The sequence below is a fragment of the Myotis yumanensis genome, unplaced genomic scaffold (genome assembly GCF_028538775.1).
Source record: "Myotis yumanensis isolate MYYU_CA2020_CCGP unplaced genomic scaffold, mMyoYum1.0.hap1 SCAF_3, whole genome shotgun sequence".
NCBI lineage: Eukaryota > Metazoa > Chordata > Mammalia > Chiroptera > Vespertilionidae > Myotis > Myotis yumanensis.
In genome coordinates this window covers 8,058,324-8,166,397 of record NW_027223754.1, presented here as the reverse complement: position 1 = coordinate 8,166,397, position 108,074 = coordinate 8,058,324, and the positions used below count along the sequence as shown (strand labels likewise).

Here is a 108,074-nt window from a genome sequence, read left to right as displayed (position 1 = left end):
TTCATAGGTCGATGCTCAACCACTGAGCCACACCACCGGGCTGTCCTCAATTTCTTAGCCTGTTGTGTATAAGCCGGTCTCCCCTCAGCCCTAACTCCTCCTTCCTCCCTCCTAACTCCTCCCTCCTCCCCCCTAACTCCTCCCTCCTCCCTCCTCCCTCCTCCTCACTCCCTCCCTCAGCCCTGGTGGCCACAGGCTACTCCGTCTCCAAGACTCTGACTTCCTTCTCCAGGTGCCCAACACGAATGGGGTCCAGCCTGCGTCCTCCGGTGACTGGCTTCCTTCCCTCAGCACAGCGTCCGCAAGCTCCCTCTGTGCTGTAGGAGGTGCCAGCATCTCCTTTCATGAGGCTGAATAATACCCCCCTGTGTGTACACACCACATTTTGTTGGTCCGTTCACCGTTGATGGACACTGGGTGGTTCCCGCCCTCTGGCTAAGGTGACCAACGCTGCTGTGAGCATGGGCGTGCCAGCGCCCTCAGCCCCTGCTTCCGGTTTGGGGTATCCATCCAGAAACAGAGCCATTGGATCCGACACTGATTCTGCGCTTACTCTTTCTGAGGAACTGCCGTGCCGTTTTCCATATCTTACATCAGCAGTGCGCTGGGGTTCCAGTTTCTCCACAGCCTCACGTGTCCTTGTTGGTTTCTGCGTTCTGTTATATCTATAACGGCCATCCTAATCGGTGCACACTGGTGTCTCATTGTGGTTTTGATGCATTTTCGTGGGGACAGTAAAGTTGAGTGTCCTTTCTGTGCTCATGGGCCATCTGTGTGTCTTCTTTGGAGAAAAGCCTAAGTCCTTTGCCCATTTTAAAAATTGGGTTGTTTGTTTGTTATTGAGCTATAGGAGTTCTTTAAATATTATAAGTATTAATCCATAAATACTTCCAAATTCTCTTCTTAAAAAATACTTTTTTATTGATTTCAGAGAGGCAGAGAAACATCAATGATGAGAATCATTGATTGGCTGCCTCTTGCACGCCCCACACTGGGGATCGAGCTCACAAACCGGGCACGTGCCCTGACCCGGAATCAAACCCTGACCTTCTGGTTCATAGATCAACTAGTGTCACTGAGCCACGCCGGCTGGGCCCTTCCCGGTTCTTAACTTTCATGGTGCACTGTTGGGGCAGTGCCCGCTCACCTACAGCACGATGGTGGTCCTCCACCCCCCAGATCAAAACTGCGCCTCCAGAGCCGTGGTCTCTGTCTCAGACCTTCTCTCCAGCCAGGACAGGAGGAACGAGGCGTCCTCTCCCCCGCCAGGCCCTTGTGTGCTGGCTCCTTTCATGGTGGGGGGTGGAGGTGTGTAAGCACAGATGTAAGTAGATCATGGGGGGGTGGAGGTGTGTAAGCACAGATGTAAGTAGATCATGGGGGGGTGGAGGTGTGTAAGCACAGATGTAACTAGATCATGGGGGGGTGGAGGTGTGTAAGCACAGATGTAAGTAGATCATGGGGGGGTGGAGGTGTGTAAGCACAGATGTAAGTAGATCATGGGGGGGTGGAGGTGTGTAAGCACAGATGTAAGTAGATCATGCTGGAGGGATGTAGAGGTGTGTAAGCACAGATGTAACTAGATCATGGGGGGTGGAGGTGTGTAAGCACAGATGTAAGTAGATCATGGGGGGGTGGAGGTGTGTAAGCACAGATGTAAGTAGATCATGGTGGAGGGATGTAGAGGTGTGTAAGCACAGATGTAAGTAGATCATGGTGGAGGGATGTAGAGGTGTGTAAGCACAGATGTAAGTAGATCGGGGGGCGGAGGGATGTGGAGGTGTGTAAGCACAGATGTAAGTAGATCATGGGGGGGTGGAGGTGTGTAAGCACAGATGTAAGTAGATCATGGGGGGCTGTGGAGGTGTGTAAGCACAGATGTAACTAGATCATGGGGGGGTGGAGGTGTGTAAGCACAGATGTAAGTAGATCATGGGGGGGTGGAGGTGTGTAAGCACAGATGTAAGTAGATCATGGGGGGGTGGAGGTGTGTAAGCACAGATGTAAGTAGATCATGCTGGAGGGATGTAGAGGTGTGTAAGCACAGATGTAACTAGATCATGGGGGGTGGAGGTGTGTAAGCACAGATGTAAGTAGATCATGGTGGAGGGATGTAGAGGTGTGTAAGCACAGATGTATGTAGATCGGGGGGCGGAGGGATGTGGAGGTGTGTAAGCACAGATGTAAGTAGATCATGGGGGGATGTGGAGGTGTGTAAGCACAGATGTAAGTAGATCATGGGGGGCTGTGGAGGTGTGTAAGCACAGATGTAAGTAGATCATGGGGGGGTGGAGGTGTGTAAGCACAGATGTAAGTAGATCATGGGGGGGTGGAGGTGTGTAAGCACAGATGTAAGTAGATCATGGTGGAGGGATGTAGAGGTGTGTAAGCACAGATGTAAGTAGATCATGGTGGAGGGATGTAGAGGTGTGTAAGCACAGATGTAAGTAGATCATGGGGGGGTGGAGGTGTGTAAGCACAGATGTAACTAGATCATGGGGGGGTGGAGGTGTGTAAGCACAGATGTAACTAGATCATGGGGGGGTGGAGGTGTGTAAGCACAGATGTAAGTAGATCATGGGGGGGTGGAGGTGTGTAAGCACAGATGTAAGTAGATCATGGGGGGGATGTGGAGGTGTGTAAGCACAGATGTAAGTAGATCATGGGGGGGATGTGGAGGTGTGTAAGCACAGATGTAAGTAGATCATGGTGGAGGGATGTAGAGGTGTGTAAGCACAGATGTAAGTAGATCATGGGGGGGATGTGGAGGTGTGTAAGCACAGATGTAAGTAGATCATGGTGGAGGGATGTAGAGGTGTGTAAGCACAGATGTAAGTAGATCATGGGGGGTGGAGGTGTGTAAGCACAGATGTAAGTAGATCATGGGGGGGGTGGAGGTGTGTAAGCACAGATGTAACTAGATCATGGGGGGGTGGAGGTGTGTAAGCACAGATGTAAGTAGATCATGGGGGGGTGGAGGTGTGTAAGCACAGATGTAAGTAGATCATGGGGGGGTGGAGGTGTGTAAGCACAGATGTAAGTAGATCATGCTGGAGGGATGTAGAGGTGTGTAAGCACAGATGTAACTAGATCATGGGGGGTGGAGGTGTGTAAGCACAGATGTAAGTAGATCATGGGGGGGTGGAGGTGTGTAAGCACAGATGTAAGTAGATCATGGTGGAGGGATGTAGAGGTGTGTAAGCACAGATGTAAGTAGATCATGGTGGAGGGATGTAGAGGTGTGTAAGCACAGATGTAAGTAGATCGGGGGGCGGAGGGATGTGGAGGTGTGTAAGCACAGATGTAAGTAGATCATGGGGGGGTGGAGGTGTGTAAGCACAGATGTAAGTAGATCATGGGGGGCTGTGGAGGTGTGTAAGCACAGATGTAACTAGATCATGGGGGGGTGGAGGTGTGTAAGCACAGATGTAAGTAGATCATGGGGGGGGTGGAGGTGTGTAAGCACAGATGTAAGTAGATCATGGGGGGGTGGAGGTGTGTAAGCACAGATGTAAGTAGATCATGCTGGAGGGATGTAGAGGTGTGTAAGCACAGATGTAACTAGATCATGGGGGGTGGAGGTGTGTAAGCACAGATGTAAGTAGATCATGGTGGAGGGATGTAGAGGTGTGTAAGCACAGATGTATGTAGATCGGGGGGCGGAGGGATGTGGAGGTGTGTAAGCACAGATGTAAGTAGATCATGGGGGGATGTGGAGGTGTGTAAGCACAGATGTAAGTAGATCATGGGGGGCTGTGGAGGTGTGTAAGCACAGATGTAAGTAGATCATGGGGGGGTGGAGGTGTGTAAGCACAGATGTAAGTAGATCATGGGGGGGTGGAGGTGTGTAAGCACAGATGTAAGTAGATCATGGTGGAGGGATGTAGAGGTGTGTAAGCACAGATGTAAGTAGATCATGGTGGAGGGATGTAGAGGTGTGTAAGCACAGATGTAAGTAGATCATGGGGGGGTGGAGGTGTGTAAGCACAGATGTAACTAGATCATGGGGGGGTGGAGGTGTGTAAGCACAGATGTAACTAGATCATGGGGGGGTGGAGGTGTGTAAGCACAGATGTAAGTAGATCATGGGGGGGTGGAGGTGTGTAAGCACAGATGTAAGTAGATCATGGGGGGGATGTGGAGGTGTGTAAGCACAGATGTAAGTAGATCATGGGGGGGATGTGGAGGTGTGTAAGCACAGATGTAAGTAGATCATGGTGGAGGGATGTAGAGGTGTGTAAGCACAGATGTAAGTAGATCATGGGGGGGATGTGGAGGTGTGTAAGCACAGATGTAAGTAGATCATGGTGGAGGGATGTAGAGGTGTGTAAGCACAGATGTAAGTAGATCATGGGGGGTGGAGGTGTGTAAGCACAGATGTAAGTAGATCATGGTGACGAGCGGAGGGGGTGGGGAACCTCCTTCTTTTTCCCACTGAAGTGCTGTCCTTGTCATGGACGAGAAGCGGAGCCCCGAGAGCCTGGCCGTGGCTGAGCTGCACCGTGTGACACCCGCCTCGTGCCTGGGTTTGCTGTCCCTTCCTCTGAGGCGTGGTCCTCGCGAGGCGAACACCCCTGCTCACCGTTGGAGTCCCCTCGGGGGGAGGAGAGTAATGCCTGGGGCTGGGCTTGCCTGGCCGTGTTTTCATCGCAGGCAGCGCTTGTTTCCAGGGCAGCACAAGCAGAAGGGAGGCCTGCCGGCCGGTCCCCGGGGGCTGGGCAGAGCAGGGGGCCGAGGGCAGGAGGTCCCGCAGCACCTGGAGAGGGGAGGGCGGTGGGTCTGTTAAGGAGCAGACTGCCCACCTCCCACCCCACCCCTGCCGCACACCCCCCACCCTGTCCCCAGCCCCCACAGGGAAGAGGGTGGCACTGAGTCTCCCCACAGGGCAGACGTCCCGTCCATCAGCAGCTGCCCAGCCCAGCTCAGCTGGCCCCGCCCTGTGTGCGAGAGCAGATGCCCACGGCTGTTCGTGCGGAACTCACGCCACTCGGTGTGGGCACTGGGGAAACTGACCCACATCCTCTACCAGCTGCATATTTAACACCGAGAGACAGCAGACTGCCCTGCCTTTCACGCCCTCCACTGCTCTGTGCTTGTTGCTCGGATGGCGAGTGTTGCTGGGGAATTCTCAGCCCGGTCCTTCGGGTCCGAGGGACTCTGTTCTGGGCTGGAAACAGGTGGGGCTCCCACAAACATATGCTCCGTGGACGTTCTTAGCCACTCTCTGCCGCTGAGGTTGCGGGCGGGGGGGGGGGGGGGGGGGGAGGGGGGGGGCTGTTGCCGTCAGATTTCCCTAACAGGACGTGTCCTGGCTAACAATCAAGGCTGCTGCATTTCCCCCCAAGAACTTGGGCAGGCTCCCTGCTCCGCCTGTGGCTGGTTGGGATGGGAGGGTGAGTGGGGCGTGCCATGGGTGCCGGTCTGCAGGGGCGCCCACGCGCGCAGGACCCACGGGAAACCGGTCGGCTCACATTCTGCATCAGGCAACGTGCAGACGCAGAGGAACCCCGTTTCTGAGAGGCCTGGTTCCCACACCCCCGATACTGCTCCCTCCGCCCTGCCTCTGGGGCCAGCCTGCCCCGCCCGCTGAGCTGTCCTGGGCCCGGCTTCTGGAGGTTTGGGGCTGCCCCCCACCCCCCTACCCCCCACCCCCGCCAGTGGCTTCAGACCACAGCCTGCTGAACCTGTCCCTTGGCCATGAAATCTGTCCACTGCCCTCTGCCCCTTACCCCTCGGCCCTGTAGGGGCGCTGGCCGTCTCTTGCTGGACAACTGCACCGGCTCTTAACTGACCTCCTGTGTCCTGGATTGGCCCCAGTGGCTCCCTCACCTTTCCCACGTGGCCCCCTGCTCTGTCATTCAGAGGCGGCCCGGAGCTCTGAGTCCGAGCGCTGAGGTGCTTCTCAAACTTGCTGTGCGTCCATCCCGGCATCTGAAAGCTCGGGTTCTGACTCAGCAATTCTGGACTCAGGCCTGAAATTCTGCATTTTGCATAAGCACCGGGTGATGCTAACGCTGCAAGGAGCTGGGGGCGGGGGGAGCCCTGCTGTCTCCCTAGCCTCGTCCCCAACTCTGTTCCAGCCACACTGAACTTCCAGCGCCCAGAATGCTCCCCGCTCCGGCTCCCCGCTGGGCCTCGGTGCAGGCTGTCTCCCAGGAGCACTCTTTCCCTGGCCTGGCTGGCTCCCCCTTCACTGCAGGCACTATGTAGGCATCACCTCCTCTAGCCTTCTTGGACCGGACAGCTCAGTGGTGTGCAGTGGAAGGGATGGTGGTAGCAATCCCTCTACCTGTGGCAAGGTCAAGGGGAGAGTGAGCGAGCCTGGGAGTTTCAGGGCAGCAGCCGGAGAATGGGGGAGCTCCTTCCTCCTAGAGAAGGTCCTCGCAAGGTCGTCTGCCCCCCCCCCCCCGGGGTGCGGGAGGCCTGTCTGACCTGAGGTCAGTGTCCAATGGGTCCCCCACTGCTCGGTTCTTGGTTGAGCAGGAGGGATCCCTGAAGTAAAGACAGCAGCTGCCGGGACCCTGAACAAGGCCAGCCTCACCGCTGTCTGTGTTCTCAGGCCGCAAACGGGGGTGTCTGTCCTGTGAGCAAGGTCATGGCAAGGGTGAAACCTTTTTCGGAAGGTTCTCGACCACAGCTTGAGTGAGAGTCCTGGAGACCCGTCTCTACTGTAGAAACTTTATTCCGGGACCCTTTCCTCCCTTCTTTTCTTGAGAAAACAGTTTTGAGGGCTGTCCTTTTATTATTTTCTCTGCTCACTTGAGCTGTAAAATTACTGCCCATGCAGGTTGGAAGTCAGCGACTCCCCGGCTGGAGAAGTCCTGGAATTTGCTGGGAATGGAATCTGAGACATGTGACCGAGCCAGGCCGATTTAGCCATGTGATCTCAGCTTGGCAGGGGCCGTGCCAGTCGGGTCTGGAAAAAGTACATGCGTTACCGAGCAAATAAGTTGACCGGTCGCTCAGTGCCAGGGAGAAAGCATGTGACCCACGGGGGCATCTCGTATCCCTGCCCTTGGTGACAGTGGAAAAACCTTCCTGCCCTCCAGCTTTCACGGTCGCGGAAGAGGGCGTCCTTTCTGAACTGTGTTTCCTCTTTCCTTAAAGGGAACATCCCCGTGCAGGCCTCCTTCCCGGCCTCACCCTGGCCCGCCCTCCCGGGAGCTGCAGGTCTGTTTTGCTGCGTCATAATCACAGATGTTGAGCCGTTGGTCTGTTTACAGCAGATAATGACCTTTGTTTCTTCCTGAGGAAAACTGCCAAGTTTGGTGGGTTATTCCCATGTAATAATTAGTTGGTACTGTAGGAAGTTAAAAAGTAAACTGTTCTCTTTCTCATAGTAGAAAATCATACTCCTTTTAAAGGAAACTTACAGGAATGGGTTTGATAAATTAGGGGAGAAGATAGTGCACAAGGAGGAGGAAAACGAGTTGGGCAAGGGCATTGAAGACATCTAGTCTTATTCGTCTGGAACCGACTTTGAACTAATATTTACAATGTCTGCAAACCAGTGGCGCTGGTCTCCAAACACCTTTCCAAATCTCCTGTCCCGTTCTGTATCTGCCCTCTAGTGGGCACATGCTGAACAGAAAATTCAACAGGAGAGCTCGCGAGGAAAAAAGCAGAGGCAATAAGAAATGACAAGCCCTTCTACCTACTAGTATCTAGGGGAGGCAACTAGTCAATGTGCCCCTCTCACATCGATGTTTCTCTCTCTCTCTCTCTCTCTCTCTCTCTCTTCCCTTCCCTCCACTCTCTCTAAAAATCAATGGAAAAAATATCCTCAGGTGAGGTTTAAAAAAAAAAGATGACCAACTCCAGGGAAATGCAAATTAAAAAAACAACAACAATAGGTACTATTTCAATGCGCTAGTTAGGTAAAAATTTGAAAGTCTTGAAAAGTTCTAGGTATCAACAAGTATATGGAGCCAAGGACGTGCCTCTGTGGACCGTTCCATCACCCCCACTGCGCCTGCGCGGCACGTCCCAGCGATCATTGCCGAATCCCTCACCAAGCTATGCCCTCGGCTTTCTCCTAAACGTGTCATCGTTTAGCGCTTAGGTTTAAGCTTTTGGTCCAGTTTGGGTGCATTTTTATTGACGGTGTGATGAGGCCCAACATCATTGTTTTGCAGGGCCCTCCCACTGATGGATGAAGAAACCCCCCAGTTTTCGTCAATGGTTAAGGGCAGCGGACTGGCAGTCAAATCCAGCCTATTGGGCAGCGCTCTGCACTAGACAACTGCGCAGGCGCCCAGCAGCAGGCGCCCCAGCCCAGGGTTTGGATCCGCCTCTTTGCTGAGAGCCCTTTGACTTTTCGGCTAGGGGCCCTCCCCTTTCCGGTTCCCGAGCCATGGAGCACTGAAAATTGGCGCAGGCGCGGGTGGGAGGGAAAGCCCGGCAAATCTTTAGCATCGGGGCCGTCAGCAGCTGGTTGTAAGACGTGGACTCCAGCTCCGCGTTTTGTTATATACCAGGCCGCGTTTTCCCTCGCGCTCTAGGACGGAGCGGGGCCCTGGGGGCGCCGGTAAATAAGGCTGGGGGCGGGGCTTGGTGCAACGCGTGCGCGTGCGCTCTGCCCGGATTGGCTGCTCCGAGTGGCGCTGGTGTTGGCGGGAGATTCGTGGGCTCCGCGGGCTGGGAGAGCGGCGGTGGCCGGGATGGCCTCCGCGGGGCGGGTGCGGACCCGGCGAGGCGCGGGGTAAGTGCTGCGGCCCCTGGGAGCGCAGGCCCAGAGGCCGGCTTTATCTTCTCGTCCTACCGCGCTTTGTGCCCCTGGCAGCTGTGCTGCTAGCGAGGAGCCCAGGCTCTACCATTGCGTTAGTTTCACCGTGTGACTCTGGGCCTCGGTTTTCCCGTCTGTAAAATGGGAATAATCCCCACCCCATAGGATTGCCGTGAGCCTTAAATGGGGTTACGGTTTAACACTGCCGGGCGCGCAGGAAGGAACGGTAGCTAGTGTTGGCGTTACTCTGGGTGAGCGTAAAGTAGGCTCAGAACACTGAAACCAACTATCCAACAAACACTGAGCGCCTGCTCCTTGCCCGACATCGCATTCCTGCAACCTGTGCTCTGGCTGGTAGTCAGTATTCTTCTTTCCCAAGCCCTTCCTGGTTTTTTGTTTGTTTGTTTTTTTATAACGCAAACCACAGACCTTAAAGCTGAACCACATCTCAGCGGGGTTGGGGTAGGGGGGATGACAAAGCTGCCGCTTTTTATATAACATTTTTATTTATATGTCATATATAACATTTTATTTATGTATTTATATATAAACATTTTTTTCCCCTTTGAGATCCATGAAATCTGTTCATCCCTCCTCCCAAAATGCACTGGTGTGCATACAGCAAAACTTTCACATATAGTATGACAGGGGTTTCCATCTTTTGGAAATCCCGCCAGCCCCCTTTGCCCTTGCTGAAGGTAAGAAAGAAATGACCAATTTTGGGAGCACAGTTAAGGCACGAGTTTAGGTTAAGAAACTATGCATCTGGCTTCCAGTCCTGTTTCTGTTACTTGACTGTGACCACAGGAACTCACTTAACTCACCTGCACCCCCACATCACTAAATGTCATAAAGTGGATACCTGTGCTGTCTTCTTTGGGTCTGAAAGTCAGATACAGCCGTGGTTCTCCAAGTGGGGCTCCTTGCCCAGAGCATGGGCAGCACCGGGAACTTGTTAGAGATGCAAACCTCAGACCCCAGCCGGTACTTAGGCAATCGGACCCTGTGGGGCGGGGCCCTGCAGTCTGGGTGAGCAGGCCCTCCAGGTGAGTCTGATGCCGAGGTTTGAGAGCCACAGCTGTAAGCAGTTTTCCCTGCTACTTCGACTAACAGTAACATCACAGCTAGTACGCACACGTGCTCATACATAACCAGGGGTTTAGGCGCACACTGTCTCTTGTATGTCCTTTTAACAATGCTGGTGAGATAGGGGCTCTGCTTTCTAAACGATATTGTCGTAACCTGAACTTCCCTGGGTGCACGCTGTTGATGCAAGGAACGAGAAATGGAATCTGGACAGGAAATGCTTGGAAAGGGTTGCAAGTGATGGTGTTTTCCCAGTTATTTCAAAATGTTTCCTAACTTTGTGTGTGTGTGTTTTTTGCTGTTCAATAGTGCGAGATATTCCAAGAACACTGTAGGAAGCACACGTTCCACGGGACGGGTAAGTTATCTTTTTTCTGTTTTCATGTGATTTTTCTCTTTTTTGACGATACAAATAACTGACATTTGGTGGGCGCCTCGGAACCACGGAGAGGTCACTGGGCAAGCTCGTGTTTTGTTGTGGTGACGGAGTGCTTTCCTCTTCCTACCGCTTCTTCCATGTAATGGAGAGAATGGTTCAGGCTTTGAATATTTTTCCCGGACTGAGCTTGGTTTTATTTTCACTCGGCTAACTGGTGCTGTTTAAAAGTATACAACTTTCTGTATGTTGCTGTTTTCATTTGTGGCCATTTTTCTCTATTATCGTTTTAAACAACTGTGTATGGTTTCACGGTATTCCACTTAGTCCACATTACAGCTTTACTGTAAGGTAGGGTCTTAGACTAAGTCGGTGACAAAGGCAGGACATTTCTTTAACACTCTGGGTAGCCATTTCAAATTACTTTCCAGGGTTGTCCATTTGGCATTGGCAGTGGACACTAAGACGTAGGAACGGTGTAGGAGGGTGCCTGCTTGCAGGGTGCTGGTCAGGGAGTCCGCTCTGCTCTCTGTCCTGCCCTGGCTGGCTGGCTGGCTGGCTGTCTTGTGTGGTGCCCTGCCTGCTCCCCTAAGGCCCCCGCAGAGGGATGCTCCTGTAGGGCCCCCTCAGCTCTCCACTCCCCCAGCCCTAGGGTGCTTGTTCTTTGCAAGGATTTCTCTCTGCCCTGAAGTCCGGTGTGCAGGCGGGATTTCTCTGAGCGCTGCCACCTGCTCCCAGCCCTCTTAGCTAAAGTCCCGAGTGCCTGGGACAGGTTTCTTCAGCTCTCCTGCCCTCCCCTCCTGTGGAAGGCAGCTTAGCCTCAGGAGGATGGAGGGTCTGCCTCTTCTTGGGCATTCCACCCCAAACACTCCTTGAATAATTTTCAGTGGGAGAGTAATTGTCAGTGATCAAGTTTTTGTTTTGCCAGCTTTATTCCATCTTGCTTATATCTTCCAGAATTTCCTCGTCTGTTTTCCAGAGCTACTATGGAAGTTTTTTTCATTTTCTCTGTTTTGCTCTTTCGTGAGGGTTTTGGGTAGCAAACGTCATGGGGCTTATCTGTCTATTGAACTGCAGACCCTGGACTCTGCCTCGATCAGGGGTTCTAACCCTGGGTATCCTCAGAACTGTTGATGACCCTTCAGACCTGTGGGGCTGTTCTGGGTCGAGGCCCATCACTTTCTGTAGGTCAGGAGTTGGCAAACTATGGACCGTGGGCCCCTGCTTGTGTCCAGCGCTGCAAGCTAAGGATGGCTTTCACATTTTCAAATGGTTGGGATAAAGGGGGAAGTATCCCATGACATGAGAACGTGCTATGAATTCAGGTTTCAGGGTCCATAGTGAAGTTTATCCAGCACAGCCACGCTCACTGTCTGAACCGTCCCCGAGCTCTCAGGCTAATGGCTGAGCTGAGTCGCTGTCGCAGGGGCCCTGCGGCCTGCCAAGCCTCAGGTCACTACTTCCTGGTCTTTTATGGACAAGTGTGCCAGCTCCTGCCGCAGATGATCAGAGGGGTCTGTGTGCGTCTCCCTCCTCCACCCCCCATGTAGCTCCCAGAAGTGTGAAGGGCGCTTCTTTCGGCCGCAGCGACAGCAGGGGTGTCCTTGCTGAGAAGTCGATCGGTTTTGTGCTGTTCTTGTTCGTAAAGCCAATTCCGTGACTGACTTCATTCACTTTCAGAAAGCTGGCCAACCCCACAAGCCCACTGACGTGTATGATTTTTCTGAGAATTCTGGAATCTCGAGCATGGGCAGGATGAGTGAAAATGAGAAAGATGAAGAGCCTTATGAATCCTTTGGTGAGTATTTCAGACCTTTATCCTAAACGCTTTAAAGTAGTTGAAGCAATAACATTCAGGCTAGTTAGTAATAAAAAGATAGAAATATCTTCAAATATAAAACTCAGTTGTCTGCGTATGAATAGAATTTTCGGGGCAGTTCTTGGTGATTTGAATTAATTTTTCTCACTTCTGAGTCGATTGGAACTCAGAACTCCATTAAACATTATCAGAGTAGAACTCTTCTAGGAGCATCGGTCCAGCCAGTCCTACCAGGTCGCCTCGTATAGTGTCTGTCAGGGGCCTGGGTTTAGGGAGAAGAGGGGGGTAAGTTCCCCTTTTCTTAAACACAGCGAGGCAGAGGATGCTTCCGAGAGCCAGGGAGAGCTTCCCTGTCCTGGTGGGAGAAACCGGCTGGTGCCTGGCTGCCCAGCAGTGTGGCCGGAGGGACGGCTTCTGTCTGCATCACTGCCCACTGCAGAGGCCAGAAATGGTACAGAAAGCGGGGTTATCTTTTCACTGTTGAGTTCTAAGAGTCCAGCTTGTATGACTGGTTACAGAGGGAGATTCAGGATTGATCTGTTCCTCTTGTTTTCCTTTGAATAAATCCCTTTGCCTGGTGGAGGCCAATACAGAGTATATTGCTAACTTTAAAATGGTGCAGTTGGTGAGAAGTTCATTATTTAAGCAGCTGTTTGAAAAGATGTGTAAATTGGCACTGCTGTGCTAAAGTTTGAGCGTGAAGAAATGGTTGTTTGGCTCCCATCAGCATCCTTCTGCTGCCATTCAGCGCCACCACCTCGGCCACCAGCTTCCTTCCCCGGGACCTCCACCTGCCCTGGGCCCCACCCTGCCAGCTCTCCTGTTGGCCCTGTAACAGCATCTCCGTCTGTGCCTTTCCACCTCGGCCACTCGGTCTCCTCTTAGATCTTCCTTATTCGGGTTAACTTTTTATGTCAGCTCAAGGCTCTAGCGATGAGGGGAGGGAGGGAGGACTGGAGTCAGTCACGAACACCGTGGCCTTGGAGTTGATAGCGCAGTGAGTGTGGCTCCGTCAGGGGAGGAGAGAGATGTCAGGCTTCCTGTTTGTCGTTATCTTTCCTCTCACGGAGACATTTCCATGCAAGTACAGAGATACAGGCGATCATGGATAAATGCCCACCGACGGCTAATCCGATGTGTATTTGTGGGTGAGATGGTCTACATGTTTCATTGGTGAGATGTGAGATCAAAGACATTTGGGAAGTAGGTGGTGTAATTGATTTTGATTTTGTTTGCCATTTAAACAAAATCACTTTTTGCTCCATTGTAAAGGAACAACCTTAAACCCGCCCAGGCAGACTTTTAAAGTTGCACCTTAAAAACCTTTTGTAGAGCCTCCTCTACACAGCACTGCTATCTACAGCGATGAAGCTGAGCTCTCCAAGCACTGTGGGTCCTTTATCCCTTCAACTCCGCGAGGACGAGAAGCAAGAAGGAGGTACGCTTGTATTCCAGCACCTGTTTATTTCATTCATGGCTAATGGGATTTCTGAGCTCTTTAAGATGGGGACCACCCTCCCACCCCCCCACCCCCACCCCAAGATTCATCGGTCTGCTCCATGCTTCCATGTCTCTGGAGAATTATGTGTTCTTTTATGTTTTTTACTCATTTGACCAATATGAATAGATTTACTATATTAAACCATCTTTGCATTCTGGGATAACCTATTAGTTTGACCTCCTTGCTGATCTTAAATTATTTTTTCTTTTTTAATGTTTTTTTTTGGTTTTTTTTTTACTTAGTATTTTTTTTCTGTCCTGCATTTTTAAACTTTGTGACATTTTGTTTGGGGTGTATCTCTGGAAAGAAAAGAGTATTGAAGTAATGTTGTTTGGCTTCTTTTTTTAAAAAATTATTTTTTAAAAATCTTATTTTCATAAGAACACTTAACATGAGATCTACCCTCTTAACACATCTGTAAGTGTCCAGTGCGTTGGGTTAGCTATAGGTGCAGTGCTGTTCAGTAGATCTGTATAACTTCACTGAAACTTCATGCCACTTCATGTCCCCAGCCCCTGGCAACCATCATCCCCTTCTCTGATTGTGCGGGTGTCCCTATTTCAGGTCCCTCCTATGGTGAAGTCATGCAGTGTCTGTCTTTCTGTGGCTGGCTTATTTCACTCTGGATCACGTCAACTTCAAATTCTTACATATGCTCCACCTCAGGGCCTTTGCATATACCAGTCCCTGCGCCTGATTGCTCTTCCTCTGTGATCTGTATGGCCTGCTCCTGTGCTTCCTTTTAGATTTCAAGTGTCAACACAGTGCTGTGCTTGGATAAAATTCATAGGAAATACCACCTTTCTTCACCAGTACATCTTTGCTGCTCTTTTTCTTACAGCATTATCTCTACCCGACCAATGTTTTATGTTCGTTTTTAAATTTGTTCATTATGTCTCCCCAATAGGAGCATCTTTTTTAAAAAGCAGGACTTCGTTCTGTTCACTGCTGTTCTCTGGGTGCCTAGAACGTGACCCTGGCACACGATAGGCATTCAGTGAATATTTGAATTCATTCCTATTCACAGTGTCGTGGTTAAGGTGACAGGGCCTCAGCCCATTGTGCTGGTTCAGATCCTTATTCTGCCACTGTCAAGTACTCGGCCTGGGTCAGACATAAGACATTAACTTCTAGGCTCCCTCATCGGGAAGTGGGATGATAGTACAACCTGCCTCACACGATTGTTTCAAGATCAGTTTATCCTCTCAGGCTTTCAATCGGGTTGGCATCTAGTAAACTTTGAAATGGTAGCTTTTTATTTGGCATTTTTCCAACAAGCATTTATTGAGCACTAAGTACCAGGCACTGTATTAATAACTCAAAATGGGCGTAATCCTGTCTTCATGGAGCTTGTGGAGCTTATGGAGCTGGAGGTACTCACGAGGAGTCACTGGCAAATCACTCGGGAGGGCGTGGCCTCTGAGTTGGAATTAGGTGGGTGGGCGGTGGGGAGAGGAGCGGGTGCAGGAGGGTCCTGATGGCACAGCCGCTGCCGGCTGTTGACCAGCTGAGGGCGCTCTGGCTGCGTGGCTCCCCTAGCATTCCCTTCTCTGTCACAGCACATTCCGTGAACATGCCGCTGTCTCACACCACCGTGCCTTACACTTACTTTTCCTTCTACCTACATACCCTTTCCTGTGTTTCTTTTTTTTTTTTTCTGTGTAGATTTTTTTTTAATATATTTTATTGATTTTTTACAGAGAGGAAGGGAGAGGGATAGAGAGTTAGAAACATCGATGAGAGAGAAACATCGATCGGCTGCCTCCTGCACAACCCCCACTGGGGATGTGTCCGCAACCAAGGTACATGCCCTTGACCAGAATCGAACCTGGGACCCTTCAGTCTGCAGGCCGACGCTCTATCCACTGAGCCAAACCGGTTAGGGCTTCCGGTTAGATTTTGTCTTTATTCGATGATCTTAAACAAGCGACTGTGAAACATTGAAGAAAGAACCGGCCATTGTTCTTTCCTGTGTTTCTTTGCCTGGAAAAGTATTTTCAAAAGTCAACTCAGGTGTCATAGCGATGCTGTCTTTCCTCATCCCCAGCCATCTGCCCTCGTCTTCTCTGTCCATTGCTTGCCAAGTCATCGCTTGGCATTATCTTTGGTCTTCCTGCCACACAGGGAACCTTCAAAGGAAGACTCTGAATTTTTAAAGTAATTTTATTCACTGTACTCTGCATCTTGAGATTGGTGTTAAATGTTTGTTGTGTTGAATTGAATGCAGAAGATGAAAGAACTCATCCATCACCTGAGGTTCAGGGTTACTTTTTCTAAGGACAAAAGGAGTATTCCCACGTGTTCCACGTAATGCTGGACCTGGTGTGTGCAGGTCTGCTTTTAGTACACGTGATACACCTGGGCGTGGTGACTCGGAGGAGGGTGCAGTTCTCAGATGTGACCACAAGGTGCTGCTGTAATAGGACACTCAACAGTACTTCCTACCAAGGATAAACGGATGTGGCCTGGGGGTGACGTGGGAGACGACCAGCGCATCTTGGCAGGTGGCAGCCCCCCCATGACAGGCGGGAATTTCATTCAGTGGAGCTTATTCTCTTGTTGGGCAAGCAACTTAAAACACGCGAATGAAAATGAAATGTGTGCAAGATATTGACGGCTTATTCTTTGGCACAGTTCGAACACTTCTGAAACTGAAGAAAGTGAAAACGAGCCTGTGAAAGTTAGTGCAAAAAAGGTATGTCGGAGTGTTCCCTTTTCTACCTTAATTTTTAAGATAGTTCATATCCTGCTTAGATTGGCTGACAATAGAGAAAATGTTCCATAAAATATTCCATATCCTCTTTAGATTGGATGCAGATTTAAAAAAAGTTCTGTGGCAATGTTTTTCATAGAGGAAGAGTATTATGTTTTAGAAGGTACTTTTTAGATAAGTGAAATGTTTTTATGTCTGAAGTGTTTTCCATGACAGAGGTCTCGTATCTCCGTGTACCTTGTCAGTTGTAACGTTCGCATACTGTGTTTAGATTGTGGTTTACAAAGGCAGACCGGTGTACTGGGCGTATGTGGAGCTTTCTTTCCTCTGGGTTGCCTGTCCTACCCCCTAATCTTGACATCTCCCTGTTCCATCTTGAAGTTTAGAAATGGGAAGTGTGGGCTTGATGGTCAGCTACTGTTACGATAAGAGTGATAAGCATTTGTATTTTCTAAAGCAGTAATGCTGTTTTCTTGGCATAGCGAGGAAGAAAACTCAAGCCCATTAGTGATGAATCTGAAAGCTGCAATGAAAGGGATAAACCAACAGAGAAAATAGGTAGCCAGCGACCTGAAGCTGTGTCGTCTTCAGAAGTTTCGGAGAAGTCAGCTGAACTTGGCACTTCTAAAAAGGTAGGACCTCCTGGTGCCAGCTCCTCTGTTGAGAAAGAGACCCAGCAACAGAAAGTCTACTGGTACGAGTGTCTGCCATTTCCTTGGCGAGAGAGAGAAGTTGATTGAAAAATGTTTAGGAGGGTCCTAGCTGGTTTGGCTCAGTGGATAGAGCGTCGACCCAAGGACTAAAGGGTCCCAGCTGGAATAGATTCCAGTCAGGGTGTGTGGGGTGCGTACAGGGAGGCAACCAATCGATGTGCCTCTCTCACATCTCTGTCTCTCTTTCTCTGTCTCTCCCCTTCCCTACCATTTTTGCCAAAAATCAATGGAAAAATATCCTCAGGTGAGGATTAACAACAACAACAAATGTTTAGGAGGAGAATAAAACATTTTTCTCTTTCCTCCAGTTTTTAAAAGAGACTTTTTATATCTTATATTATAAAATACTAGAGGCCCGGTGCACAGAAATTCATGCACTCAGGGGGCTCAGCCCGGCCTGTGCCCTCTCGCAGTCTGGGACCCCTCAGGGGATGACACCTGCTGGCTTAGGCCCGCTCCCCGGGGGATTGGGCCTAAGCTGGCAGTCAGACATACCTCTGGCAGCCCAGGAGCCCTGGGGGATGTCCACTTGCCAGCGGGGAGCAGGCCTAAGCTGCAGTTGGACATCCTTAGCGCTGCTGAGGAGGCAGGAGAGGCTCCCACTACCACCACTATACTGGCAGCCGTCAGCCTGGCTTGTGGCTGAGCAGACCTCCCCCTGTGGGAGCGCACTGACCACCAGGAGGCAGCTCCTGCATTGAGCGTCTGCCCCCTGGTGGTCAGTATGTGTCATAATGACCAGTCATTCCCAGTCATTCTACTGTTAGGGTCAATTTGCATATTACCCTTTTATTATATAGGATAGAGGCCTGGTGCATGGGAGGGGGCCGGCTGGTTTGCCCTGAAGGGTGTCCCGGATCAGGGTGGGGCTCCCACTGGGGTGCCTGGCCAGCCTGGGTGAGGGGCTGAGGGCTGTTTTCAGGCTGGCCACACCCCCTTCAGGCTGGGGGTCCCTGCTGGGGTGCCTGGTCAGCCTGGGTGAGGGGGCTGTTTACAGGCTGGCCACAGCCCCTTGAGGGTGGGGGTCCCCACTGGGGTGCCTGGCCAGCCTGGGTGAGGGGCTTATGGCTGTTTGCAGGCTGGACACGGCCCCCAGCCACCCAAGCTCCCTGTGGAGGCTGGCTGGAAGCAGGTATCTGGGATTTATTTATCTTCTATAATTGAAACTTTGTTGCCTTGAGCGGAGGCTACAGCCGGCCAGTGCAGGCGGGAAGCTTGGCTTCCTCTATCGCCGAGCCAACCAAGCCTCCTGCTTGCTCCAGCTCCGTGGCTGCCAGCCACCATCTTGGTTGGGTTAATTTGCATATAGTTGCTCTGATTGGCTGGTGGGCGTGGCTTGGGGGGTAGCGGAGGTGCAGTCAATTTGCATGTTTCTCTTTTATTAGATTAGATTTTTATTTTAGAGTATTTATACGTATGGAAAGAAAGATAAAATATCATATAATTCTATCACCCAAATTTGGCCTTTAGTTTTTCTACTAATTTTTTTCTCATTCTAAATAGGACCATGTTCTTGTCATTTAGTATTATAGAATATTGTTTTAATGAATGCATGCCATTGTATTCATGGGAGGGCCATAGTTTAATTACTCTCTTACTAGTGACTGGTTGCATTTAAAAAAAATTTTAAGTGCTTTGATGAATTTCTAGCTAAATCTTTGTGTGCGCCTTGATCATTTAGAAAAAATTGCTATAAGATTTCTCGGACATATGTGTTCCCTTTTAAGATTCTTGACATGTAATATCTTTTTTCACTTTATTAATTAAGGTATTACATATGTGTCCTTATCCTCCCTTTGCCCCCGCCCCCACTCATGCCCTCACCCCCCTGTTGTCTGTGTCCATTGGTTAGGCTTATATGCATGCATACAAGTCCTTTGGTTGATCTCTCTCCCTTACCCCCACCCTCCCCTACCTTCCCTCTGAGGTGTGACGGTCTGGTCCAGGGGTCCTCAAACTATGGCCCGCGGGCCACATGCAAATACAAATATTGTATTTGTTCCCGTTTTTTTTTTTTCCTTCAAAATAAGATATGTGCAGTGTGCATAGGAATTTGTTCATAGTTTTTTTTTTTAACTATAGTCCGGCCCTCCAACGGTCTGAGGGACAGTGAACTGGCCCCCTGTTTAAAAAGTTTGAGGACCCCTGGTCTGGTCAATGCTTCTCTGTCTCTGGATCTGTTTTTGTTCATCAGTTTATGTTGTTCATTATATTCCACAAATGAGTGAGATCATGTGATATTTATCTTTCTCCAACTGGCTTATTTCATTTAGTATAATGCTCTCCAGGTCCGTCCATGCTGCTGCAAATGGTAAAAGTTCCTTCTTTTTTATAACAGCATAGTATTCCATCGTGTAGATGTACCACAGTTTTTTAATCCTCTCATCTGCTGATGGGCACTTAGGCTGTTTCCAAATCTTAGCTATGGTGAATTGTGCTGCTATGAACATACGGGTGCATATATCCTTTCTGATTGGTGTATCTGAGAGATGCAAATCAAAACAACAATGCGGTACCTTCTGACACCTGTCAGAATGGCTATCATTAACAAATGACAAATGACAAGTGCTGGCGAGGATGCGGAGAAAAAGGAACCCTCGTGCACTGCTGGTGGGAATGCAGACTGGTGCAGCCACTGTGGAGAACAGTATGGAGTTTCCTTAAAAAGACTAAAAATGGAACTCCCATTTGACCAAGTGATCCCACTTCTAGGAATATATCTCAAGAAACTGGAGACATGTAATATCTTTTGATTAAGCTCTCAATATGCCTTTGCCAGCACCTTGGTTTTGGCCCGTTGAAACTGATTTTGGACTTCTGACCTTCGGAACTGCTGGAGAATAAGGCACCAAGTTGTGGTAATTTATTACAGCCACCACAAGAAACTAAAACACCAACCAAGCACTTTTTCTTTTTAATTACGTGCTTTTTGGTTCACTTTCTGAGTTTCTTGGGTTTTTTTGCCTAGTGTCCAACGCCTATTTAAATTGCCAACCCCACCCCCATTTTATAGTTGTTTATGGCAAGAGCTGTTACTCCATCATAACCTGGAAGCAGCTGATTCCACACGTTATCTTAAATAATAGAAGTTCAACTTCCTCCAAGGCAACCGTTGTTAAGTACCCACTGGAAGGTTGATTTGGGGGTTGGAGGAGACAGTTTAATTTCTTTCAGTGTTTCCTTATATCAATTTAGATAATTTGTAGAATTCACTAATATTAACTTAGAAGTAAATAAAAATTATGGCTATAATAGTAACTGACAGTGTCTGATAATACTGTCTTAATCCTTTTAAGAAAAAGAAAACAGCATTTGTGAACTTGCTTCCCAACAATTGTCATGAGCTTGGCTCAAAAAAATCTTATACTCACCCCCCCGCACCCCCCCCCCCCCAAAAAAGAAAATGAAAAACTTAAGTAAAATTCTTTGCTGTGTTATTTTTATAGAAAACTCAGAAAAAGAAGGCGTTTCATGGCAAAAGAAAGAAATCAAGAAGCAAAGCCATGGACTCAGGTACAGAAGAGTGGGTTATGTTTGACAGCTACTCAATAATTCCATTTAAAAATCCTTAATTCCTTATAGTAGTTAAAAACATGGGACTTTGGAGTAACTTTTTTCCCCAGCATCTATCATGAAAATTTTCAACAAACAGCAAAGGTGAAATATTTTACAATATATATTTATATACTCAGCACCTAGATTTTTCTATTAAAATGTATTCTCTTTGCTTTGTCAGCTATCCATTAATCCATTTTAATTTTTTATCATATAGAATATACTCATTTCAGACATAATTTAGCATGTGATTTTTTTCTATAAGACTTCCTTTGTTTAGCATAACTTTTCTCAGACTCATCCATTTATTTTGCATCATTTTTATTCACCCAAAAAGCTTATTGAAAAATGTTTCAGAGGAAATTAAAGCATTTTCTATTTACTTCAGTTTTTTTAAAGGAAAAGTTATATATTTTTGTTATAAAAATGATTATTTTAGAAAATTTATAATATATAAGAAAAATAAAATCATCTAATTCCATCACCCCAAAATAACAACCATGTTTTTTGTCTGTATTTTTTAATACTTTATTTGAGCTTTCTCATCTGAAATGGGATCATATTCTCATCATATTCACTATATCCTAAGTATTCTACAGTGCCATTTTAGAAGATATTTTGTTTAAGAATATGCTGTAGTTTTGTTAGAGATTGACATCTATACTAATAAAAGGGTAATATGCTAATTAGATCAGGACACCTTCCGGGAGACCTTCCGGACGTCCTTCTGGACAAAGCCATGATGGCAGGGCAGAGGCCAGGAGGGGAGGGCAGTTGGGAGTGATCAGGCCGGTGAGGGGGGGGGAGAGCAGTTGGGGCGAGCAGGCCAGCAGGGGGGCCAGTTGGGGGTGAGCAGGCTGGCAGGCAGAGTGGTTAGAGGTGATCAGGCAGGCAGGTAGGCGAGCGGTTAGGAGCCAGCGGTCCCAGATTGAGAGAGGGCTGAGGGGCACCCCCCCCCCCCCCGCATGAATTTCGTGCACTGGGCCACTAGTCCTATATAATAAAAGCATAATATGCAAATCGGCCGAATGGCTGAACAGCGGAACGACCATCCGAGTGACCATGTTATGACACCCACTGGCACCAGGCCAGCCAAGGCAGGTGCAATGTGATTGGTCGGGGGTCTGGCCATCGTCCCATAATCGCCCCACAGAGGGAGGCCCAGGCCACCAGCTGGCAGGGCAATCAATCGGGGGCTCCACGATCGCCCCAAAGGGAGGCCCAGGCCACGAACTGGCAGACTATGGCGGTGGGTGGGGCCTCCCTCTGTGAGGGAAGCCCATGTGCCGGCAGCCAGAGGGAAGCCTGGGTCCTGGGTACCAGAGTGAAGCCGGTGCCAGCAGCTGGGGAAAGGAAGGTCTACTCTTGCATGAATTTCATGCATCGGGCCTCTAGTGTATATATAACTACAAGTGTCTAAATCGGTACACTGAGCATCTGTTTGAGATCTAGAGGTGGCCTATTAAGTAGAGTAAAAAAGAAAGTATGGCTACAGAGAAGAGCTCTGGACCAGTGGTGCTAGACGATTAAATAAAGGCACAGCAAAGTGATGAACAGGCAGCGGTGCTTCGGGCTGCTTTATCAGAAGTAAAAATGGGGAACCACTGAGACAGCAGTTAGGGCAGCGGTTCTCAACCTGTGGGTCGCGACCCCGTTGAGGGTCGAACGACCCTTTCACAGGGGTCACCTAAGACCATTGGAAAACACATATATAATTACATATTGTTTTTGTGATTAATCACTGTGCTTTAATTATGTTCAATTTGTAACAATGAAATTGGGGGTCACCACAACATGAGGAACTGTATTAAAGGATCGCGGCATTAGGAAGGTTGAGAACCACTGAGTTAGGGTGACGGTATAGACGGGGCTTTGGGACCTGCGCTGGGGCAGGAGCAGTGGGTATGTCTCCTCCATATGCTGCTTCAACTGCAGCTAGTGAGCAGTTGGTGGGATGATTTTTGTTGTAGGCTTGCAGAGCCCTGGACTAGAGCCAAATTATTGATAAGCCACATATGACATTGGTTTATCTTAATGTTCTAGGTATGTCTGACTTTGCACATATTTGGTGTCTACAAGGAAAGCAAAGCAGTGACATCATGGACTTAGATGTTGTTTTGTCAGCATTTGAGGAAACCCTCCCCGAGTATAAGTAAGTGTCAATGGGATGTATGTACCCGGTTTCCCCTGAAACACCACTTTTGTTTATCCCACAGCTTTTGATATGTAGTATTTTCATTATTCAGTTTTACAGATTTTTACACTTCCATGATAATTTTTCTTTAACCCTGTGAATTATTTAGTAGTATGTTTATATCCAAATATGTGACTTTTTAGTTTATATTTTTGTATTAACCTTCTATTTTATTTCAAATATGTTGTCAAATCTCATGAACTGGTGATACCCATCTTTTTAAATAGTGAGGCTTTCTTTCCCTTTTTTTTTTTTTGTTAATCCTCACCCGAGGATATTTTCCCATTGATCTTTAGAGAGAGTGGAAGGGACGGGGAGAGACACAGAGAAACATCAATGTGAAAGAGACACGTGGATTGGTTGCTTCCTGCACACACCCCGACCAGAGCCGGGGAACAAGCCTGAAACCGAGGTACATGCCCTTGACCGGAATCAAACCCAGGACCCTGCAGTCTGCCAGCCGACGCTCTATCCACTGAACCAAACTGGCTATGGCTGTGTCAAGATATTTTTAAATTTCCCTTGATATTTCTTTGACCCATTAATTGTTCAAGACTGTGTTGTTTAATTTCCATATATTTTTAAATTTTCCTTTTGCTAATGATTTCTAGTTTTATTCCATTGTGGTCTGAAAAAGTACTTGGTATGATTTTCATCTTGTTAAACTGGTGACTTATTTTGTCTCCTCACATGTGGGATGTCATGGGCATGTTCTGTGCGCTGCAGAAGGACGTGTGTTCTGCCGCTTTGGGTGGGGTGTTTGTAAAGGTTTCTCAGTTCCCGTCGGGTCAGTGTTCAAGGCCTCTGGCTATTGTGTGGTTATGTCATTATTGAAAGTGTTTCCGTGTGGCTGTTCCTGCACTTGCCTGGCAGACTGCAGCTCTTTAAGTGGTTTTGGGAATGCACATAAAGGCGTTGGGGCCTGATAGAGCTGCTAAATTGGTTTCCCTGTGGGGAATGAGGTCTGGGGCTTCCTCTTTCACTGTCTTGCTGATGCCACTAGAAATACTAAACACGCATTTCATATGAGAACTCTGATACAAAGGTCTGTACTGAAAGATGCAGCCTGCTCTTGTGCACTCGTCGCTTCTGAAGCATCACAAGGGCACTGGACAGTGTCCTGTGTGCCCAGGCCAAGCAGGGGGCAGCCGCAGCCTGGCCGTGCCGGCTGCTGACTCGGTCCCTGTGCGTCTGCCACTCGCCATGAGGAAGCCAGGCTGGGAGACTGGGCTCTTCTCTCTCGTCCCAGGTCCTGAGTCAGTGTCTTTTTCAGGGTCCGCTTTATAGTTTTCCAAGAATGGACAGCTGGCTTTTGGCTCCTTACTTGTTGATCAGTCCAGACGTATTACACAAGTACTCCTCCAGCTGTTAGCAGGCAGGCAGGTAGGGGCTGAAGTCTGCTGGTCTTTGGATCGGGGGCAGGAAGACCGCATGTCCACATCACGTGGCATCACCTGCCGACAGGCCAGGGTCAGGATGTGCAGCTGACCACATACCCGAGGGTTTAGGGAAAAGTGTGTCCTGTTCTTTTTCTTTTGTTGAGACATTTCCAGTGTTTTTAAGCCTGAGAAGGACTGATCATGCCGTCCTAGATATTCAAAATGCTCTATGTAAAATTGTGTTGATGTGATAAGCAAAGGAAACACACTCTTTCACAATCCTTTGATACCTAGTTTGATCCTTTTTTTAAAAATTCTGTTACAGACAAAATATAGAATCTAAAATTTGCCAGGAAGCAGTCGGCAAATTCCATTCTAGTGTGAAAGAAGAACTCATCAGAATGGTAAGTTCACTGACACACATTTTCTGGTCTAAATCTTTTTACTAGTCCCGAGGCAGCATACAGATATTGTGGAAGGACTGCATGTGCTGGCAGTGTGGGAATTAGCAGTATTTCACATGTGTTAAAATAAATGTGATTATGTTATAAACTAACATTTAATTTTGGAAAATGTCATGCGGATATTTTGTTTCGTGTAGCTTGCGGAAGTCCAGATGTTGAAAACTCTGAGGAGGAGGAATGCTAAGGTAAATCACTTGTGATTAGCAGCTCATGTCGCCGAGTAGAGACTTGCCGGGGTTTTATGCCCTTCCATGTGTATAAGGTGTTTATCTTTTTAGTCTGGCTTTTATCTGGCTGGTCTTGTGGTTGAGTACTGTTAGTGCACGCTAAGGAAGGGAAATGGCTATGAAGCCCCAAATGGGTAAGGCCTGAGTAATGCATGTTTATCACTTTCGTGGATGTGAACAAGCAAAGCCTTTAGAGTAAAGAGCTGCCCCACATCCCAGGTGACGGACAGCCTGGGAGAACACGGGTTGAGGGTGAGGAGAGCTCATTTCCTGTCCTGGCTCGGCTGCTCGAGTGTTGCACTGCCTGAAAACTGTCCACCAGCAGGTGTGCCAGGAGGAAAGCCAGGAGCCTAGGCCCCGTCTGTTTATGGACCCAATGACCCCGAGGTTCTGGCTCTAAACTTGCATGAATCAGGAGTGGAAGAGCAGCTGCCCCTCTGCCTTTACGGTAGAAATGGGTTGGAAACATACACCTTTTCCTGCCAGTGATGACAAGGCTTTGCTCCTGTTTTATCCTATCGTTTTAATCTCTGGTCAACTCTGCATTGCCTGTACATGGGAACAGTCTGAATGCCCAGCAGTGGAGTATTTCGTAGTCACTCAAAGTGCTGGCTACAGGAATAAAGTTGATTATACTGAAATGTTCTTCCTAAAAGTGTACCCTGACCCTGCCAACCCGTTCCAATGTTTCCTAGTGTGCCTAGGTAAAACCGAAACTTCTCTGTGTCTCAGTGAAGCTCTGGCCCCACGTCTTTAAAGCCCTGGAGAAAATAGCCCTGCTCTTCTCCCAGAGTTCCCTGCTTCCCTTCAGAGCACATGGTCAGAAGTTGTAATCACATACTGTTTGTATGTAACGTCTCTTTTCCCGAAAAGTTCCATGATGGAAAGAATGGGGTCTTGTTCCCCACTGTACTTCCACTGTACCACAGTATACTTGGTGGCACTCAGATATTTGTGAACTTAATTTAACAAAGGAATTTCTGTGTTACTTAGACGATTTCAGATATTGAAAAGAAAAGGCAGCGTTTGGTTGAAGTCCAGGATGAACTGCTTTGGTAAGAGAACGTCAGAAGCCTGAGGCCTTACCTAGAGGGACTGGGACCTGTCCATGGGCTAGAAAATCTGCTGCTGGGCTGCGTGAACCCCAGGTTTGCCTGGAGCTCAGGAGCTGCAGATCCGGAGCAGCTTTTAGCAAAGGAGAATCGGCACTGATCTCTCTGCCATCAGAACTCAGCCTGGGCTGCACAGACTCCAGAACCAAACTGCCTGGGTTTGAATCCAGGCTCTGCCACCTACGGGCTGCACAACCGTGGGCAGGTTACTTAACCTCCCAGGGCCTCGCGCCTTCATTTGTAAATAAGCATAAGACCTTCCCCTCACAGAGTTGTGAGAACCGAATGGATAAATATACAGGAAGTGCTGTGTGTTCACAGTTGACGTACTGTCGCAGCATGTACCGTGGTGACACTCGTGCAGATCCATTCCCAAGCGTTGGGAAGTAAGCCACCAAGAGAAAGCCGTTTCCCCAGGCACGGGGCAGTTCCCCCCGCCCCCTGGGTATTTTTGGACCTTGGAAATGAATAAGATTGTGATAGGGCAAAAAGAAGGCTTTTTGCCCATGCTTTTGCTGTTGCCTGTCTATTCCTGCCTGAGGCTTTTAATCCCATAGTTCCCAAGACCCTAAAAATGAGTTTTAGGCTATATAGACAGCGGTCGCCAACCTGTCGGACCTCACGGACCACCAGTGGTCTCCGGACCACACGCTGGCAACTGCTGATATAGGGCATATTCTTCTGTGGACTTCACTGTGCATCATATTTCAGAGTTTTAAACAGAAAATCTAGAATCTTTCACACATTCATAATTTCAGAGCCAAACATGCCTTAAACTATCCAGTCCACCGTCCCTGTTTTTTCTAACTTCGCTCGGTATGTCTACAACTCAGGCTCATACACTTTATGTAGACTGTTACTGTTCTATGTCATTTATTTTTAGGGAAACTTTTTGTGTGTGTGATTTTTTTTTTTTTTGCTTTAGTTTAGAACCACAGCTGAAACAACTACAAACAAAATATGATGAACTTAAGGAGAGAAAATCTTCTCTGAAGAATGCAGCCTGTTTCTTATCTAATTTAAAGCAGCTTCATCAAGATTATTCAAATATTCAGGAGAGACAACCAAATGTAAAGGAAACGGTAAGTTCTGTTTTCACTGTGCTTCAGAAGCTGGCCTTGCATGTGAGTACCAGAAGCTACGAGGACTTGAGAAATGTAGATGCAACATAACAGTCTACTCAAAACAGCATCGCTCTAAATCCTTGAAAATGTGTTTGATCATTGCTGCTTTAGCTATTTAATTAAGGCTAGAGGAGTAGAGAAGGCTCCTGAAACACCTATTTTATAAAGGTACTAGAGGCCGAGTGCACGAAATTTGTACACAGGTAGGGTCCCTAAGCGGCTGCCGGCTGCAGTGCCGGCCGGGGCCTGCCTTTGTTCCATGCCACCCCCTGATGGTCAGCGCACATCATAGCAAGCGGTCAAACTCCTGAGGGGACACTGCATATTAGGCTTTTATATAGAGAGATTTACATTTCAGAGAACCAAATCCCATTCAGGGAAGTAACCTGTTTGTACAAATTTCAAATGAACAACTAGGCTTTATTGTAATTGTTATAAGACCACCCAGACATGTTTTAAAGACAGGCCTGTTTGTAGGATGTTTTTTTTATTTGAAAAACAAGTCATTATCCCATAAAATGGTAGGTGTAATATTAGAAGTTGGAAAACATAAAAAGGAAATATAGTAGAAGTGTGATAGATTGTTTTAATAAATTTTATAGTTGCTTCTGGATTTTTGCTGCAGACTATGCTACTGTTATGAGAATCAGCTCATATTAATAGGAATATTTAAGTTTCAGAAAGAAAATTTATATGTATCATGTACATATAGCTTATGACCATATTTTATTCTTCACTTCTAAATCCAATTTTAAGGTTTTTGTATTTTTTTAATTCTCATTCAAGGACATATTCATTGATTTTTAGAGAGAAAGGGAGAGAGAGAAACATCAATCAACTGCCTCCCTTACGTGTCCCAACCGGAGATTGAACCTGCAACCTTTTGGTGTATGGAACAACACTCCAAGCAACTGAGCCACCCAGCCAGGTCCAATTTTAGGTTTTGACACTGGTCTAAAAGTTAATCCTCCTACAATAAGGTTTATTTCTAGGTTAAAGATCTGGAAATAGAACATTTTTATGTTATTTTTTCCTGTGACAGTACCCAACTAGTTTAAAGCTTGTCATATGGACTTGGAGATTTAGCTACTAAACGTGGAGAAATTGAAACTGAGATAGTGACTCTACCTTGTTTGAATACATTCCTCTGTTTCTGTTGTAGCACCTGTCCTTTTTGTTTATAGAGTATAGTTACTTGGGTAAATATCTTACCTCTTTTCCTAAACTAAAGCTCTAGTTCCAAATGTTAGTTCTTCCCCTTCACCCCTCCCTGACAGCAGGTGCCTCCTGGTAGCTCGAACACCTTAGGTTCTCAAATATGTAACTTAATTCCATTATTATGTGAATGGTATAGTCTGGCAGCTTTTCTGCTCAATTTTCATATCTCAGAAAATCACATTAAACAACAATCATAATTATAAAATTCTGTAAGGGGAATTTAGTTCCTCTCCCATAGATACAGTTTACAACATGAAGTTTGGCTTTGTTAATTATTATAAAATCAAGAGTTGGGTTTTTTTTCTATTTTATTTTGGGTTTGTATTCTAATTTTTTTAATCATTAAGAAATTTGGATTGGCAACTTTTAAGACATTCAATTGATCTTCCCAGTAAGTAATTTCTCCAGGTGATGGCTTTTTTCCTTCATGAACTTTCACTTTTATGAGCCTGGAGTGCTCATTCCATCGGTTTTTACAGTGAAAGTAAATCTGCCTTACACAGGACGAGATCTAGCGACTTGTTTCCATAATTCAAAGGCCACAGTTCTTTGAACAATTGGTCTGGTATGAGGTCAACTCAAGCCTTGCAGAACAGTTCCCTTGAAACCTATTTATCAATTATGTCCTAAGAAAATGGGTTAAAACAAAATGAATGATCCTACCTCAAAAGATGAGTAGTTAATGGCTAGTTCTATTAAAATCGGCATTGAGCTGTGTGGAACAAATAGGGTTATAATATAAAAGTTATTAGTATTTGTTCATCTAAATGATTTTCCACCAACAGTATGACTCATCCAGCCTCCCAGCGCTGTTATTCAAAGAAAGAACTCTCTTAGGAGCCGAAAGCCATCTGCAAAATATCAACCATCAATTGGAGAAACTCCTTGCCCAGAAATGAGACCAGTCTGCTAGAACGTGCCTGCCTGGGTAGAGATGAGTCCCACGCTCTTGCTGCCTTCCGAAGCTCCTGCTTATTGCTGAAGCAACACTCTTGATAGATGTAAGAAAGTAAACGTGTCTAGTTGTTCAGGCTGGTGCGCGGCCGTGTCACCAGTTTGTACAGTAGCTCGAGAGGACATAATTAACTTGCCAGGTTAGTGTCCTGAGTGATAAGTTAACCTATAAATACGCAAAATTAGCTGATGTGCATACAGACTAACTTTGGTTAATCAATAAGAGATTTCTACTGAATTTAAGTACACTGAATCTAATTTTCAATAAAACTGGTTTACTTCAGTAAAAACCAAGAATTGGAATGCAAAATGATAAAATTTAGTTGATATTAACAGATTTAACAAGTTACTGTAATTTAATCTGTCTTCAGGCAAATTACAACCTGGTTATAAGTGCATAGTTAATTAGCTATTCTGTAATACTTCCACAATTACTTCGTCAGGAATTTCATCCACTCCACCATTATAACTGGGAAGGCTGTTCTCTGCAGCTTCTGCTAATTCAGCATCCTCAGTAGCTTCCAAGAAATAAGTATCATCAGGGCCACTGTCCCAGTCAGGGTCAGAGCACACACCTCCTGACGATGCGCTGGATGATGGCACATGAAGGCTCTGGGTCCCATCGTTCATGGTTTCCTGTGTTGTAAACTCTTCTTCCTTTATTTCCAAAGAGAAGGACGGGATAGAAGAAAACACTGTATTCATTCAGAATATGTGATGATTTCATGGAGCAACCTGTGTTGGACTAAGGTATAAAACCAGGACAGCAGATACCCAAGTGAATATGCTACACGGTGGTGTCTTTGATACTGTCACCTGAGAGTGAACTCCTTTGTTCAGATATTGCTGCCACTGTCGCCAGAACATACTGGAAATGCCTGCAATTCCTACGACACATCCTGTTCAATAAAAACAGGCGGCCTACAGCAGGGCTAGGTTGATTTTTTTTTTTTTTAAGTGGATAGCCCAGCTGAAGGCAAATTGGAAAGTAGATCTATCTGAACAGACTTAAAGAAACAGTTTAGACAATTGTCAAAATGTGACTGGATCGTATATTAGATAATAGTATTGTGTCAACATTAAATTTTCTGAATTTAATAAAATGCTCTTATTCTCCAGCTACATGCTTAAATATTAAGAGATGAAGGGTTTGAAGTTTGCAGCCTTTCAAGAGATTTGTTAAAATTGACTGTTAAATCCTAACACCCCACATGATGTTATTTGGACATGATGTTATTTGGAAGTGAGGCGTTTGGGACTGGACTACATCATGAGGGTAGAGCCCTCATTAACAGGATTAGTGCCCTTAAGAGACCCCCAAGAACCCTCCCTTCTGTCATGTGGGACGTAGAAACAGGTGCAACATAACAGCTGCATCTCTGACCCGGGAAGCTCCTCTCATCAGGCAGCACCTTGATCTGAGATTTCCCAGCGTCCAAAACTGAGCAGTAATGTCTGCTGTTCAGAAGCCACCTGGTCTGTGGTTATAGAAGCCCCAAATGGCAAAGACATAAGTTTAAAACCGAAACCATCTATACAGCAGTGATAACGCTATACCAACAGTACCCCCACCTGGCATTTTTGAGGTTTGACTAGATAAGCAGACCCACTGAAACCATAAACATGCTCAAAATAATACTCCAGGTAAAACAAGGATGATATTCTTCCTCTTAGAGGCAGTTTATTTTTTTATTTTTAAAAAATTAATTTATCAGAGACTCTGGCTACCAGCTATTTAGTCCAGCTTCTAGAGACCAAGAATGAGACTCTACATTTCTAAACATTTACTTAGCTTATATTGGCTAACTTTTATTCTAACCATAACACTCAAGGACAAGGCTGATAGATGGGTGGTGGGGAACCAACCAATAAAAAGTCTGGGAGATAACATGGCAAAAGAGTACTTAAGGCCACATAGAAGAAAAGTGGACAGTTAGAGGCAATCTATTAAATCTGAAAAAAGTTCAACTTCATTATTAAATTAAGAAATGTAAAGTAAAACAACTAAGATACCACTTTTTTGCGTAGTAGGTTGGTAAACATTAGCAGGTGCTCTCATCAACTGAAGTGGAGAGTAATTTGGTAATATTGAAAATATTTCTGATAGTTTAGGAATAAAAGCTTACAAAACTATCAAAACTATATATATATGTGATATGTGTGTGTGTATGTATATGTGTATTGTATACATATACACACACACACATATATATGCATACTCAGATACAAATTCTGGAAGATACATACCAAAACATTTACATCAGCTATATGCTATATATAAGTGAGGATGATTTTTCCCACTTTTAATTTTTATGTATTTTCTATTTTCTACAATGAATGTAAATTATTTTGGTAAGAAAGTTTTAAAAGGAAAAATGTTGGTTTGGCAATCTACCACAATTTAAAATGTGTACATTCCCTTTGACATAATTCTACTTCTAGAAATTCTTCCTGCAGATTTATTTGGTTTAAAGAAACACAAAGATGAGTTTTTTTGTATACTTTGTGAAACAAAACAAACTTTGCTCACACATGGGACTGGTTAACATATGGAGCAGCGCAAAAGAATGCGGTGCGCTGATATGAACAGCACTACACCTCGCTTCCCACAGTGTGTGTAAAAACTGAATACGTTTGGACACTACTCATAGCTTTTATACGTTGTACCAAGGACTAATTAGTCAGGGGAGAAACTAAAATCTGCACTTACCTCTTTGAGAAGAAATGGGAGGCAAATTTCAGCAGGTAAAGGAAAACCTGAATCGGAAAGAGGGTGAAACTGTTTTTACACAGACATCTAATCTTCACTTGGTGGTAAATGTAAAATTTAATAACTCACGGTCAGATTTGAAGTTTTCCGCTTTACATATGGGGTCATGACATTTTTGATACCAAACTTCATTCTTCAGATCAACCAAAATCCTTTATGTTAAAAAAAAAAAAGTTACTTAATAGCCAGAATAGATAGAAAATAAAATTCAGCTACATGCTCTTTATAAGAGCTATGCTAATTCTTAAAGATGGAGAAAACAAAATTTAAAAAGTAAAAAATATACACCAAGCAAAAGAAAACTGATTGCCGAAAATATCACACAAAGTGGACTTGCGGGCAAAAAAAATACATCTCCCATTCTGTACCCAATTAGGATAGCTTCAAAGTACAGGTGGGGCAAAAGTAGGTTTACAGTTTTCATATGGAAAATACAATAGTAAACTCGGTGTTTCACATACTCAACTGTAAACCTACTTTTGCCCCATCCTGCTTGTGAGCAAAATTGACCATTTTAAGGATAAACAAACCTTTTACCATAAGTTGAGATTTTTAAAAAAACATTCTTTTGGTAAGTGACACAACAAATAACCAATCAGTAAGGATATAGGAAATTTGAATTACATAATTAAAAAGCAATTAACAGCTCGGCCAGTGTGGGTCAGTGATTGAGCGTCAACCCATGAACCAAGAAGTCACAGTTTGATTCCCAGTCAGGGTGCACAATGCCCAGGTTTCAGGCTCAATACCCAGTAGGGGGGCGTGCAGGAGCCAGCTGATCAATGATTCTCTATCATTGATGTTTCTATCTCTCTTCCCTTTCCCTTCCTCTCTCTGAAATTTAAAAAAGCAATTAACAGATTTGATGTAATAGTTATATATGAATACTGCTTCAAATAATTAAAAGCAGCTCTTTATAAAACATTTATAAAAATTGACTAAAAATATTTTTTAAAATTTGACTGCTAGGTACAATGTGAATCTTACTAAATTGAAAAGTATTCATTCATACAACATGTTCCCTCTTCACAAAGCAAGTTTAGAAATAAAAAGATAGCTACTAAAAACCTATAATTAGAAATTCAAAAACTTGTAAATAACCAGTTGACCCAAGAAATCATGGTAGAAATTAGTAAGTGGTTAGAACTGAATGGAATTGAAAAGACATACTCAAATATGTGAAATGGACCTAAAGTTATCACAGAGGGACTTCAGATCTTCAAAGCTTATTTACAAAAATTAACGGCTAAAACGAGTAACACTGGAAAATGAACAATAGAAAAAATCCTAATAAGAGAAAAGGCAGGAAGTAATAAAAATTTTTAAAACTTAACAAAGGGCCAAAATGCAAAAATTGGTAAATTTCTTGTGAGATTAATTAAAAAATAAATAAGGTATACACACAAATGTTATTAGAAATTGCAGATGTAACTACAAATGTAAATTATACTAAAAATATAAGAATATTATGAACTTTTGCTAGTTAAATTGAAAACTTTGGTAAAGTAGACAAAATACTAGATAGAAATATACCAAACTAAGCAAACTAAAGCAATCCTATAATGACTAAATTTAAGTAGTGTAAAATCGTCCCACACTTCATAAAAAATGAAACATAGCCCTGGTTGGTTTGGCTCAGTGGATAGAGCGTCGGCCTGCAGACTGAAGGGTCCCAGGTTCGATTCCGGTCAAGGGCATGTACCTTGGTTGCGGGCACATCCCCAGTGGGGGTATGCAGGAGGCGGCTGATCGATGTTTCTCTCTCATCAATGTTTCTAACTCTCTCTCTATCCCTTTCCCTTCCTCTCTGTAAAAAATCAATAAAATATATTTGTTTTAAAAATGAAACATAAATGGCTAATATTCCACCACAGGGTAGTCAGACATGAACCCAGGAGAGAAAAATGCAGGCCAGCCAGCCTCACTGCCTCATAGACAGTCCAGTGACAGACTTCCTAGGAACAACCGAAGCTGCAGTTCCCAGGGACCAGAGCCCGCGGCAAACAGGACATTTACATCTTTCTAGGGAAATGGTGCCTGGATATCTGCCAAGCACCCTGCAACTGCTTGCAGTTTGGGGCTTTAATATTGCATCACCCTTCAACCCTTTCCCTGGCGCCCTGTGTATGCAGTGCTGGGCTTTTCGGTGTGGCTGTGATAAAAGAACCATAAACATCAATGTGGAAGGAGACAATGGTGGGGGTGGCAGTGTTTAAGAGGTTATGCGATGCTCAGGAGGACACATCCCCTTAACAGTGATTGTATTAAAGAAGGGTCAAAGCTGCAAACTCCCAGCTATAGGTTAGTCATGGGGATATAACATAGAGCATAGACTATGGTTAAGAATGATGTCTTGCATATTTGAAAGTTGCTAAGAGAGTAAATCTTAAAGGCTTTCCTCATAAAAAATTTTTGTAACTATGGTGACATTGATTTAACTGTGGTGATCATTCCACTATGTGTACAAATACAAATTGATGAATACTGTTTTTTCAAAGAGCTACCAAATTGTTAGAGCAAAAACTGGAAGCTGTTTGAAACTATTTCACGAACAGAACTTAGATATTTCTTAGGCCTCGGATCAATGTGAAGAGATTACCAAGAATCTAAGGGCACCTTGATCTAAGTCTGGGAACCTCTGTACCAATGCTGTCTGCTAGGCAGAGTCCTTATCCACAGAATGCTCTTTGCAAGACGTTTCTGATTTCTGCATACAGCAACTAAACCTAGTCCATGGATTATGAGGCACCGTTCCCTGAGAATGTCACATGCTATGTAACTAAGTATAACATGTAGATGTTTCACCACCTCAGTGCTCCCTGTTGTGTGCGGTGACTGCTCACTTCTGCCTCAGCTTGCTTTCTTTTTTTTAAAAAAAAAAATATTTTTATTGATTTCAGAGAGGAAGGGAGAGAGATAGAATCATCAATGAAAAGAGAGAATCATTGGTCGGCTGCCTCCTGCAGACGCCCCACTGGGGATCGAGCCACAACCTGGGCATGTGCCTGACCGGGAATCAAACCATGACCTCCTGATTCATAGGTCTATGCTCACCCACTAAGCCACACTGGCTGGGCTCTGCCTCAGCTTTTAACCTGAGTCAGAGAGCATCAGTGCAGGAAGGACCCGGGAGACCTGCCAGGTGCCCCCGGCCTCAGTCTGCTTCACCTGTGCCTCTGACTCCTTGTCTCTTTCAGTGAAGCTTGACACTGGGTAGGAATCTCAGATTCCTGAGTGTGGTTTGACAATGCACTCCTCAAATTCACTAGTAACCAGGGAAATTCATATGAAACTACAATATTTTACACCCACCAGATTAGCCAACCAAATGTTTCAAACCTAACAAAGTTTTGGTGAGAATATGGAGCAGTAGGAAATCTGAAAACACTGCTGGTGAGAGTATAATTAGGATGGCCAGTAGGAAAAATAATTATTACCTAGTAAAATTAAGTGTGTGCATATTCTATGACAGCAGCTATTTTTAGATACATATTTTGAGAAACTCATGTGCAATATGCAATATGCACAAGCACATGTGTAGCTTCATTATTCATCATAGAAAGCGACATGTCCATAGGACAGATAAGCTGGCATATTTATATAGTGACCTATTATACAATAATGCAAAGTGAGCAACAGCTACATGCAGTATGGATGAACCTCACTAATGCAATGCTGACCAAAAAGTAAGTCAAAGGATGCAATTTACATAACGTTAAAAATAATCTAAGATGAAATGATATACTGTTTGGGGATACAAATACATATGGGAAAAAAATGTTCAGAAAGCAAGGGGAAAACTAACACAAAATTCAGGATAATAGCTATTGTCTCTGAGGTCCAAAGAGGAATAAATTGGGGTTGGGCCCACAAGATGCTTCTGAGGTTTGACCAAGTTCTGCTCTTCCAGTGGGGGGCAGCAGTGGCAAGTGTTAGTCTGTAAAATGCACATGTACATGGTACACTCTTCTATGTGTATTTCACAGTTAAGGAAAAGTAGATTATGGATACATAATACTGGTAATCCTTCAGAAAGAAAGATATAGCAACCCAACAATTTCAGAAAGTTAAAAGATGGTCATATACTGTATATGGATGATAATTTTCTGGTAAACTTATATGCATAGAAAAATACACCAAAACCATAACCATAGTTATCACTGGTTCAGGGACTAGCGGTGATATCTTCCTTTGTGTTTTGCTATGTTACAGTGTTGTGTGTTGAGCATAGTTCTGAAATTGTTTAATGAATTAAGCTACGTGTGCAGTACAGCACAGAATCATGCTCCCAGCATGCTTTCTGATTTTCCAGCAGCTGCTGTGTGACATGTTCTCATGTCTGGTACATGTGCTGTATGTGCTGGACATACAGAGGTCTCAGCTCTGACAGTAAATAGATAAACAGCACAATTTCTTATATAACATAACTACTGGGTTTCTACTCTATCCCTATTCTAACCATATCCTTTTATTGTTTAAAATTCTGTTTCTGGTTTTACTTCATCCTTTACTTCCTCTCCTTTGCCAGGGGATTAAAAAGAAACTAAAACTAAAACAAGGCCTGGCATGGACAGCAAGCATTCAGTAAACAGTGGTTTCCTTCTATGCCATTCTGTGTCTTGAACACATAAACATAACCTGCACTCCAACTCCTAACACTGAGAAGTTTCCTTCTTGTCCAAATTGTTCCATTGCACTTTAGCTTCCATAAGGTGTCATGGGCCACCTGCAGTAGGAGAGAGACCTTCCACCATTGTTCATCATCTGTCTCATTTCTTTTAGCCCCACTGCATCCTACCTTAGTCCTCTAAAGGTTATACTATCTACGAGATTATTTTACCAAGTAAAGTACAAATGAAGATGATAGGTGCTAGGTGGAAGGTTGTAATTAAAATATTCAAATTAAATGTTATAACACAAACTAAATATAAATTGAATTATAACTAAACTAGTGGCCTGGTGCTCGAATTCGTGCACATTGAAAGGAAATTAATTAGAAGAAATATTTTAATATCGCTATTCTATTCACCTTTTCTCTATAATAGAAGCGTCAACCAAATTCACGATCGACAATGACAGATCGAAACACATGCATGTGGCGCCACGGAGAGCTTTATTGTATCGCATATGCGCGAATCAACTTAGCCTTTTATATATATAGATTATAAAGACAATTTTTAACTTTAAAAATTATAAATATTAAAAATATTGGTTAAAATGTAGAACTTATTAATAAACAATATTACTTACATGATATTATTACTCTTGTGGGCTCTTCCAATGTTTCCACACCAGCGATATTTACAAATGTCATAAACCAATAATTCTTCTGGAAAAAAGTAGTTCCAACGCCGAATCCCTAAAATGCAAATAATGTTTCTAAAGGCATTTTTACTCTATCATAAAACAGTTAATAAAAAATAAGATTGTCTTTACCTCCTTTAATGCCATTTTTATTCACCAAAGAAAGAACAAATTGATCAATTTCAGGATAGGGCGAGGCCTGAAAACCTTCAATGTTTTCTACTGCAACAGAGAGAAAAATTAATTATAAATGATAATGGTTAAAGCTGAGAAGTTTTGATTTAAGTTATTTAGCATAATTTTGGGTTACCTCCTCCCCCTTGGTTCCCAATCTCCCCTTTTTGCAATGTTCCTTCTAATCAGTCATGGATTTTTATTATCCTACAAGGAAGCAGGTAAAATTCAAATCTCTCAATTAAGCCAAATGTCAACTAATGATTACCAAAAGCATGTATAATCATATCAATTGCTTTCTTCACTCTAATAAGGAAGCACAGTCCCTTACACCCAGGAGCTGCCTGGTCCTATGAGGTGGGCTTGGGTGTAGCTACCAGGTGGCTGGGCACCACAGCTCAGCCCTCGTGTTCTGTTCATCATAAACTATTTCACAGAACTTCAGCATCAGATGAGGTCATTCTGTGGCGATGATGATTCAAGACAAAAATGAACACATGTCTGAACACAGACAAAATGAACGGACATTTTCCAAGCCAAAGAAATGATCAAATACACCCTTATCTTATCTAACATAATTAATTGCTGCTTCTTAACCTGGTTACAGCTTTAGTCTCCCTGAAGTCTGCCTGCTTTCTAGGTAAGATTTCTCAATATTCATCATAGAACTTTCCCTTATGGGCCCTCCTCAAAAGCCCCTAACTTAAGCCCGAAGCCTAACACCCTTTACTGAGACGCCCCGTGGCTCCCTATGGTGTGCATTCTCCATCGCTGTGAACAGTAATACACTTGTCTTGCTCAACACAGTGTGTTTTCTGGTGGTCTTTAGATGCAGGGCCCTGACATTCAGCTACATTTTGTATCTAAGTGTCTACTGGAATAATTTAGAGTAATTTATTTACAATCTCATTCAACATTTAAAGATAGAATAATCTACTTTTCTAAAAATAAAGCCTGTATTTCACTTACAAAAGTAATATACATGATTGGAGACAATTTGGAAATATATTAAAGCATAAATAAGAGAAACTCCAAAACAATGTCTCAAAGTAACTGTTAGTCATATAATAGGCTATTCATATTTTTTTAAAACTTGTGATCATACCTCAACATATAATTTGAGTCTACTTTTTCTCTTAACATCATAAGTGGATATTTTCCATATTATATTAGACTTTATAAATTTTAATGACTTCAGAGAATTTTATACTACGGAACCAATCCCATTTTGTTGTACACTTAGATTGTTTTCAGTTTTTCACTATTATAAATAATAATAGCCCAATATCTATACTAATAAAAGGGTAATATGCTAATTAGACCAGATAGACTAGTTGTCCTTCTGGAGAAAGCAACGGTGGCAGGGGCCAAGGCCGAGGTGGTTAGGGGCAATCAGGCCAGCAGAGGAGAGCATTAGGGGCGATCAGGCAGGCAGGGAAGAGCAGTTAGGGATGATCAGGCAGGCAGGGGAGAGCAGTTAGGGGCAATCAGGCAGGCAGGCAGAAGCGGTTAGGGGCAGGCAAGCAGGCAGGCAGGCAGGCAGGGGAGCAGTTAGAGACAATTAGGCAGGCAGAAGTGGTTAAGGGCAATCAGGCAGGCAGGGGAGCAGTTAGGGGCATCAGGCAGACAGGGCAGAGTGGTTAGGGGCAATTAGGCAGGCAGGCAGGTGAGCGGTTAGGAGCCAGCGGTCCCAGATTGTGAGGATGTCCGACTGCCATGGGATCAAGCATCGGGCCTAAACCGGCAGTCAGACATCCCCCAAGGGGTCCCAGATTGGAGAGGGTGCAGGCCAGGCTGAGGGACATCCCCCCTTTCTGCCCCCCTCCCCTGCATGAATTTCGTGTACTGGGCCTCTAGTGTGTGTGTGTGTGTGTATTTTCATTCACTGGAGAGTTTATGTAGGAAATCTTAGGAAAAAAACCCTGTATGTTCTTCAGTATAGGAATGAAGAATATATACTTTTCATGAGAAACTGCAGCCATTAAAAGAATGAGATGCTCTCCAGTTACTGGAAATACAGGAAAAACCCTCCTGGTTAAATACGAAGCTACTGACAGTGGTCATCCCTTTGTGGACAGAGGATGAAGAGAACTCTTAGGTGTCTTATTTTAATATGTGTTCATTTTATACAAACAATATATTATTTAGGTAGGGTTTTTTTCAAAATGGTATAAATGAAAATTAGTGAATAAGCTTTTTAAAATATCTCTTATTTCACTTAGCATAATGCTCTCCAGTTCCATCCATGCTGTTGCAAATGGTAAGAGTTCCTTCTTTTTTACAGCAGCATAGTGTTCCATTGTGTAGATGTACCACAGTTTTCTGATCCATTCACCTACTGATGGGCACTTAGGCTGTTTCCAGATCTTAGCTATGGTGAATTGTGCTATGAACATATGGGTGCATATATCCTTTCTGATTGGTAGAAACTTAGTTATTTTAAAAGATCAGTAGATATGAATACATAAGATTTAAGATTTTAAAGGCAAAACAGATTTAACATCCTTAAATTTTCATAGAAAATTATTTTTGTATAATTACCTGAAGTGCTGGTACTATTAAGATGCCCAGCCTGTTTTTGTTTATCCTCGGATGTGTCACATCTAAGTACTCGTAAAGTATCTGAGAATCTGAAGAAAATATGTTCAAGAAACAAAATAATATTATATTAGAATTAAAGAGACATAGCTACAGAAAAGAAACAACCTCAAAGAATTCCATATTAAAATCCTCTGTTCGACAGCTATTATCCCAGGACATTTATGCCACATCTGCCTATAAAAGCACCAATCCTACCCACATAAAAAGAGGAGTCTGGTGATCACTTAAAACACGTTCCTGCAGAGTGAGCCGAGGACTCCAAGGCTGCTCAAGGGCCGGAAGGAGGTGTAATCCCACTCCCCAAACAGACGGAGCCTCTGAAATGTCTGTTACAATGATTTAAAAGTGTGAATAATGGGAAGAAAAGAGAAGGAAAAGACAGGTGAGAGCAAAGGGAAAAATGGATTGAAATTAATGGAAGTAAAAGAGGCATTCATAACCGTAAAGAATTTTGCCTTTAATTTCAAAAAGAAATCCTCTACTTGGATACACAAAAGACAACAAAGGAGGCCCTAGTTCAGTAGAACTCTGCATTTCTGTGAAATTAATATTGAAGTTACAAAAGAAATGGGGGACTTCAGGCTGTATCTATCATAGATCCCCTAGTTGCTTTTCCATACATGATAGGATGTGATCTTACTCTGGGGCCAACAACTGGGGGCAGCAATTGTCATACAATTTTTCACTACTCCCATACTACTTCTAGATCTCAGAAACTGCTACCACTACTATAACACTTACTGAGCAGATACTATGTGCCAGCACTGCATATGTTTTTTTTAAAAATATGTGTTATTATACCACTTTTATTTATTTTTTAAAAATATATTTTATTGACTTTTTACAGAGAGGAAGGGAGAGGGATAGAGAGTTAGAAACATCGATGAGAGAGAAACATCAATCAGCTGCCTCCTGCACACCCTCTACTGGGGATGTGCCCAAAACCAAAGTACATGCCCTTGACTGGAATCGAACCCGGGACCTTTCAGTCTGCAGGCCGACACTCTATCCATTGAGCCAAACCGGTTAGGGCTGCATATATGTTTTATATATAGTTTTGACTTATTTAATCCTAACAACTCCCTAAGACAGATGTATTATTTCCATTTTAAAGGTAAGGAAACTAATACTTTGACATTACTTCTGAGATATGTTATGGAAGAACTCAAACAGTCCAGAAACATCCGAAGAAAAGCAACCATCTCCCACCTTCTTTGGGACTGCTGTACATTCACAATCCAGACACAATTTTCCCCACACCAAATATTTTAAACATTTTTATTAAAATTCATTTCTGTGGAGTTTCTCTTTAAGATTATATCTGGGGAAAGCAAAGGAAGAGCAAGTTAACAAGGTAATTTAGTGCTTTGGACTAACAAAAATTGCAAGCCTAGAATCAAGGGGATTAAAGGCAAATATATTTATGTATATATTTTTTTATTTATTTCAGAAAGAGGAAGGGACGGGAGAGAGAGATAAAAACATCAATAATGAGAGAGAATCATTGATTGGCTGCCTCCCGCACACCCTCTACTGGGGATTGAGCTTACAACCCAGACACGAGCCCTGACCAGGAATCAAGCCGTGATCTCCTGGTTCATGGGTTGACGCTCAACCACTGAGCCACACCGACTGGGCTAAAGGCAAGAATTTCTGTTGAAAGAAGTCTTTCAAACTTTTTTAAATGACCAAAATATGTAAAATCAAATGTTCAACAATAGAACAACTAATCAGAGTATATAAATACAATGGAAAATCATATAGGTATTAAAAGTTTTACTTATAATTAACTGCTGGCAAATTATTAACTTGGCAAATATTCAGAATATGTTGAGTGGATAAAACAGGTGACACATATACTCTCAACAAATATTTTTTTAAATGATGGAGTTACGTAAATTATATATGTATGTGCATATATGAAAAAATGAAATGTTAATAGTAATTATATTTCTAAATGCAATAAAACTATTTTTATTTTCTTCTTTATAGAAATGTTAATCATTTTAGAAAAACTGGAAAAATATATAAAATATAATTATAAAAAGACATAAAGAGAATACTATGTGGTTAGAAAATAAATTTTACTATTATATTTCAGTTAATAGACAAAAGAAAACAGTAATCTAGAATTTGAAGAACTGACTTTCTTGTTTAAGGTAGAATGAATTTACACAATTTACATTTTAGTACTGTGCAATATTCATGAATACACAATGGTTTACTTCTGATACTACATACCTAACATTGCTGACCAAAGAAGAGAGGAAATACTGTTCCTCTTCAGAAGTATTCTTTGACTGTGTAAGAGAAAACCTGTTATCTTCAGCGACCTCCAACACCACAGGCTTCCCCTTTTTTGATGACTTATAGAGCCGAAAGTTCCTATTTCTTGTATAAACTCCTATATGAAAGGTTAACAAAACAGTATGAACGCATGTTTTCAGTTACTTGTTTTTATAATCAGCAAGTGTGAAATTAATTTGTGTAGCATTTTTAGAAGAAACAACAGTTCTGATTCACCTTGGCAATCTAAAAAGATCCTGAGCTCCCCTCTTCCTGTGGTCACAATGAACCTAAGCTATATATAGAAAAACGTCCTCTGGAAAAAACCTAGAATCTGGTGGAAGTCCCCCTTCACAGAGAGAAAATGAAAGGAAGCCACATCTAAGCAGGTAGGAAGGGCTGAGACACATTCACGTTAAACCCCACCCCTGGCAGGGGAACCCATCACATGGCTGGGGTAGGGGGGAGGGAATGGAACCCTGAAATTCTCCTGGGGAACCCCAACTTTTAAGACCAGCAATTGAGAAACAGAACCTCCCAAACACCTGGCTCTGAAGATCACCTGGGGTTCACCCCCATGAAACCTGGGGGGCTGTGGCGAACAGGGACGGCTCTTAAAGGGCTCACATGTGGACGCACCCACCTGGGCCCAGAAGCAGCCCTTTGAAAAGCACCAGACTTTATGTGCAAGAAACCCATTTGCAGATTTTAACGTGTTGGTTTGCATGGCTGCCCTGGCCTGTTTGGCTCAGTGGATAGAGCCTGTGGGAATGCAAGTGTTTCAGGCAGAGAACAAGTGCTCACACACCCTCTGGGGATACAGGCTGGTGGGTACCATCTTCCTGCTCTCCCTCTGCCTTATTAATGCCACTGGCACCATCTTTTCTTCTTTCCTCAGCAGGCGCCCGCTGGGCACGCCCTCTGTCTCACCCCTCTGTGCTCTCAGGCTGTGTCCAGAGCACCACTATCTCCCAGAGCAGCGCTTCTACACTCTGGTGCCCCACTTGTCACTCAGGGGGCACCCCTTGATTGCTTTGCATTCGTGGGTCCCATAGGACTGTAACAATTGGAGAGGCAGTTCTTGGCCGGCTACCACCGCCAGGGCACTGCACAGAAAACAGACTGAACACAGCTTTTCTGTGAAAGTCTTAATTGCTTGTCTTAGAGCTTCCCCCTTAGTTGCAGGTTTCAGGTTGGGCACACAATTTTGAGGCTACAGAGCTACTCCCAGAGAATGTAAGCCAGGGAATCCTATCTGCCCTCTTCCTCTGCCTCGCCACAGCTCGCTGGCATGCCCCATAAAGGAGCTTATACACTCGTCTGGCACCTGGTCTTTGTGACTCCTGCTCAGGAAACATCTCCAGATGGCCTGGCTCTGGTGGCCTTGGGGCTCACCCTTCCAGTCCCCAGGGCAGGACTGTGTATATTTGCATTCTTTAAAAGCTGCAGCCTGAGGGTCTGGCTTCTAATCAGAATAATCTGGGTGCTGAGATGCTCCCTTTTGAGACACAGACTGTTTCTGGCACAGCCTCAACTACTGGGAGTTATTAGGGATTTTTAAAAAGCTGCTTGGACAATCACAAAGGCTTGATAGACGAGAGCCAGGGCAGAGCAGGATTAACCAGCCGTTCATCTCCTACACAAAGCCAACCCTTCAAGCCTGGGAGAAGTGGCTGTGTCATCTATGCATAGAAACCAACAGAGAATTAAGAAAAATGAGGAGACAAAGGAATATGTTCCAAATGAAAGAACCAGATAAAACTGAAGAAAAAAAAACCTTAATGAAATTAACTAATTTACCCAATATAGAGTTCAAAGTAATGATCATAAAGATGCTCAACAAACTCAGAGGAGAATGGATAAACAACGAGAACTTTAACAAAGAGATAGAAAAGTATAAGAAAGTATCAGACATAATTCACAGGGCACAGGAATACAATAAATAAACTGCAAAAGACACTAGAAGGGTTCAATAGGAGAGTAGATGACGCAGAAGAGAGAATCAGTGAATTAGAGACAGGGCAGAGAATCAAATCAGAGAATAAAAAAGAGAAAAGAATGTAAAAGGTGAAGACAGTTTAAGGGACTGTGGAACCACATCAAACAGACTAACATTTTCATTACAGGAGTCCCAGTAGAGGAAAGGGATAGAGAGAGGAAGAGGGAGGAAAAGAGAGGAGTAGGAGGAGGAGAGGAGGGAGTGATACACTGTTCTCTTGGGAAGTTTATACAACTACCCACATCTGGTTTTGCATTAACCCCTTTAAAAAATGAACTCTGGCCTGGCCGGTGTTGCTCAATGGTTGAGCGTCAACCTATGAACCATGAGGTCACAGTTCCATTCCCTGTCAGGGCCCATGCCAGGGTTGTGGGCTCAATCCCCAGTAGGGGGCGTGCAGGAGGCAGCTGATCAAGATCAATGATTCTCTCTCATCGTTGATGTTTCTATCTCTCTCTCTCCCTCTCCCTTCCTCCCTAAAATCAATAAAAGCCCGGCTGGCGTGGCTCAGTGGTTGAGTGTCAACCTATGAATCAGAGTTCGATTCCCAGTCAGGGCACTAAATAAATAAAGAAAGAAAGAAAGAATATATTTTTTAAAAAGGGAACTCTGTCTTGGGAGGGGTGTGGATTTCTCCCAGCCCACCACCACCTGGACCCGCTGCTTTGTCCCTTTATATGTTTCTCCTATTAAAGCTTTTATGAATTTGAATAAGGCCACATGTCAGTTCTTCAGAATCCAATCTGAATCTAGACTTTTGGGGCTTTCCCCAACACTGGCGAAGTCATTCATATTAAAGGATAGTTTTCCAGACAAGCAAAATTTAAGGAGTTCATCACCACTAAACCACCCTTCCAAGAAATGTTCAAGGGACTCTTCGAGCTGACCAAAGAGCACTAACTCATAATAGGAAAACATATGAAAGTATAAATTACACTTGCAAAGGAATATGTGTAGTGAAAGTAGTGGATTAGTCACTTATAAAGCAAGTATGAAAAACAACTAACTCTAATAATTAGTTAAGGGATCCAAAAATAAAAAATATAAATTATGATATCAAAAACATAGAGGTAGTAAAAATATAGAACTTTAGAATGCATTCATAGTTAAGTTACCAATTTGCTATATATTGTTATAAGTTGTTATATGGAAGCCTCATAGTAATTACAATGCACAAATCTAGAGTAGATACACAGAAGATAATGAGAAAGAAATCTAAACATACCATTAAAGAAAATCATCAAACCACAAAGAAAAAGAGCGAGAGTAGAAAGGAACAGAGGAACAGCCAGGAAACAACAAAATGGCAATATGTATATATTCATCAGTAAGACTTTAAAAGTGAGTGGACTAAAAACCAATCAAAAAAGAGCACTAAATGGATTAAAAAACAAAATCCATCCAAGATTATGGTGAGACAAAGCAAAGCATTACATAATAATTAAGGGGTCAATCCAAAAAGAAGATAAAACATTTGTAAATATTTATGCAACCAACAAAGGAGCACATAAGTATATAACGGAAATATTAATAAACCTAAAAGAAGAAATATACAGCACAACAGTAATCGTATGGAACATTGATACCCTCTTACATAAAGGGATAGACCATCCCGAAGATGATCAATAGGAAAGCATCGGCCTGGAATGACATGTTAGATCAGATCAACATAACAGACATATACAAAACATTGTGTCCTAAAGCAACCTAATACACATTTCTTCTCAAGTTGCACATGGAACATTCTCCAAGACAGATCATGCATTAAAAACAAGTCTTAACAAATTTAAGAAGACTGAACTCATATCAAGCATCTTTTTCAACCACAATGATATGAAATAGAAATCAATTACAAAAAGAAAACTAGACAACTCACAAATATGTAGAGATTAAACAACATGTTATTTGAACAACCAAAGGGTCAACAAAGAACTCAAAAGAGAGACCAAAAAATACCTCGAGACAAAAGAAAATGGAAATGCAACACACCAAAACTTATTAGTATGAGATGCAGCAAATGCAGTGCAAGAAGTGTAGCATAAATGCCTACACCTCAAGAAACAAAAATCTCGCCCAGCCAGTGTGGCTCAGTGGTTGAGTGTCGAACTGTGAACCTGGAAGTCATGGTTCAATTCCCGGTTAGGGCATGTGCCCGGGTTGTGGCCTAGGATCCCCAGTTTGGGGGGACATGTAGGAGGCAGCCAATTGATGATTCTCTCTCATCATTTATGTTTATCAATCCCTCTCCCTCTCTGAAATCAATAAAAATATAAAATAAAACAGCAACAGAAATCTCAAACAACCTAACTTTACACCTCAAAGAACTAAAAAAGGAAGAAAAAGCGAAGCCCAAAGTTAGTAGAAGGAAATACCAAAGATCAGAGCAGATATAAATAAAAGAGACTAAAAAGATAATAGACAAGATCAATGAAACCAAGAACCAGTTCTTTGAATAAAGATGACCTTTAGCTAGACTCATGGGTAGGCGGGGCGGGGGGGGGGGGGGGGGCGGGGGGAGATGGGAGACTTAAATAAATAAAGTCAGAAACAAAAGAGGAGATGTTATAACTGATACTACAGAAATATAAAGGATCATAAGAAACTACAACAATCACATGCCAACAAACTGTACAACCTAGAATCTTACCTAATAGACAAACATGTAAATTGACTGTCCCTCCACTATGCTCACCAGGCAATCAGGAGAGTATGCAAATTAACCCAACAAAGATGGTGTTAATTTGCATATGTAGGCGTGAAGTGGCAGAGCCAAGACTGAAGGCTCCATCTGGAGCAGCGAAGTCTTAAGGCTCCAGCCGGAGTGAAGGCCTGGGTCCCAGGTGCCAGAGAAAACCAGTGCCAGCAGCCAGGGAAAGGGAAGGCCTATTGCATGAATCTCTTCATGCAATGGGCCTCTAGTAAACAGATAAATTCCTAGGAACACTCTTCTAATACTGAATCATGAAGAAACAGAAAATGTGAATGGTCGATTACTAGTAAAGAGATTGAATCAGTAATCCAAAACCTCCCCACAAAGTCCAGGATCAAATGACTTTAAATGTGAATTCTACCAAATACAGTGGGGCCTTGACTTACAAGTGTCCCGACTAACGAGTTTTTCAAGATACAAGCCGTCTCTCAGCCGATTTTTTGCTTTGAGTTGCGAGCTAAAATTCGGGTTACGAGCCAGCTTCAGATACCCCACCGCTAGTTGGCGCAGCGAACGTCACAGTGAACACCACAACATCAGCCCAGCATCACGTGTCTCACTCGTTCACTGTTGATTTGATATACAAGTAATTTGAGTTATGAGCTCCATCACAGAATGAATTAAACTCATAAGTCAAGGCCCCACTGTATTCAAAGAAAAATCAGTATCAATAGTTCTCAAAATCTCCCCCAAAAATAAAAGAGAACACTTACAAATTCATTTTACAAGGCTAGCACCATCCTAATAGCAAAACCAGACAAGGACTCCACAAGAAAAGAAAATGACAGGCTAATATATCTGATAACATAGATATAAAAATCTTCAAAATAATATTAGCAAACCAAATTCAACAATGCATTATAAGAATCATACCCCATGATCAAATTAGATTTATTCCAGGGATGCAAGGATGCTTCAATATCCAAAAAACAAGCCATATGATATACCACATTACCAAAATGAAAGATAAAAACCGTACGACTATCTCAATAAATGCAAAACCACAACTGACAATATTCGACATCTGCTTATGGTTAAAACTATCAACAAGGTGAATATAGAGGGAATGTACTTCAACATAATAAAGGCCACATACAACAAGCCCACAGCTAACATCATACACAGGAAGCGCTAAAAATTTTTCCTCTGAGATCAGAAAATAGACAAGGATGCCCACTCTCACCACCCATTCAACAAAAGTATTGAAATCCTATGTGGAGTAATTAGTCAAGAAAAAGAAAAAAAGGAATCCAAATTGGAAAGAAAGAAGAACTCTATTTGCAGATGATGTGATACTATGTGTAAAAAGCTTTAAAGGGCTCCAACAAACTACATACATATACTAACCGCCCCTCATCTGAGTTTTTGCTTTCTGCAGTTTCAGTTACCTGTGGTAAACCATGTTCTGAGAATATTAAATGGAAAATTCCTGAAATAAACAATTTATAAATTTTAAATTGTGTCCGTTCTGAGTTTATGATGAAATCCCACGCCATCCTGCTTCAACGTGCAAGGGCATGAGTCATCCCTTTCACTTCTCGCCCATTAGTCATTTATAACCATCTTAGTTATCAGATCATCTTTCAGAGTTGCAGTGCTTGTGTTCAGCTGACCCTTATTTTATACTAGAGGCCCGGTGAACAAAAATTCATGCATTCGGGGGGCGGGGGAGGGGGTCCCTCAGCCCAGCCTGCACCCTCTCGCAGTCCGGGACCCCTCGGGGGATGTCCGCCTGCTGACTTAGGCCCTCTGCCTGTGGGAAGTGGGCCTAAGCTGGCAGTCAGACATCTGTCCTGCAGTCAGGGAGCCCTCACTCCTTACCACCCGTCTGCTCGCTGCTCCTTAGCGTTGCCTCGTAGGCAGGAGAGGCTCCTGCCACTGCCGCTGCGCTCACCCGGCTTCTGACTGAGTGGTGCTCCCCCTATGGGAACGCACTGACCACCAGGGGGCAGCTCCTGCATTGAGCGTCTGCCCCCTGGTGGTCAATGCGCATCATAGCAACCGGTTGTTCCCCAGGTCAGTCGATTTGCATATTAGCCTTTTATTATATAGGACAGTGATGGCAAACTTATGACATGCGAACTCATTTTTTTGGTTGATTTTTCTTTGTGAAATGGCATTTAAATATATAAACTAAATATCAAAAATATAAATCTTTGTTTTACCATGGTTGCAAATATAAAAAAATTTCTATATGTGACACGGCACCAGAGTTATGTTAGGGTTTTTCAAAATGCTGACACGCCAAGCTCAAAAGGTTCGCCATCACTAATATAGGATGATGATAATGACCCCGAGAACAAGAGCAGTGATGCTGGCAAAGAAAAGCCAGACAGTGCTTCATTTAAGTGGAAAGGTGAGTACAGTAAAATATTTTGAGAGAAAGAGAAAGACTACATTCACATAACTTTAGTATATTGTTATAATTGTCCTATTTTGTTAATTATTGTTGCTAACCTTTTACTGTGCCTAATTTATGAATTAAACTTGATCATAGGTATGTATATATAGGAAAAAAACATAATATATATAGGGTCCAGTATTATCTACAGTTTCAGGCATCTACTGAGGTCTTGGAACATATCCCCATCAGATAAGGGGGAACTATTGTACAATGGAATTTTATTCAGCTAAAATAAACAAAGAAATACTATCATTTGTGACAGTACATATGGACTTGAGGGCATTATGCTAAATAAAATAAGTCAGACAAAAACAAATACCAAATGATCTTATTTATATTGTGGAATCTAAAAAAAACCCAAACCAAAACCAAGCTCACAGATACAGAGAACTGCCACCACTGGTGGCTGCCTTGGTTGGGAAGTGGGCCAAGTGTGTAAAGGGAAGTCAAAAGATAAACACTTCCGGCTCTAAAATAAATAAGTCCTGGGGATGTAAGTACCGTGTGGCAACTATAGTTAATAATACTGTATTATGCCCTCACTGGTTTGGGTCAGTAGATAGAGCGTCAGCCTGCGGACTGAAGGGTCCCGGGTTCAGTTCTGGTCAGGGGCACATGCCCAGGTTGCGGGCTCAATCCCTAATAGGGGGCGTGCAGGAGACCGATTGATGACTCTCTCTCCCTCTCCCTTCCTCTCTGAATCAATAAAAATATGTATTTTTTAAAATGCTGTATCGCATATTTGAAAGCTGCTAAGAGAGTAGATCTTAAAAGTTCTCATCACACGAAAGAAAAATTTCAGTAACTATGTCCAGCAACGGATGTCAACTAGACTCACTGTGGTGATTATTTTGCAATATGTACAAATATCAAATCATTATGCTATATACTTCAAATTAATGTTGTACACTTCAAACTAATGTTGTATGTCAATTATACCTTAATTCAAAAAAATAAAATGAAGGTGAATAAAATCACCTTCAAGGACAAAAATACATACAAAAATATATTTTTAAAAAATACATTTTACATTTTACCAGATGTAAGCAAAAGCAACACATAAATTAAAATAAATTGGAGATGGCAAGAAAGAATGCCACATCCAGAAATAGCAAACTAGAGTATTTTGGAGGCAATCCTCCTCAATAAATAAGTAGAAAAGCTGGACAAATGCGTTAGGGGAAAAAGTCTGAGGCTACGGGAGAGCTTTCAAGACGGTGATGATTTGTGGTGCCAAATCTCAGAAAAGAGGGAAGCATCAAAACATCCAGCATAGCCCTGACCAGTTTGGCTCAGTGGATAGAGCGTCAGCCTGTGGACTCAAGGGTCCCAGGTTCAATTCTGGTCAAGGGCATATACCTTGGTTGCGGGCACATCCCCAGTGGGGAGTGTGCAGGAGGCAGCTGATCGATGTTTCTCTCTTATCGATGTTTCTAACTCTCTATCCCTCTCCCTTCCTCTCTGTAAAAAAAATCAATATATTTAAAAAAAAATAAAAATCATCATTCTCCCCTTTAAAAAAAAAAAAAAACATCCAGCATATCTCTCTCTCTCTCTCTCTCTCTCTCTCTGTCTGTCTGTCTCTGGTATTAGAGGGCAGATCAGAGATTACCTCTGCCGGAGGAGGAGGGGGTAATGCCTGGAAGGGGAAGGAGGTGCCGGGGTCCTGGCCACCTTCTATTTCTTGTCTTGGGTGGTGTGGTGACAGGATGTGTTCATTTTGTGGTAACTCACTGACCTGTACACTCACAGATCATGGACGTTTCTGTCTGAATGTTATATTTCAACAGAAATGTTTTCTAAAAAAATTTCGCCCTGTACTATTAAGCCTGGCGCTTCCGTCCCACAGGGACCTCTCTCAGATCTCTGAAGAGCAACCCAAGCTCCTGACTACATTTTGCTGGTGACCCCTCGGTCCCTGTGGGAACAGTGGTGGCAGCAAGGACCCTAAGGTGGCAGTAGGCACGGACAGAAGTGCACAGGACAGTCCCACAGAGCTGTTGATGGTGCTCACCTAGATCGACAAAAAGACGCTTTTTCCCTGCAGGATCCTTCACAACTAAGAAGGAAAGGTCAGGGCCGCTCCGCTCGGCGGACCCCAGCCTCTCCGGGGCTTTGGAAGTCAACGTCCAGCTCTCTCCTCTCTCCTCATCTGTGGACATTTCACGGAAGGAAATTCCTTGTTTAATTGGTGGTTCAGAAAAACGGGAAAATGCTTGGCCGGTTGTCCCTGGAATCCCACCATCATCTTCATCATCTCCACTGGCAATCAAATGAAAAGCAGGCTGCAAAATCTTTCTCACAAAATTACCTAAAGAAAAAAAGTTATGATTAATCTCATTCTTCTTTTTCACAAACTGTAACTTAAGATCTAGGCCCAAATCTACCCACTTTTACACTGCCAGGCTCCTTTTTACTTTTGGTTTTAGCACTGAGTTGTTACTACAAACTGGAACATGCCTCTCCTGTTACTTTCTTCCTCTTGTGTAATCTGGAACTTTTCTTCTTCTTCTTTTTTAAAAATCTTGAACTTTTTCAGTCCCTTTGACTCGGCACCTGGTGTCACTTGTAAAAACCATCTTACAGGAGAAGGTTAAGGTGAGATGTGTCAATGTTGCCAATACAGGACTGAGCCTATGTTCACCAAAACACTCAACTTTTATTAATACAAATTGAGTAGAATGTATCTTCACAATCAATGATTAAAGAATGGAAGTTTTTTTTTTCTTTTCAAAAAGAATGAAATCTTGTCCCCCCAAAAGAATGAAGAGTTTCTATGAGTAAGTGGTGCCACCAGGGTCATGCACAGAAACACTGGAAGCCCGCCATCCCCTCCCGGGCCGGGCATGAGCCCGGCTCCCTGCACGGCAGGCCCGAGGACGCCGACACGCACCCAGCAGCCCCTGATGCTCTCCCCTCTCCCTGGACCTGGCCATTGATGATCGTGGCCTCAGAACCAAAGTCCAGAACTAAAACACTTAAATACATTCAGTATATTTCCATGTTTAGTCTAAGAGCTCTAAATATCAGCGGTACTATCTGTACCAAGAAAGATAATATGACAAGCTGGAACTTTTAAAAAAAATTTATCTTTATTGTTGAACATATTACAGATGTACCCCCCTTTTTTCCCCATTGGCCCCCTCAACCCCGCTCCCCCCCTCAAGCCTTCACTATTGTCTGTGTCCATGGGCTATATACATGTATATAAATTCCCCAGTTAATCTCCCCCCCTGCCCCCCTGCCCCTCTGAGATTCATCCGTCTGAAGCTGGAACTTCTTTAAACTGTCATTTATTATTTATTATACCATAAAATCAAGTAATTTGGTAAAGCTGCTTCATGTAAATTAGATTAGAGAATACAATGCTGTAAACATTTTTTAATTTTAATCTTTAAAACTGGTATAGTCTGAGTTTGTCACTTTAGTTACCAGATAGCGTGAACCTTAAGTTATATAAGATATACATGCTTTAAATTAAAAAAATCTTTCTCCAAATTAGACTTAATTACCTCCCTACTCAAAGAAACAAATCCACTGTCTTATAAATACTAAACATTAAAAATGAAAGCAAAAGCATTTGATCCTTGCAATCATAAATAGACATGATTATTTTTGGATTAGGGGAGATTAGGTAAACACTGAGTGAGGAGAAAGCATGATATGTCAAAGTTCAAGTTATATAAGATATACATGCTTTAAATTAAAAAAATCTTTCTCCAAATTAGACTTAATTACCTCCCTACTCAAAGAAACAAATCCACTGTCTTATAAACACTAAACATTAAAAATGAAAGCAAGAGCATTTGATCCTTGCAATCATAAATAGACATGATTATTTCTGGATTAGGGGAGATTAGGTAAACGCTGAGTGAGGAGAAAGCATGATATGTCAAAGTTCAACAGAGCAATCTATCCTATCTAATAAAGAGGGAATATGCTAATTGACTGCCACACCCTCAAAGATGACGGCGCCCACAGCCACAAGATGGCAGGGCCCAGTCCCCTCAGCCCCGCTGGGGCGGCAGGCGCATGGCGGGCCCAGCTGCTCTGCGTGCCTGCCTCCAGAGTACCCCAGTCCCCTCAGCCTCCCAGCCACCCAGGGCCACCCGAGGCTCAGGTAACCAGGGCCGGCCGAGGCTTGCGCTGCCAGCAGTGGCAGCAGCAGAGGTGTGATTGGGGCGTTGCCTTCCCCTGATCGCCAAATCGCCTCCCGCCCGAGGGCTCTCAGACTGTGAGAGGGGGCAGGCCAGGCTGAGGGATCCCTCCCTCCAGTGCATGAATTTTCATGCACCGGGCCTCTAGTCTACGTATATAAAAAGCCAGCGACTGGAACGCTGTAACGACTAGAACGACCGATCGCTATGACGCCCACTGTGGCCAGTGAACTAGCCCGATTGGGGGGTGGGGCCAGCCAGCCAACACCCCTACAGCCCCTCCCCCCAGCCGGCACCGCCCCTGATCGGCCTCTCCCATCCTGTTCGAGGGTAGGGCAGCTGGCCAACCCCCCCACAGGCCCCTCCCCACAGCCGGCCCCGCCTCCAATCGGTCCCCTCACCCCAATCGGGAGCGAAGCCTGCCAGCCAATCGCCCGCGGCCCTTCCCCTGAGCCAGCCAGGGCCTGATCTGCCCCGATTGGGGCGGGCCGGCTGGCCAACCTCCCGCCGTTTCCTCCTCCCCACACTCCCAACAGGCCTGGCCCTGATCCACAGATTGAGGCCGGGCCAGCCGGACCCCACCTATGCACGAATTTGTGCACTGGGCCTCTAGTGCAAATATAAAAGGACAGAGTTAATTTTTCTGGAAATGCAGAATGACATCCCCCTGACAGTGAGCAGCACTAAGAGCGGTGGAGCCATGGCTAAGAACCAGGTGCAAGGGCAGTACTCAGGAGGCACTGCAGACCTTTGACCTTTGGCAGGGAGCTAACAGGGCCAGGAAGTGACAGTGTAACTGATACAAATACTAACGCAGGATCCCAGGAAACTACTCTGCTTTAGACTTCCCTTCCCCAATATTATCACCTCACCTCATCCTTCATACAGGGACAATTTTATGGCTGGAAATAACTCAAAAGAACGTATCAATCACAGAAATTTCAAGGTCCTATGGCATGCAGGCGGGAGATCCAATGTATACATGTTGTGAGCATTTTGTGATCTCTTACATCACCCTAATTCCCCTTTCTGAAAAGCTAACAATAGGAACTAGAAATGTCACCAAGAGATACACTGGAGGAGGGAACTGAAGGGAGATGTGAACTAATCCACAATCCTTGCATCCCTGGTGCTGGCGGTTTGTCACTCACTGCACAGGAGAGAACCCGGTGGTCTGATTAGGCCTCTCCAGCCACACTGGACAAACCAGGCACAGACGCCCATCTCTACCCCGCTGCTTATGCTGTCTGACAGCAAAGCCCTTCTTCCCTTCGTCCACAGGCTGACATTTTTTAAGCCCAGCTCGAATGCACCTGCTTTCAGAAGAGACATGCAGTAGAGACTGCTAATCATGTCACACTTCTGTTCTCCCTTCCTCCCTAGCAACACCTCTCAATTTAGCCTGTGGCAGAGTCAGAGCCGACTATGAAGAGCAAACAGGCATCAAGGAAATATCTTTTTAGGACTCTCTCCATGCCTGACAGCAGAGCCCACTTAATATTGTCATCCATTCAACAAGTTTATTAAATGCCTGCTAGTACTTATTATTGTTGCTTCTGCTACTATCCCATTATTATTGATAAACATATTATGTAATAAGCTCTAAAAATACAATAGCGAACAGTGAATGGTCTGCTGTTTGAACTCAGGAACACTATCCCTGCCCTCAAGTAACATTAGGTGGAATAGACAAAAACAAAACCACCAGGAAACTGCCTCAGGAAGTGGTGATTGCTCTGACGCAACAAGCGCTGGGCAGTCCTGCGCCCCAGAGGAACAGGAGCCTAAGTCTTAGGGCCCCACAGAAACGGCTTCTCAGGTGAGGATTTCTACGCTGAGTCTTGACACACCAGCTGGAGGCAGGCCCACTCAGACAGCAGCATCAGAGACTGCGGAGGCCCCGGGACTGGAGAAAACATGGCCCAGCGGGAGCCCAGTAGAGCGAGAAGAGCCAGGGATCAGAGAGGAGGCAAAAACACAGGGGTCTCACTGTGCAAACTAAGACGGGGGCTTTTTCCAGAGGCAGCGTATTATCCTTCAAGGGATGAGGCACTGCAGTGGCATAAACAGATCACTGTAGCTAGCTGACTGAACAGGACTGAACAGGATGCTAGCTGGAAGGCATCTAGAGGTCAAAGATGACACCACTGCTACCTGGGTAATTGGATGGATGGTGACACCACTCGCCGATATACATACCACAGGAGAAACAGCAAGTTTTAGGGGAAAGGTGAGGTGTTCAGTCACGTGGAGTTTGAAGCTGACCGTAGGGGTCTGGTGTCAAGAACAATAATCCTGACTGAAGAAAAAGTTTTGAGAGTCATCAACACAGAGATGGAAACTGGAGCCATGACAGTGACTAACCATCAAGGTTAACAGGGAACAAGGATGGATTCTACAGTTACTACCACCTGAGGAATGAGAGAGCAGAGAATCACTGTGCAACTAAGCTAACAACACAGGAGGATAATAAGGAGCCCTGGGCACACAGAACACTAGGTCCTGCCTAAATTCCAGTGCTTATGTGATTGTGTTCATGTCTTTTACCCTGGAAACTGTCAGGCACTTGTCCATCTGAAATGGGTCACCAGTTCCTTGAACTTCAGTGAATGGTCTGCTGTTTGAACTCAGGAACACCTGCCTGCTCTGCCCTGTCCGATAAGCACTCAGGACTGTGACTTCTATTTAGACCGTGGTTTTCTGTGTCACCATTCTGCCCACTTGTTCCCCTTCGGACTGACTTCATTTTATACCTGGGACTCTATTTCTAGGTTTACAATCCTGAAACAAGTATGCTGGTTACATTTTCAGGTTTATACATCTAGATTCCTCATGAACCCTAAGGTGTGGTGTGGAGCAATAAGCCAGACTTCGAGGTGTAACCTGGAAACCAAGCCCCAGTTCTCAGGCACTAAAAACTACGGCGGAAGCGAAGATCAGAAATCCAGATCTGAGGCCTCATGGGTCAGACCTGAATTAGGACTCTCATGTATCAACCAGAAAACTTCTGCATGACTCCTGTTGCAGCAGAAACCAGTACCAGGGCATGAATGGCCATCCCAGTATCTACACCCAAAGGCACCAATACCAAGAATATCCTGGATAGGCTAATGTGTCCAAAATGTGTCAAAAAAAGGAAGACAGGTCTAGAATTAAAGGCAAAGCCTAAAAACGTGAAAAATCATTTTTCATTTTTTTAGGTTAGGTTAACACCCATAAAAACTGATAAATACTTACATAACTTAAGAAAAAAAGGGAAATATGACCTTTTACTATTGCTCCATGACTTAAAAAAAATAGTATACTTGACTGACTGGCCAGTGTTGCTCAGTGGTTGAACATCACCTATGAACCAGGAGTTCTTGGTTCAATTCCCAGTCAGGGCACATGCCCGAGTTGCAGGCTCGATCCCCAGTAGGAAGTGTGCAGGAGGCAGCCGATCAATGATTTTCTCTCATCATCATATATCTCTCTCCTTCTCCCTTCCTCTCTGAAATCAACACAAATATATAAACAAACAAACAAATAAATATAAAATAAAAAACAGTATATTTACCAACATGAATGTTATCTTTAAATGCCACATCATGGAGTTGAAATATTAAATGGCGGCTAAATTTCTCGTCAGTGCTAGAATCTAAGTTTAAGACATCTTCAGCTGAACAGTTAACTCTGTATAACTCTTGAAGTGCTTTACAAACATGCTAAAAACACAAGAAACATAAATATTTTTAAATGTTTTTCATGAGCAAAATTAAAATATCTTGGTACAAATATAATTCATTATTTTTTTACTCACTTTTTATTTTGATTCACTATCAGAATATATTATACAATATTACCAAATTACTTATGTATTAAATTATATATTTTTAAATTATACATGTTTATATTTACAAATTCATAGACTCTCAGGATTAAAGTCCTCCTAGAAGTTGAATAATTTAACTTATACATTAATCTCCTTTAAAATCACAAAAATATTTATTTTTAAGCATCTCTTTAAATATCATCTATGAGTTAAAAAGTCACTAATCCTGTTGTTTATCATTTTAGTTTTCAGAAAGTTCCTCAAGCAGATTGAGCCCAAATCCACCTCTAAGAACAGAGTTTCTGAGGCTAGAAGACGCTGACTGAAGGCCGTGATGCTTTATAGTGAGGCAACAGCTTGGGTCAGGAGCACAAGACTCGGACTCGGAAAGATCCAGGTTTGAGTTCTGGCTTTGCCACTTAACAGCTCTGTGATTTTGGTCAAGTGCAAACCTTACATTCCTCAACTGCAACATGGGATATACTAGACCCTAACTTCCGGATTGTTGTGAGGAGGAAAAGAGAAAAAGAGGGTAAGTAGTTAGTGCAGTGCCTGGCATGCAGAACTGTTCCAAGCATTAGCCATGTAGCCACAGGACCAGTCGCTTCTGAAGCCTCAGTCTTCTCATTTGCTAAACACAGTTACTAAAACACGCAGGGTTAAAATGTTTGTAAACTGCCAAGCACCCAGTTACCTAAGAGTCGTGCAACAAATGGTATTTATTAATGCTGTTTTGGCATTATTATAGCACATACACACACCCCTCGCTCTCTGATCCTACCCTCTTCAGTAAATTCTCACTTTGCCTCATCTTTACCAGAGCCAGCTACTTATAATGTAAGCCAGAGAATTAATTTTTTAAAAAATCCAGAAAATTCCTCAACTGCCACTTCGTTCTCAATGCTACTTTTTTTTTTTTTTTTACTGGATATAGTAATGTTAAAAAATATATGAACATAAACTGAACTTCCTCCTTTTTAGAAGTTTACTCAGAGAAGCAATATTAAGAGATAAATGTCAAAAGGAAGAGTAGCAAGAAACAGGAGGAGAAACATGGAACCTACACAGGATGTCCTAAAAAAAAGTATACAGCTCTAGCCGGTTTGGCTCAGTGGATAGAGCGTCGGCCTGAGAACTGAAAGGTCCCAGGTTCGATTCCGGTCAAGGGCACATGCCTGGGTTGTGGGCTCGATCCCCAGTGGGGGACTTGCAGAAGGCAACTGATACATGATTCTCTCTCATCATGGATGTTTCTATCTCTCTCTCCCTCATCCTTCCCTCTGAAATCAATAAAAAAATAAAGTATACCCTTGAAATGATTATAAAATCAGTGTTTATTAACATACAGTTCATTTGAAAACTTTAAAAGAACGTACAGAAATGAATAATTTTTTTGTCAATGCCTGTTTCAAACTGATGACTGTTACCAGGCACTGCTGATAACATGAAGCAATGGAATCATAAACATCAAAAATAATTTTGTTTGGTATTTGTGCATCTTTAATTCATCGGCTGTTGCCAAGTTTTGTACCGTAAACTTTATCTTTTATGTATCCCCCCCAAAAAAATGTCTAGTGGCCCTATAGGATAAATTTTCTTTGTTCAAAGCTTTGTCTGGCTTCACTCATTATTTCAAATCAGTTAAACCTGAAAATGAGTGAAAATTAAGTTAGTTATCAGCTGTTAGAGTGTGCATATATTTTTTGGGAGACACCATATATATATATATATATATATATATATATATATATATATATATATATATTACATAGGCTAGAGTCGCTTAGTAAATAAAAATAAAGAGAGACAGATGGATATAAGGAAAAAAACCTGAGTCTGTAAATTACCTCAATGAGTAATGCAACCATCTTTTTTCCATCAGCTCCAGGATTGGCAAGTATGTTAAATTCCAGATCAAAATAGAGCTTGCAAACAGCATTTTCAGGAATGACTTCATAGCAATGTAAGAGATGTTTTCTAAATTGAATAGTTCATGATTGTTAGGTTTGAATCTTATACCTTTTAAATCACAGAACTTGATCTTATATCTCAAGATACCATATTAGCTGTTTTAATTACATATAACTAACTATCTATATATATAAAAGCCTGGGTTGCAGGCTCAATCCCCAGTGGGGGGAGTGCAAGAGACAGCCGATTGATGATTTTATCACTGATGTTTCTCTCCTCTCTCTCTCTCTCTCTCTCTCCCTCCCCCACCCTCCCTTCCTCTCTGAAATCAATAAAAAATAACTTTTACAAATAATAATAATAGATGCTGACTTGATAAAGAAAGGATAACTTGTGCTAAATGAAGAGTGGATGGTTTCCCACACAAATATAAAGTTTGTAGTAATCTGAACAAGGAAAAATGATGAGGGAATTGCGTCATCAAGGGGCACATGTAGTACAGAACCTACACACACATACACACACATGCACACACACACATACACACACATACACACATGCACACACACATACACATACACACACACACACACACACACACACACTTTCTTCTCCCAGCACCTGGTGAGATAATTCAATGTTGTGACAAGGAGGAAGTTCCAGAATTCAATTCTAATAGTAAAAGGATAGTAACTAATTATGTGATTGAGAACCATCAAAGCCAATTCAGTCTGAATTCATTTCACAAACATTACTAGCTGAAGGAAATGTAACTTTAATGTGCTGTCCTTTACAAACTACTTACCGGGATTTATAATGAAACCAAAGCTGAACGTAGCTTGTTACAAGGTAAATACGTTGTCCATCGCCCACTTCGCATTCCAAAGCAAATACATGAACATCCTTTGTAAAATTTAAAAAATTCAAAAACTAATAAAATGAAAATCTAAAGTCAACTATAGCTATTAAATGTCCATAAAGAGTTTTACTATTCAAATTGTCAAACACTGGAATTTGAACATTTTATTAAACATATTATTAAAAACAAGAAAAATAATCTCTAGATCTATGCCAATCAAAATCTAGTTATTTGTATTTATTTATTTTTAGTCACTCAAGTAATGCATATGTAAGGCAGAAATTAGAATATTCAAGTTAAAAAGAGAAAGAAAAAAATCAGTTTTCAATCAGTCTAGTTTGACTTCCTATTATAATTGTATTTGCTAATTTATGAAATTAAACTTATTTTTTAAAACTAAACATTATAAATGATTTGGGATAAATTAATAATTCTTTAGTACATATAAAACATGTGGAAAACAATTTTTAAATGAAATATTCATAAGTTAATCTTAAAACCTTAAAGGAAGTTTTAAAATACTTAATTTTAACAAGCAACTATAAATTGTCTTTTCTATGAGAAACCAATCTTTTTTAAGTTAATTGCTGTGGCACGTGGTATAACTGTCTGCTGCCATAGAGAGTTCCTCCCAACAAAGGAAAACTCGAGTTCCTCTGTCCCCTTTTAGCTAAAGGCAGCTGTTGAGCCTAAAGAAACTAAACTTCCATTTTCATGAGTGAGAAATCCTAGGAGCACTAAGTGGCCTGGTCCTATAAAAAATCTTCCTGAAATAAATTTTATAGGCTGTTGATTGTTTAAGTGCAGCCACCACACTCCTCTATGTGTTTTTTAATTGAAGATCAAATGAATCTGCCAGTATTTAAACTTCTGATACCTGAATGTGGTTCACACAGAATAAGCATGAAAAGTGTTCCTTATGTTTCCCAAACTATCTGATAAGATCTGAGTGAGCCTCTCCTTACACAGCAAAGAAGGGTCAGCACTGAGTTTAGTGATCAGAACCACAATATATTTATGCTAGACTTCCTAGATGCATCTTTTCATTACACAGCTGGCCTTTAAACAATGCAGGGGTTAGGGTGCTGACAGCCATACAGTCAAAAATCTGTGTCTGACTTTTGACTCCCCAAAAACTTTACTAATAGCCTACTGGTGACCAGAAGTCTTACCAATTACAAAAACAGTCAATTAACACAGGTTTTGTACACGTACAGGCACACCTCATCTTATTGCCCTTCAGGTGTGTGTCTCACAAGTTGAAGGCAACACCCGACAGCAGCAAAAAGATTATGATCAGCTTTACTGAGAGAAACTCACTGTACTGCGGGGGTCGAGGACCAGACCCATAATAGCTGAGGTATGCCGGTACTATATTCCATATTCTTACCATAAAGTCAGCTAGCAAAAAGAAAATGTTATCAGGAACATTATATAGGTGAGAAAGTGCATTCACAGTGTATACTGAAGAAATCCAGGAACAAGGGAACCCACACAATTCAAACCTGTTATTCAAGGGTCACCTGCACTTCTTTATATTCCCCACAATGCCCCTAGAACAAATGTGTGCAAAACACATCTGATTTGGGTTATTTTTGAGCACCACATCCTTCGTGAGGCTAGCATGTTGCCAGCTCTTCTGTTCCCACTTGCCCGATGTGTTGGAAACTGTTACGATAAACCCACTCTATGACTCCCAAGCACAAAAGGGGATAGTAGAAAGAAACACATGTGTGCTTTGGCACCATGATTTAAGTTCCAGAGCTTACTAAATGTAAGCTATAATATTTGAGACATTTTCATTTCCTGTTTAAATTCAATTCTCCTTTCCCTAATTTTGTCCTTAAAAAAATCTCATACTCCACTCATTCATTTTCTTGAATTTCTGCGAGTATTGTTTTAGTTTTACTCTTAAAAACTCATTCTATTACTTTTCAGTCTATAAACATGACCACTCTTCCTCTAAGCACCGCTTCATTTACGTCATTACAATTTTTAAAAATTAATTGGCACTAGATATGCCATTCTTTTTCATTATTAATATAAAGGAAATGGCTAATGACTCATAGGGATGTGTTTTCCCAAATCATGTGATATTAAGATCACAATTAAATTCTTTTGGTTGATATGTGGCCTGAAATAAAGACACACTTGATTTTTTTTTCTTTTAGAAATCGTTAAGTTATAGTAGCTCTAAAAACAAGGAGGAGATGAAAACATTACCTCTTTGCAACTTTTAACAAAATTAAAAGCCTGAGTTTGGCGAGGAAATAGTTTCCAAATAGAGGGCGGCTCTTCTGGCTTTGACAGCCTGGGCCTGTACACTGAGGACAAGGGCTTCCTTTCGTAATGGGATGCTCGCTCTTCAATTTGCTTCAGTTTTGCTTCCCATCTTTTCTTCATGGGTTCAGAAGTGTGGGGAGACCAAGTCCTATCCCATGTAAGATGGCTATCAACTACACCTAAAACAAACAAACACACAGGGACATCAGTGTCTTTGTTTAGGATAAATTGTTTGGTAAAACTTCAAAACGCATTTCCGACTCTGCTTTCTATTGTATGTTTTGCATGAAGTTTTCATGTGAACGAGAACAGAGCTGGTTACCAGAAACTGTTAGATCCAGGTCTCACATCTAACCATTTGTGGATTGGACAAGCTCCCTGAATCTTCCTCACCTGCAGAATGGGAACCAATCTCTTTTTTAATACTTTACGTAGTTATCTTGAGGATAAATACAAAAGACTTATGAAAACGTTTTATAAATTTCAAGGCCTCATGTAGATGTGTTTTTGTATCATTAGTTTCCATTATGGCCATTTTATTGCATCAGGTGCTCTCCACCTTCCCCAGCTGGTGCTCCTACCTTGGCCATCACTCTTGTGCTATGGGGAGTGTCAAGTTCATTTCTAGGCTCCACTGTGCAGTTCATAGCTCCCTTTTCTTCTGTTTCTCTTCAATGCTCTCAACACAACTGTTCATCGGGAGGATAACTCAGTGTATACTGTAAGTGTGAAATACAATATTGGCTAGTTTTGCTTTGCAATGTCTGTAGTAATCATAAGGATAATTTTAAAAAGGAATAAATAAATCTTTACTTCTGTCTGTTAATTTAATGACTGTGTGAATGACTGCATTTTAACTCTTGTTGATTAGTGACATCTGTTTTTGTTTGCATACAATGCTTTCATGTTAACCACACCAAGGTAAGAAATCAGGCAATACTTTTCCAATTTGGGATTATGGTTTACTTACAAAGGGAAAGGGATATGTTTTTAGAAGGGTTGCGAGTGTGTATGAGTTTGTGTGTGTGCGCGGGGGGGGGGGGGGGGGGGGGGGGGCGGGATGTAGATTGAAAATGGCCACAAATTCTTTGCCATTCCTCTCATAAAGAGATGCCATCTAAGCCCATTCCCATACTGACTCGGCTTGGACATGTGACTTGCTTAGGCCACGTTACATCAACGAATGTAAAGCAAACAGAGGGTTAATAAGTGCATGGAATTGAATGTGGGGATCTTGGCGTCCCTTCCTTGAGACTGTCATGCTATAACTAGCCTCAGGGAGGATAAAAGCCACCTGGAGGAGAACCAAGGTACCCCAGCTAACAGCCAGCACCACCTCTCAGATGATATGAGTTAAGCCATTTTGGATTATCCAACCATCATCAGAATTCAATGCACAAGTGAGCCCAAGTAAATTCAGGTGAGACCTGCTAAAGAACTGCCCAGGCAACCCACAGAACTGTAAAAAAAATCTGTTGTTTTTTTAAAGCCAGTAAGTTTTGGCCTGGTTTTCATACAGAAATACATAACTGATAAGAGTTTTCCTCTTCATTAATAACATTTATATCATAATTTGTCTATGTTGAAAACCAGGATCTTAGTTTAAGTGAAATAATAATATATACTAAAGTATTTGAGGGTAAAATTCCTATTTACCTTTGGCACTTTCTAGTACTTGTACTTATCAAGTTGATAAATGATAAATAGTCTCTTGAATTTTAGCAGAAAACTCTGAGACAACACAAACTCACGGTATTCCCTGGAAGAAAAAAATAGAATCACCCTAAAAGATTAAGAGAGGGTAGGAATGAATGTCATGACATGGTTAAAAAAAGAAAAAAGTTATTATCCATAGATTCCAATCTGATTTCAAACATAACAGACCTAAGAGTCTTCTCTCCAAGTTACAGCTAATCCACATGAAAATTATAACTTATAAACCAAGAAGCAGAAATATAGTTCTAAAGGTATCAGCATAAATTTCATAACCGATATGCTTAGGAAAGTAATGTAATTTCATTGGATTGAAGAAATGGGGCAATTTTTAATAAAACTGCTTTAGTTGTTTTTTTTTAATACAAAATGGTGTGACTCCTTATTGCTAGATTCTGAGTATTCAGTTCACTTTAATCTGCTTCATATACAGATAAAAATCCCCATTTAGACAACCTAATTGAGAAACCGACTTTTCTTCTGTGAAATCTGACTTTTAAGAAAGCCCACTGATTACTTAATGAAGAACATAAACACAGAATGCAATCAGATGTGAATTTCAGCTCAAGTACTTAGCCAATAACTGACGAGGAATAACCATGTGGATTTTCACACTTAGTGGGACACTGACATCACAAGAAATGGTTTTGATTTTGTAAAATTATTGGTATGACCATGGGACTGTGTCATACTTGCAAGTCATGGAGTCATAGTGGAAAACCAGTTTAGCACTTATTGGACTGAGAAAACCATGAATGTCAACAGAGAAAAAAGAGAAGTTCAATATATGTTACTAGAGGCCCGGTGCACAAAATTCGTGCAAGGGCCTTGGCCCTCGCAGCCCAGCCCACTGGTCGTTCAGGAAGGTCATTCCACTGTCCAGTCTAATTAGCATATTAGCTCTTTATTATACAGGATAACCTCATGTTCTTTGCACAGTTTGAAACTTTCAACAGCTGGGTTGAGGGCTAGAAGACAACTGGAGCTGGGACTATTCCCGCAGGAGGGCTGGAGGACACAGCAGAGGCCATGGAGAACAGGAATGCATCAGGCATTCTGGCTTTGGACTATCATATTCCTCATTCCTACCCTCTGCGGGAACCATTTCAGAAACACCTGTAATTCCTGGTGGGGAAAGAGTTCTGTTTTACTTTTACATAATTGTACAGCAAAACCGCTTTTCACATAGGGACCGTAACTATTTTTATTTAAGTTTCCAAATTCCAAAGAAAAGTATTTGTGGTATTTTAAAACAGTAGGCTTTAAGAGCTCTATTATTTATTTCTAAACATTGCACCAGAGTTTTTATTTAATCGTGTTTGATACTGATTTTACAACTAAAGGTGGTCAGGAAAAAAGGCTAGCTTCTGCTAAAATGATTAGAGGAACTATAGGTTCTGGAGAAGGGGAAGTGGCGAGTGAGGTGGAGAGATGACAGACGAAAAAGCTATACAGCCCGGTTTCCCTCGGTTTATGCCTAGACTTGCCTGCTGTGCCACTTGGCCTGGTACCCAGGCGCAGCTGAACAAGGGGGCGAGTGCTTCATGACAGCTGGCTCCGCAGGAGATCTGAGGCCTGCCTTGCCATGGTTGTGCCCAGCCCAGTTTTCCTGCTTGTTTGTTTAATCACGAGCCAATTCTTATTCCCCAACTCCAATTTTTCCCTCTGCCCCAAGAATAGATACATCAGTATTTTGTGTTTTCTGGCATTTATGTTCTAGTTCTAGTATTTAGTAAGGTTCTGGTACTGGGCAATGTTTTCTTACTATAATCCTTTTATGGCCTTTTGGAATACATTTATGTTATTTCTCCCACTGCTAACCTTTTCAAGATAAAGTATGTGATTAAAATTCACTCCCAGTAATAGTGTTATAGAAATTTGCTTTCCAGATGAGTAACGCCTTAAGAAGTTAAGTAAAACCAATTCACTGACTTTTGGGTCTTCCCCACTTCAATCGCGTCACCTGCCTGTGCTTGAACAGAAGGAACTCCTATTTAAATTTCCCAAAAGTCTCCTAAAAGGGATAGGACACACTGTCCTTTTCCAGTCCCTTCTTCCCACTATCTCCAGAGGGTCTCCCAGCAAAAAAAAAGCCTAATTGCCTGACTCATCACCCTTAAATCCATTTTCATACCTCTGCATAGAAACACTCATTCGTGACTCAGAGCACCTCAATGCACACTTGGACCGCAAGAGGACCAAGCTCCAGAATCCAGCCCTAAACCAGTTACCCAGTTTATGTCTTGTTGCCCAGCCTTCTCCCCTAATAAATAATGACCACTCACTCAGGGCACCTGGCCACTCCCAGGCCCACGTGCCTGTTGCACTCACCGGTCAGGCCCATTTGCCTTTCCCAGTCTTTCCCTTCACGGCTCAGGTCAAGTTCTGCCACCTGCGGGACCTCCTACAAAAAGAAATTGCTGTACTGACTCATCGGACAGTGCCTCCAGCCACAAGACCAAGTAAATCAGTATAATTTATGGGAAAACAGAAAACTGCTGCTGCTGTCTGAACGGGAGCATCGTTTTGGTAAGAAAGCTTAGCCCGGGGAGGGTCTGGGCATAGCAAAGGGCTAATATACCGGCGCCTTCCTTAGGAGTCACTGTGTGCGAACCATGGTCCGGAGTGGGAGTGGGTCCCGTTCTCCCGTTTTACTGCAGCAACAAGAAAAGGGCTGCCTGCACTGGTCCTCGCTCAATTTGGGAGGGATTAAGGAAGGCCTACATGTTATTCCTGGGGCCCGAGTTGAACTCCTGTAACAAAAAGCAAACCACTTCACCTTTCTTGAAGCCTGCGCGGGGATTGGAATGCACCCCTCCGGGGGTTGCTGAAAGAATAAAATAAGAAAATGTGTGACAATGTAAGAGCACAGAACAAGCACTCTGCAAGTGGGAGCCACGTATGTAACGACCCAGATTCATGCACAAAACACAGGCCCCGACTTGGGCCCGAATGGGCAGTAACAGTGCCGGGCCCGCGGGTTCTTCGCGCGGGAGCCCTGGCTTGTCAGAATGTCACGAACCCCTTGAATTTTGATTCTGAACTTGGTTGTCCAATGCGCTGGTACACTCTTCAGCGAAAACAATTCCGAGTTTGCATCCAGGTCTGGAACGCCTAGACCCGAACGTGGCGGGAAACCAGGGGGGGCGGGGCAGAGGACGCCAGGGCGGGTCGGGGCCCGCTCCCTTCCTCCCCGAGTTCAGACCGGGCGTCAGGCCCGCCTTGCTCCCCTTCCCTCTGCCCCGGGGGCCCGACGCGGCCATCAGGTCACCCCCCTTTACCTCCAGAAACCCGCTTCCTGGCCGGAAGGCCCTGCCTCCACGGCGGCCGGCGCAACCCAGGGAGGCCTGATTGCGGTCTTCAAATTGCGCGCGGGGATCGCATCCGGGGCAGGAAGGCGGGGGGCGCGCGAGCCTATGAGAGCGGCGGGGCGGGGCCCGAGGGGCGGGGCCACGGGCTCAAGGAGCGGGCCCAGCTCGGTATCTGGACGCGGGCCTCTTGCCGCGTAATCCGAGCGGAGACGGAGCCGAGAGGCGTCTCTGCGGAGGCCGCGCTGTGCCGAGGCTGGAGCTGTGCAGAGCCTGCGCGGAGGCTGTGCGGCGGCGGTGCGCGGGCTGCGCGGTGAGTGCCGCCCTCGGCCCTTCTCCCGCGGGGCCGGCGGTCCCGGGCCCGCTCCCTCCTTCCTCCCAAGCCCAGCGCCCCCGCGGGGACCAGCCCGGGCCTGCAGCTGCTCCAGGGTGGCGGAGGCGAAGGGCTCGATCCGGGCCGCGGACCTTTTGTTTTGCCACGACGGGTTGGGAGGACTTGCACTGAGGCCCACGGCGCGGGAGTCCCGGCCCGGGTGCTGGGAGGTGGGAGGCCGGGCGGGGAGCGTGGAAGCCCGACAGCGGAGACCGGGCTGGAGATGCCGAGCCCGGGGAGGACGGGAGGATCCAGAGGCCGGGCCAGGAGCGTCCAGGCCGGTGGTGAGGGGCAGGGAGGCGGGCGGGCGGGCGGGCGGGAAGGAGGGGGCTGCACCCGAGGCCGGGTAGCAGGATGCTGGATCCCGGGCGGGAGGCAGCGGGTGCTTGGGGAGTGAGAGTGGCAGCAGTGCGGGCAGAGACTTGGATCGGGAAGGTGCCGAGGAAGATCGGCGACCAGAAACAATGGCCAGAGCGCAGGAGGCCTCGGGCGGGAGGCGGGTGCGGTGCCGCCGTTGATGGGGCGCTGGCCCTGCGGCTGACCCTCCCTTTATTGGACTGCTTTGTGGTCTCGGCTCTGTTCTGTCTCAGCTTCGATTTTCTCGCGTTAATTGTGTGACTCAGTTTTCCGGCGAAGTCATTGGAAGCCTTAAACTCCCATTCCTTCCGAGGCCTCGTGAATCCTTGCAGCTCATTCATCCAGTGGCTTTGTATCCAAGGCCAAAGTCACCGGGGAGCTGCTTTGAACCCCACCCCCATCTACTCTCACCCCCACCCCCACCCCATATACTCTCACCCCCCACCCAGGCCACGTGGAAGAAGAGGGTCACTGTTTTCATTGTGTCCTGTTCTCAAGGCATCTGCTCCTTTCCTTGTGACACCCAAACCAACAAAAAGCAAAACACTTCACCTTCTGTCTGCTTCTTTTTATCACTGACTTAAGCCACCCTAGGCTCTCACCTGGTTACAGGTGTCCATGCTTCCAGACCTTCTACCCGCCCCCCCCCTCCCTCCCTATTCTTGATAGCACAGGCCGAGGGGTCTTTACAAAATAAAAACTTAGAACGCGGTTCCTTTGCCCGAATGATAAACCCAGTCTCTTAACGCGGTTAACAAAGCCAAGCCCACGATGGCTCCTTGGTCCCCTCCCCCACCTTATCTTTTGTTATAGGGCCTTTTCACTTTCCACATAGCCATGCATTTGTTTTGTTTTTGTTAGTCCTCCCTTGAGGATTTTTTTCCATTGACTTTTAAAGAGAGTAGAAAGGAGGGGGAAGAGACAGAGAGACACATCAATTGGTTGCCTCCCACAGCCCCAACCAGGTACATGCCCTTCAAGGGAATCGAACCCCAGACCCTTTTGTCCACAGGTGGTCGCTCTATCCACTGAGCCAAACAGGCCAGGGCAGCCATGTGGACCTTTATACTTGTTCTCTGCCTGAAACACTTGCATTCCCTCCCCCCATCACATCACATTTGCTTGAGGAACCCCATGTATGTTTCTGCTCTTACTAAACACTCCACAGTTTTCCTATTATGTGTCCCTTTTGCATGTGTCACTTCCTAAAAAAAAAAAGTCATATCCTTTGCAGTTGCTTGTTGACTGTTTTTTTCCATACCCAGGGACTGGAACTGTCCACCCTGCAGATTTATGCTTTCTAATTACTATGCCCTATCGAGAAAAACTAAACCGTTTCAGGATTACTTAGCCAATTAGAAGATGTGGATCGGAAAGGAATGGTAGAGGTGAAATACAGAGTTGCTGGAACCATGTGAGTGTGCAGGGTTGTAACAGGTGCTAGCACGGTGCTTAGACCAGCCTGTATCGAAGTGTGCTCAGCCAGTTTGAATGACGTGTTGTACATACGTGACCTCCAAGAATGAAATGGAAAGCTTAAATCATTCCTGTCACAACCTGATGTTTGAGCTTTGGTTTTGTTCTGCTCTTTTGCAAAAGAAGGCTGTTGAAAGTTATAATGCATTTTAATGAATGAATGGACAATTTATTGGAGTTTGGCAATAAAACCTGTTCACAGTAAAAAAAAAAAGAGAGAGAGAGAGAGATGAAACTCTCTACTATCCTGAAAAAAGGCCTTGCCTCTGATAAAGACATTTACAATGCTTCTTTGCTGTTTTGCTTTCAAATTTAATTTTTTTTTTAAATATATTTTATTGATTTTTTACAGAGAGGAAGGGAGAGAGATAGAGAGTTAGAAACATCGATGAGAGAGAAACATCGATCAGCTGCCTCCTGCACATCTCCTACTGGGGATGTGCCCGCAACCCAGGTACATGCCCTTGACCGGAATCGAACCTGGGACCTTTCAGTCCGCAGGCCGACGCTCTATCCACTGAGCCAAACCGGTTTCGGCTCAAATTTAATTTAACACAATCTCTTACCACTTCATCCCCCTTCTAATGCTAGAAAGCAGTCTTTATATTCATGAATGGCATTAAATCCATTCTGGTGCCTACTTTTAGATAGTTTTTTTAAGCTCTGTTTCACAGATGGGAGCACTGACTGGTGTTTGTGGGGCTTTCTTAGAGTGGGAATTGTTAGAGTGGGAATTCTTAGATGTGGGAATTCTTAGACTGTTGGATACTGTTTTGTACACATTTAACAAATATGAGTGTAATGTAGGGGGCTAGGGAATAGGTCCTCTATAGTCAGAGGACCTGAGGCCTGGTCCCAAGGGCGGCACTCACTAGCTTACCCTTAAATTAGGCGTAAGTAATACACATGCCTCAGGCGGTGGCTGTGGGTGTAAAATGTGTTATCTGTGACAATGCTTTGTAAATCTCTATGTAATGTTGTTATTTCCCTGCCTGTTTTGTTCTTGCCTTCAAATTGCTAATAGAGCTTCTGAATTAGGGTGGAATAAGATGACATTATCTGACACAAACTTGACCTTGTCTGGCCTCTGCCTGGTTGGGCCACTTTGGAATACCAGTGAGCATTGTTTAAGTCCCACATGGGGATAGGATCTTGGTCTCTTCCATTACTCGATACTCTCAGGATTTACTACAGAACTCTGCATGCAGTTGGTGTTCAGTAGATCATTATGGGACAAATGAATCAGTACCCCTGAGACTAACTACTCAGTTTCAAACTTGCTCTGGCGGCAAGTGGTTGCAAACCTGAATCAGCTTCTACTTCCACGGAGGAATGGTTCTCAGTGGGAAGGAGGAGGCCTTATAGCAGTGGTTCTCAACCTTGGCTGCACGTTAGAATCACCTGGTAATCTTTTTAAAATCCTGATTTCTGGGCCTCATCCTCTGGAAATTCTGTTTCTTTGTTATGGGGTGTGGCCACAGCATTAGTAACAAAGAAACAGAATTTCCAGAGGATGAGGCCCAGAAATCAGGATTTTAAAAAGATTCCCAGGTGATTCTAATGTGGAGCCAAGGTTGAGAACCACTGCCTTATAGGTTATCTGTGATTTTTATAAAAGGTATCCAAGGTCCTTCACGCTGCCTGGATGTCATACAACATATGGACTTTCCCACTCCCCCTTTGTCCCCCCAGAAATACTATCTTAGGGCCTCAGAAGAGGGGAAGACAGACCCCTTGCAAGGCTCATGGCTTTGAAGTGGGGAGCACTCTAGTCTGTCCTTTTGGGTTTTGTTTGTATGGCACAACTAAAACTTAATTTTGTTGTATTTAATTTTATTTGCCGGTGGTGTGTTTTCACCTTAATTATAAAATAAATATTAAAAGATCAACTTCGCCAGGCCCAGTGACAATATCCAGTTTTGCTGCTTCTATAAGTCCCTGAAGAAATCAGAGAGCAGATGGGAAACATTGCAACAGAACCTCTCACATTATAGCTGAAACCTTATCCTAACTGCTGTGGAGAGTATGTTCTTTCTGTTTCACTTACTAAATCTGGAAATGTGACAGCTTTTGGGGACTTTGTCCCCTGGCGGGTGATAAATACAGTCCTGGCATTTTTCATGTTCTTTGGCAGAGCCATGGTCTTCCAGAAGTCCTTCGGGAAGGTTCCTGTAGAGAGAAATCGAGATTTGAAAATATGTCTTCATGACTTATACTGGCTGCTTAACATGAAATTGGTTATTTTACTTTTTTAGAAGTAACCCAGAAGCATCGTAACCATTATTTCTGTTTTCTTTGTTAATTAAAGTAAGCCTACTATGTCCTATTTTTTTAAATACATTTTTACTGATTTCAGAGAGGAAGGAAGAGGGAGAAATAGAAACATCAATGATGACAGAGAATCATTGATCAGCTGCCTCCTGCACGCCCCCTACTGAGGATCAAGCCCAGAATTTAGGCTTGTGCCCTGACCAGGAATCCCTCTGACTATTCATTTTAATACCAGGGTTTTGTTTTTTCTCTCCCAATTCCCTCCTGGTTCGTAGGTCGACGCTCAACCACTGACCGACACTGGCCTGGCTACTGTATACCATTTCCATGTCTCTGCAGTCCGTTTCTTTCATGTAACTTATGCCTTTTGTCTCCTCTTGATTAGAGCTTCTTGTTAAGGATTTTTGTTTTCTTCCCTGGAAATATCGCTTGTATTACCCTTCCTGTCTGTGACTAAGCTGTGTGGACCAGCGGGAGTCTGCCCCCCCCCCCCCCCCCCCCCCCCCCCGAGATAGACAGATCCTGGTTTGCATCCTGGCTCTGCCACTTCAAAGTTGCTTAACTGCTCTAAGCATCAGTCGACTGAACTATGAAGTGGGAATCATTATGCCTCAGCATGGAAGGACTGACCAGAAATACGTAAATAAATAATCCATACGGAACAGTGCCTCCTCCCCCAGTCTTGCCGGGATGAGCCTGCTAGAGAGGAACTGTTATTCCATAACACTTAGTTCACAACACTCAAGTGACACAGGCATTGTGGTTTTCTGACCTTTTCTTTGGCTAGCTGTTTTGGTAAATCTTATAAATTTTTTTTAAGAGATCCATATTCATGGAGATGATTCAAAAGTGAGCAGCGTTAGTTCTTATGTGTCATTTTGAAATTTAAAACCCATTAGGGCAGAGGCCAGGCATCGGAACAGCCTATGTGGGTGACACGTTAGCTGAGTAGGAATCTCTCAGGCTGGTTATACTAATTTAATATCTCATTTTGAAAACTTTACCATTAGCACACTTGCTAACTTTTCATTTTAATACCAGGATTTCGGTTTTTTTCCCTCCAAATTTTAATACTTCATAATTTCAAGTCAAAATTTCAATTTTAGCAAAAAAAAAAAAAATTAACTTTTATTCCTCTGCCTTAACTCTGTAGTTGATTAATCCTGCTTTCCTTCTTATTGCACTGATTTTTTTTTTTTTTTAATGTTCCCAGTAGGCTGAATGCTATGCTACCAACATAGCAGAAAAAACCTATTGGGGAAATGTTTTGTGGTCATTTGCACTGATTTTTGAAGATCTGACTCTTGTAGCTTTAGTGCTAAGTGCTGAAGGATCTAGGGAATAAAGGAGATTGAGATTCTAAGACCTGAGTTCTGGCTGTCTCATTTCAGTAGGTAGACGTACTTAGAACTTCTCTGGTACCTAATGCCATCAGTATCCTGAATTAGTGGAAATAATTACAGCCAGAAACAGTGTTAAGTCACTGCTGTGCCAGGATGTGTTTTTAAAACCCCTATTGTATATTTTCCTATTTATGTTTTGTCAAATGAAAATGTTCTAAGAACTTAAACTCCTGTTGGCAGCGAGGGCATTAAATTTTCCCCTGGGGGATAATTTTTTTGTCCTTCTAAGATGAGATCACCAGCCCCAGCACAGCTTGCATGCAGCCAGGCATTAGCTAATGGCCGTGAGGTAATGCCGAGTCTGACACCAACTCCTGCAGGCAGAGGGCCCTGCTCCCAGGAGTGGGACTGGTGCCTTCATGTGGGAAAAGCAGATGGTGACAATGAGAGCAAATGTGCAGCTGTCTGATGCAATGAGGATTTTATTTACCGTGACCTAATCTTTTAATAGTGCATGAAGGTCCACTGACACTGTTGCAATATATATTACTCAGATCCTAATAATGAAGGAACAAAGTACATTATAGTGTTTGTTGCTGAGAAATTCTTCTCAAATAATTAGACTCTGTTTTAAATCCTATTCTGAAAGAATACATGTTTCTATTTTATTTTAGCCACCAACTACCTTCCTGAAACAAAACTGTCTATCTCATCTCTGCTGTCAGAAAGTAGAGATAGGACACCCTATGAAACCAGATAATCCCTGAGATTCCTGTAGGTAGTGCCCAGCACCACACTGAAATCATATCTAGTAATTTTGTTTGCCCGTTTCCCAGTCTTGGACAGGTTTTCCTAACAACCCCCACTGTACGCATGACCTTAAGCCAACGGTCTTCTGTCCTCTTCTGAACTGACCTCTGAGCAAGATTTGAAGCAGCCCAATCCTCCTTGAAAGACTTCTGCGTGCTCTGGCGCCCCACATTCACCTGGTCCCGCCACCACCGACCACCACCATCTCCCTTTGGCCTACTTCCTCTGGTAGCCCTCTAAGGACCAGAGTGCCCAGTATTTCTCCAGCCCTGCTCTGTCCCTGAGATCCAGCCTCTTAACCGCCTTTATGTGTGCCTCTGCCCAGCAGCAGGGTGGTCTGTTGAAAGCTTGCCATTTCTCCTGGGCTGAGAACACTCCGTGGTTTCTCCTTGCAGAATCGGAGCTCCCCTTGGCTCCGAAGGTCGCCTTTCCTACTTCACCTCCCTTTCCCGTGCACTGTCTAAACTGGCCTTTCTGCATCATGAATACACCAGGCGCTTGCAGGACCTCTGTGCTTGCTGGTCCTTCCCCCGGCAAGGACAGCCCCTACTGGTAGCCTTCTTGTCATTTAGCTCTCAGTGTAAATCTGTAATTATCCTTCCTCAGTTAAGAAAGAAAGAGAGATTGAGAGAGTAATGGGCTACATGGCACACACCTTCACAAAGGACTATTCTCAGGTTTGACTCACAGAAACCTTTACCCCAGTGCAGGGGAAGCAGAGGGAGGCGTGGCAACCTCATGTGGAAATGTCCATGCTATGTATTACTTTGGAGAAATAATCTTTGGAATAATTCATATAAGGCAGTGATCGTATAGTGACTGACTCTGATTAATTTCTACTTTCTTTATATTCTAGTTAATAAAAGTATCCATGGATAACACTGACAACTCAGTGGATTCAAAGTCCATCAAGAATTCGGACATGTGAGTATTTCCCTGGGATCCATGTAATGAAAGATGGTTGTGATACAGCAAACTCTGAGGAGTGGGGAAGCAGAAAGAGGATGGGGCTCCAAGCCGAGACCCACTTGGCTCTCTACCTCAACAGCTGTGTGGCTTTCCGCACGTTAACCTCTCCCAAGTCTCCTCTTTAAAACAAAGACTTCCCGGGACTGTGGGTAACATTGAGGGAAAGACCAGATCCATTGCTGGGTCCCTACTCGGAAGCCCGTCCCGGAAGCAGAGGGACCTCACAGGAGAGGCAGGACTCAAAGGCTCTGTCCCTCCCCACACTGCTCTGCAGGGCGAGAGGGTTCGTGTGGGGGGTGTTTGGGCCTCCTGTCTATTTATGGGTTTTAAGACTAAAATGAAATGCCAATTCTCAATCTGGGAAAAAATTGCCTAGTTATGGATTATCTTTTACCCTTTATTTTCTCATTCTTTCTGTTTGGGATATTCTGTGTATTAATGCTTCCAATAACCAGCAGATAGAGAAAGGAAAGAGATAAAACTCAAACACTCTTAACTCATATCTTTATTACCTATTTGGGATCTCTTGTGATACTTTTAATTCTAAAAGTTTATTTCTGGGACCCAGTATTCTTATTTTGGACTATTCAAGGAATTACAGGCTAATTCTAGTACTAAATATCAGTATTACAGCAATACTATTAACAGGTTGCCCATAAGAATTTAGCTATGATTGTTTAGTAAAGGAATTTCCCTAGAAATTAAACTTTGAAATATGAGCTCATTTTAGAGGATTTTAATTTCTTTTTAAACCCATTCAAAATGATTTACACATTTTCATATCTTTTATATCATAGTAGAACATAATTTAATAGCAAATTGCATGGGAGCCCAAAATAGACTTAGGTCTGTTTTGATCCTATGGTATGTTATCATCATGTTCCTAAGCTTTCTGAGTCTCTGCTGTGTATCAGGTATGTCCCCTACCAGTCCAACTATTTTATTATTGCCTGTGGAGGAGCATGTACCCTAAGGGGGCAGCAGGAGGCAGTGGGGAATTAATTCTGGGATCCATTATCTGTGTGACCTTCAAGAAGTCACTCAGCTTTCAGAGTTTGAACTTTCTTATCTGTAGAATGTGACTTCCTTTATTTACAACTTAACTGTTCTCACCTTTTCCCAACCACTTTTTTAGAGCTGTGTGTAATGGGCAGTGCTCTCAGATAAAGTGCAGAGTACATGGTCTGTAGATACTGATGTTTGTTCCTGATTCCTGGTCTAGACCAGGGGTCATGCTTGCACTCTTTTGGTCAAGTTTTATTGGAACAACCACACCCGCTTGTTTAAATATCGCCCTGGGCTACTTTCACCAGCAGAGCGACAGACATCGTGTGGCCTGCAAGCCTAAAATGCTTAGTATTTGGCCCTTTTGAGGTAAAGTTTGCTGGCCCTGATCTGGATAATAAGAGGTTTTGGGATAAGTGACCTTCAGACAAGTATTTTCCATTATTTACAATAGTGATTCTATGTATTAATACATTTTTAATTTGTTCACCTCATAGGCTTTAAGGAACAATTTAGGAATTGTGATACATATTGTGCTTTTAAAGTGAAAAATGTATTTGATGGAATTTTAGTAAAATTGAGAGGAAAGCAGAGTATAGAGATGAAAAGCCTGCACTCAGCCTCGGCGCTGACACAGCATCTGCGTGACCTTCGGCATGTTGCTTAGCCTCGTGGTGGTCATTTCCTCTCTGCGAAAGGGATGCTGCAAATGTTCACTGTGCTTATGTGTGACTCAGTTGTATCCATGCGAACAGCAACCTTTGTGAACTGTTGTTTGATTTCCAAACAGAAAGCCCTTCCATGGCAGCAAATCCATGGACTCTGGGATATCCTTGGACGATACTTACAAGATGGATTATCCTGAAATGGGCTTATGCATCATAATCAATAATAAGAACTTTGATAAAAGTACTGGTATGTGTCATGACCTAATTTTTTTTTAACTCTTCAATATTTGTGCCATTTATATTTGGTATAATATCAAAGATAGTATTGATGTTATTACACTGTGACACAGAATAGCCATGAAGTGGAGGTAGAGCAGGCTCTACAACACAGATGAACTCTTCTGTAGCTAATCTACCATCATCAAAGTCTCTCCCTTTTCCAACACCTCGCCTCCTAGCTGACGGCCTCTCGCCCCTGACTTCTGTAACCCTTGCTTCTTTGTCCATCTGCCTCCTCTTTTATGCTAATGAATGGACCACAACAAATAGTAAGTTAGTAGTGTTTTTCCTTTCCAGGAACTGCAAGGTACCTCAGAGGTATTGTCTCATCTAATTTTTACAGAAACCCTGAAAAGTAACCACTCTTAGATGCCAAAGGTTAAGCTCCCTGCACAGAGTCCCACAGTAACCTAGTGGCAGAGCTGCCCTCAGCCTTGGCGCCTGACCCCAGCCAGCTCTGAGCCCACTTCCTGTTTCTTTACTTTCCATGTCTTCATGTGTCTTGTTCACTTTTTCCTCTTCCCTGCAAAGATGACAGACTCCCGTCTCAATGAGACCTTTCTTTTGTCCTGCTTCCTCATAAGCTTGGATCTATTTGTCTCCTTTCCTACATTTTAAAACTTGTGCTTTAAGCTTGCCATCTTCACTTCCTTCTAACCCCCTTAAACCGGTATTCCCTGTTTTCCACCTCCAACACTCTACTGAAACTCCTGTTAGGTTCACCTGGCATGATCACCAAATTCCCTACTCAGCCTCTACGGTGTACAATTTGGATCTAATAATACCTTTCAGAATGTTTTTAGAAGATTAACAGTAAGTTGTAAAAAACAAAATTCCTCACAATCCTAAAAAGCTAATTAACATGGTGATACATTGCTTACTGTTTTTTCCTTGACAGTTTCTTTCAAAGGTTAATTTTATTCATAATATACAAGCAATATTGTATCCTGCTTGTTCCACTTAAGGTAACATAAGCATATTTTATGGTGCCATATAATTTTTATATCTGATATTTTAATGATTATATAATATTTCACACCCTAAATATACCTTTCACTTGATTTGCAAAATTGACCATAAAGATGAACATTTTGGCTATTTTTTTTTTTTTCAATTTTTTCACCTATAAATTGATGCTCTGATAATTCTTTGAATTGACATATTAAATCATATTAGAATTAATTTTTATTTAAAGACACTGGAGGCAGCAGATCCAGAGTGGTGGTGAAAATGGCAAGAAGTGAGATTACACTGGAAAGAGAAGCAGGATTTGATGTTAGGTTTGCTATAGAAGTGAGGAGAGATCCGTTGAAAATAGATGTCTAAATCTGAGTGGCACCATTTTTACTGCCTTTATTGCCTATAAATTGAGATGCCGCGTTCAGCCACTAGATGTTGTACCTCACATTGCTAGTAATGGTTCCCTTCTCCTGTAGAATTTTACATGGAACCTATGCTTTTATAAAAAAGGTCGTTACTCCACCCTTTTCCTAAAAAATACTTAGACCAGTAGCCTGATTTTTGCCTTAGAGTGAGCTTCTCTTCTGCTTGGAGATTTTAAGGTCAGGTTTTCACAACAACCTCTGGCCTCTGATGTTTCCTCTTCTCCCACTAAGTGCCCACCAAACAGGACCAGAATTCAGTCGCCTTGTCACACAGTGCATGTCCTCAGCCTTTCAGTGTAAAGCCTGGGGAAGTTAGCCCTGGCCAGTGTGGCTCAGTTGGGTGGGCATTGTCCCTCGCACTGAAAGGTTGCAGGTTTGATTCCCGGGCAGGGCACATGCTCTGGTTGCCGGCTTCATCCCTGGTGTGGGGCGTGCAGGAGCCAGCCCATTGTTTCGCTTTCACATCGATATTTCTCTCCCCCTCTCCCTTCCTCTCTAAAAATTTTTTAAAGGCCCCTTGGAGATTGTCAAGATAATATATGCCCATAATAGAAATTTCAGATTAGCCTAAGAGAAAAATTAAAATCAGTCATAATTACACTACTCATAAATAATATTTTAGAGATAAAGGCATTCTTTTCCATTCATGCATCTTAAATTTACTCAATTCTAAGGTGTGTTCCCCACAACACGTTAGCATTTTTTTAAATATATATTTTATTGATTTTTTTTTTTTTTTTTTTTTTTTTTTTTTTTTACAGAGAGGAAGGGAGAGGGATAGAGAGTTAGAAACATCTATGAGAGAGAAACATCTATTAGCTGCCTCCAGCACACCCCCTACTGGAGATGTACCCACAACCAAGGTACATGCCCTTGACTAGAATCGAACCTGGGACCCTTCAGTCCGCAGGCCGACGCTCTATCCACCGAGCCAAACCGGTTAGGGCACACTTTAGCATTTTTAATCTGAGTGCCTGGTACAATCAAACTGTACATTTATGGGAGCCCAGGAAGGATCCTGGGTCGAGGTCTCACACTAGCATTGCTACTGCGGAAAGTTCCTGAGCTCCTGTGCACTCATGTCCTACATCTGGACAAATGGAGCCAATCATAGTACCTGTCGCATGGTGAGTGGGAGGATTAAAAGAGGTTGCCCATGGCAGAATGCCGGTGAAAAGTATTAATTGGTAGTGGTTTGTGTTTTCGTTTTGTATTTCTTAAAGAGACATTGTGAAGGTAGCGATGTATATTAAAGTAGTGGGGAACATAAAATCAAAGAAATACAGTTCCTCTCAGTGTGTGAGGTTGTGTATTTTTAAAATTTTTTAAGAAGTATTTATTATTCTTTAGTCTTTTTTAAGGAATGTCCATTTCCCATGGCAGAATTTTGTCTACAATAATTTTAATGGCAGCACAGTATTCCATTACATAAACAAGTCATAACGTATTTCACCAAATCGCTCTTTAGGCATTTGAGTTGTTGCTGTTGGCACTGTCCAGCAGCTGTGAAAGACATCCTGGTGACTGTAGCACATTGGCGTCTGCTTACATGATGGCACACTGAAAGCTCACATAGGAAGTGTCTCAGATGCTAAGAAATTAAAAAGACTTCGTGTCACTGTGATAAGAATAATTGAATTTATTGTCGATTGTGTGAATTATTGTCGATTGTGTGAATCATTGAAAAGTTCATTTCATTTCAGAGCAGTTAATCTTTTTTTAAAAATCCAAATAAAAGTAATGCTTTCTGTTCCAAGGAATGGCACCTCGGTCGGGTACAGATGTTGATGCAGCAAATCTCAGGGAAACATTCACAAAATTGAAATACGAAGTCAGGAACAAAAATGATCTTACCCGCGAGGAAATTGTGGAACTGATGTGCAGCGGTAAGAAATAACTAAAAGAATGCTTCAATGTCCAGTTTTATCCAAGGACAATTTTATTGTCCAAGGTCTAGCTGTGATTATACATATAATAACAAAACAGAGGAATTGTAGAACTACACTGTGCATAATCCTACTCTGTGTATCTTATATAGGCAAGATCAGAGTTATTCGTGCCCAGTCTCTAAAATGGTGTGGGTAGGTTGCTCTGCCCCTAGTTGGGTTTGGATGATCTCTTAGTTCTGTTCCCAGTTTCTTCATCTTATCCCCATATAGTACGTATGTGATTGTTGAATAGAGTTGTGTTCTTTTTTGTTTGTTATTTGTTTTCTTAATTGTAAACATTTTTCCAGTTTCTAAAGAAGATCATAGCAAAAGGAGCAGTTTTGTTTGCGTGCTTCTAAGCCATGGTGACGAAGGAATAATTTTTGGAACAAATGGACCTGTTGACTTGAGAAAATTAACAAGTTTTTTCCGAGGGGATTACTGTAGAAGTCTAGCTGGAAAGCCCAAACTTTTCATTATTCAGGTAATCTATAACTGAGCAACTTGGCTACAGAGGATGTATTGGGAATTGATTCACTCAATTGTGGATTAGCTAAAAGATTTTTTCCCTGAAGCTACTGAACTATTGTTACTTTCTTACTCATTTTAACTATCACTAGGAGATACAGAATGAATTTTAATTTTAGACTTGCATCAAAAAGATTCTGCATAGCCCTAACCGGTTTGGCTCACTGGATAGAGCGTCAGCCTGAGGACTGAAGGGTCCCAGGTTCGATTCCGGTCAAGGGCATGTACCTTGGTTGTGGGTACATCCCCAGTAGGGGGTGTGCAGGAGGCAGCTGATCGATGTTTCTCTCTCATTGCTGTTTCTAACTCTCTATTCCTCTCCTTTCCTCTCTGTAAAAAATCAATAAAATATATTTTTAAAAAAAGATTCTGCATAGTTAACATCAACTTTTACATAGCCTTTACATTTCTTAGAAATCAGTTATGTGTGTACACATTTTTAAAAAATAAATGTTTATTCTCTAATGGCTAGGCCTGCCGAGGAACAGAACTGGACTGCGGTATTGAGACTGACAGCAATATTGATGATGACATGGCATGTCAGAAAATACCAGTGGAGGCAGACTTCTTGTATGCGTATTCTACAGCACCTGGTAAGAAGTCACAAACCCTGAATGTTATATGTAGGTTTTAAACAATGGAGAGCATGCTCCAAAGGCTGTCAATATTTCTATATCCATAAAAAATAGCTAACTTGTTTGTATTTTAGGGTACCTTGACCACAGAAAGGTCTCAAAAAGTGGTTTTTAGCCAAGTTTGGCTAGAAAATAGACATCTATAAGAAAGCAACTTACAGTGTCATTCATGAACCTAATATCAGATAGGATACTATATTGTAATATAGGCCAACTCATCGCTTCACCCACTTCTTGGAATAGGGGAGAGGTATGTTTTCCAGGAATTCTTTGGAAGATGGGAAATAAAAAAGTTAAATATGAGTCATACTTGGAGGGTAGAAGTGGAATGAGGGAAAAGAAATAAAGTAAATGATACACAAATAGGTTATTAGCCTCTGCTTTGTGTGTGTGTGTTGCACATATCATCATGTAAATAACTGTTGTGCATACAGTTATTTATTCAACTAACTCGGGAGATCACAGAGTTTTGAAGTACAGGATAAATGTATTTTTAGACAGAGTTACATTTTCAAATTGATTTTTTTAACCCCAAGGCATTTTTCCAAGTAAAGTATTTCTAAATTAAAAGCAATGAACCCAATAGTTAATCTGAAAAAAGTACAATAAATACACTGTTTCCCGTTGTGGACTTTAATACTCTGTAATGAGTGTATTACACTTTATTTGGGTGCTGTGTAGACAGAGTTAGGACACTCACATGTGTGCATACATAAGCAGTTTATTTCTTGGATAAACCAATAGTCTGATTGAAGACCGCGCTCCTTATAGTGAGCCTTTTGCTGCTTCGTCTGCGTGTTCATCGTTCTTTCCCTTTGGGAGGAAGCCCAGAAAGGAGAACTCAGCAACTCAATGGCGAAGTTCATCCACATTTCTTTTGTTTCCTTGTCGAAAGCAGCATTGTGTGCACAACACATGTTGTTGTTTTCTTTTCCCTCAGCGTCATTTCCCCGAAACCAAATGTGTATTTATTTTTTTCCTTTTGATGGTTAATAATACCGATGGAAGTTTATGCTTGTTTTACCTTTATGGTTATATAGAATTTAGAATCAGATGCCCATGGTACTTTGGTTATATTTTGCCTTGTAGGTTACTACTCCTGGCGAAATTCAAAGGATGGATCCTGGTTCATCCAGTCGCTTTGTGCGATGCTGAAGCTGTACTCGCACAAGCTGGAGCTCATGCACATCCTCACTCGGGTTAACCGGAAGGTAGCCACAGAATTTGAGTCCTTCTCCTTTGACTCTACTTTTCACGCAAAGAAACAGATTCCATGCATTGTATCTATGCTCACAAAAGAACTGTATTTTTATCACTAAAGAAATGTATGATTTTTTTCTTTTTAATTTGTTTGCCAAGTGAGGAGAAGGGTTTATACTGTGTCTTCCTTCATTTAAATATACTCTGGTACTCCTAGGAGTACTTTCATAGCAATAGAGCCACTATGACGCTACCTCAAACTCAGAATCGGGTAGTTGAAATTGAATTTAATTATGAATAAATAAATGGTAGTGGTACAATTATGAGAAGAACTGATTGTAAATTAAAAGATCTGACAATTAGCAAGTTTTAGTGGTGCTATGCTCTGAATTTTCAAGTAATTATGGAGTTAAACATTGAGTAACGAATTTCATTGATACTGATATGCTCTCATGTAAGCGTATTCTCGTTTTCGTCAAACTATAGGAATTATGATAGAATAGTGTGTGGTGAACGAATAATGTATCCTAGGATCTAGGGGCGCTGTGCATGGCCAAGGCATGAGGATCTTGATTTTAGAATAGGTGTCTTTGGATGAATTAGCTGTGTTTTTAGGCCATTTATCTGAGCATATGGTAATGTTTATGCTGAACATGTATTTTGTTGTAAAAAATCATGTTTAACATTGAAAAAGAGCCTAAATATTCTACTTAAAAGTGTGGGCAATCTAAGTTGACACTTTTAAGGCTGAATGCATCCTTACTAGCAGAAGAGAGAGTTAGAACTCTCGGGTGCTATACGGCAGCTCATTCGCCAGCAGGTTCTCCCGGTTTGTCCCTGAGCAAGCTGAAGAGCTGTTAGTAAAAACCACCCAAGCAGACCAGCTGATAGCATCGTGAGTTGAAGACATTCCATGAGAACACACTAAAATACAACTGATACGATAAACCGTGAAATGTGAGCAGGACATAGTCAACCACTTTGTCAGTCCAAGGTGGTTTGGGCCTGACCACAGACAGCGCAGCCGTGTCACGAAGGCAGGACCGCAGGCTCCGGCTCCAGGAAGAGAACTGTGTGCCTGGAGACTGTCCCAGAGGAGGGCTCTCCAAGACACTGCACCAAATCAGAAACTCTGAAATGGAAGCTTTCCAAAGAAGATCAGAGTCACAACAAAGACCGAGCGCCCTCTGCAGTAAAATATCTCAGCATGTTCTTTTCTGCTAAAGTCTGCGATCAAAGGAAATGATGCTGTTATAATTGCTTACTGCTCTCCGAAATGAAAGGGCCATAGCACACAGGACTGAGAAGGCATCCAGTCTTCCCGCTTTGGTGCTTGGTGCCCGGGAAACAAGGCAAGGGAAGCAGCGCAGCCATGACCTCCCCACACCCCCCACACCCCACCCCCGCCCAGGAGGCCGGCTCCAGCTCCTCACTTGGGAGGCCTGGTTCTCATTCTCAAGCTTCCTTTTGCTCAAAGAAAGCAACTCACATTTGTAAATGACGGTTGTTTTTTTTACTATGTCTGTAACTTTCTAAGTAAACGCAGCAGGTAACGGTATCTCAAAGTGTGTTCTTTGTGATGATTTTGTAAAGAGTTGCTAATGAATTTTTATTTCAAAATATAAATTCTAACAAAATTACCAACATGGTCAAGCGTCTTTTGTTGTTTTCCTCGTTGTGCTACTAGTTGAAGTTAAAATGTTTTTTAACTAATGGCTTCCATTGGAAGGGCCAGAGAGGACCCTATAATCAGATATTTTGAGAGGGTGGCAGATGAGCAATAGGTAAGCAGACCTCTGTTCTTCCGGCCCTCGCAGGAGGCCCTGTTCCTAAAGTGGCCACGGCCAGGAGGGTACTTAGGTTTGCAGAATCACAACCCCTAAATATGGGCATATTTTTTTGTTTGTTTTGTTGCTTTGTGGAAAGGTAACAGTAGAAAGGATATTGCTGAAATGAAACATTTTCCACCACATACGTTTTAAGTATGGCTAGTAAAGGGGGAAATAGAACTTGGGCCATAAGCCAGAAACCACTGATGGCCACTGAGGGCCACCTCTGGGAGGCGGTGTTGTGACAAGGAAGGTGGTCCCTTTCGATTTTACATACTTAGAAAAGGAATGTTAGAAAGTGTGAGCATGGTTGTTTTAAACTTTTTCCAATATTTCTTTCTTTTTAAGTATTTTTATTGGTTTCAGAGAGGAAGGGAGAGGAGGAGAGAGATAGAAACATCAATGATGAGAGAGAATCACTGATTGGCTGCCTCCTGCACACCCCATACTGGGGATCAAGCCCGCAACCAGGGCATGTGCCCTGATTGGGAATCCAACCCTGACCTCCTGGTTCATAGGTCAATGCTCAACCACTGAGCCACGCCTACCGGGCTTCTTCCAATATTTCTATACTGAATAGATATTACTTTGAAATCAGAAAACTAAATAAAATTCTGATTGGGAATAGGAGAATCCTATTCTCAATATAGGAGGGTGGCATGAATAACTTTTTTTTAAAATATATTTTATTGATTTTTTTACAGAGAGGGATAGAGAGTTAGAAACATTGATCAGCTGCCTCCTGCGCACCCCCTACTGGGGATGTGCCCACAACCAAGGTACATGCCCTTGACCGGAATCGAATCTGGGACTCTTCAGTCCACAGGCCGACGCTCTATCCACTGAGCCAAACTGGTCAGGGCATAAATTTTTAAAGACTCAATTTTAAGGCTATAGTTCTGTACTGTGTTGAGAAAATCAAGCCTATGCTAATCTCTCTATGAGAAGTCTTAGGTGTGAAAAATGAAAAGACCAACAACTCAATAGAAAAACGGACCAGGACGTGAACAGACAGTTCACAGAGAAAGACCAAGGGTCCCTTACACCCAGGTAAAGAGCTTAAGCTCTATCATAATAAGAGAAATGCACATTAAACTAAGGTGTTACCTGTCATCTATTGGCACAAATCCTCAAGTTTGATGACATTCTGTTGGCAGGTCAGAGGGGATGCGTTGTCCCAGTGGTGGCAGTGTGAAATGCTGCAGTTCCCTATCAGATTACTCACTCTCTGAGGTAGCAGTCTCACTTCTTGGAAAACACAGTGCCCATACACTTGCACATGTGCAAAATTATATGCACAACTATTCATGACGGCACTGTTTTAATGCTAAAAATGGCAACAACCCAACTGTAAAGACAAGTTAAATACATGATGGTGCATCCACACAGTGGAACAGGATTTGCTGCAAAACAGCATGAGGTAGATCAGAGATCGCCATTTATGGTTAAGTGAGAAAGCAGCATGTATGCTTAGAAAGATGAAACAGAACACTATAGAGAGTATGCTGTGTTTTGTGTAAAAAGGGAGTTGGGGGGGGGGGGGAGGTATGGATACAAATATGCATTTGCATAAAGAGATACCAGACGGATTTAAAAATATATAAATGGAAATGGTGGATAGGGGCAGGGGTAGAAGTAAGATTTCTCATGTTTGCTTTTCTATATCATTTTGACTTTTTAAAATCATGTCAGGGTATTACCTGTCTTCAAAAATGGAATTAAAATCAAACAGAAGAGGGGGGTGGCACAAAACTATCTCAGTAACAAGAACATGGGTCAGTACAGGGATAAGGGTGGAGAGGGTGCCATAGTTTCCAACAGCTATGTTATGGGATTTCGTTTAGATTGTTTATTCTCTGTTTCACCTCAACCTCTGCAGATATTAGTTGAGAAATAATAACTTGCTTAATAACATAACTGGTAGCTCAGTTGGTTACAGCATCATCCCCATGTGCCAATGTGTGGGTTGGATCCCCAGTTAGGGCACATACAAGAAGCAACCAATGATGGCATAAGTAAGTAAGTAGAACAATAATGCCTCTCTTTCTGATCTCTTTTCCTCTCTCTCTCTCCCCCTGCTTTATTTCTCTCTCTAAAATTAATAAATAAATTAAGAACTTGAGCTTAAAGTAATTCTTGGTATCACCTCTTTAGTTGAAGGTGCAAACTATAGTATCTGGCCCTGTAGTTTCTTAATTGACTTTGTAATTGTTCCATCTTTATTCTTTGCGATATGGTTATAGTGAATTATCACCCGAAGGGCAGCCCAACAAATACCCACAAAGGGATTTTTCATGCACAGAAACTCTACTGTTTGCTACATTGATAACAAAAAGAACTGAGGGACTGACATGTGTAGAAAGGTTCAAAAAAACAAAGGCAAGCATATCCCTTTAAAGATGTTTTTGCCAAATTTAAACTTGGAACAAAAGCTATTAAGTAGCACATTGGAGCTGAAAGAGTCCATTATCTAATCCACCCTTTGTTTTCAGGTGACTTAAATGTCATCTCAGAGACCCCATAGCCCCACACACCGTTCCCCTTAGAGGGAAGCATGCTTGGCCAGTGTGTTGAAAGCTAATTCACTGATTTTACCAAAATAATCCCAAACACTCATTTCTGCCTGGCAGGTTTGAGGAGCATTGGGGAGGCCATTGTGGCCGGAGGAGAATCAACAAGAGGTGAGGTCGAGGGGAGATGGTGCAGGGCCTTGTAGATGCCGTACCTGGAGGTTCCACCTGGGGAGAGAGCGCACATGGAAGCGGGGGAGGCTCCAACCTAAAGACCCAAGAAAGGAGACTGAGGACTGCCAGGGTCAAAGGTGGAAAAACAGGAGCGTATAGAGTGAGGAAGCCAAGGAAGGAAACTAGCATACGCATATTTAATATCTAACAATCACTCTAAGTGAGTTGACTATAATATTTCCAGATCTATTCTTCATTTATACCTTTTCTTTCTAGACCTTTACGTTTTCCAAAGCGTTTGCCCATTTTTAAAGCTAACCGATGATTCTGCTCAAAACCTTATTATTTATATTTCCAACTTTAATCAGAACATAATAGAGTCAAGAGCACCGTGTGGAAATAGTAGTTCCCTATTTCCAGTCAATTCGGCCATGTTTCTATCTGAGCATTTACCTCAGAGCCACTGTTGCTGATGCAAATTGAGATGGAGAGGACTGAAAAAGGAAATGTGGGGTGGGGTGGGAACCAGGTGGAGGGGAGCTATGGGGGGAGTAAAAGAGGAACATCTGTAACAATCTGAACAATAAAGATTTATTTAAAAAAAGAAAATGTGCAAGGGATGTCTTTAGAGAGTTTCTATTGTTTATAAATCTGTGAGAATGAGTTGGGCTACCAGTGGTGGAGACAGTGTGTGTACCCAAATCTTGTTCTGTATTTGCACAATTTCATGGCTCTCTGTTCCCTTCTATGACCTTGAGACCTTGGAGCGAGAGGCAGATCAGACTTGTCTGACTTACGCCTATCAGCTGTAGTCTGATTCATCACTCTCTTGTCGCAAACCAGGCTGATACAAAATTAAATTATGCAAATATCAAAAATCGGGGGGTTTTTTTTGGACAGATTCTATCCTTCTGTTTTACTTTGGATACATTATTCCTCTTGATCAACTTGATATCCTGAAAAAAAATTATTTTGAAAAATCTTTAATGTGAGAAGTTTAATATGAACCTTCCAGGTATATCTCTCTGATGTTCAAGTCAATCAAAACCGTTTATATTTCATTTGAATTTCTAATGTCAGTGCAAAATTGTACAAAATTAGAACCTGATTTATTCCTGTTTTCTCCCCCATTTCATCCCATCTGCTAATACACCCTCAAGCAAAGAGTGCAATTGAAAGGTTGAAAGAGTCCATTGTCTAATCTACCCTTTATGTTTGAATCAAAACAATGTTTTGGTATATGCAATGAGAACATGAAAAAGAAACAGAGGCTAGCCTCAGAGCCACTATAATGCATTCATATCCTTAAACCACTAAAAATTTGAAATAATTTGCTGTGGGTTCCCTTCACAAACTTCTTAAAACTCATCAAGTCACTGATGGAAGCTTATTGTGAAAGTTTATCTGAGAGCCTTAGGCCATCTACTTTGTGTTCAAACCCTGAAGTAAATGTCCCATCAAGTCACTACCCTGTTACACAGCTACCTCAGTTAGAGAGGGGCATGATTTCAAATTGCATCCAGGAAATTCTGAGTTGACATCTACACGATATTTGGAGGGGTTCTATTTGTTGGGCAGCCCATGTTTCAGCATGTGAAACTTCCAGGCAAACTATGTTCAACTGAAAAGGAAAGGAATGATTACATCAAAAGAAGGAAGGATTCCTGTTGGTGCTAACAAGCTGAGCTACTCTTGGCTCTATGCAATGGTTACTGATTCCATCTTCAGGTAGAGAGTCAGTCCATAATCATGAGTCCTTTGGTCAGGATGTCTGCTTTCCTGCAGGATTTACAAACAATGATTTGTAAAACAGTGTTGATTTTAGCCCAGTCCACAGGTCTGGCCCAGTCAAGATTCAAGGAATAAGACATGCAAGGCAGTTCCTCCGGAATAGCTGGGTTTATGTCATTTTTCATAACTACAACTAAGAAATATTTTTCATAAAACATAGTCCCAGTTCATTTCAGCTCAATTTCCCCATCCCCACATCACCTCCCCCCCCCGCCCCCATTACACTTCCTCTGTTGGGTTTCATGTAGTTTGATTAGCATCGGCTCTGACATTGGCTAACTACCTACCTCTTTCCCAGTATAAACTCCAGCTTCTCTAAAATGGAGGCAATAACATTTTCCTTCCAGTAGGAGTGACATGACGAAATTTTTAAAGATAATGATGGAAAAGTTGACAAAGCACTATGGAAACATGGTAGGTTATTTAGATACCCATCGGTTTGCTGTCACTGAAAATGTCAGTAGCACTAGGGAAACTAGTTACTTATCAAGACATCTAGCCCTCAGATTTGCGACCACACTTCTAGTGGTTTTAAATACTAACTCATGTAATTCTCTTATCAACCTTATGACATGTCCCCAACTTTTAGAGGGGGGAAATGAAGGAAGTTGAGCATAGACACAGAGCAGTAAGTGGCAGGGTCAGGATCTGAACCCAGGAGTTTATTTATAGGATCTTCGCACTTAACGACTATGCTAAGCCACCTTGAGAGAGAGCCCCTTTTGTAACCAGACAAACAATGGGTCCGTGCTGCCTGTCACTACAATGAGGCAGAGACGGGGTTGAATCATATATGAGCGTTTATTCCAGGACTGCCGGCAGCATGGGAGAGCAGCAGGTCAGCCCCAGAAATCTGCTCTGCAGCCCCCCATAAGCCAGCTGTTTATATAGCAAAGCACAAAGGAAAAGTAGGCAAAAGGACAGGGGTCTTCAAAAGGCTTAGTGATATGCAAGGGCTGGGGTTACATGGGAAATAGCCAAAGGGAGTGCCAGGTGGGCAGTGAACAGGTAAGCAGGCTGGAGATCTGCAAAGGCCTGCAGGTATGCAAAAAGGGCTGGGAATCTTCAAAGGGCTGGTGACTCTGGTTTCTGCAGCATAATTCATCTTTCCATGATAATAGGCAGCTCCAAACAGGGAGGAAGGGCTGCATCTCCAGGTCAGCTCCACCAGGGTAGATGTGCCTTCTTTAATCAGAATAAAACAATCATGGTTAACAGAGCAGATTAATATTTCTTACAATACTAGCAGGCTCCCCAAATTCTATGGCTGCCCCCCCACCTTGAACTTTGACTATGGCACTCATGTCAACAAGTTTAGCCCTAAGTGTACAGAAAATCCCTGGAGAATTTAAAGTTTTCATTCAGTAAATATTTATTGAGTGTTTACAATTTCTTTGCCAGGCATTATGCTAGATGCTAGGACTGTAGAGATAAAAGACATGGTTCATGCCCTAGAGAAGTTTGTCGGAGAGGTGGGTGATATAAACAGGGAACATCTGATAAGAGGCTACTTTCTGTCCTTTCAGGTCAATACGAGTAAGTTGAGTCCAAGAAAGTCCCAGAACACCTACCTTTGGCCAGCCTCCTAAACTCCTTCTATTTATATGTCAGAAAAGAAAGCAAAGGAGACTTGTTGACTCAATAGCTTAACAAATAGAAATGATTCTGGCCAATTCTAAAGCAGGTCGACTGATGGGCCTTGGTATTCCCTACTTCCCACAGACAACAAAGGTTCCAGGCCAAGCTAAGTTAGCACTGCTCAGCTTCTGAGGGCCTGCTCTTGACACCCTTGGGATACGCTTGGTACACGGTTGTTCTGGAGGGCATGCCTCAGGCCCACTTACCATGCAGCCTTTTCTACAGCTACCATGATGGAGAGGGCACCGAGGGAGCTTCTCTTCCAGGTTCCAAGCAGGAAACAGGGCACCAGTCCCTTCTAATTTGTAGAACCCAAGTCCAAGGGGCTGAAGAGTAGGGCCCCTTCTGAGACCCACACCAGTGACTGAATCCCCCTGGTACTGTCCTCCGCAGGTCACCCCCTTCCCCAAATCAGAGGACTCTGACTTAGTGGCAAGGAGAGGGGGAAGGGAAGAAGCTGATTGGCCTTTTATTCTAGTGTCACACCAGGCCTTCAAGTGTGGGCCTCGTCTTAACACGGGGTGAGTAACGCTGAGCAGACGCCTTGTGAGTCAACTCTTGACTCACTTGAAAATTGGCCAGGTGATTTTTCGTCTTTCGAGATTAACATATTCTACAGAATCACAGCAGAAATTCCGGGTGCCGCACCCTGAAAGAATACTATCCTGGGAAATGTTTGTGTTCATCAGTTTTCACGTTGTTTAATTTTATCAAGCCTCACTACCTCATATGACTGTCAAGCACTAAATTCTTACATCTTAGACTCCTACCTTCCACAGTGAGCAGTCCCACTCATTTTATGACTTTGCTGTTGATGTATCTTTCTCTCCTAGGCACAGGGGTTAGCAACCCACTCTCCACCAAGGTCCAGATCAGTGGTGGCATCATGACGTGTCCCAAGGGTGATCTAAGGACAAAGGACAGGCCTGCTACTCTAACCTGGGCCTGCCAAGGAGCAAGCTTCAACCTGTGTTCCCATGTTGTCCAACAATCTTCCTGAACCATAAGTAAGTTCATCCCGAAACAATTGAAATGATCCAAGAAAATCTGCAAAGAGACATTTTCCAACCTACCTGTTGTCAATAAGAAGTCAGGTGTAGTGACCATGACAAGTACCTGCAGCACATGACAGTAATCACACACACACCATGTGTTTACTATTTTGCTCCTCTGCTCCTCCCTATCTTTCTGGTCTGGTCAATGAGTGACAACAGGGAAGTAAAGGGGATTCACTCTCAAAGACTAAGATGCCATATCTTTTTTTTAAATGATTCTTCATATACATATTTATTTATTTATTTATTTATTTATTTATTTATTTATTTCAGAAAGGAAGGGAGAGAGAGAGAGAGAGAAATATCAATGATGAGAGAGAATCATTGATCCTCTGCTTCCTGCATGCCCCCTAATAGGGATCGAGCCCGCAACCCAGGCATGTGCCCTTGACCAGAATCGAACCTGGGACCCTTCAGTCCACAGGCCAATGCTCTATCCACTAGGGCTAGATGCCATATCTTGACCTAGTTACTGTCACTGTGGTCTTGTCTTCAGGAACTAAAAGATACCAGTTTATTCCTTTAATTGTCTTGCTGACATACCAAATATTTAAATGCTTCTAAATGGAGAATCTGTTCTCATGTGCCACAAAGGCACTAAGGGAAAGTCCCCGTAATACAAGTGCCTTTCACCCGAGATGCGATGTGTGACAGTTAAGCAGCCAAAGGTGAAAAGACAAAGGTCCCCAGTTGTTATGGGTAACACACTAGTCTAACTTCATACATTGTACTTTCCCTCCCCAACTCAGTGGGAAAATACGGAGATAACTAGCAACTGAGAGATTCGTGTGCTAGCCACTGAGGAATCTGTGTTGTTAGACACATGCACTTCATCCGATCCTAGCTGCATGAAAAAGCAACGCCAACACTTGTAGGGTAGCATGCCTGTTTCTAGGTGAGAGTTACAATTGGGCAGGAAATAATACTGAATAATACTTAGGACAGGCTGAAGAAGCTGAACGCTTAAAGAACGTATTCTGGACTTTCTCACCTGGATACTAACAAATAGAGAACACTATATGTTTAAGAATCTGAAGAACCAAAGGTGAGATATTTTATGAAGAACCACATTTAAAACAAAACCTTGCTAAAGAGGCAACAAAGAAAATTATAGGGTAAGAAAATGACAAGAGGCCCTATATTCCATTTGTTAAGAATTCTCGTCTATTGTTTTACTTTTCTCTGTTTTTAAAATGACTTAGGTACACAAAATGGGCTCATCATAATCCTTGGTTTATGGCATATCTTGGTTGATAGTTCATCCTTGATTGTGCTTGGGCCCATATGTCAATATGTTTGAATGTATTTGAATAATTCAGTGATCACCTGTGAACCAACCACACTCCCAAGGACTAGAACTGTGACCCTAACAACTACTAACATCCACTCTTCCCCAAGAGTAACCACTATCCTGAGTTTATGTTTATGATTCCCTTGCTTTAAAACATGTTTTGTTTACATATTATTTAGTTGTTTTTTTAAAACTTACCCATTTTTCTGTTAACTTGCCCAGTCTCCTATCCATGAACATTTGGTTTATTTCCAGATTTTAGTTATCATGAATGGCACTGAATTTTTGGTGTTTTATAAAATGTTTTCTGGTACGCATGGACAAGAATTTCTCTACAGCTATAGCAGAGGAATTACTATGCCGTAAAATATGAAAATGCTCGACTTCATGAGATAATCTGAACTGCTTTCCAAAGTGGTTGTTCTAATGTCAACTTTCACCAAATAATAGAGAGGTGATCTTTTTGATCCACAGTCTCTTCATATTTGGTATTGTCAAACTGCTTCGTATTTGCCAGTAGAATAGATGCAAAACATCACATAGTTCACTTTCCTGTAACTCAGGTGGATCACATTTTTAAAATTTTACTTTTCAGTTATAGTTTACATTCAACATTATTTTGTACTGTAATGCCAGTGGTCTTGATCCGGCATCAAGAAGGGTTCAGGGCAGAAACCGGTTTGGCTCAGTGGATAGAGTGTCGGCCTGCGGACTGAAGGGTCCCAGGTTCGATTCCGGTCAAGGGCATGTACCTGGGTTGCGGACACATCCCCAGTAGGAGATGTGCAGGAGGCAGCTGACCGATGTTTCTCTCTCATCGATGTTTCTAACTCTCTATCTCTCTCCCTTCCTCTCTGTAAAAAATCAATAAAATATATTTTTTAAAAAAAAAGAAGGGTTCAGGAATCTGGAGAAGGCGCTGTGCGTAAATTAATCAAGAGTCTAGAAACAAAACATCATTTTGGAAGGCATTTTGGGGGCCAGAGGAGCTTGGCTAAAGAAACCAAGTTCTGCCCTAACCGGTTTGGCTCAGTGGATAGAGAGTCAGCCTGTGGACTGAAGGGTCCCAGGTTTGATTCCGGTCAAGGGCATGGACCTTGGTTGTGGAAACTTCCCCAGTGGGGGTTGTGCAGAAGGCAGCTGATCAATGTTTCTAACTCTCTACCTTGCTCTCTTCCTCTCTGTTAAAAAAAATCAATAATATATATATATATATATATATATATATATATATATATATATATATTTAAAAGATTCCTTTAAAAAAAAAGAAAAAAGAAAAAAAAAAACTAAGTTCTCCAAGTTCTCCTTGTTCCAGACCCCTTGCTATTTATTAACACAATTTGTCTTAAGGCGAGGTAGATATACACATCAAAGGGTAGGGTTAGGTATACAGTAGGCATTGTTAGATTGGGGGAATTTGCCTACAGCTGTTCAGGTGTTTGGCCAGTATGAGGCAATAACATGTAAATTGAAATGCCCTTAGCTATCTGGCAGCAAGCAATCATTTTATGCATCCTTTTCAGGTTTGGGGAAATGCCCTCAGCCATTTCCAGATGATTCAGCCCTGCGGACATGCTGGAATTGGCTTCCGTCAATACTGGTTTCCGGTGTACAGCATAGTGGTTAGACAATCATAGACTTTACAAAGTGTTCGCCCCAATATTTCCAGGACCCACCTGGCAGCATACACAGTTATTACAATATCTTATTACTGACTATACTCCCTGTGTGATACTTTTACATCCCAGTGACTATTTGTAACTATCAATTTGCACTTCTTAAATCCTTCACCTTTTTTCACCCAGTCTCCCAACCTCTCTTCCCTCTGGTTAATATTTTCCCTTAAATTATTAATTAAATCCTAATTAAATTAAATTAATCCTAATTTTTGGCCTAATTTAGTATTGATTGTTTTTTTAAATATCTCAAAATTGCTTCCCTCCTTTTAACCAAAGTTGCCCAAATATGAAGCATTATTTCTTTTGTTCATCTACTAAGGATGTTTACTTTTTACTGAAATTTGTTAATGTATTCAGATCAATGCATATAGCCTCTTTTCCATCTTCCATTTTGCACAACAAAGACACCCAGAGCTCAGGTCCCCACATTTACTGGTATTTTCTCTTCACAATGTTGCTTGCTAAGTTTTTTCAGTTTCTTTATTAACCACTAGAGGCCCAATGCACAAAAATTTGTGCACTCAGGGAGTCCCTCAGCCCGGCCTGTGCCCTCTTGCAGTCTGGGACCCCTTGGGGGATGACCACCTGCTGGCTTAGGCCTGCTCCCCGGGGGATTGGGCCTAAGCTGGCAGTCAGACATCCCTCTGGCAGCCCAGGAGCCCTCGGGAGATGCCTACTTGCCAGCAGGGAGCAGACCTAAGCTGCAGTCAGACATCCTTAGCACTGCTGAGGAGGCGGGAGAGGCTCCCACCACCACCGCTGTACTGGCAGCCATCAGCCTGGCTTGTGGCTGAGCAGAGCTCCCCCTGCACTGACCACCAGGGGGCAGCTCCTGCATTGAGCATCTGCCCCCTGTGGTCAGTGTGTGTCATAGTGACCAGTCATTCCCAGTCGTTCTGCTGTTAGGGTCAATTTGCATATTAGCCTTTTATTATATAGGATAGAGGCCTGGTGCACGGGTGGGGGCCGGCTGGTTTGCCCTGAAGGGTGTCCCGGATCAGGTTGGGGGTCCAACTATGGTGCCTGGCCAGCCTGGGTGAGGGGCTGAGGGCCGTTTTCAGGCTGGCCACAGCCCCCAGCCACCCAAGCTCCCAGTGTAGGCTGGCTGGAAGCAGGTATCTGGGATTTATTTATCTTCTATAATTGAAACTTTGTTGCTTTGAGCGGAGGCCACAACTGGCCAGGGCAGGCGAGAAGCTTGGCTTCCTCCATCCCCGGGGCAATCAAGCCTCCTGCTTGCTCCAGCTCCGTGGCTACCGGAAGCCATCTTGTTTGGGTTAATTTGCATATAGTTGCTCTGATTGGCTGGTGGGTGTGGCTTGGGGCGTAGCAGAGGTGTGGTCAATTTGCATGTTTCTCTTTTATTAGATTAGATACTTTCAACCATTCTCTACTTAACTTGTAATTTGACATATTTTTAAAGTATGCCCCTTCCATTGATTTGTCCTTACAATACTGTAGTTTCCAGGTTATTTTTTTCTTCTCTGATATCTCTGATGTTTGATGCTGTTAATAATATTAATGTAAAAAAGCATTTGTTTTTTCTACACTGATATTGGAAAAACAATAAAGTGATGAAGTTAACAGGTGTTTTAAGATAATAGGAAAATATTTTGTTGTTGTGGTTTTGTCTTCAAAGATTTTCACAAAGACTTAAAGGTTTATAAAAGACTAGAGGCCCAGTGCATGAAATTTGTGCACTGGTAGGGTCCCTAGAAGCTGCCGGTTGTGGGTGCTGAAGTACAGTATCAATCATCTCAGGTAGAAACTGTAGTTTAACTTTAACCCTGCTGTTTGGTTTCTGTACTTATTTGTTTTGTTTAACAATAGAAAAATCACTTTGATTTTCTGAACTTATGTATGCTATCCCATTCAATTGAATACTCCATTGTTGGTGGTTTGAATATCCCACTGATTGTGATCTTACTGGTTTTAGAAAGCACATTTTTCTGTACCTGGGAACCAGGACAGCACAATTACCCTAAATTGCCTCAGTGGCTACAGATAATGCGTTCCGGTTGACTCAGTGTTCCCAAGACCAGGACAGCACAATTATTCTAAATTTCCTCAGTGACTCCAGGCAATGTGTTTCCATTGATTCAGTGATCCGGAGACCCAAAACTATAATTTAACTAACTTGCTCAATTCCGCTTCTGTAACTGCTTTTTTGCAAACCAGTTCCTCATTCCAAACCCTGGGATGTAATCAATACCTTTGTGATTTTTGCCTATATAAATCTGGTGTTGGGGCTATGTAATTATTATGAGATTTGGAGAGCATTGCCCCCTCGTAGTCCCGGCTTCGAAATAAATGTGACTCCTTAATTTGACTTCTTGAGGCATCCTGGTGTGATTCACAGGGTACATTATAACAGTACTCCCTCCCTTCCCCCGGGCCGGCCCTGCCCCCTGGTCGAACTCCCAGACGAACTCCCAGTGGAGGGGACAATTTGCATACTACACTTTTATTATATAGGATGGGCAAAATTATCTGGTGAAAGTTGCATCCGCTGACCTCAGGCAAGGGAAAGTGGGTTTGATAAAGACTTCATACTTGTTGGGGTGTTTGCATCTTAAAAGAGGAGGCTGCAGAGGCAGCTATGGAAGGTTTGTGTTAGATGTCATTGGAGGGAAGAGAGTATCCCTATATTCCCCCATTTACATTTTGTTGAACCTCTGTTGTCTGCGGGAATATGAACCGGAAGAGATCCTTATACTGCTTATTATAGTGCACATCACACTGAATGCAGTGATTTGTTCATTGTTCCTGCCAAGGCTAGAACCATGAGTTCCTCCAGCCAAAGGCCCTGGATTACTGATCTTTTCATCCCAAAGGCCTCGAGTAGTGTCTGGCCCATGGTTCATTGCAATAAATGCTTGCTGAATAATATTTGGAATATTAAAAATATTTTTCATGTTTTTTTTTAATTTGGAGGTTAAAATTTGATTTTCCAGTGCTTGTACATGAAAGGTGTTTATTCATAACTGTAGGGATGACATTCTAATTTCTGAAGAGGAGGACCCAACCTACAAGGTATCGTAGCCTTGGTCATAACGAGGGTCAATTGTCTCTTCTCTTGTCCTTCAATGTGTTTCCTGGATGCACTAACCCTCCTGCATGTACCTCTTACCTCCACCGCTAGGGGTCAGCACAGATGATGAAATCAATGCCAGGAGTCCACATCTTGCAGGATCCCTCCACACCAGTTTTATGGCACAAAAGGACCCCTGGCTCGTTGAAACATTATTAAATAGCCACCATTTGGGGCTTTAATTTTCTTAGGCTGCATTCCTACGGCAGAGTCTCATCTGCTAAGTGAGAGCTTAGTCTAAGGCTCCTTCCAGCTCTAAGATTAATGCTCCCAGGTTGGTTCTCTACGCCACCCACCCTGATTTTGGTGTGTTTTTTGTTGTTGTTTTTTTAAAATATATTTTATTGATTTTTTACAGAGAGGAAGGGAGAGGGATAGAGAGTTAGAAACATCGTTGAGAGAGAAACATCGATCAGCTGCCTCCTGCACACCCACTACTGGGGATGTGCCCACAATCAAGGTACATGCCCTTGACTGGAATCGAACCTGGGACCCTTCAGTCCACAGGCCGACGCTCTATCCACTGGGCCAAACTGATTAGGGCTGATTTTGGTGTTTAAAGTGTGGAGATAAATAGTAGATGACCAGCTTCACCTGCAAGTCAGTAGTGGCTGAAGCCTCAGGGTGGAATTAGGTGCCTGGAAGAAGAGGCCCATGACCCCATTCAGGCCTCTCTCATTGCATGGTGACACTATTTCCTTTTTTCCTTTCTTTTTTAAAAATATATTTTCATTGATTTCAGAGAGGAAGGGAGAGGAGGAGCGATAGAAACATCAATATAAGAACGACTCATTGATTGGCTGCCTTCTGCACGCCTCTCACTGGTGATGGAGCCTGCAACTCAGGTAATGTGTCCTGACTGGGAATCGAACCATGACCTCCCTGTTCATAGGTCTACTACGCTCAACCACTGAGCCATGCCAGCCAGACTCCTTTTCTTTCTTTTTTAAATTTGCCTTTCTCTTTTAATCTTCTTCTTGCTTCAACTATGAAGAAATTAAACACAAGGAAACTCTATGAGCCAAAGCAAACCAGCCCAAGAGTGGCAGGCTCCCTCCCATAAGGGCCAAAGTCAGTGCTGGGGTCCTCGCTCCGAGGCTGGCAGTAAACGCTGGTGCAGAATAAGGTGGTTCCAGAGGCCAGGAGTAGCCAGCTCAGAGGGGCCTTCTGCAGTGGGGCACCCTAACAGGCCAGGCCGTGGAAGGAGTGGTGCTTGCTGGCCTGTCAAAGGGCTCCTTCCCGTAGGTATCAAGGACCTAGGAGCTCTGAGTGTGCAGGAGTCCAGCCTGAAGCCCTGGCGACAGAAAGTGGCCCATGGCCTGCACATGGCTATGGATGGTCTGTGACTCTATTTTCTGAAGCTTAAATCTGGGAAACGGTCTGACTAGAGCAGTGGTTCTCAACCTGTGGGTCGCGACCCCTTTGGCGGTCGAATGACCCTTTCACAGAGGTCGCCTAAGACCATCCTGCATATCAGATATTTATATGACGATTCATAACAGTAGCAGCATTACAGTTATGAAGTAACAACGAAAATAATTTTATGGTTGGGTCACAACATGAGGAACTGTATTTAAAGGGCCAGAAGGTTGAGAACCACTGGACTAGAGGGATGTTTATGAATCTCATGTCAACAATTTGAAATGGGGATTGTCCGGGAAAATCTGGTAGACACAGTCCTCAGCCAGTGGTAAAAAGGGGCTCTTTGCAATTTTTCTTGTTCACTGTAATCTTTCTTGTCAAAATTAGTAACAACTTTTTGCTTCTGGTCTGCTTTCCTTCCTTGTTCATTTCCCATAAATAGCTTCCTCCATCCTACCTCCCAACAGGCCACAGTTAATTTGGGAAATTTTAACCATTAACGCGAGATTTTGTAAAGGGAATTTGGACGTTAAAATAGAGGAAAGAGCAAAGGGACCACCTTCTCAAATTAAAAAACAAACCAACCCCAAACAAATGTGTGGAGAAGAGTTTCACCTCAAGAAAGTTCTTAAATGGTTGTTGATGCAGGACACCAGGGTGACTGTGCCGGTGATGTGGTTGGACTTGTTACTTCCCAGGTCTGTCCCTTTCTTCTTCCCAGAAGCCCTGAAAACAGAGGCAGGACCTGGGTGCGGGTGTTTTATTTGGGAAGTGATTCCAGGACGCAAGAGCCAGACAGCAGGGGGCGTGAGACCGGGCGAGGAGGACACGCAGAGGGGAGGGTGTGTTAGTGAGGTTGCTGCCGTGAGCAGTGGGCTTGTTTTCTACCAGGATCTTAAAAGCTTTCCAGAATTGTCTATGTGAAACAATGGTAGGCTTGAGCATTTGCCTGCCTGCTCCTGTCCTGTATGAGTTGAGGTTTTTGGGCTGCATTTGTGTGTGTGTGTGTGTGTGTGTGTGTAGGGTGATGGCTATGGTGGTGGTAGGAATCCTACAATGTTGGAGATGCTCTGGGGCAGAGCTTGAGTTTGAGGTAGGATAGGATGCTGGCAGCACAAGGAAACTACATTTCCCCGGAACTGTCCACTGTGGCTGAGGCTGAAGTGAAGGTGGGCTGAGAGGGTTGAGCAGTTGACTTGGGCAAGAGGACCCCTGCCTGTACCCTGTGCTTCAGAGAGCACCTCTCTGGTCTTCCCCTGATTGTACCCCTTCCTGCCTGGACCTTGCTTCCTCTGTTCTAGACCAACTCTGGGTTCGCAGGGCCCTGTCCACGTGGCCCTGAGCCTGCATGGCGTCTCCCTGGGGTCCATCTTCAAAGGGCGGGCTGTGCTTGCTCAAAGGGTACACAGGTGCTGCAGTGTGAAGCGGGGGGAGGTGTGTGGCTGGAGTGTGCATAGGGCTTTGGGGTCCACACAAGGGGATGGGAGGCTCCTCAAGTGAGGAACAGAGTAAAGGGAAGGGTGTTGCCCAGGGTTGGGGGCCAGCTTTCCCTCTGTCACCACGTTATTGTACCAAGGAGTCTGAGAATTCTAAATTCAACCACAGCCTTTGGGAAGTTAGGAGAAGAGAGCACTTAAAAAACAACAACAAACAAACAAACAAACAAAAAACAAAACAAAAAACCAAACCAAGATAGAGAGGTCAGGCATGAGAGAAGTTTGGAATCCAGTTTCTTCCTTCCTTCCTTCCTTCCTTCCTTCCTTCCTTCCTTCCTTCCTTCCTTCCTTCCTTCCTTTCTTTTTTCTTTCTAAAATATACTTTTATTGATTTCAGAAAGGAAGGGAGAGGGAGAGAAAGAGAGCTAAAAACATCAATGATGAGAGAGAATCATTGATTGGCTGCCTCCTGCACGCCCGACACTGGGGACCAAGCCTGCAACCTAGGCATGTGCCCTTGACCAGAATCAAACCCGGGACCCTTCAGTCTGAAGGCCGACTCTCTAGCCACTGAGCCAAACCAGTTAGGGCAAGGGAACACTTTTTCAGTTAACAATTTGTTAGCTTGATTTAGAGCTCTTAATTATTTAGACATCAGGCAAATGAGGGATGGATGTCATTTCCCACCATGTTCCAATTTTTGTGACCTTGAACTAAGAAAATGAAATCTTGGAAACTGGCTTTATATGCTTGAGTAATTTTCTGGAATTCCCAAGTTCATTAGCTTCTGTGATGAGTCACAGTTGTTCCTAAAATAAACTTTATATTATCTTTAAAAATCTAGGGATATTATCTAGGTCAGTAATTAGACGGTGTTTGACTCAGCATTTCTGTGACTGAAAGCGTGTGAATGACTAAAAGCAGGAGAATTAGTATCTGAGTTTGCACCTCAGAATATTGCTTGTGAAGTTGTTCCCAGTGACGCATGCTGGCTGCAGAGGGGGCAGGGAGCACCAGCGGCCGTGCCTGTCTGGGATGGTAGGAGATGTGGGGGGCAAAGCAGAGAGAGGTGGGCCCTGTTTTAGGCAAAGATGAATCTTACGAGAAGAGAAGAAAATTTAGAAAAAAAGATGGACTGTGGAGGTTAAAGTGGCAACCACAGAAATTGAATGGCAAAGGGGAGGAACGATTTAGCAATGTGAAAATACTTACCAGAAATTGAATCCATTGACAAAATCAACTCACAGTGGATTAAAGACCTACATGTAAGATCTTAGCAATAGGGAGATTCATAAGAGGGGGAAACATTCCTGGTTATTACTGTTTTTTATTGTTATTTTAAATTTCTTTTAGTTTATATTTTTTATTATTTTCTTTTTTCTATCATCATTTATCCCCCCATACCCTCTTCCACCTCCACCCACCCCTCTCCCTCCTCAGTCACCACACTTTTGTCCATGAGTTTTTTCCTTTTTTTTTTTCAATCCCTCCACTCACCCCCAACATTCCCATCTGTGGAATCTAATGAACAAACTGAACTACCAAGCAAAATAGAGACAGACTCATAGAGAAAGAGCAGGCAGACAGCTGGGGGAGGGAGCGTAGGGGAGGATAGTGTATAGTTTTTATTATGAAGAATTTCAAGTACATATAAATCTAGACAAAATACAATAATGTACCCTCAGGTCCTCCTCACCCACCCCCAAAATGAGCATCATCTGGTCTTTACATTATAAACTGAAAAGAAAAGGTCCCCTGGCTCTTCCTTCCCGCCTGGCGCAGCCACCAGGTAAACCCAGGTGGGCACTCATAGTACATCCAGGAGCGATGGAGGAAGCAGCAGTCCGATGTCACGGCTTCCTTCTCAGGGTGCGCTGCTGGCAGTGCCGCCAGCTCTCTGCGCTCCACAGCCTCCCCCCACCTGGCCCAACAAAGCACCCAAGCTGGGATACAAGGCCCAGCAAGGTTATGTCATATATCGGATTGGTGGTGGCCGCAGACGCCCTGTGCCTAAGGCAAGCCTGTCCATCATGGTGTTAACCAGCTAAAGTTTGCTCAGAGTCTTCAGTCTGTTGCCGAGGAGCAAGCTGGATGCCACTGTGGGGCTGTGAGAGTTCTGAATTCTTCCTGGGTTGGTGAAGATTCCACCTACAAATTCTTTGAGGTTTTCCTCATTGAGCCATTCCATATGGCTATCAGAAGAAATCCTGACACCCAGTGGATCACCAAGCCAGTCCACAAGCACAGGGAGATGCAAGAGCCGTGGCCTTAGGAAGGGCCCCCAGTTCCACCACTATTGGTGGGTCTCGCCAGGGCAGCTTGGAGAAGGCGCCATACTCTCCAGCTCCACCGTTACCGCTGATATAAAGAATGCTTGTAAAATTCTTACCTAAGACACAGTTTACAACAGCTTCTCTTTGGTACATCTGGATTGCCAGCATCATGACTCTTGCTCTTGGGGGCCATTATTAAGTAAAATAAGAGTCACTTGAACACAACCTCTAAGATAACGTGACAGTGGATCTGATCACTGCAGTGGCTGCTGACTAATGGGCGGGAAGTATCTCCAGCATGGAGACACTGGGCAAAGCGATGATCATGTTCAGGGTGGGATGGCACAAGACTTCATCCTGCTCCTCAGAAGAGCGAGCGAGTCGAAACTTATAAATTGTTTTATTGCTGGGATTTTGGTAGAGTTGAAAGAGGTTCGACCACGTTGTAGAGCAATTGGCAGCATCTGGTGAAGCTGAAAATAGGTATACTGCCAAGACCTGGCAATTTCACTCACACGTAAATACTCCAGAGAAATTCTTGCACATTTGTTTAAGAATGTCATAATAATATTCTTTGTAAGAGTAAAATACTTGCAATGGGATAAATGTCCTTTATCAAGTTAGATTATTACACTGCCATTGTCATACAACGCAATAGTATATAGAAGTTAAAATGAATGATTTAGAACTACATGTATTGTGTTTTCTGATAAATCTAAAAAACAGGTTGCAGAGCAGTGAGAAAAGCAAATTGTAGAATGATATGTACAGTACATATAACATCATTATTTGAAAAACACAATATGTACACATATGTATGTAGATATACACAGACATATATATAAATATTCTGCAGAAAGTATATATATATATATACACACACACGTAGGTAGATAGATAAGTATAGTTCTCTGCAGAAGAAAAAGGACTATATATTTATAAAGGGATCCCCCGCCCCCCTGTAATTATTTTTCTTTTAATGCAGGAAAGAAAGAAGGAGGGGAGGGAGAAAGGAGGAAGGAAAACGAAAGGAAAGACCTAAACTAAACACGATGAAGCTTTGTGGTAGATTCCAGGGTGTTAAATTGCTCTTTATACTTTTCTTCACATTCGAAGTATTTTATCCCCCAAAAGACTACTTAGCCCTTGTAAACATTCCAGAAAATACATAAAAGGGTGAAACAAAGTAACCTCTCATTCAAAGGAAATTAATCTTAACATTTACTGCATATTCTTCCAGACTGTGCTATACGTTCATTAGCCTGCTCGTCATATACATAATTTTTTGGTATCTTTCCTGAAGAGGTCAAAATTTCTCAAAAACATTCTTCTGATGCATGAGGTGAATGATACTGACATCTGTTCTTTTTCTGAGTCTTTGGAAGAGTTCCTTTCCTTCATTCTACAGTATTTTCTCACGGTTCCATAGTCCTGTTGACAAGTAGACTGTGTGGCTTGTCCTTTGCCCACTCTCCACTTGGGGGCTACCTCAGTCCATCTCAGATCTAGTCGAATGAAGGCTGTGTGTACACACACCGGTCTCAAACCGAGTCTCCCTGTCCGACAGGGATGCACTGAGAGCACCCTTGCTGTCTGAAATGAAAAATCTCCTAAATGCACCACCTGACTTCTGACATCCTTAAAACAGAATATGTAAATTGTGAGAAACTACAATCCCCGTGGGGCTCTGCTCCCAGGTGCTCCACGCCTTCACCGCTGCGCCTGCGCATTCTGAACGCGGACTACAAGTCCCAGGATGCATCGTACTGCCATCGGCTTAACTGCACTTCCTACCGCGAGTGTCTTGGGTAATTGTGGCTCAGCGAATCTTGGAAAAGCTCAAGGTGGGAGGGGTTTGTGGGCCGCTAGGGAAGCTCTCGGGAGTAGCTTGTTTTTGTTTTCCGTCTCAAAAAGTAGCCGGTCTGCAGCCGGCATGTGGCTGTTGAGTTTCTAGGGTGCCCAGTTTTTGCTTTTCTGAACCCGGCGAGGGGCCGTGGCGCCGCACCTCGGGCAGGCCCCGCACCCGGTGGCTCGCGCTTGCCTTGAAGTTGTCAGAAATCCCTCCCAGGGGCGAGATAGGCTGGCATCCTGGCCTTGATGGGAGTGGTGGATTTTTTTTTTTCTTTTTTCCCCACAGACACCTGGTGGGAAATGAGAAGGCTCTAGCGGAGTCTGCAAGTCAGATATTTCCCCCTGGAAACCCAGGCAGCGTCCTTGAACGACTGCCCTTGCAGTTTTGTACTTGGCTTTAGTTGGGCCTGGGATCCCTATTGTATGATCTTTGGACTCGTAATTGTTAGTGTTACAACCCTGGAGGAATGCCTGTGTGTCAGGGGAAGTGGGGAAGCCCCCAGCTGCAGTGATGGACGGAGACCCTTGTTACAGGGTGTCCCCCCAAAATGTACACACACTTCAACAGCCGATAGCTCAGTTTTGAAAATGAAACGTGCCTTTATAATTATTCAAAGTGTGTGTATACATTTTTGGGGGGACACTATATATATAGTATGTCATCCTTAATATACATAATTCATGGGAAACTACCATCCTCACCACAGGCCCCAGAACAAACCATTCCAATTCAGGAGTGAGGGGAATGTTGGAGCGAAATGGGTTTGAAGAGTGCGTGGTGGATGGGAGATTGAGCAGGTAAGAGGTGACCCTAACTTACTTTTTCAAAAAAAAGTCCCATTGAGGAGAAAGATGAAATGGTGGCTTGAGGCCTAGCTCTGCTATGTATTAACTCTTGACTCTCATACAGGGTCGTGTACCTCTTTGAGTCTGATTCCTCATCTGTAAAATGAGGATGGTTGTACCTTTCCTCCCCACATGACAGTTTGGTAAGGCAATTCAAACTAAAGCAGTGAACGTAGTTCTTAAACTCCAGAGCCACCCGAAGATGCGTAGGTAACCATAGTAACAGTACTGCGGCGAGTGATCGGAAAGGCCAGGTCAACGAGGCATGCCGGTTAAAAGGAGAGTTGGACTGATGGCCATGGGGGTCAAGGCTGGGAAGTAAAGCAGGTGCATTGGGAAGGTCATGGGGATCTGGCCCCTTTCACTTGCTTCCTGCCTGTGCCTGAGAGGAAAGGCACACTCTGCTGCTGATGTTCTGCTCACCAGGATTCTTTTGTTTTCTCCTGAGGTTGTTACTTTGGACAAGAAAGATGTTAGATTCCAAAGAACTTTATAAATACTCTGACCCAACCCCACCATAATTATTCGCACACACAGGCCTTTTTTTTTTTTAAAGTCTAAAGGAATATACACTCACATTGAACCTTATATAATGTCTTCTTGCTTGTATATAGGTACAAACAATTTCTAGGTTTTGTCCCCTCTGATAAAACATAATTTTTCTTTTTTAAAATATATTTTTATTGATTTCAGAGAGGAAGGGAGAGGGAAAGAGAGATAGAAACATCAATGATGACAGAGAATCATTGATCGGCCGCCTCCTGCACTCTCCTTACTGGGGATTGAGCCCGCAACCCAGGCATGCACCCTTGACTAGAATCGAACCCTGAAACCTTCAGTCCTCGGGCCGATGCTCTAGTGGCTAGAGTCTAGCCACTGAGCCAAACTGGCTAGGGCCATAATTTTTCTGATATGTGGGTTAGTGCTTATAAGAAAAATATTTAATTTTTATAAAGATAGTATGGACCTGGTCATATAACATCATATCTGATTTCAACTTCTTGTGAGGAAATATAGGCAGGAAGCAAAGTAGATTTCATGTAGAAGAAAGGTGAGGGCCGGATATTTGAGGTTTTTGTTTTAGTCTTTCTGCTTCCTGTAGTATCTGACTAACTCTAGTTGTAATGTTTCATGTTTATTTAAGGTGTGGGCAGATTGTGAAAAAAATAGACACTTGGCTTCTATCTTCTGAGCTCTGTTTTTGATTCTTGATTTTTACTTCTTTCTATTGTTATGAGAAATAAATGGGAGGGAGAGCCGTGTTTAAGAATGGTAGATTCTTTTAGTAGTTCTTTTTTTTTTTTTGACCCAAGGCCATTTCTTCACCTAGAGAGGAATGTGGAGTTTGGAGTAATGTTTGTTTTTCTGTCATCCAATTTAGGATGGCTGGACTTGCATGGGGAACAGTGGTGACCTTGACCTTCCTTTAAGATTATAAGATAATTTCTTGTCTAAATATTAGGGATGGGATCATAAACGCTTCATTGTTCAGTGCTCTGTTTCTTACGTGAAAAAAAATACTGATTTAAGTAGAATTACTCTCTGCCTTCCTGTGTATTTTGTTTTAGACATGTTCATAATAAAAAAAAACAGTACTTTGAAAATTATTATTTTCAAATTAAGGGTAATTGATGTTGATTTAATTCAATGCCAAATTGAGACTAATTGATAACCTGTCCAAGGCATTAGAGTATCTTGATGAATCCTTGCCTAATGGAATAGCCTAGGATAAATTTGAGTAAGACTCCACATATAATGTTGTTTTATTTTAGTGGTGGGATATCCAAATCTGTATCCTTTCTGACAATTAAAGCATCTGGCAGAGATGGAAGTCTCAATCTCTAATATTAACCTTGTTTCATAGCCTCGGACTTTTTGTTACCCGATGGGGACCTGTCCGGAGTGGGTCTGCCTCAGGCTGGCATGTGGTGTGTGGGTTCTTGACGTCTTACAGGAAAGATTTCACAAAACGAGTCCAGGTGATTTTGAGAGAACATTTAATAAACTCGGGGACAGTGAAATAAAGGAAAGACTTAGGGTAGAAGAAGCAACAGGGGAGAGCCTAGGTGGTGCTCTGCTCTGGCTCCCTAGAAACCGTATAGGACAGAAGTGAGCCCAGGTGGGGCTGCTGTTAGCTCACTGGAGACAGGGCCAGGGAGTAAGCACAGGATGAGCTGCTGCTGCCCGCTGCTCCCTGGTTGCAAGTCTCATGGGGACCCTCAGAGTTTAGGAGGAAGTAAAAAGTTCATGCCCAAGAAGAGGCATGGGCGTGCTCTAAAATAAGCCCACACTGGTGTTTTTTGTCCTGAGGGTCTTACCTCTCTTCTGTGGGCAAGAATCTTAGGGGAGGGTTTCAGCAAAATATTCATCAGCTTTCCAGGTGCATTTTTAATATGCTGGTGCATCAAAATGAGTGTATAGGGGAGTTTGGGATTATTCTTTGGTCTGCTTTACTTTTTTTTTAATTAAATCTTTATTGTTCAGATTATTACATTTGTTCCTCTTTTTTCCCCCCCATAACTCCCCTCCTTCCAGCTCCCACCCCGCCCTCCGCCCTCACTCCCCACC

General features: G+C 43.3%; 3 protein-coding genes and 1 pseudogene across 13 annotated transcripts; 3 read left to right on the top strand and 1 right to left on the bottom strand.

Annotated features, from left to right (window-relative positions):
• Positions 1–8,621: 8,621 nt before the first annotated feature.
• On the top strand, positions 8,622–30,338 carry CENPU (centromere protein U). Its single transcript, XM_070408169.1, has 13 exons — positions 8,622–8,701; positions 10,121–10,169; positions 11,868–11,985; positions 13,339–13,444; positions 16,142–16,202; positions 16,703–16,852; positions 20,380–20,446; positions 22,532–22,640; positions 24,387–24,465; positions 24,663–24,710; positions 25,746–25,807; positions 26,790–26,946; positions 28,992–30,338. The coding sequence occupies exons 1-13, from the start codon at positions 8,661–8,663 to the stop codon at positions 29,103–29,105; spliced, it is 1,161 nt and encodes a 386-aa protein (XP_070264270.1). The 5' UTR covers positions 8,622–8,660; the 3' UTR covers positions 29,106–30,338.
• Positions 29,419–67,512, bottom strand: PRIMPOL (primase and DNA directed polymerase). Of its 10 annotated transcripts, none has more exons than XM_070408166.1 (17): positions 67,424–67,512; positions 66,922–66,969; positions 66,474–66,546; positions 64,086–64,212; positions 63,011–63,148; positions 62,370–62,608; positions 60,093–60,217; positions 59,224–59,353; positions 57,122–57,269; positions 51,423–51,719; positions 42,251–42,413; positions 39,950–40,038; positions 37,367–37,456; positions 37,181–37,289; positions 32,000–32,082; positions 31,871–31,917; positions 29,419–29,817 (listed from the first exon to the last, which is right to left on the bottom strand). In XM_070408166.1, the coding sequence occupies exons 6-17, from the start codon at positions 62,547–62,549 to the stop codon at positions 29,566–29,568; spliced, it is 1,713 nt and encodes a 570-aa protein (XP_070264267.1). In that variant the 5' UTR covers positions 62,550–62,608; positions 63,011–63,148; positions 64,086–64,212; positions 66,474–66,546; positions 66,922–66,969; positions 67,424–67,512; the 3' UTR covers positions 29,419–29,565. The 10 variants fall into 10 exon arrangements, with proteins under 10 accessions (XP_070264267.1, XP_070264265.1, XP_070264266.1 ...); XM_070408164.1 differs by having other exon boundaries at positions 64,086–64,188; XM_070408165.1 differs by lacking the exon at positions 63,011–63,148 and having other exon boundaries at positions 64,086–64,188.
• An 89-nt stretch (positions 67,513–67,601) lies between these two features.
• On the top strand, positions 67,602–84,317 carry CASP3 (caspase 3). Of its 2 annotated transcripts, none has more exons than XM_070408171.1 (7): positions 67,602–67,763; positions 74,937–75,004; positions 76,845–76,969; positions 80,144–80,272; positions 80,623–80,798; positions 81,315–81,435; positions 82,567–84,317. In XM_070408171.1, the coding sequence occupies exons 2-7, from the start codon at positions 74,952–74,954 to the stop codon at positions 82,794–82,796; spliced, it is 834 nt and encodes a 277-aa protein (XP_070264272.1). In that variant the 5' UTR covers positions 67,602–67,763; positions 74,937–74,951; the 3' UTR covers positions 82,797–84,317. The 2 variants fall into 2 exon arrangements, with proteins under 2 accessions (XP_070264272.1, XP_070264271.1); XM_070408170.1 differs by lacking the exon at positions 67,602–67,763 and adding an exon at positions 68,091–68,107.
• Positions 84,318–100,203: 15,886 nt separating this feature from the next.
• On the top strand, positions 100,204–102,898 carry LOC139005839 (large ribosomal subunit protein eL15-like; annotated as a pseudogene).
• Positions 102,899–108,074: the final 5,176 nt, after the last annotated feature.

Coding starts and splice junctions, on each gene's coding strand:
- CENPU (XM_070408169.1), top strand. CDS start 8,661: ATGGCCTCCGCGGGGCGGGTGCGGACCCGGCGAGGCGCGGG. Junction 10,170..11,867: donor GCACACGTTCCACGGGACGG/GTAAGTTATCTT, acceptor ATTCACTTTCAG/AAAGCTGGCCAACCCCACAA. Junction 24,466..24,662: donor AAGAAGAACTCATCAGAATG/GTAAGTTCACTG, acceptor TGTTTCGTGTAG/CTTGCGGAAGTCCAGATGTT.
- PRIMPOL (XM_070408159.1), bottom strand. Junction 40,039..42,250: donor TCTTTGGTCAGCAATGTTAG/GTATGTAGTATC, acceptor TATTTTCTTCAG/ATTCTCAGATACTTTACGAG. Junction 37,290..37,366: donor TAAAAATGGCATTAAAGGAG/GTAAAGACAATC, acceptor TTTGCATTTTAG/GGATTCGGCGTTGGAACTAC.
- CASP3 (XM_070408171.1), top strand. CDS start 74,952: ATGGATAACACTGACAACTCAGTGGATTCAAAGTCCATCAAGAATTCG. Junction 75,005..76,844: donor TCCATCAAGAATTCGGACAT/GTGAGTATTTCC, acceptor ATTTCCAAACAG/AAAGCCCTTCCATGGCAGCA. Junction 80,273..80,622: donor TGTGGAACTGATGTGCAGCG/GTAAGAAATAAC, acceptor ACATTTTTCCAG/TTTCTAAAGAAGATCATAGC.